Below are 112,643 nucleotides of genomic sequence, written 5' to 3'. Positions count from 1 at the left end.
TTCATTGGTCAGAGCATTGAGAAAAGGAATTGAGATGTTTGTTCCAGCTGTACACATTGTTGGTGAGGCCACATTTGTAGTCTGTGTACAGTTCTGGTCACCCTACTATAAGAAGAATATTACTAAGCTGGACAGGTTTTAGAAAAGACTTAAAAGGATGTTAAAAGGTCCCAGCCTATCCAACCTTCCTTATAATTCAAACCCTCCAGGGTTTGAATTACAAGGAGGGTTGGATAGGCTGGGACTTTTTACACTGGAGCATAGGAGGTTCAGAGATGACCTTATTGAGCATGATAAAATCTCAAAGGGCATAGATAAGGTGAATGTCTTTTCTGTAGAGTAGGGATGTTCAAAACTAAAAGGGCAAAGTTTTAAGGTGAGATGAGAAAGATTTAAAGGGACCTGAGGGGGAACATTTTCACACAGTGGGTAGTTTGTACACAGAATGAACTGCCAGAAAATGTTGTAGATGTAGGTACAGTTACAATATCTAAAAAACATTTGGACATGTACCTGAATAGGAAAGGCTTAGAAGGATATGGGCTAGATGCAAGCAAATGGGACCTGCTGTGTTCATCCTGCTCTACACCTTGTTACCTCTTATAGCAAATGGGACTAGTTTAGTTTGGGAAAGCTGGTCAGCACGGAAGAGTTGGACCAAAGGCTCTGTTTCAGTGCTATATGACACTATGATTCTATTGTGTACGGCTCTGAAATTCACATTATAGGCGTGACGTGATTGCACTGGAGAGGCCGCAGAGGAGATTTACCAGGGTGTTGCCTTGGCTGGAGAGGTTAAGTTTTAAAGGGAGATTGGATAGACTGGGATAAAACAAAGAATTGCGAGCACTGGAGATCCAGCATCAGTTTTGAAACATAAACAGAAATTACCTGATGAAGAGTGACCAGACTTAAAATGTTAACTCTATTTGCTCCCCACAGGTGTTGCCAGATCTGCTGAGTTTCTCCAGCAACTCCTGTCTTGTTTTGGATTGATTGGGCTTGTTTTCCTTGGAGCAGAGGAGATTGAAAGGGGTCATGATTGAGACATGTACAATTATGAGGAGCATAGACAGGGAAGAAGCTTTTCTTTAGGTACAGGGATCAATGGCCAGGGTACATAGATTTAAGATAAGGGGCAGGAAGTATAATGGTGATGTGAGGGAAAATATTTTCACTCAGATGGTGGTGGGGATCTGGAAATCGCTGCCTGTAAGGGTAATAGCAGGAAAAACCCTCATAACATTCAAGGAGTATTTAGATTACCACTTGCGATGCCAAGGTATTCAAGGCAACTGCTGGGAAATGGGATTCGAGTCATTAACTGGTTGTTTTTGACTAGTGTAGACACAATAATCCAAAGGACCTTTTTCTATGAGGTAGATCTCTATGACTCTAACACAGCTAAAATGTTAGTGGGAGCATGAAATGGCCATTCATAGACTAGTCAATTAACTTAAGTGGTAACCCACTTCTGGTGAGCAGGCAGCTAAGTTATTGAGGCATACAATGAGGAAACAGAGCCTTTGTTCCCTCTAAAACTTTCCTATTCGTGCAACTGTCCAAATGCCTTTTAAAAATTGTAAGTGCACCTACCTCTACCACTTCCTCTGGGAGTTCATTCCACGTACACACCGTGTATGTGAAAAAGTTAGCCCTCAGGTCCCTTTCAAATCTTTCCTCTCTCACCTTGAACCTATGCCCTCTATTTGTGGACTGCCCCTGTTACAATTCATGACTTATAAAATATCCTATTGTGGAAAACTTTGGGTTTCTTTCAGAACAACTTTTTACCAGCCATTCTCCATGCCTGTCTCCAGAGGACTGATAACATCCCCATCCATGAATAAGCTGTAAAAATCACTCATGATTATGAAATGATTAAGTATGTTATAAATTCTGCATTTTCCAGCTAATTTCCCCAAGTGTACATAGATTGTACCTGCATTATATGTTTGAGAGTTCGAAATTTGCAATATATTAGTTAAGCAGTATTTTCAGGCATGTTATTCTAAATGGTATTAAATATACACACTACTGACTGTTATGCATATAGTCATTACATAATTTAGAGTACAATACAAGGCTGCAGAATGCTCATGATATGTTGATGAATCTCTACAGAATAAAAAGTAAATGTTATATCTTTGAACTCCCTGCCTTGAACATACTCACAGCTAATTTTCATTCTCTTGTTTAACCTTTAGCCACTACACTTCCAATTTGCAATTTAGAATTTAAACATTTGGTTACAGATGATAATTTTCCCCATGTCTTAACCACCTTTACTAATACTAATTCCAGCTGATTATCCAGCTCTTGGCTCACTTTCTTACCATGTACAAATTGCTTCATTTGAGAGATGTTCATTTTTTTGTTTAAATGGCATCAATGTTGCTCTGAACAGCAGTAGTCAAAATGTAAAATGCTCCTACTTTTACCTTGAACAAATTCATGCAAAATAAATCTACAAGTGGTGAATACATCATGCTGTTAACAATATTCTTCAATTAATCCTGTCTTGACTTTGCTGTCTGGAATTTTCATCTCAGCTGACATTCATGTGCAGGTACTGACAGAAGTACTTGAATGCTGGAAGTGCTGTCTTTCAGGTGAGACATTTAAACAAGGCTCTGTTTATCTTCTCAGGTAGATGTAAAAGATCCCACAAAATTATTTTTGAAGAAGAGCAAGCGAGGTATCCCTAGTTTCTGGCCAACCTTTATCCTTAATTAACATCACTGAAGCAGATTATCTGATCATTATCATGAAGTTGCTTGTGGGAGTTTACTGCTACATTTGCTACACGGCAGTGACTACACTTCAAATGTACTTAATCAGCTGCAAAGCACTTTCAGAGAGCTGGTGGTGGTGTGAAAAGTTCTGCATACATGCAAATCTTTCTTTCAGCCTCATTATCCACCCTGCTGCCTTCTCTCTTCTTCCCTTTCTATCTCAAACATTTTACTCTGACTATATTTCTTCAATCAAATTTCTATTCTTCTGCTTCTAATATTTTATTTTCTCTCTGTGATATACCTTGGAATTTTATCCTTGATTAAAGGCACAATATAAATGCAACTTATCATTTAACTGGTTTGACGAACAAGAATATGGTTAGCATGTTAATGTGAAAAAAATTTGATATGCAAAATGTCTGGCTAAAATATTAATAGATTTTGATGCAATAACTAGTGTTAATGTGTCCTGCTAGAAGACATTATTGCAAAGCTGAAAACACTGATAAAATAACTCTCAAACGTTTCAAAGAATGACAGGTTTAAGAGGTAATGTTGGATAATGACTCCATCAACAGAATCATCATGATATAATATTTTAAAAACACTACATAAATTTGCTTGAAATAAATTTATTTTAATTACTTTATTATCAGAGGAGAACATATTGCTCTAACTTTGATCACACAACATATGACCAAGTAATGCTTCATGCTCTTATTACAAATAAAGGAATACTACACATTCCACTACTCGGAATACTTTTTAAAAGTATACCTCTACATATTATTGTGTAACCTGTTTAATCACAGATATTATCTTAGCTACATACTTATAATGAACTAATAATAAGCAATTAATGAAACTGTGTTCATTTTACTACAATTTGTCTATAGCTACATATCAGACTTGAAACCATGTCTGTGTTCCATAAGGCAATTCATTTCCTAAAGATATTAACAACTTGTAAAATGTACAGTACAAATACATTTCAATACAAGTATTGCACCATCTTCAGAAACACATAATACAATTTCTGGTAATTCTTTTAACGAGTGGTATTCCTTTAATTGCAAATGAGGGCATGCAGCATTAGGAAACTGCTATAGTTGAACAATCCATAGAAGCAGTAACAGAATATGACAGTGCATACAGAACAGTTTGCATATTACAAGTCACGCATACCAGAAAAGCTCAGACAAAAAGCAGCACATTCATTTACTATTCCAAATAAACAACACAAACTACATCTAATGGACCGACAAACATATACAGTAAGCTTACCTAACAATATAGCCATTTTAACTCTCTTCACAGTACCAGGATCTTAAAAGTCCAAATGTTTTGTGCATATTTTAAATTAGAATATTTTAACAAACGAAGTCTGTTTTGTCTGTCCTATCTATATTATATAAAATATAAATTCTGTATAGTTTATAGTAACTTAAATTTTTATCTTGATAAATATTTTTTCTGCATATACGCTGATATTCATGCTAAAAATACATTACCATAAATAACACAAAGAACAGACAAGTCTCCTCTATACATATATCTAGAACTTCAAAAGCCATTAAAAGGACACATTTAGTAATAATTAATAATTCACATCATGTCATCAGCAACATTTAAATTCCAGTACAAATGCAGATACAAGTCTGAGTGACCGCTATTTCTCATTCAATTCCAACAAAAAGATGTTTAACGAAAACTAAAAATGGATTTATTTACTATCTATTTAAGCCATTGTTTTTATAATAGATTACATATTTTACAAATAATTTTTGTTTTGTTATGTGATTGTAGATTGAAAATAACAGAGCAATGTATGTCGGAAACTTGATCTTTGTGTGTGACACAAATGACTTAGCTTCAATTGGAAGTTGGGTTATAATGCTATCTCAGTGAATTCAAGCCTAAATTCTTGAAATATGTTTTGGATTAATACATGTATGATGTAAATGGTGGGGGGGAGGGGCATATTTCTTTGAATCCAACTTCATTGTTTGTATTTGTAAACTTGGTACAAATTACAAATTTATTCTTACTAAATAAAACCGAAAGGACTGCAGATGCTGTAAATCAGGAACAAAAACAGACGTTGCTGGAAAGCTCAGCAGGTCTGGCAGCATCTGTGAAGAAAAAAATCAAAGTTAACTTTCGGGTCCAGAGTTCTGAGGAAGGGTCACCACATCCAAAACGTTAACTCTGATTATTTTCTTCATAGATGCTGCCAGACCTGCTGAACTTGTCCAGTAACATCTGTTTTTGTATCCTTTTATACTAACTGTTGAGTTAGAGACAGCCAAATTTAAATAGGAGTGGCATCACCCAACAGATGTATTCTTTATTCATTAGTGAACACCTTTAAGTATTGCATATCATGCATTTTTTGTTAATGTACAGCACAGAAGGCCATTTGGCTCATCAAAGAGCAGTCCAACTCAAAACGCTCCTTACTTATTTTCAGGAATCTTGCAATATTTTTCTCTTTAATTATTTATTCAACTCCCTCTGAATCTGTATCCACCACTTTATCAGACTGTGCATTCCAAGTCTTAGCCACTCATGGTATATACGTTTTTTGCTCATGTTTCCTCTAGGTTTTTTGCTAATCATTTGTATCTTTGCCTTTCTTGTCTACAACAGATAAAGGACTATAACTTTATTTAAACTGTTCGTTATACAAAGCTGCACTATTGTGAATAACTTAAAATTTTGATGCTAAAATTTACACACATATTGCAAAAAAAATGTTTTATCTATGTTTTGATAGCTTTTGGTACATCTACTAACTCCCAGAATCAGTGATATATCCTCCTTCAGAAAACTAATTGCCCCTTCCAAGATGTCAGTGTTGGGCCTCTACTTAAGAATCATTGCTAGATGCGAATCAGATTTTGTCATACATTGCTTCTAATTGTAGATATATTTACAAGGCACTTACCTACTTAGTTGCACCTTTTAGCCTTTGATTGTAGGTGTGTTTAGCTTACAGAATGTCCAAAGTAGGTGATTTTAGCTTTTTAAAGTTTTCTTTTTGAGTGATAGGGCAATTTTTACTCCTAACAAAGAGCTTCACCAAATAGAAGGAAAAATGAAGAACTTGGGTTCCTCCCATAATTTTCTCTGCTGATATCTGGATTTATACTCAGGATTGGAGAAATTCCACGGTAGGAGTGCAGGAAACAGTATCAGTATGTCTACTTCCAAAAGCATTAGTATCTCTACGGGGCTTGAATAACATGGACAGTATTTGTGGATTTTTGTGCTATCACAAGTTTAAAACCTCAAGAAAGAACTGAGATCGCTGTATGCTTTGTCATCCAGCAGAAGTAGAAATGTTCTAGTGATTTCCACCACAACTGCTGAAAAAGATAAAACTGAATTCCCAAATGACAGTATCAACATCCAAAAATCCATACTTGTGATTTTTAAATATGATATAACTTCAACTAATGGATAAAATGTTCATCAAACAATTTTTGGAATGTAGAGAAATAGTTTCACATTAGAACATTTAGTTACATTTAGTTGAAGTAAGCATCACAACTTAACAGTGTCCATTTGCTGTATTTTAGGCCTTATAGTTTGTATAAGCAATGTTTCAGAGATCTTATTAAGTGTTGAAAGCATTTCAAAATATACATATATATTTCAATTGCCCTGAGGTGTTATGCTGTGTTTGGACTCATATTCAGAGGAATATTTAATGTCACTCTGCCTAAAGTTTCCTGGCATCTATTCACTGATGTTTCCCCATACAGTCATAGAATCCTTACATTGTGGAAAGAGGCTGTTTGTCTCATCTAGTCTGTACCAACCCTCCAAACAGCATTCCACCTAAACCCAGCCCCTACACTAACCCTGTAAACCCAAATCTACTATGGCTAATCCACCTAGTCTGCACATCCCCGAACACAACAGGCAATTTAGCATGACCGGTCTACCTAGAAGTGTGGTGAAGGCAGATTCAATTACGTCATTTAAGAGGATATTGGATAATTATTTAAACAGAATCAATGATCTGAATTACAGGAAAAAGGTAAGAGATTGACACTAATTTAAAATGCTAAGAGAATCAGTCTAACACCACAGACTAAATGTCGTCCTTAGCACATTATAACTCATGATTGCCAGTAACATCTTCTCTGTGCCAGAGAGTGAAGGAGAGCTGGAGAGGCGTGGGTATGTTGGTTGAAAAAAGGTAGTTTCTTCACAGTATCTTGGTGGAACACCACCACAATTCACATTCACAATGTGGCATGAAGGGAGGGGACACATTGAACCTATTCAAGTGTAATAGCAGTTCAATCTTGTAAACTCAAATTAAATTGTACTGTTAAGAACCAAAAGAACTGCGGATGCTGTAAATCAGGAACAAAAACAAAGTTGCTGGAAAAGCTCAGCAGGTCTGGCAGCATCTGTGGAGGAGAAAACAGAGTTAACGTTTCGCGTCTGGTGACCCTTCTTCAGAACTGAGTTCTGAGGAAGGGTCACCGGACCGGAAACGTTAAAATTGTACTGTTTGTGTTGTAAGTATTATTTTCTTTAAATTTCCAAAACTTCAGATTTTAAAACTTCTTTGAAAGTAAGGAAACATATTCTGTCATGAAAACTGTTATAACTACTTTGAGTTCTTCATATGATAGCACTAAAGTTCTCACTGACCATAATTACAGGGATTGGGTGTTAGAAGTCCTGCTTTCTTCAATCCCACAATTTTAACTTATTTATAGATTTCAACTTTGAGAATAATTGTCTTCTTTTGATATATGCTGTGCTTTGGCAAAGGATTTAATCAAGCGACTTGTGAGTAAGATGTAATACTTCTAAGTTTCCCAGTGACACAAAACTAGGGAGGAACTGGAGTCGCAAGTTTGGCGCAAAGAAGCTTAAGGGGATGTAGACAGGCTAAGTGAGTTGGCAAGAACATGTCAGATAGAATATATGTGGAGAAAAGTCAAGCTGCTAGGAAAAAAATGCAGAATATCTGGTGAGAGATTGAGAAGTGTTAATGTACAAAAGAATATGGGTGTTCTTCATGAAAACTAACATCTAGATTGTGTACAGTTTGGTCTCCTTCCTGAAGCAAGTATACAGTTCTCATAGAGGGAGTACCATAAAGACTCATCAGACTCATCCCTGGGAGAAGAAATTGATGAAAGTAGTCCTATATTCTCTAGAGTCATAGAATCATAGAATTTCTACAGTGTGGAAACAGGCCCTCCAGCCCAACAAGTCCACATTGACCCACAGAGTATCCCACCCAGACCCATCCCCCTATAACCCACCTAATCTACACACCCCTGAACACTACGGGCAATTTAGCATGGCCAATCGACCTAGCCTGCACATCTTTGGACTGTGGGAGGAAACCGGAGCACCCAGAGGAAACCCACGCAGACACGGGGAGAATGTGTAAACTCCACACAGACAGTCATCTGAGGCTGGAATTGAACCCGGGTTCCTGGCACTATGAGGCAGCAGTGCTAACCACTGAGCCACCGCGCCGCCCCTCAAGTGTAAACGAATGTAAAAGAATGAGAGGTAATCTCATTGAAACTCTTAGAGTGGTCAGCAGGGTAGATATGCAAAGATGTTTCCCCTAGATAGAGAGTCTAGAATCAACAAGTTAGTCTCAGAATAAGGACTAGGTCATTTAGTCATGCTGAGGCATGAAATTTCTCACCAAGGGGGTGAATCTTTGGAATTCTCTACCCCAAAAGGTTATGAAGGCTCAGTGATTGAGTATGTTCATGACAGAGATCAATAAGATTTCAAACATTAAAGACATGAATGTATATGGAGGTTGTGTGAGAAAATTGTATTGAGGTAGAAGATCATCCATAACCTAGCTGAATAGTTCAAGGGCTGAATGGACTGCTGATACTTCTCTGTTCCTGTTTGCAGAACTTACTCAGCATCACCTGCTCAAAATCACTGAGGCATAGGCAATGAACTGGCATCCCACGAAAGCCTAACACAAAAAAACAAAAACATTAATCACTGCATGTACAAGAAGAAATGAGTACTGACCTGAGTGAAACCCATGCTTGCTCATTCTTTTTGACACAGAACATTTTGGATGCTCATTGGTTTGTTTAATTGCCCAATTGAGACTGACAATTTGTCACTTGGGGAAGCTTAGATGCAATGTCAATCAATGAAGGATGGAACATTCATATTTTGGCCAATCTATGGCACAGATTATACACCAGTGACACTTGCTTCCTTATGATTTAATATTTGTGTTGTAGTTTAAGAAAGTAAGCAGCATATGATAAGGAAAACAGCACCAGCATTCATGTTCCTTTTATTTATTGTTGAGATGTCAATAAGGTTGGCTTTTATATCGGCCCTTGTTTGCCCTGAGAAAGCGCCGAAATTTCTTCTTAAACCTCTGGCAGCCCAAATGAATTCCATTCTAGGTTACTTTAGAGGCCATTTAAGCGTTAATCATATTGATGTGGAAACAGAATCACCTGTCTAATGGAATTCTTTCTGTATATAATAGCCGTGAACCAGGTGAATTTTTGACAATCAGACAGTCAGTTTTGGATTGCTTTTTTTAAAACATTACTTGATTTTGTTTTAAACTGAATTCTCAAGCTGCCTTAGTGGGATTTGAGATAACATTCATTGAATTATTAGTCCAGGACTTTGGATTACTAGTTTAGTGAAATCAACACCCTACTACACAGGACCATAGAACAAATTACTTTTTCAAAATGCAGTTTTCATTTTTTAACTTTTCAATTTACCCTCACGTTCTTTGACTTTCCTGTTACTAAGCTCCTTTTCGTATTGTAATTTGGAAACTTACTTGCAACTGCTGACCAATAATGTTCCTCAGCCAGACACCAGGAATCTACGTGTTCCCTGTTAAAGGAATCTTTTCATCACTCTACTATGAAAACAATTATTATTGTAAAAGCATTACATTGTGAACTATTTAGTCACTCAGAGTTGACCGATGCAAAATATTAAGATTTTAACAAGTTCTATTTTTCAGTGGTAAATTTGATTATTTAGGGCATTTACAGAAGAAAATAATGAATAGAAGTTCATACATATGACAGTGGCTGACTTGATTTTCTGTCAACTAAAACTATCAGAGCTCTAAATATCTGCTATATTTCTTTAAAATTCTGTGCCTGGTGGGCGAAATTGCAATATTTCCAAACAAAGTGATCTCCAAAACAAGTTGCTTGAATTACAAGGAAGTTAACATGTCACATGGTAGTGAAAGCCATTGCCTTTTCAAAAGCATAACAATGACCACCAACAGGTATACTCCTCAGTAGCTATCAAACATTTTTTTGCTTTAATGGCATTTTTCTTACCAGACACATAATTTTAGTCTTATTTTGTATAATTTTAATCTTACTTGCAAGTAAATCCTGCAGTTATGTCAATATATATTTAAACCAGGAAGTCACAGAAAATATAACATTAACATATCTGTGCATCCAAATATATAAGTTCCTTCTACCTACTACTGGTGAACTTGTTACAAGTATTGTTAAAAAAAAGTTAGTATAATAATGACATTCTGCTGCGACGCATGGCCTCACTGATCAAATATGCAGGACTAATTTCAGGTTCTTCTGTCATAATCACAATGTTTTGCCATTCGCCGGTCTCATTTGATTTTTTAATGGTGTCCACCACACACAGCGCGTACAAACAATCTTCAAATGTTGCTGCCATTGTTAAAGGTCTTCCATCCCAGGTCCTTCGATCTTCTTGGTTCTGGAATGCCTGTCGAATAGCTTGAACCATCATGACAGTACCTCTGAGGAATGGGGATGGGATATCCCTAAAAGCTTTTTCTGGGAGTAGTGCATTACTTACAGGAGTTGAGTCTTCTAAAATCAATTCCTTTTGAGACACACTATTTCTTTGTCCATACAAGTCGCTGCCATTAACCATTAATCGGCCAGTGGACCCCACCACGATGATTTCTTGTTTAAAATCCCCAGGGACATTGAAATTCAAAGTTACAGTGCAGCACACACCACCTTCTAAAACCATTTGGAAGGTGCAAAAGTCATCACTAGTGATTTGACGAATACCTCTGATATGCTCTGTCTGCTTCACAAACGTTTTCAAGAAGCCATGGACTTTGGCAGCTTTTTGGCTGGTCAGAAAAGTCAAAAGGTCAATAATGTAGCTTCCCACTGAATGTAGTCCTCCACCCCCCATCAGATCATCACAGCTCCAGTTGTATTTCTTACCCAGAAGACTTCCACTGTGAACCTGAACTTCACAGATCAATAGATCTCCGACATAGCCCTCTTGAATCATTTGTTTCATCTTAACAAATGCAGGGAGGAAGCGGAGAACGTTACCCATTATACTCATGAGTTTGGGATAATAATGTGCTGCTGACATCATTCTAAATGCATCCAGAGGAGTCGCAGCTCTGTCACAGATGACATTCTTCCCAATTCCTAATTGAAGATAAAAAGAAAATATAGTAACATGCAGTTACAAATACCATTGCCCACTAACAAACACAATGATTAACTAACAGCCACAATCTATTTCCCACATTCAGTTAACAGTAAACAAGCTAAATATTAGAAGGCTGAAAACATACAAAAGCTTGCAATAAAATATGCTCTATATAGGGATCTAGCTTTCTGCTTCTAAGGAACTCCTTAAATATTGTTGAAAATGATTGTCTGTCTTTACTGCCCAAGGTTTGTTATGCAGGTTGCAAAACCAAGTAGATAGAGTCAAAAGTGAAGTCAGGAACCTTACATTGTCATTTCACTGATTTCATTTCTATGCATAAATGGGGCAGTAGCACAATGCAAATCAGCTCTTATCTCTATGGAATGCTTAATTCCTTTGGTACATGGCACAACTATGATCTATTATTACCACTCACCATATGAGCTCATTCCAGATGCACACTCAGTCATTAAATCTAGGTATCCATATTGCCTTATCCTCATTCATCCTCATTGGAAGCTGCCTAACATCGTTAGCTCAGATGCCGATGTTGGTGTATTTGCTGTTGTGCCTGATTTATAGCACAGCAAACTGTTCATGGAATTCCTTCTCCCTGTAGACAAGATGTATTATCTTGGGAGAATACTGAAGATTTTTAATGCAGATACAGTATTATAATCTTTTAGAGTCCAACCTACACAAACAAAAATCAAACCCTGCCTGAGGCATATGGAAGAAAACATACACCCCTATCCCTAGCAAACCCGGGATAAAAATCAGACTTTGAAGGAGCAAAGCGTATGTGCAGCTTCCTAACCCCACAGAATTAAAAGTTGATCTCCCCATATACAGATCGTAAGACAAGTCACTTAATTATTATGATGCAGAAGGACCTGTACCAGATCCATTATCTTGTGCCAGTCTCCTGCCTTCTTCCCACGTCTCTGCACTCCATTATAAGCAATAAACCATCTAATGCTCTTTTGAATGTCTCAATTGAACCTGATGCCACCAACACATTTCCAGGCAGTGCATTTCACATTGTAACATGTATGAAAAAGCTTTTTCACACATCGCCCTTGCTTTGTTTGCACTTCTCTTTAAATCTATGCCCTCTTGTTCTTGTTTTCTTTTACAAGCAGGAACAGCTTCACCCCATTTACTCTGTCTGGCCTGCTCATGAATTTGAAAACGTTACATAGATCATTGATCATAAATCGATAAGATTTTTTTCTTAATCAACTGTCCGCTGTCCAGGTAAAACAATCCCAGCTTCTTCAATCTGGCCTCATAACTGAAGTTTCTCACACCTGGAACCATTCTGGTAAATTGCTTCTACACACTTTCCAATACATTTGCATCTTTTCTACAAATTGGGGACCACAGTGATACACAATACAGTACTTGAAATTGCAAGAGCAAAAATGACATCCAGAAAATAAAGTATGATCATTTCAGTTGTTTAATTAAAACTGAAAAGCTACAGAGGTCTCATCCACAAGGCAAAACAGGAGACAGCAGAAAGAGGGTCAACCTATGTGTCAAATGAGCTACAGTGAGGATGGGACAAGACAGATAACTATCACATACCACAAAACCAGATCTACACACAGCAGCAGCAGCAGCATTTGCAAGACAGAAAAATATAAGCTCAAAACAACTATTGCCAAAATTAAAACAGTGCGCTTTTCCCTACCGATGCGTCCAACAAAAGAAACAAGGGATTAGGGATTATCTTAGAGATAGTAAGAACTGCCGATGCTGGAGAATCTCAGCTAACATGGTGTGAAGTTGGATGGACACAGCAGGCCAAGCAGCATCAGAGGAGCAGGAAAGTTTGACGAATCTGAAGAAGGGTCCCGACCTGAAACGTCAAACTTTTCTGCTCCTCTGATGCTGCTTGGCCTTAAGGGATTATCTTATCCTACTTTGATAAATTTATGACATTTACTCCTCTGTCCCCATGTCCCTCTATCCATTTTCCACTCCTTCCATCTATTTTCATCCCCACTCTCCTTATTTCCATCTGTCTCTCTTGGTGCACACCTATGCCTTTCTATCAGTCTATCTGTCTCCTTCCCTTTCTGTTCGCTACATAGGCATTTTCACTCTCCCAGGCTTCTAACCCTGCTCAGAGTAATCTCTTTACCTGAAAATGATATGCTTTTTTGTCTGACATTACTAGGTTTTGTGCATGGTTTTCAAAGTTAGCCTTATAAATAGGTGTACTGTAAGTATAATTTAAGAACTAATGATATTGCAGCTTTCATACTGTCATGGTGCCTAGCATGTTTTAAGTCAATCAATAGCTTTTGAAGTGAAATCGGTTTTTTAAGTGGATAAATGCAGCAGTCAATTTGTGCACAGTAAGGTTCCAACAAACAGCAAATGAGTTGAATAATAAATTAAATAGTTCTTGGTGTTCATTAAGGGACAATTGTTGACTGGACATGAGCAGAACTTTGCTCCTAGCTCTGCTTCAAATTGTCACAAAATCTTTTACAATCATATAAATTGGCAGACAGTGTTATGACGTAACATCTCATGAGTGGTGGAGAACTTGATTTTCAGATTATTATCCTTTAAAAAGAGTGACGCACAAGTTGAAAAATGTTTGGTAGCTCTATTAAACTTCTTGACTTGTCTGCCCAAGGGTAGGCTCTTCCCACAATGCCATGACCTCCATTACAGGTAGGGCAAGGTGAGAGGTCCCAAATAAACGTTAAGTGGAATAGGGATCAAACCCTGTTTGCATCAATCTGTTCACACTGACCATCCAGTCAACTGATCGAACCTGCCCCACAAGAAGTCAGAATTGCTGTGACAACATTCACATTTACATGCATGTCATTGCATGGAATTACAGATAATGATTGTAGAGCTCCAACTTCTTTCCATCACGTGGTTAACCAGCAAACTCTAACTCTTACTGTCTGCTATTGGCATATATTGGAAGGGTTTACAAGTTAAAATTAAACCTATCTAACCATGTTATGAATGCACCTTCCTTGGCTGTAAAGTCCTGGGTAGGGACTTGAGCAAAGAGTTTCTAGCTTAGAGGCAGGGATTTGACCATTGCTTCTTCGTAAAACTATGGACTGATTTTGATACCAGGGTAATGTTCCTCCTACGTTCAAATATTGGATGATTGCTGACATTAATATAATTCATGTTTGTGGTATTTTACAGAACACTCAACATGCACCTCTGCAAGTCATAGTCTGAAGTTAGGGCAAGTTAGTAGTGGCTCCAATGTTCTTTCCATCAAATGGCAGACCAGGGATCTTTCCCACTCTTACCATTTGCCATTGTCATGTGTTAGAAGAATTTGCAGATTGATACCAACCTGTTTGGCAGTGTTATGAATGCATTATCCTGGGCAATTCAGTCCTGAGGTGAAACTCAAACCTAGATTCAGAGATAGGAATGCTATCTAACAAGCCAGAAGACTTTTGTGTTTATGGTGCAATGGACTATAAAAATTACTTATTGAAATTATTGGGATGTCAACATTGCTGGCTAGCATTTATTGCCTATTGTTAAAAGCCCTCGGGGATGTAGTGCTGAGTCACCTTCTTGAACCACTGAACTCCCTGGGGCTGTCGAGAGATAGGAGGAACTGCACATGCTGGAGAATCTGAGATAAAAAGATGTAGAGCTGGATGAACACAGCAGGCCAAGCAGCATCAGAGGAACAGGAAGGATGATGTTTTGGGCCTAGACCTCTGGAACTCACTTCCTAATAGCACTGTGGGTATTGCTATACTCTAAGAACTGCAATATCTCAAGAAGGTGCCTCACCATCACCATCTCCAGAGCAATTACGATGTCTAATTAATGCTGAACTAGCCAACAACACCCACACCAGCAAACAAATAAGGATAGATACATCCAAAAGGACTGTTAGAAAGGAAGGTCCAGGATTATGATTCCGCAACAGTGAAGGATAAGTGATATAGTTCATGTCAGGATGGTGTGGAAGCTTGATGGGGAATTTGCAGATGCTGTTGTTCCCATGCATCTGATACCCATGTTTTTCAAGGAGGTAGAGGTCATAGGTTTCAAAGGTGCTGTTAAACGAGTCTTGGTGGGTTGCTGCAGTGCAACTTGTAGATGGTGCACTCTGATGTCACTGTACATTGATGGTCAAGGTAGTAAATGTTGAAGGTGGTGGACTAGGTGCCCATCAATTGGGTTGCTTTATATGACTGGATATATTCAGTTTCTGATTAATGGTCTAACAAACTGGTCTGTAGCAATGAAGGGATAATACAAGTAACATCCAGTATCTGTGACCTGTAATCTGGATTTAGTATGTTGTTTTGTGAATTCGAGGAATACAATAATTTAAAAGAAAAATAAATTAGGATAGTGAATGACAAATTAGCTAATCACTTTTATGCTAGTTTTATCATGAAATGAATATAAACTAAAACGGGATTTGGTAATCTGCACCTGGGTATTAAGTTAATGTCATGGCCTGGAAAGATAAACATTGACTTGCAAACTGGCTAGGAAACAACGGTGTTCACATTTTTTGTCTTGTAACAACAGTGGGATTTTATTTCATTGCAATAACTTTATTGATATCTTGTTATCTGAGGCAGTGCAGCTCAAAGGAATGGTGAGTTGGTTGGAATCTAGTAAAATATTTCTGTACGTTTCCTTCAAAATGGCAATATATTGACATTTTCAGCTGATTTTTGGAAAAGTGGAAATCTCATGCAGAGTTTTTGCGGAGCTGCTTCAAATGGTAAGTATTTGAACTAAGTGTAATGATAGGGTGCCAGATGGGTGGAAGAATGGGGGGTTCAAGCCATGGAAGGTGGGTAGTGTGTCAGGTAAGTAGGACATGAACTGGGAGGGAGAAGGGTTCTAGGAATAGCTTACCAGATGAGTAAGGGATAGGGTACCAGATTAGTCAAGTACCAGCTGAATAGTGCCAGATAAGTAGGGCAAAAGCTGGGTAGCATGCCAGCTAGACAGGGGCAGGATGCCAGGGGTTGGGTGTCTGTTGAAGAGTTGGCAGGGTGCCAGGGTGATATCCCAAACAAGTAGGGTGTCGGATAGATAGGGGTCGTAGAGTGCAGGATGGGCAAGGTACAAGGTGTATCACAGCAAGGTACAAATTGCAAAGAACAAAGAACAAACACAGGAACAGGCCCTCAGCCCACCGAGCTTGCACTGACACATTTTGCCATTCCACACTAAGACTGTCTTTATTTACAGGTTCTTCTTGAATGCAGCTATTGTGTTGGCTTTCACCATCTCCCCTGGCAGCGCGTTCCAGGCACCCAACACGGTGTGAAATGGTGCTGCATGCACATCTCTTTTAAACATTCCATCCACACCTTGAACCTGTGTCCACCAGGAATTGACCCCTCAATACTGCAAAAAAGCTTCACACTTTCCACTTTGTCAATGCCACCCACAATCTGATTAACTTCTATAAGATCACCACTCAACCTCCTGCATTCCAGTGAAAATAAACCCAGTGTATCCAACCTTTCTTCATAGCAAAAATCCCCCATACCAGGCAACATCCTGGTAGATCTTTCTTGTACCCTCTCCAAAGCATCCACATCCTTGTGATCTGGTGACCGGAACTGTATGCAATATAACTTGCCTTTCCTTATACTCAAGATAATGGGAACTGCAGATGCTGGAGAATCCAAGTTAATAAAGAGTGAAGCTGGATGAACACAGCAGGCCAAGCAGCATCTCAGGAGCACAAAAGCTGACGTTTCGGGCCTAGATCCTTCATCAGAGAGGGGGATGGGGAGAGGGTTCTGGAATAAATAGGGAGAGAGGGAGAGGCGGAGCGAAGATGGAGAGAAAAGAAGATAGGTAGAGAGGAGAATATAGGTGGGGAGGTAGGGAGGGGATAGGTCAGTGCAGGGAAGACTGACAGGTCAAGGAGGTGGGATGAGTTTAGTAGGTAGGAAATAGAGGTGCGGCTTGAGGTGGGAGGAAGGGATGGGTGAGAGGAAGAACAGGTTAGGGAGGCAGAGACAGGCTGGGCTGGTTTTGGGATGCAGTGGGGGGGAGGGGATGAGCTGGTCCTGCAGTGCCACAATGATGCCACCCGAAGGTTGCAGGAACAGCAGCTCATACTCCGCTTGGGAACCCTGCAGTCCAATGGTATCAATGTGGACTTCACCAGCTTCAAAATCTCCCCTTCCCCCACCGCATCCCAAAACCAGCCCAGTTCGTCCCCTCCCCCCACTGCATCGCACAACCAGCCCAGCTCATCACCTCCCCCCACTGCATCCCAAAACCAGCCTGTCTCTGCCTCCCTAACCTGTTCTTCCTCTCACCCATCCCTTCCTCCCACCTCAAGTCGCACCTCCATTTCCTACCTACTAACCTCATCCCACCTCCTTGACCTGTCCGTCTTCCCTGGACTGACCTATCCCCTCCCTACCTCCCCACCTATACTCTCCTCTCCACCTATCTTCTTTTCTGTCCATCTTCGGATCGCCTCCCCCTCTCTCCCTATTTATTCCAGAACCCTCTCCCCATTCCCCCTCTCTGATGAAGGGTCTAGGCCCGAAACGTCAGCTTTTGTGCTCCTGAGATGCTGCTTGGCCTGCTGTGTTCATCCAGCTTCACACTTTATTTCCTTATACTCAATGCCCCTTTCAATGAAGGCAAGCATGCCATAGGACGTTTTTACTATTTATCTATCTGCGCTGCCAACTTCAGTGATCTGTGGATCTACACAACCAGATCCCTCTGCATATCAATACTCCAAAGGGATCTGCCATTTGGAGTATAATTTCCACCAGTACTTGACCTTCTAATATGAAGGGTATATTAAGAGATTAAGAGAGCTGGCAAAAGAATTAGTAAACCAATGTTGTGTGAGCTTGGAAAATCGTGATGTCCTTGTTTGTAAGTGATTGAAAGCTGGCCTGCAGGTCCAGCGAACAATTCGGAAGAGGAACAAAAGTGTTAACCTTCATTGCAAGAGGATTTGGGCATGGGACAAAGAAGACTTGCTTCAACTGGATCACTGACAACATCACCTTGAAGCACTGTATTCAGTTCTTTTGCTTAAGAAAGGATATACTTGCCATAGAGGCAGTGCAGCGGAGGTTCACTAGACTGATTCCTGGGATGCTGCGGCTGTTCTAGGAGGACAGTATGAGGAGACTGGACCTGTATTCTCTGGGCTTTAGAAGAAGAGATGATCTCAGAAAAAATGACAAAACCTATAAAGGCATAGACAGAGAGGATACAGAAACAATGTTTCTCCTGGCATTAGGGCTTGCAACCAGAGCACACAAACTCAGAATAAAAGCTATTTAGGACTGAGATAAGGAGGAAACTCTTCTTAGGAAACTCAGAAGGGTGGTGAATCTTTGGTGTTGTCTACCCCAGAGAACTGTAGAAGTTCAATCATTAGGCACATTCAAGGGAGATATTATTAGATTTCTAAATATTAATGAAATCAAGGGATTTGGGGACAGCTTGGGAACACATCATTGAGGTAGATGATCAGCCATGATCCAGAATGCAGGAGGAACCTTGAGGTACTAAATGGCCTACCCCTACTCCTATTTATTCCAGAACCCTCTCCCCATTCCCCCTCTCTGATGAAGGGTCTAGGCCCGAAACGTCAGCTTTTGTGCTCCTGAGATGCTGCTTGGCCTGCTGTGTTCATCCAGCTTCACACTTTATTTCCTTATACTCAATGCCCCTTTCAATGAAGGCAAGCATGCCATAGGACGTTTTTACTATTTATCTATCTGCGCTGCCAACTTCAGTGATCTGTGGATCTACACAACCAGATCCCTCTGCATATCAATACTCCAAAGGGATCTGCCATTTGGAGTATAATTTCCACCAGTACTTGACCTTCTAATATGAAGGGTATATTAAGAGATTAAGAGAGCTGGTAAACCAATGTTGTGTGAGCTTGGAAAATCGTGATGTCCTTGTTTGTATGTTCCAAACAGGGACTATGAAATCAAACAAATTACAATATAATAAAATATTTTATGGGAGCATCAATGAATGAGTTCTGATAAATATGTGCAATTATGATGGGAACAGACAGATAATAATAGAAGACAATAACAGAAATATAAAATAATTATTCTGCTTTGGTATTTACCAGGCCCAAATAGATCACCATACATACACAGTAGTAGAATACTGTATCTGTATACAGGGAATGTAATTTGTGTATGTACAGTCTGCAGAAGTAGTACATATTGTATACACACAATACCACTGCTAATTTCACCTTTGTTTTAAACACAGAGCAACCTTTGTTGTATTCCTTAAAAAAAATTATGTGATATGTGTGCTATTTTCAAAGCACTTTCAGAAGTTAAATACTTTCACATTGTCTGCTGATATCTGCTGTCAGTTTAATTATACAATTCAGGAGATTTACAAACCTAAAACCTACCTAACAGAGCAATTGCTATCACAATACAGAAGCTTTGTGCTATCTAATGGCACCTTCCTGTAATTTTAACATTTAGGTGCACGGCAAGTCTAATATTGTTAGATTACAGAGAGAAAAAGGCCAAAATTTTCCACTGGTCAGACAGCCATTTTGCAAGTGTAGGTAGGAATTAGAGTCATACAGTAGTCATAGAGAAATAGAGTATGGAAACAGGCCCTTTGGTTCAAACTGGTCCATGCTGACCATGGTGCCCCCTAAGTTAGTTCCAATTGCCCGCGTTTGGTCTATATCCCTCTGAACCCTTCCCATTCCAGTAACTATCCAAATGTTTTTTTAGATGTTGCTATTGCACCTACCTCAAATACTTTTGCTGACACTCCATTCCATATGCGCACCACTTTCTGAGTGAAGAAATTGCCCCTCAGGTCCTTCTTAAACCTTTCATCTCTCACCTTAAACTCATGCCCTCTAGTTTTCAATTCCTCATCCCTGGGAAAAAAAGTCTACATGCATTCATCCTGTCTATATCCGTCCTTATTTTATACACCTTAATAAGGTCACGCCTCATTCTCCTATATTCCAAGGAATAAAGTCCTATCCTGGCCAACCTCTCCCTACAACTCAGGCCTACTGGGAACATTCTTGTAAATCTTTTTTGCACACTTTCCAGTTTGACTACATCTTTCCTATAACAAGGTGACCTAAACTGTACACAATACTCCAAGTGAGGCCTCACCCATGACTTATACAACTGTAATATAATGTCTTAAGTCCTGTACTCGGTATCCTGATCGATGAAGGTCAGCATGCTAAAAGCCTTCTTCATCACCCTGTCTACCTGTGACACTGATTTCAACAAAGTATGTACTTGTACACCTAGGTCCTTCTGTTCTACAACAGTCTTCAGGACCTCACCAATTACTGTATAAATCCTACCCTGGTTTGACTTTCCAAGGCGTAATACCTCACACTAGTCTGCATTGAATTGCATTTGCCAAACCTCAGCCCACTTCTGCATCTGATGAAGATCCCTCTGTAATTTTTGACAACCTTCCTCGCTATCAAAGATACCTCCTAATTTTGTATCATCTGCACACTTACTAATCATTCCTTGCACTATCACATCCAGATCATTTATGTAAATAACAAATAACGAAGATCCCAGCAACAGCCCAGTGGCACACCACTAGCCACAGACCTCCAGCCCAAGAAACAACCTTCAACCATCACCAATTAGAAGCTCTCCATAGACCCCATGTGAACTAAACTTCATGACTAGCATTCCGTGTGGGACCTTGGCAAAGGCCTTACTAAAGTCCATATAGACATCTATCATATATACACCCATTTCCATCCTCTTGGTTATCTCTTCAAAAAACTGGTAAAGATTTGTCAGATATGACTGCCCATGCACAAATCCATGCTATCCCTAATCAGGCCATGAATATCCAAATGTTGGTTGATCCTGTCCCACATTATCCTCTCCAATAACTTGCCTACCACTGATGTCAGGCTCACTGGCCTGTAGTTTCCTGGCTTGTCTTTGCTACCTTTCTTAAACAATGGAACAACATTAACCACTCTCCAGCCTTCTGGAACTTCACCAGTGGCTAAAGATGAAGTAAAAATCTCGGAAGGGCCTCTGAAATTTCTTCCCTAGCCTCCCACAACGTCAGAGGATGGACTTGATCATGCCCAGGAGATTTAACCACCTTAATGCGCTTTAAGGCCGTAAACACCTCTTAGCTGGTAATATAAATGTGGCCCAAAACATCCTCACTTGTTTCCCTTACTTACTTAGCATCCATGATTCTCTCTTCAGTAAACACTGAGAAGAAATATTCTTTAAAAATCTACACTATCTCCTGTGGCTCCACACATAGATGAACAGCAATGCTGATCTTTAAGGGGTCCTTGCCAGATCCATCTCATACCCTCTTTTTGCTCTTCTGATTTCGCTCTTAAGTATATTTCTACACTTTTTATAATCATCTAGGGATTCACTCAGCCCAATAGCTTAAACCCAATGTATGCCTTCTTCTTTTTCCTGACCAGAGCCTCCATACCTCTTGTCAGCCACAGATCCCTAAATCTGCCAGCTTTTCTCTTTACCCTAACAGGGAACATACTGCCGCTGGGCTCTCAATTTTACACTTTTAAAAGAATTCTGCATGGGGAAACTCAAGAAGGGTCAAACTCTTGGTCCATTTGGATTGCACTCACACAATCTGAAAGACTCTTCCGAAGATATCGCAGAGGCATTATCACTCAATAATTTGTTAGTAAAATGTGTACTTCTAGAAGACTGATAGGTAATCATGTAATGCCATTCTCTAAGGGGGGCCCACATGTTCAAAGACTTACAGACTAGTCGGCTTAATACTGGTGTCAGGAAAAATAATGGAACCAATACTAAAAATTGAATTTGACTTTGCATACTCCATGATGACACCTCTACCAATTAGAACACACTTGTTAATCAAGCAGTACTGTCCCCTCATACAGCACAAATATCCATTTTCTTCTTATCCTGGTACTTTTGTGAATTGGCCTGACAATTGCAAGACAAAATGCTTTAATAAAATGTCTTCTTCAGCAACACTCAAGTTCTGTACTACCAAACAACTACAGGACAGTACAGAAGAATTTCAAAAGGAAAATTCTTGCCTTATGAACATTTTTCAATTTTTGGAGGAGGTAACAGAGAGAGACAATATTGTAATGCAGTAGATATCATTTATCTGGATTTTCAAAATGTTTTTGATGAGGTGGCCTACAATAAACTAATGAAAAAAACTAGGGAATGTTGTGTCAGGAGAAAAGTGGCAAAATGGTTTGCAGATTGTCTTCAAGTCAGAAAACAAAGATAGGGAGTAAAGGGTGGCAGTTCATAGCAACAACAGCTGTGAAATGATGTTCTACTGGATCAGTGCTGGAAACACTGCAGTTCTCACGTTGGCCTCCTGAGGCAATCAAATCTTAATTTTAAAATTTGTAGATTACATCAAAATTGGGAAGAGGAATAGTAAATGCCACACAGATTAATGAGAAATAGTACAATTTGTCAGATAGTCACATTACTTGGAAAGTGCTATTCCTGCTGGTTAATGAAAGATTTTGGAGCACAAATGCAACAATAAGTAAATGTGCACAAAAGCAGAAGTTGCTGGAAGCTCAGCAGGCCTTGCAGTATCTGCAAAGAAAACAATCAGAATTGACGTTTCGAATCTGGTGACTCTTCCTCAGTAATGTTGTGCCTCAGTTAGGAAGGCCAGAACAAAAGTAAACTAAGCATTAGGCTTATTTTAGTGGGATAGATAGAATTCAAAAATAGCTGTAATGAACTTTGAGAGTGTTACGTGATGCAATGGCTGCCTTATTATAAATAGAATTTAGAGGCACTGGAGAGAGTGCAAAGGAGATATACAAGGATGATACCAGAAATGTCTGTATATACACATCAGGAATGTATGGGTAGACTATGTCACTTTTCTCTTCAAAAAAGGATGACAGCTGATCTAATAATGGTCATCAAAATATGAAAGGTTTTAATCAAGTGGATACAGAGAAAAGCATAACTAGAGGCCATCTGGAGGTCTTCTGGAGAAAAGCAAAGCTAGAGGCCATCAATGTAAGATAGTCACCTAGAAGCCAAATGGAATATTCTGAGGCAACCTCTTCCCCCAAAGACTGTTAGTAATGTGGAATTTGTTCCAAATAATGGATGCATTTAAGGAGGGGTCAGCTAGTATTTGTAGAAAAAGGGACTACTGGACTACAATGCGAAATCGATGAGCAACGATTGGTGGGGGCAGGGGTAGTGTGTGGGGTGCTCAGGAGTATTATAATTGCCTGGCATTATCAGATTGGGCTAACTGGCCTGTTTCCGTGCCTTAATCCTATGTATTCCTGGATAGACGAGTCTACTTTACCAGAAATGTTGCTGTTCAAATATTCTGTCTTTAATATGAATTGAGATTAAACATTACAATGCCGTTTTTTAAATGCTAGATTTCATGACAAAACTGATTATATACCCAGACCAAAACTCCACACACAAATAGTATTGAGATTTGCATGAACAATACAGCATACGTTACTTTGCTTCAAGGGATTTTTTGCAAGCTGCTACAACTTACTGTCCTTTATGGCGTCAAACAAAAGGAAGAATTGCAATTAATGAAATAAGCACCAAAGTAAAAACAACTAATCAGATTGCTACAACACAGACTGAAAGAATGAATAAAATGGCCTAAACTGTGAAATGAAGCACAATAGAACTATGACAAAAAAATTCATTTTTACTCTGCAGTTTTTACTTTCCATTTTACTATCATTCTTCTTTTCTGTTCTTTTAAAAGTACCATCTTTAAAAAAAACAGAATATTTGACTCAACTGTTGAAGGCAACTGTTTCATTCTATAATGAAACAAAAGGTAAGGTCTTAATCTAAAAATATCTAGAATTATTTACCCACCAAGTCACCACCAAGCTGTAATGCCACGATCCACAATTTTAAAGTGCTTTTCTGAGCAAGCAATAAGGACATCCTTCCAACCCCAGTGGAATCCCTCTTACCATTCACATATCAACACATCAAGTCCAGTTCAGTGTCCTTAGAAGCTGAATGCAATGCTAATTCAGGTTTGGCTGGGAACAATGCTGTAACCTTTCTGCCAGACCAACCCGGGATGACCTCCTCAAAACGTTGAAAAATTTTAAGGTGGAGAAATTTGTTGCATACTACTTCTACCAGTACCAACTTGCAGCCTGTCTTAGGGAATGAACGTAACTCTTCACAGTACCTCTAGAAATACATGCAAACACAGTTCTTTTTCTTTTTCTTTCCTTTGTCACACGAATGCTTCTCCAGGTGTCATAAGTTTACAGTTTCTCTCTGCCAGATCTCTATTTCAAATTTTTGTACATAAACCTTTCTCGCACCATCCTCTCAGCTACACAATTTTTTGGTGCTCCTCTCAGCCCCTGCCTATCACATATGACGACACTAAAAGGGGATTGCGTGAAGTCTGCTCATTTAAAGCTGATCAAGCTTCATTTTGTAGTGAGTGAATTCATTAGCACAATTTCCCACAGAAAGCCACTGACAACTGATTACTTCAGGTGTTACATTTGTCAGCGCCTTCATGTTTCCTGCTAAATTACATGAATGTAGCATGCACCCTGTGCAAACTTTCTTTAAATTAATTGATGGGATGCGAGTGCTGCTGGCTAGGCCAGCATTTGTTGTTCATCCATAATTCTGTGGAGGGCAGTTAAAAGCCAGCCACAATGCTATGAGTCTGGAGTTGCTTTTAGACCAGACCAGATGATGATGGCAGATTTCTTTGAACTGCATTACCCCAGTAGGAGGGGCTAGCACAGGATAAAGCTGATTTTTTTTCTCTATTCATTTGTGAGATGTGGGCATCGCTGGCTGCCCAGCATTCCTTGCCCATTTCGAGTTGTCCTTGAAAAGGTGGTGGTGAGCTGCCTTCTTAAACCCCTGTACTCCTCCTGCAGTGAGTTCACCCACAATGCTATTAGGGAGGGAATTCCAGGATTTTGACCCAGTGACAGTGAAGGAATGGTGATATATTTCCAAGTCAGGATGGTGAGTGACTTGGAGGAGATCTTGGAGGTGATGGTGTTCCCATATATCTGCTGCCCTTGTCCTTCTAAATGGAAGTGGTCATGGGTTTGGTAGGTGCTGTCAGAGGATCTTTGGTAAATTTCCTCAGGCAGCACCTTTCAAACCCACGACCACTTCCATCTAGAAGCTTTAAAGCTTTCTTGTGCTTCCTAAAAGAGCTCAGTGTAGCTGAGATCTCACTGTAGCTGCAATAGGTGCTGGACATTCTGAAATGACTGCTTCCTAGGAAACAGGAGGCTTTGATTGGGGAGGTATAAAGGAAGAAAGAGATTCTCTATCTGTGAGACTCCTTGCGCATAAACTCACAGAAGGTTTTAGGAGCAGACATGCCCATGATGATCACTGACTGCAGTCAAGACTCAATGACCTGGAATCAGTGCTGCAAAATGTTTAATACCCCAAATGAATGGTTATGATCAATGAATGCATTTTATCAAATGCCATATCTGTTTATTTCATTACTAGCTTCACACAATTCTCAATCCACTGTACAGCCATCATTCACATACCAACAATCACTGTTAATCAAGTCTCACAACTAAAATTCTGAGCTATTCCTCATCCTTGTACAACCAAGTCTCATCCACAAAGATATCAGATTGCACTTTTCTGGCTATTCAACTATGGCAGACATATCAGCAATAATACTGCATCAACTCACTGTTACATATTTTTCTTTTTGCAGCACAAGGTGCCACTCAACCAGAGGCAGAAGGAACTGATTGGTAGGGCAGGCATTGTCTGGGAAGGGGCAGTGCTTACAATCATTCAACCAGCCATTGCTGAGGCATGGTGGTGTTGAAATGAAATAACTTGATAGGAGATCCTAATGCATAATGATAGTTCTCACACTTATCCCTCAACCTATACTCTCATCTCATTCACAAACTGCAAATGATGTAAGCCTACACGTCTCATATATATCTCCCACTCTCTATAGCCTAAAGCTGCTTGGAATTTGTAGAGATGCAGTTTTTAGGAACACTGGAGCCAAGTGTTGATTTTTGAGATGGATGATGATTAAAGAACAAAGGAATGGCACCTGAAAAGCTATAGAAAGATATTAATTCAGGACTAGGGAAAGGGGAAAGTGAAAGGACATTTGGCCAAGTGGGTTGGTGAAAGTATACCGCAGAATGAACAGCAAGAGGCAGCTTATCAGATGATCTGATTCTTAAAGATGCAAAATCAAAGTATTTATTGCTGGAGGCAAGGGTGGAGGAGAAGACGAAAGGCGTGGGGCTTGAAATGGCAGGATTCAGCCAAGAAAATAAACCAGTGATTATTTTTACATTCCATTTACTGGTATTGTGCACACTTGTAGCAGACAACAGCAGCACTCAGAAGTACATTACATAGTTCAGCTCTATCTGATGGTGAATGGCTGAACCAATCAGATCTCCACCAATTCCAGGCATAAAGCTTTTTCAGGACAGAAATGTTGATGCAGTTATCAAAAATCATCTGTTCTAAACCCATTTTTGAGCACTTGACCCATAGCTTTGTATGCAATGGTGTTTCAAGTGTTTATCTAAATAATTCTGAAATGTTTTGAAGATTCCAACCTCATCCACTCTTCTAAGCAGTGAGTTCCAGATACGCAATACCCTCTGGGTAAAAGACATCTTGCTCAAATTCCCTCTCAACCTCCCACTCCCTACTTTGAAACTGTTGTCCATCCCCCCATCTCACCTGGTTAATGACCACTTCACGAAAGGTGTGAAGGGGTTGATTAGTTCAATTAGTTGGACAGCTAGTTTGTTATGAAAAGTCAGGTCAACAACATTTGTCCAATTCCCACAGTGGCTGAGGTTACCATGAAGGACTGTCATTCTCAACCTCTCTCCTCGTGTGAGGCATAGTGAACAACAGGTTAAGCCACTACCAATTATGTCTCTCTCTCTCTCTCTCTCTCTCTCAAATAGAAGAGCAGCTCTGTGGTCTGGTAAGACTATGGCAAATTTACCTTTCACGAATGGGAGAAGTTTCACCCTATCTAGGACATAGTAAGAACTGCTGATGCTGGAGTCTGAGATAACACAGTGTGGAGCAGGAGGAACACAGCAGGCCAGGCAGCATCAGAGGAGCAGGAAAGATGGCATTTGGGTCAGGACCCTTCTTCAGAAATTTGGGGGGGGGGGGGGTTGCAGCTCAAAAATAAATAGATGGGGGGAGTCAGGCAGATGGGATGGCGATAGGTGAGTGTAGGTAGGTAGTGGTGGGGATTGGTCAGTGAGTTGGGAGGAGCAGATAGTGGGAGGGAAGACGGATACGTCAAGGAGGCGGGGATGAGAGGGAGAGCTGGTCTTGGGATGAGGCTGGAGGTGGGGATATTTTGAAGCAAGCAAAGTCCACATTGAGACCATTGAGTTGTAGGCTCCCTCATCCTCCCCTCCCTATCAATTCTGTTCTGGTTCAGGTATAACATTTTTGATTTGTACAGAGCCTACCTTCCCCAGAAATACGCCTAGTGATCCAGGAACTCTGCAGAATCTAAAGTCCTCCTTTCTGCTCCAATTCTTCAGCTACACACTCATCTGTTCTATCTGCCTATTCTGATACTCGCTACCACTAGGCCTTGGGAGTAATCCAGAGATTACAACTTTTGAGATTCTGCTTTGTGGTCAGCTACCCAGCTCTCTAAATTCTTGTTGCAAGAACTCATCCTTTTCTCTACATATGTCATTGGTCCAAATGTGAACCACAATCTCTGACTGTTTGCGCATTCTGTCAGAATACCCTGCAGCCAGTGACATCCTCAACGCTGACCCCAGGGAAGCAATACACCATTCTGAGGAGTGACGTCTGCAACTGCAGAAATGTCTGTCTGTACCCTTCACTACTGAATATCCTACCACTAATAGTCTTCCTTTCTTTCTGCTACCCCACAACACCACCCTGTTGAGCTGGAGTCTGGCTGCAGTCCCCAGAGGAACTGTTATTCTCACTGCTTTCCAACTTCAAAAATATGTACTTGAGTAAGATGCACATTATTCAAACATGAGTCTCGTAGACTGGGAAAAACTTCTAAATTGCAAAAAAAATTCTAAAATTTCTCAAAGAATCTGTGTGATATTTAGATATGTAATGGAATTTTCCTTTGCAAATTTAGATTTTTAAACTACTTCCAAGTTGTTGCATTGCTAAAAAATTACTACTTTTCCCCTCCCTTTCAGTTCACCATATCTCAGGTCATGCAACCAATCTAAGCCTTCACTCTCTTCCCTTTCCTTTTCAATTCATGATGGTACTCTTTGCAATGCCTGTTCCAGCTGCTTTGGAATAAAATTCTATTGCACATTGGGTTTTAAATTTCTCCTTACAGGAGTATTTCAAAAATTTATGCCCAAAGGGTGCAATTGAACTACATTCTTCAGAAGGGTGGTAGCACCGAAGAAAAGCAGGGTTTGAAATGCCTGCAAACCATACGGATTTTCATTGACAAAAACAAACATTTCTGATTATGTCAAAAGGACAGATTCTCCAAATATTGCTTTCTTATTTCCAATAAATACTAATATCATGACCAATAAAGAAGTGTATAGATGTGTACAGTGTAATACAGAACGCCTGAATGAAATCAACTTAAGATCAACATAGATTAAAAATAAAGCTAGTACATTTTGTACTCTGAACAAATTACAAGCCTTGTGGCTAAACTTGACTGAATTGTTTTGACCTCTGAATTTGAGCAAAACCCCTCTAATTTGGAAGATTATTGAATCGGGACCCATTGTAGGTCATAAGCAAATTTTTAACGTTGACACTCTTAGTAAAATTGAAGGTGTGTCACTTTGTTGAATGCACTTTCCTTTTGTGAGATGTTAATCTAAATGTTCCACCTGGAGTAAATAAACATTAACGATTACATGGCACTATTGAAAGCAAGCAATGGCTCCCTCACTTTCAGCAATGACTATTCCTCCACGAATAGAACTCAAAAAATGAACAGAACTTGTTGCTAACTTCTTTGTTCTTCCTAAGACCATGTGTGAAATTACTAGAGTTTGTCTACATAGCATTAAATTATTGTCTGTGAAATACATTTTAGACACAGTTTTGCAAAACACAGAAATACTGGTTAGGTGGATTGGCAATGCTAAATTGCTTGTAGTGGCCAGAAAGGTGCAAGCAAGGTGAATTACCCATGGGAAATGCAGGGTTACAGGGATAGGGTAGGGAAGTGGGTCTGGGCGGGATGATCTTCAGAGGATCAGTTTGGACCCAATGGATTGAATGGCCTGCTTCCACACTGTCATGATTCTACGATTCTACATGATATCTGTGAAAGTTTTTTATTTTACATCATTTATTCTTACAAGGAAGATTTATGTAGTGCAGTAGTCTGAATCAGTCAATCTTAAGATTCATAAGCTTACATGATATTCTTTCTTATCTGGTATGGCTGCTATGGACAGCTATTTCCAACGTAAGTCCCAAAACTGAAACTGCTGAAGAATGTCACATGGGTTTATGAATCCTTTCTTTAGGTATCTATTTATTTTCTACCATTTATTTCTTCATGATTTCTAATTGCAAATCTTACCAAACTTGCCTCATTAACCATTTAACCTGCCCCATAGCATCCTTGAGTCCAGTTCTGGCTCCATTTTATCACATAACGCTGCTGGAATAACTCGACATTCACTAGTTGTCCCTAGAATGCATGGACATTCCTAATACCAGAGCCGTCTTTAGAAGAGTGCTGTACATCCAGACGCAGTGTCAGTCTGGAGCAGCCCCACACTTTTCCAGGCATTTGGCTTGTACGTGGCAGAGAAGGGAAATTTGACACCCTGCTTTGCAGACAGAGACTTGCTAGACAGGACATGCACATGCAGGACCTCTTCCTCTTTCCGTAAGATAACGCAGCACAGACCATGATACCAGGCTAGCCTGAGATTGCCACCTGGGTCAGTGCAGTCTCAGCTATCTTGTGAAATGCACAGCAAAGTAGGAAGTGTAAGTGCCACCATCTTCCCTCCACTATCTCACACTCACTCTATCTTTTCTACTGTACCCACCTCCCATCAAGACCACTCTCATTATTGCCTGCAATATTTTCTTTACCTGATGTCACCTACCCCCAACCCCTGACACACCAACCCAGCATGCCATCTAGGCTGCCTACACACTTGCTTAGCACACAGCCCCACCTGCACCATAAATAAAATCTGATTCAAGATGGTGGAGGAGTACGACTCCTGAGCCAGAGCTCATCCACTGTATCTATTTTTCATTTCTTTTCTCTTTTCATGTTTCCTTTCTTCTTATTTCCCATCTTTGGGCAGCATCAGCGATGTCCGGGGTGAATCAGTGCAGACTCCCAGCCTTATGAGCCTCGAGGTGAAGCCTGGCATGGACTGGAGGCCAGCGCAGACTCATGTGCTCATCTTGCCTGCTTGGAAGAACTGTAATTTTAAACTTTTTATTTCTTTATTCTTCTAATTTATTCATAAGATTTTGTACCTAGGTATCTTTTGTACCTAAGATGGCACTGTAAGTGCCAACTTTGTAAAATGTTCACTGTATTCATGTATGTGACAATTAATCTAATTCTATGCCATTCACATCCATCTCCCTTAGTATCTGAGATAATGGGAACTGCAGATGCTGGAGAATCCAAGATAACAAAGTGTGGAGCTGGATGAACCAGCAGGCCAAGCAGCATCTTAGGAGCACAAAAGCTGACGTTTCGGGCCGAGACCCTTCATAAGATAGAGGCCCTCTCTGATGAAGGGTCTAGGCCCGAAACGTCAGCTTTTGTGCTCCTGAGATGCTGCTTGGCCTGCTGTGTTCATCCAGCTACACACTTTGTTCCCTTAGTATCTGCCTCTTTTTCAATCCACAAGGAAAACAGCCCATATTAAGATAGAAAGAGTCAGGATGGTGGAAGGCTGTCTTACATTTGGCTCTTCATCCCTTATGAGGACAGCATCCTGACTCTGTCCATTCTGAGCAGGAAACTAATGTGTCTAAGCCCATGGGCTGGAATCAAAGACTGCCCTTGACTTGAATGAGGACTACAGCTAAACATGACAAGCTTCCCTGTTTGGTGTCTGTGCTAAACAGCATGGCACTTTCACAGTACTGTGAGGCAGGTACTTCTGCCTGAGAGAGCAAAGTACAAAAAGGTAAAACAAGGCAATGCAAAGTGGGGATGCTGTGAGTGTCCAGGTTGGATCAGAGTGAGTGAGTACTGTGACCCTGTCTGACGCTCATATCCCCTTCCCAAGATTGCCTGCTCCTGACTTTAATCCAAAATCCAGCTCTCATGAGCTCAACATGGGAGTTACGTAAGAACATCCAGGCATAAAGCAACATAAATGTGAAACAGCAGCAATGTAATACAAATTTCCCGCAACACATCCCTCACACCCCGCCCCTGCCACAACCGCCCCAAGAAGATCCCCCTCGTTCTCACATACCACCCCGCCAACCTCCGGATACAACGCATCATCCTCCGACACTTCCACTATCTACAATCCGACCCCACTATCCAAGCCATTTTTCTATCCCCACCCTTATCTACCTTCCGGAGAGACCACTCTTTCCGTGACTCCCTTGTCCACTCCACACTCCCCTCCAACCCCACCACACCCGGCACTTTCCCCTGCAACAGCAGGAAGTGCTACACTTGCCCCCACACCGCCTCCTTCACCCTCATCCCAGGCCCAAGATGACTTTCCACATTAAGCAGATGTTCACCTGCACATCTGCCAATATGGTACACCGTATCCATTGTACCCGATGTGGCTTCCTCTACATTGGGGAAACCAAGCGGAGGCTTGGGGACCGCTATGCAGAACACCTCTGCTCGGTTCGCAATAAACAACTGCACCTCCCAGTCGCAAACCATTTTAACTCCCCCTCCCATTCCTCAGACGACATGTCCATCATGGCCCTCCTGCAGTGCCACAATGCTGCCACCCAAAGGTTGCAGGAACAGCAACTCATACTCCATTTGGGAACCCTGCTGCCCAATGGTATCAATGTGGACTTCACAAGCTTCAAAATCTCCCCTACCCCACTGCATCCCAAAACCAGCCCAGTTCTTCCCCTCCCCCCACTGCATCACAAAACCAGCCCAGCCTGTCTCCGCTTCCCTAACCTGTTCTTCCTCTCACCCATCCCTTCCTCCCACCTCAAGCCGCATCTCCATTTCCTACCTACTACCTCATCCCGCCTCCTTGACCTGTCCGTCTTCCCTGGACTGACCTATCCCCTCCCTACTTCCCCACCTATACTCTCCTCTCCACCTATCTTCTTTTCTCTCCATCTTTGGTCCGCCTCCCCCTCTCTCCCTATTTATTCCAGAACCCTCTCCCTATCCCCATCTCTGATGAAGGGTCTAGACCCAAAACGTCAGGTTTTGTGCTCCTGAGATGCTGCTTGGCCTGCTGTGTTCATCCAGCTTCACACTTTATTATCTTGGATTCTCCAACATCTGCAGTTCCCATTATCACTGATGTAACACAAATGTTGGGCTGCAGTTACAGAGCACCATTAATGTGAGAAGGTGTTGTGTGGAAGGATGTCAAATGAAGATTTCCTGTTTATGGCATAAATAAGTATTTTTATATAATTATTTTATAGAATCCCTACAGTGTGGAAACAGGCCCTATGGCCCAACAAATGCACAGTGACCTTCAGAGAATCCCACCCCGACTCATCCCCCTATAACCCACCTAATCTACACATGCCTGAACACTATGGGAAATTTAACATGGCCAATCTACCTAGCCTGCAAATCTTTGGATTGTGGGAGGAAACCTGGGCACCCAGAGAAAACCCACACAGAATTTTATATTTTACAGAATTTTAATTTTAATTTTACAGAATTATTTACAGAACTTTTTATTCCACATTTGAAACAGCCACCTTTGTAGGTTGGTCCCTTCAGCATCCTCTGAATGATCTTGCATGATATATAATTTATCTACAGAGGAGTACAGTAGTCAAATATAAGGCTGATCATGTTAATGGTTCGGACTGTCACAGCATTTCACTCTAACTGTTACTTGCAAAATCCATTCCTCATCCCCTTGAACTATCTGAACAACATCATCACTGACAATGTCCCAGGATCATGTGTGGGGTATAAAGTTTGATGAAAGGCAAATTCAGGAGAAATATAAAGAAGAAACAGAGAAACGGTTGATGGTCATGATTGTCAGAACATAAAACCCTCAGCTAAAAAATAGAATTTGAATTATCAAACATAATTCATTTATGATTATTTTATCCTTGATTTGTCCCAATACCTACAAGGAAAACTATACTCCCTTCTTATTGTCGCTAAAATAAATCAAACAGGTTACATATCCCCTTCTCAGTAAGTTCATATACTTTGCTTAATTTAAAACTGCTTAAATTATTTGTTATTTTGGATTATAATAATACAAAAATACTCATTTGGTTTATTAAAATTTTGTAAATCAATCTACTGGATGATACAACTTTGTTTCAAACAAAAAATTCTCTTTAGCAAAGTGTAGTGACATTGATATAACCCCTTTAAAAGATGTCCACTGACTGAATTAATTAACCTCTCTTGGGAATTTTATGTGCCATTAATCTAAGAAAGTCTTCAAACACTATAAGTAGTCGTCACTTATGGCTGTGGTCGGCTGTCACTAAAATTTATTGATGTCATTCAACAGTTACATGTTGGAAAGGCTGATTACTAATTGGGCGATTTCTGATGCTTTCTTTATCCTTCACAAAGTCAGACGGGTAAATTCTGTTCTCATCCTGTTTAGTCTAATCTCATGTACCATATTGAAGGAAGGCATATTGGCCCTCAGGCAAGGAGTATACTTGCAGTTTAGGACAGAAGGAAAGCTGTTCACCTTTCACAGAATACACTAAAAAAGTGATTGCACACCAGATGGCTGAACTCTGTTGACCCACTGATGATTTTCAACCATTTGGCATCTATAGCCAAGAACCACTAGCTATCCAAATAAAAACTGAAAGAACTGTGGATGCTGTAAATCAGGAACAAAAACAGAAGTTGCTGGAAAAGCTGATCAGGTCCGGCAGCATCTGTGAAGACAAAATCAGAGTTAATGTTTTGGGTCTGGTGACCCTTCCTCAGACCGTTCCTCAAACCCTTCCTCACAGCTATCCATCTATGTGAAGGAGACTGACACTTTAATCAGGGCAATAAAATCTAAACAGATCCATACATTTTCTATTCCTTGGGATAGTTTGAGTACTGCAGAACTGTGGATTGCTCTTCCCTATGTTAGTTTTCAATGTAAAATCCTGGAAACAGCTTTCTGCATTGTATTTTTAATAAATTTATTTTAGTCTATTTACGTCTGTGATTTGTTCACTTTGAACTCAGCAGAGAGGTCCCATTTTCTCCTTTCAATTCTTAATTTACACCCATTTACATCAATTTATTTTTCACCATAATTAGCAACTCCTTTAAAAACTGAAAGAATTGCAGATGCCGTAAATCAGGGACAGAAACAGAAGTTGCTGGAAAAGCTCAGCCTGGGGTGTAGCTGAGCTTTTCCAGCAACTTCTGTTTTTGTTAGCAACCCCTTTGTTTTTTGCATAGGACCCCTACATCATCTGTTCTTCTCACTCTCACTTCTCACTGAGTGGGCAAATCAATGGCGGATGCTGTATAGTTTGAATAAATGTGGCGGTATTCACTTTGGAAGCAAAAACAAGAAGGCACATTACTACCTGAATGGCTGTAAATTAGGAGAGGGGAATGCAATGGGACCTGGGTATCCTTGTGCACCAGTTGTTGAAGGTAAGCATGCAAGTGCAACAGGCGGTCACGAAGGCAAATGGTATGTTGGCCTTCATAGCGAGAGGTTTCAAGTACAGGAGCAAGGATGTTTTGTTGCAGTCGTACGGGTCCTTGGTGAAACAACACCTGAAATACTGTGTGCAGTTTTGCTCACCTTTTCTGAGGAAGGAAGCTCTTGCTCTCGAGTTAGTGCAGCGAAGGTTTAGACAACAGACAATAGGTGCAGGAGTCGGCCATTCGAACCAGCACCACCATTCATTATGATAATGGCTGATCATCTACAATCAGTATCCTGTTCCTGTCTTATCCCCATAACCCTTGATTCCACTATCTTTAAGAGATCTATCCAACTCTTTCTTGAAAGTATCCAGAGACTCCACTGCTTTCTGGGGCACAGCATTCCATATATCCACCACTCTCTGGGTGAAGAAGTTTTTCCTCAACTCTGTTCTAAATGGCCTACCCCTTATTTTTAAACTGTGTCCTCTGGTTCTGGACTCACCCATCAGCGGAAACACGCTTCCTGCCTCCACAGTGTCCAATCCCTTAAGAATCTTATACGTCTCAATCAGACCCCCTCTCATCCTCCTAAACTCAAGTGTATACAAGCCCAGTCGCTCCAATCTTTCAACATATGATAGTCCTGCCATTCCAGGAATTAACCTCGTGAACCTACGCTGCACTCTCTCAATAGCAAGAATGTCCTTCCTCATATTTGGAGACCAAAACTGCACATAATACTCTATGTGTGGTCTCACCAGGGCCCTGTACAGCTGCAGAATGGCCTCTTTGCTCCTATACTGAATTCCTCTTGTTATGAAGGCCAGCATGCCATTAGCTTTCTTCACGGCCTGCTGTACCTGCATGCTTGCTTTCATTGACTGATGTACAAGAACACCTAGATCTCATTGTACTTCCCCTTTGCCTAACTTGACTCCATTCAGATAGTAATCTGTCTTCCAGGCTGATTCCAGGATGGCGGGTGTGACGTATGAGGAGAGATTGACTAGGTTGGGATGTTTTCGCTAGAATTCAGACGATTGGGGGTGGGGAGGTTCATTGAAATTTGAAAAATTCTAACAGGACTGGAGAGGGTCGATGTAGGGAGGAAATACCTGATGGTGGGTGTGTCCAGAACCGGGGGCACAGTCTGAGGATTCAGGGTAGACAATTTAGGACAGAGATGAGGAGACATTTCTTCACCCAAAGAGTGGTGAATCTGTGGAATTCATTATCACAGGAAGTAGTTGATGGCAAATCATTCAATGTATTCAAGAGATAGCTAGATATAACACTTGGGGCAAACGGAATCAAAGGTTACGGGGAGAAAGCAGGATTAGGCTATTGAGTTGGATGATCAGCCATGATCATGAAGAATTGCGGAGTAGACTCGAAGGGCCAAATAGCCTCCTCCTACTTCTATCTTCTATGTTTTTACGTTTAGACTGACGCCACTGTGTAGTTTAGCATTCATAAATATCCTAGAACCTCAGAATGGACTTATCTTACTGCTGAATTAACCTAGGTAAAAAGAATTGGATTAATGACAAATTTTAAAATTAAATGATACAGTCCTGGATGTTGCCTACTGTTATCTAACGTGAGACAGTATCACTGGCAGCACTGGCAATTATTATTGTAACACTGCTATAAGATACCATATAGACAGGGACAGGTCATGGACTGGACCAAGCTGCATCTGTGGGTTCTTTGCTCACTGTCAAAGTGCTTACTCACTTTGACCTTACCTGCACACTCACAGCATCCCTGCCATGTCTGCCTTTGTGCCCTTTCTGCGAGAGCTGTCTTGCTCATTTAAATCAAGTTATTTCTTAGGTTGCTTACTTCCTTCAAATCTACACCCAGGCTCAAAACATTTATTTCTATGTAGGATACTCAATACTCCTAGAGTTCCTTTAGGCTCGAGCACATGGTGAACTTCTACACTGTTCACCTCTTCCCCAGATAAAAGCTCTTTTTAGCTGACTGTACCTGCTTTGATGTAACAATGGCATCTTTTGATTTATTTTCTACTTTTTAATCAAAGCACCTTCAAGATCTTAAATAGGTCAACAATTCTTTTCTTTTCTGACAAACGTGGTAGAATTTACCCAATGGATCTCAAAACAGTTTTTACCCTCATCGGCAGTTTTCTTCTAGTGTCACATTTCAAGAAGAACTTAGGACTGAAGGACAGCGACCTGTCTACCACATTGCTAGGCATCCTTCATATGGCTGAAAATACTTTAACCTGGGGGGGCAATCTCAGACGAGGCTAGTAAGGTCTGGTTACTTGCCCCTCACCGATACATCCGCACTGACAGTGATATGAGAGATAGTTCAGGGGAGAGGGAGAATACAGAGAGTTGGGTCCATGCTTTAGATTATGAGCATACCCTACCTCCATCCCTGCCATCCCTGTCAGAAAACAACCAATCTGGTTCACAAATATAACAAAGTGAAAAGCTGGATGAACACAGCAGGCTAGGCAGCACCTGAGGAGCAGGAAGGCTGATGTTTCGGGCTTAGACCCTTCTTCAGAAATGGGGGATGGGAAGGGGGATCTGAAATAAATAGGGAGAGAGGGGGAGGTGGATAGAAGAGGGATAAAGGAGAAGATGGGTAGAGAGGAGACAGACAGGTCAAAGAGGCAGGGATGGAGCCAGTAAAGGTCAGTGTAGGTGGGGAGTTAGGGAGGAGATCGGTCAGTTCAGGAAGGACGGACAGGTCAAGGGGGCGGGTTGAGGTTATTCGGTAGGAAATAGACATGGGGCTTGGGGTGGGAGGACGGGATAGGTAGGAGGAAGGACAGATTAGGGACGCGGGCTGAGCTGGGCTGGTTTTGGAATGCAGTTGGGGGAGGGGAGATTTTGAAGCCTGTGAAGACCACATTGATACCATTGGGCTGCAGGGTTCCCAAGCAGAATATGAGTTGATGTTCCTACAACCTTTGGGTGGCATCGTTGTGGAACTGCAGGAGGCCTAGGGTGGACATGTTGTCTAAGGAATGGGAGAGGGAGTTGAAATGGCTCGCGACTGGGAGGTATTGTCGTTTGCCATGAACCGAGCATAGGTACTCCACAAAGCGGTCCCCAAGCCTCCGCTTGGTTTCCCCGATGTAGAGGAGGCCACACGGGAACAGGATGCAGTATACCACATTAGCAGATGTGCAGGGCAGAGGTGTAGGGGCAGGTGTAGCACTTCCTGCGGTTGCAGGGAGTGCCAGGTGTGGTGGGGCTGGAGGGGAGTAGGGCAGACAAGGGAGTCACAGAGAGAGTGGTCCCTCTGGAAAGCAGATAAGGGAGGGAAGGGAAAACCTCTTCAAACATGGGCCTGACCCTCCCTGTATTGACACCTCCTTCTGCCTCCAACACACCCCCTCCTCCTGGACACCACCCAAGGCCTCCTACCCCCCCTCAACCTCTTCATCTCCAACATGCCTTCGAGACATCAATCGCCTCAACCTCTTCACCCCTCTCCCTACCAACCTCTCCCCTGCAGAACGTGCAGCCCTCCGCTCCAATCCCAATCTCACCATCAAACCCATGGACAAAGGAGGTGCAGTTGCAGTATGGCGCACTGACCTCTACATCGCTGAGGCCATTCGCCAACTCTCTGACACCTCCTCCTACCACTCCCTTGACCATGATCCCACCCCCAACCACCAAACCATCATCATCTCCCAAACCATCCACAACCTCATCACCTCAGGTGACCTCCCACCCATAGCCTCCAACCTCATCTTTCCCCAAACCTGCACCGCCCGTTTCTGTCTCCTTCGAAACTTCATAAACCTGACTGCGTGGTCGACCTATTGTCTCTGCCTGCTCCTGCCCCACCGAACTTATCTCCACATATCTCAACTCCATTTTCTCCCCCTTGGTCCAAGAACTCCCCACCTACGTCCGTGACACCAACCACGCCCTACACCTCCAGAACTTCCAATTCCCCGGTCCCTAACATATCATCTTTACCATGGACGTCCAGTCCCTATACACCTGCATTCCCCATACAGATGGCCTAAAGGCCCTCTGCTTCTTCCTGTCCCACAGGCCTGACCAGTCCCTCTCCACTGACACCCTCATCCGCTTAGCCGAACTCATCCTCACCCTCAACAACTTTTCTTTCAATTCCTCCCACTTCCTACAGACAAAGGGGATGGCCATGGGTACCCACTTGGGCCCGTGCTATGCCTGCCTCTTTGAAGGTTACATGGAACAATCCCTCTTCTGTAGGTACACTGGCCCTAAACCCCACCTCTTCTTCCGTTACATTGATGGCTGTATCGGCGGCGCCTCGTGCTCCCAAGAGGAGCTCGAACAGTTCATCCACTTCACCAACACCTTCCACCCCAACCTTAAGTTCACCTGGACCATCTCGAATACCTCTCTCACCTTTCTGGACCTTTCTGTTTCCATCTCTGGCAACCACCTAGAAACTGATATCCATTTCAAGCCCACTGACTCCCGCAGCTACCTAGAATACACCTCCTCCCACCCACTTTCCTGCAAAAATGCCATCCCCTATTCCCAATTCCTTCGCCTCCGCCGCATCTGGTCCCAGGATGAGGCATTCCATTCCTGTACATCTCAGATGTCCTCGTTTTTCAAGGACCGCAACTTACTCCCCTCAGTGGTCGGGAACTTCCTCGACCGTGTCTCCTGCATTTCTCGCAACTCATCCCTCACATCCCCTCCCCGCAACAACAACCAAAACAGAATCCGCCTCGTCCTCACGTACCACCCCACCAACCTCCGGATCCAACACATCATCCTCCGACACTTCCGCCACCTGCAATCTGACCCCACCACCAAAGACATTTTTCCTTCCCCAACCTTGTCCGCTTTCTGGAGGGACCACTCTCTCCGTGATTCCCTTGTCCGCTCCACACTCCCCTCCAGCCCAACCACACACGGCACCTTTCCCTACAACCGCAGGAAGTGCTATACCTGCCCCTAAACCTCCCTGCTCACCCCCATCTCAGGCCCCAGGAAGACTTTCCACATCAAGCAGATGTTCACCTGCACGTCTGCTAATGTGGTATGCTGCATCCGCTGTTCTTTTGTTGTGGCCTCCTCTACATCGGGGAAAGCAAGCGGAGGCTTGGGGACCGCTTTGCAGAACACCTATGCTCGGTTTGCACTGAACAACTACACTTCCCAGTCGTGAACCATTTCGACTCCCTCTCCCATGACATGTCCATCCTGGGGCTCCTGCAGTGCCACAACGATGCCACCAAAGGTTGCAGGAACAGCAGCTCATATTCCGCTTGGGAACCCTGCAGCCCTATGGTATCAATGCGGATTTCACAAGCTTCAAAATCTCCCCTACCCCTATGGTATCCCAAAGCCAGCCCAGCTCATCCCCTTGTCCCTAACCTGTCCTTCCTCCCAACTATCCCCTCCTTCCACCTCAAGCCCGATCTCCGTCTCTGACTAACCTCATCCCACCCCCTTGACCTATCCGTCCTCCCTGGACTGACTTATCTCCTCCCTAACTCCCCACCTACACTGACCTTTACTGGCTCCATCCCCGCCTCTTTGACCTGTCTGTCTCCTCTCTACCTATCTTCTCCTTTATCCATCTTCTTTCCACCTCCCCATCTCTCCCTACTTATTTCAGAACCCCCTTCCCATCTCCCATTTCTGAAGATGGGTCTAGGCCTGAAACCTCAGCCTTCCAGCTCCTCTGATGTTGCTTCGCCTGCTGTGTTCATTCAGCTCTCACCTTGTTACCTCAGATTCTCCAGCATCTGCAGTTCCTACTGTCTAGTTCACTAACTTGGTCAGGAAAAGAAACTGCAATTGCTATCTGCTCTGGTCTATATGTAACTCCAGACTCACATCAAGTGGTTGACACTTAACTGCTCTCTAGGCAATTAGGATCAGCAATAGGTGTTGGCATGACCAGCACTGCCCACATCTTGAAAGAATAAAACCCAACACAAGATTTGTAATGCACCCTTCAGGTTCTTGCCCCGTCACAATCTCTTTGACTTTTATATCAACCCACAAATGTTCTATTTCTCCAACTCAGGAGAACTGTGCATCTCCCTGCTCTTCCATTTGTATTGATGGCAACCATTCTGGAGGTTAGATAGTCAGTTGTCTGGATGACTGGTTTGCAATGTAAATGGATGCCAACAGCATGGGTTTAATTCCTGCACTGACTGAGGTTACTGTGAAGGACTCTCCTTCTCAAACTCTCCCCTTGCCTGAGATATTGTGACCCTCAGGTTAAACCATCACTGGTCATGTCTCCCTAATGAGAGCATGGCCTAACGTCTGGTGGGATTATGGTGACTTAACCTTTTATTTTAAATGATATCCCTTCGAATCCCCAACCTAGATCACTCTGTTGCTGCACTCTTAAAAGTCCTACCTCTGGAACATTTAGGACCATCCTCTTAACTTCTCTCTTTCAGTTCAGCATCTGTTTACTTTTCTCCTGTTTGTGAATTAACTTGAGCATGGATTCTTACATTAATGTCACTCTATAAATGCCACAGTATACCCATGTCTGCAAATTACACCTCGTACAACAGTGCATAGCTGTACAAACTTCATTGGTTACAACTGAGAACCAAAGTGCAGAATGTCCCAAATGGGATACATTTTCTCTGCAATGCCTTGTCTTGTGTCTCTAGCTTTAAAGCAATTGGTAGATGTTCCAATCCAGTGAGGCTATACTTGAGATATTAGAGCAAGGTTATTAGGTAACATTTGAACCATCCTATGGCAATTTACAATGAGGAACAAAAGCAAATGTGGTCAAACTATTAAGACTTTCATAATAACTAAATAATGACTCAATCTACAGACATCAAGTAAAATCGGAAGACATAGTCCGGCTATTTACAAGGCACCATTCTACAATACCAGTACTGTGTTGATGCAGTTAGTTCAGTACTTTAAGATAATTTAGAGCACTTTCATGTCCATACATGTGAGAGTACTGTCAAAATTCCTTTGTGTTACAATATTTTGTTAACAGAAAGGAGTAGGAATTCTGATTGGCAACACTCAACGACAAGCAATTGACATGCTTGGCTATAGTACAGGCTATTTTTAATGCAGACTCGATTTCAGGGCAATGCTACTGAAACGATTTTTTTTAAACAGATTTTCACCACCAGATTTTGCACATACAAAAGAAAGCAAAAAGCATATCACCAAATGAAAATGTATTCAGCTAGGATGCATCAAAAGAGGGTGCGAAATGGTCGATAATGGCAGATGGTGGGCAGATGAGTTGTAAAAGCCAACTGATGTCATAATCTGTTCACTTTTTATGCTTCCAGCGTATGCACAGGACAATGCACCAACTTTGTTAATGAGAGAGCTGTGCCCAAAATGGCTGGAGAAACTGCACTAACAGTTTTCCAGTTTTGGGTATCTGTACAGCAGGAGCAATGGCGTTATGGAGCCCAAATGTATGACCAAGTCATACAATTGAACTTAGTGCAGCGTGCTCTTGCCACACTTAACTTCCTAGGTATTTATGTGATAAGCATCACTGTTTCAGCTAGCTCTATTTATTGCATTATCCATGAAGTCTGTTGTTAGAGCATCAATAACTGAGACATGAGATAATGAGAACTGCAGATGTTGGAGAATCCGAGATAACAAAGTGTGAAGCTGGATGAACACAGCAGGCCAAGCAGCATCTTAGGAGCACAAAAGCTGACGTTTCGGGCCTAGACCCTTCATCAGCTCTGTGTGTTCATCCAGCTTCACACTTTAATAACTGAGACATGTTTTGCAGGATCTGACAATGTAAACCATCTCACATTACAACAAATGTACAGCACAAGGGATTGAACTTGATGTTGTGTAATGCTGCTTATGGAACATTTCAGTTTCATTTTGAAAGATAAAATTGATTTATAGGCTTGCAAACAGCATAATTAAGTTCTAAAACCATACCATTCAAAAAGTCTGAGCTGTTGTGTGTTGTCCAGCACCACATTTCAATAGTATTAGCCTGTTACAGGCTACTGAACAAGTTCTGAAAGCCTTTTACTTCGACTGTGGAAACTTGTCAGAATCGATTCAACATGCAACAAGTAAAATAATTGCTGAAGCACCATCTTACACTGACAACAACAGTAAGACCCATCATGTGAAATAAAAATGTTAATATACAACCACAAGTTGACAAATAACACATCCTGTTCAAACTTGACTTAACTATCTTAGATCATGCACAATTCTATTCATGTTTGTGTTGAAAGCCTCCTCTAGTTCATACTCTATATTGTTCATTCCTTGAAGTTCTACACTTGTAAATATTTGAAATGGGAAATTTACTTATAATTTGGATTAAACTATCATGCTTGGTTCTTATATCTGCACAGCCAGAGCAAAGTTTCAGTCAGTGGAACAGCAGGTGGGAAAGCTAGGTACAAAGGTGACGCACCCAGTTTGCATCTGCTTGTAAGACGAATGCTCATCTCAGCCAACTTGGTGTGAGATCCATCTGGTAGATATACTGCCACCATCTTCTTTCCTGGTGGTATGCAACCTAGTTGGTCTGGAGATGTAGAGGAAAACCACCTGGCTAACAAGAGATAGCAAGAACTGCTGATGCTGGATTCAGAAATAACAGTGTGGAGCTGGAGGAACTCAGCAGGCCAGGCAACATCAGAGGAGCAGGAAAATTGACATTTCGAGTCGCAACCCTTCTTCAGAAGAAGGGTCCTGACCCAAAACATCAACTTTCCTGGCATGTTGTGTCCTCCAGCTCCACAATGTATTATCCCTGGCTAAATAAGATGTAGTTTATTGCATGAAGGCAACAAGATACCAATTCTGTGTGAGAGGCTTTGTTACTGACGCTACGAGGGAGGCCTTATTGTTAGGTCTACAACCTTTGAGATCCAAAGACACTACTCCACCTGGGTCCATGTGATAACATCATATTGGCAGGTGCTGAATGTACTCCTTAAGTTGCGTATCCCCTTACAGAAAACATCTCTTTCAGATTTTTTGTTTTAAATTTTAATGATTGGAACAGTGGGGGTCTTATAGTGGGCATGCGAGCATTCCATTGAACACAGCTCCATGTAAGGACAGCACGGAAGAAAAATTAATCCCAAGGATCAGTTGTGCTTAAGCGTCTGGTCTCCCTTCTGAGAGATTTTCACACTTGAAATAGGAGGTACAACCTCTACCCACCACTCAAACCCTGCCAAGAATACAACCCATTTCCCTCAGTCTAATTGCAGAGGGAAAGTAGCTCACACTGCAACACAAAAGGAAAAACACCATCACTATTGAATGCCATAATTCAATCACACTCAATCAAAATCACAGGGAAAAAGATGCAAATAGAGACAGTAGAAACACTTCAAAAGCTTTAGGAAAGGCTCTGATGGCCTTTTTTGATGCCATGGGAACTGTACAATGAGAAGTAGCCACCAGCGAACTTTATATCTCCACTAGGCCTTAAGCTTCTTCCCATCATCGCCATTGCTTCCTGAGCATATTATTTTCCTAATGAGTCCACTGTGACATCAATTAATTGAAACTAATCTGGCTTCGATAGCCAGAGACTTTTCCCCAGGGCAGGATTGACTGCCACGAGGGGTCATAGTTTTAAGGTGTCAGGAGGAAGGTATAGAGGAGACGTCAGAGGGAGGTTCTTCACCCAAAGAGTTGTGAGTGCATGGAATACTTTGCCAGTGGTAGTCGTGGAAGCAGAGTCGTTAGTGACATTTAAGCGACTGCTGGACATGCACATGGACAGCAGTGAATTGAGGGGAATGTAGGTGAGGTTATTTTATTTTTGGATTAGGATAATTCCACGGCACAACGTCGTGGGCCGAAGGGCCTGTACTGTGCTGTACTTTTCTATGTTCTAAATTAATGAAAAGTCATATTGGGTTAATTTAATCAAGAAAGCATTATATTTGCTATTGATAGTGAAACACATATTAAAAATAATGCAAGCTGGAAGGCTCCATATTCTAATAGTATATTTAGTTTGTACTCAAATATAATACTCATAGATATCTATCATTACCAATAATAAATACTGCTTCAAGTACAGCATGCCACTTTACCCTAAATTTAAACTATGATGTCACTTCAGACCAATCACACATCACAGAAGTAAGGCATTGTAACTGAACAACTTCACGTCATTGAACTTCCAATTACGCAATCACAGCAGAGTTGTGTAAAGTAACCAGAGTTCATAAGTAAATCTCAATTTAAAAACAAAGAAGCAGCAGACAAAAATGTAATGATAACCAATTTTTTAAAAGTTTTAAATAAGAAACGGGACTTGTGCATTTAGAAAACCAGAAAGCCTTTTAACAGCCATTTTTTCCTACCTCTCTGTAATGGGAGGTGGTGGTGTAATAGTATTGTCACTGGACTGGTAATTTAATGCTGTGGAGTCATGCTATCTATTTGATAGTTGAATTCAGTCAGAAATATAGAATTAAAAGCTTGTCCAATGGTGAGCACGAAACCATTATCGATTATTGTATAACTCCATCTGGTCCATTAAGGAAGGAAATCTGACATATTTTCTCAGTCTAGATCCACCATATGGTTGACTCTTAAATACCATATAAAATGACCTAGCAACTCATTCAGGTGTAAACAACTGTTGCAATGTCAATGTGAAAAATTGCCCAACTATGTTCTGTACTCAAAAAGGAGGACAAATTCAACCCATCTGACCACCACCCCATCAGCATGCTTTATATCATCAGTAAAGTGGAAGGTGTCATCAACAGAGCTACGAAGCAACACATGTGAAGCAATATCCTGCTCATAGGCACTTTTTCTGGGTTCTGCCAGTGCCCTCTTCTCATGACTTCATTATTGCCTTGGTTCAAACATTGGCAAAAGAGCTGAATTCTAGAAATGAGGTGATAGTGGGCACCTTTGACAATAAAGCTGCATTTGGCCTGGGTTACTACTATTGTCAGCAGACCTTCTAGTCGAGGTTCCCAGCACAGTAAGTCACGGACAGTATCCAAAATCAATCCAGGCCCTGCCTGGTACTGTCAGTGTTTGTATCGTCTCCTCTAGGGGATAAGGACCAGAAAGATGGGCAGCACACAACTCATCTTGAGTATTCTGCCACATTGTGGTCAAAAGGGAATGAGAAACATGCAGGTAATATGAAAACAAAAGTGGGTGGCACAGGTATTACTGCTGGTGCAGTGGCATGGTGTCTCAATTGAGTGTGTTAGCATTGCACAGAGCATGTTGGATGACTGCTGTTAAGGGTTGGGTTGGTGAGGGCAAGCGGGCAAGTTGTTGTAGGCACAAAATCAGAAATTTCTGGAAAAATATCATAAAGTCAGGCAGCATCTGTAGAGAGAAAGTTGAGTTAATGTTTCAGGTCCAGTGATCCTTCTTCAGAACTGAATTTTGGCAGGAGGCAGATTTGGTAGCGGAGGTAGAGTGACTGTGAGGTATCAGAGAAAATGAGGCTTTAAGGCAAGTGGAATGGAGAAGGGCATTGACCTTTCTCTTGCAGTGCTGGACATTTTCTATACAGTTGAGATTGTTCTTGTGACCTCCACTACTGGTCCTGGGGAAGTGGAGTCCTGCTCCTGCTCATGAACCAAAGTGTCCAGCAGGACCTCCTGGACCATGCCCGCAAAGTAGGGTACTGATATCCCACACTTTTCCACATCCAAGGCAAATGTCAGGTTCCATGCAGGGCAACTCTGGAATGACAGCGTCCAGATGTGCAATAGGATTTGAAAGATGGTAAGGTACAAGGGATTATGACAAATTTCAGGATATCTGCTGAATAGCAAGTTGTTCTGTGAATGGCAGATTGGAAGATGGGGTGGAAATCAGCTCTGATACACACTAAAGAGGCAGTTGTTGTGGCAAGTTTGGTAATATGGGGAAAGGAAAACTCATCAGGTTTCACAGTGAGAAACCCTCCAAAAATGTTAAGATTCCAATCTAATGTCAAGTAACATATCTACACATGTGTGATGACACCTCAGTTATGGTTATTCCAATGCTGGTAAGCAAGGAATATTCCATGACAGTGAGGATCTGTAGCCGCACCAATCACTTGCCAGCTAAGTGCTGTTGTGTTCAGTTATGTGGCATTTTTCCCTTCAAGAAAAATGGAACCATGTTGCTGAATGTAGTGCAATGCATTTGGGTGATGTAGTTGTCATGAGACATATGAATAGCTGGCAGTGTTTGTAAACTGTGAGATGTGTGAATAAGTCATACTGCTGTGCCAATGTTGCAAGGATAAGCGAAACTGCTGAAGCTAAGGTATGAGTCAATATTGATGGAGATTGCGGATGAGTGATGGGTGCGGTACTTTGAGCACTATTTGTAATTTAAAGTGCAGATGATGAAATGGAATATTTGAAAATTTATTCACTCATTTTGACAACTTACGTCAGCTCATTGAAGTTCTTACAATATTATGTTTAGACTCTCAGAACTACATTCCTGACATTAATTACTCTGGAGTGTCTCTGTCCTTTCCACCTTTGTACCTAGGGCTCCAGTGAAGCCATATTGTTCCACTCTTTTGTATTTCCCAGGTTAAAGTCACCTTTGTACTAAATTTTAGCACCTGCTGTATCAAAATGCACCCCCACATTTTGATAAGTGCAGATTTGCTTTAAATAGCATCAGCCAGTTTGAACTTGTGCAGCCTTTCATGATTTTGCATTCTCTACTCAGCAGTTCAACAGAATGAATTAGAATTAGAACAGTGGATTCAGTGCTAACTGTATCATTACATTGTACGTGGGAATTGTGTACTGCAAGTTCCAATTTTATGCCCAACTTTGGATCTTACCCAATTACTCCTTCACAAAATCCCAACTGGTCAATACAAATATAAGTTAGGTTCAAATCATTTACAGAAAGTGAAATGAAGATTGGGGTAGGAAGATGGGATTAAAAGAATGAGTCATAAAGGAGGCAGACAAAAAAGTTAAACCAATTTATCTAAACTTCTCAATAAAAATATCCTTTCTATTTTTTAAAACAATTTTCCAACACTGCTTAAATTCTGAAGAAATGGGACTCCATGCTTGAAAGGGTTAAAGGGATTGCTTGACAATAAATATGACTGATCACTCCATTAAAAACTCAATTATACCTGAATGCATCAGCCCTATCATTTTCCTGGCACATTTAGTGTGTTAATACACAGCATCATACTCTTACATTGACTTAAATTTCAAAGAGTTACTACTACAGCAGAGTCAGTTAGGGGCCCATAAGCTCAGATCACAACGTCCAGATTTCTGCATTTGTTGCATATGGGCTTGCCTGAGAATTTGCTGTCCATGTTACTCCATAACAACAGTAATTGCTGATGGCCTCACTATTATTCTCAATGGCAAACATGAATCAATTTATTTTTAAAAATTGTTAGTGTGATGAAGGCAGAATAATATAAAACCTTCAGTACAATCCGCTCTCCTTGCTCCACTGTCCGTGGCAGACCTTCAGCTGTTCCCAGCGATGTGTCAATCAATACTTCGTGTAAAGTACGCTTCTGCTATTGCTGCTGGTGCTGCTGGTGGCCCACAGCATCTCAGAGAAATCAAGTTTAGATCTGATCTGAATCTAGCCCATTCAGCATGGTGAAAGTGATTAGTGCGATGCAATAGAAGTTATCCTCATTGTTAATACAGGGATTTGCTTTCACAAGGACAATAACTCACCAAAATTCTTCCAACAGCAGCTTTTGAGGACCACAACTCTATAACCTAGAAAGACAAGGGCACCAGATATATGGGACACCTGCAAGTTCCCTTGAAGCCACGTCCAATTCTGACTTGGACACTCCTTTACAGTCACTGTGTCAATATCCTGGAGATCCCTTCGTACCGGCAGGGACTTATAAATGAATTTATAAAAGCTTATAAAATCATGAGGGGCATGGATAGGGTGAATAGTCAAGGTCTTTTTTCCCAAGGTGGGGAATCCAAAACTAGAAGACATATGTTTAAGGTGAGAGGGGCAAGATTTAAAAGAGACCTGAAGGGCAACAATGGTGATGCATGGATGGAATGAACTGCCAGAGGAAGTGGCAGATAAGGTATAGTTACAACATTTAAAAGACATCTGGATGGGTACATGAATAGGAAGGATTTAGAAGAATACGGCCTAAATGCTGGCAAATGGGACTAGATTGGTTTAGGATATCTGGTCAGCATGGACATGTTAGATTGAATGGTCTGTTTCCCTGCTGTATAACTCTATGACTCTATGACTACAGGAGTTTAATAAGGCAGTTCGCCACCATCTTTTGAGACCAACATATGCTGGCTTAACCAGAGATGTATGCTTCCTACGAACAAATAAAAATATCTCTGCCGAGGCCACTCCTACCAATCATGGGATGGACAAATGTATGTATAATAGGTAGATGGGTGAGCAGAAGGTCAAGAAGGTTTTTTCCTTATGTTGTTACTTCCTTCTGGACTTATCCACCTTGTTCTGTACTACTGTTGCTAATAGACATTCAAGTCTGCACCAAGTGCTGAATCTTACATGTTTTTGGCTAAGTTTAAGCTGTGATGAGCTATTAGGAGGGCTTGTCATCATGGGCCTAGAAAGTTTTCTCACTATATCTACACAAACCTGCCACTGAATTACCCACTATATCCCTATGATGTCCCTCACATTCAATTCATGCTCAGCTCCAGGAACAACATGCTATTCAGCGGGCATCTTAAGAGTTCTCTGGCATTTCTTGGGCCTGCACCACCTCTAAAAATTCCCTGTTTACCTGGACAAGCATTGAGAGTCTGGAGATGCCCTATGTAGTTTCTGGCATTTACCCTGAACATGGCATACAGAGTATAAGTCAGCACCTCACTCATTTGGGACACCTCCCCACCTGTACCAATGGTAATAGTTGTGCCATCCACTTGCATTTCCTGAAATACCTACCTCTCTCATTTCATAACATTTCAGGTTTTTTCATCAAAACTCAATTCTAACATTCTTTCTTTAGAAAGCTGCTCGCCCTGCTGACATTTTCTAGCATCCTTCGTTCTTATTTCCAGCATCTGCACTACTTTACTTTTGTGTTGGAGGAAAGGTTTTCTTTGATTAACATCTTATTATTCTACACTAAAATGTTATATGCTTGAAAAGCTTTTTTCTACTGCCAGTTTGTTTATTCACAGAAGATTAAGAAGTCTGAACTGAATCTTCTGACGTTGATCCTATGAATGTCTGTGGTTAACTGACTCTTAAAAGAGGCTGTAAGCTGAGCTATTATGAACAGGGGATCTTCTCCAAATGTCTGTTTCTTGTGTTATTTTCAGATTAATTTCAAAGACTTCATAGACTCACCAGTGGTCCATTGGCAGTGTACATAGTGAACACAGGGAGAGTGGATATGAAGGATGTAAGCATTGCATGAGTGGTGCATGAAGGATGTGAGTATGTATAAAGTATGCCTCGGAGAAATGTGGGGGCATGGAGGAGTATGGAGGTCCAGCAGAGAGAAACTCAAAAGGGAAAGGCATCACTTGGGTGCATGTATTAGAGCCTGGAAGCAGTCACCTGCACTAAAGAGTGTATCAACCTGCAACAGGCTCTGTGAGCAGGAGGAAGAAGAGTATCCAGCAGAGTGCAACTGAGCCCATTATCTCTGAGATGGAGAGGTACCACTTCAGCACACACATCAGAGCCTGGAAGCAGTCAACCACTCTGTTTAGTGGATTGTCTGGCAACAGCCCCTGTGATCAGCAGGAGGAAAAGTGTCTAGCAGAGGGTGAGGCATCCTGGTAAGGTACAGCACCCCTCTAAATGTACCCAGACATGAAAATTCCAGTGAGAGTTAATCATCCCTAAGGCATTGTCTCTAGTCTCACATAAACTATGAAGTGAGATCCATCCAAAAAATGAAAATCTCCTGTTCAAAACATGAATGATATTTTTTTTCCAAAATCAAATACAAATATCTCTCAAGACTGAGAAAGGAGTAATACTCTGACTGTAAATTAATGAATAAAGAGTTCTTGTTGTTAATTATTAAATTTGCCTGTTATTTTCTAGGATATGGCTCTTAAAAGTACACCAAAATTAAATTGCTTGTTTGCTTAAAGTAGTAATGCATTTTTAAAAGTTTTAATAACAGGAAATCAGCTTCATAAACAATGAACAGATCCTTTTGAAATATGAAATTTCACACGAGGCAGAGAAAGCAACTGATTGTAAAGCAAGAAATACAGATCCAAAAGAAAGAGAAGCAATTGGGTCAATGGGCTGAGAAGTGGTAGAGGAAGTTTAATTTGAACAAATGTGATGTATTGCATTTTGGTAAAACAAACAAGAACAGAACTTATACAATTAATGGTAGGGCCATACGTATTATTGTAAAACTGACAGATTTAGGTGTTCAGGTACATAATTTTTCAGATTTGCATCACAGTCCGACAGGGTGGTTAAGAAGGGATTCAGCACGCTTACCTTCATTGCTCAGCCCTTTGAGTATAGGAGTTGGGACGTCATGTTGAGATTGCACATGACATTGCTGAGGCCTCTTCTGGAGGATGCAGTTGTGATTGCCTTATAGAAAGGATATTATTAAACTGGAGAGGGTTCAGAAAAGATATACCAGCATGTTATCTGGAATTGAGGGTTTGAGATATAAAAATAGACTGGAAAGCTGGGACTTTTTTCACTGGAGCAGAGGAGATTGAGGGTTGACCTTATCGAGGTTTATAAAATCATAAGGGGCTGGATAGGGTGGGGAGTTCAAAACTAGGGGACATATTTTAAGGTGAGAGGAGAAAGATTTTAAAAGGACATGAGAACATGAATGGTTCATGTGTGGATTGAACTGCCAGAGAACGTGGTGGATGCAGGTACAGTAACAACATTTAAAAGACATTTGGATAAGTTCATGAATGGCAAAGGTTTGGAGAGATATGGGCCAAGTATAGGCAGGTGGGACAAGTTTAGTTTAGAATATAGTTGGTTTTCTTCAGTGCTGTATGACTCTATGACTATGACCCTATAAACAATATTATACAAAACTTTTTACAAGAAGTTGAGCTGTTTTGTTTTCATTTTTCCATAATCGAGCTTTTCTGCCAACATAAATAAGAAATTAGATGGAATAGTCAGGTCACAAATGATCAAGGAAATCAATGTGAAGCAGCCTGACTGAATTGTACTAAAGAGGAGGAAATCTAGCCAATATTCTGATCTCTACTCCAGATGCAGTGAGTCTAATTATAGCCCTATTACTGCTACGTTTGTAGTGATCAGCTAATTCGGCATTGAACATGTGAACAATTAGAAAAGCAGATGACACTGTTGACCTTTATTGTAAGGGAATCAGAGTAAAGAAATCAAACACTCTTGCTACAATTGCATAGGTCTTTGGTGAGATTACATCTGGGATACTGTGTGCTGTTCTGATCTCCACAAAAAATTATAGACATTGTTAATCAACCTGTTTAGACCCTAACACGACACTACAACAGCTTTCAAAAACTCAATCTCATTAAATTGTTATAACAGGTGGAAGCAATACATCTTGCTCTCACATGAGGATGCTGAACATTTAGTGATGAATAAACTGATCTCCAAGATGATGAAAAGCTAAATAAATTGGGTACTTATTCTCTGGAGTTTAGAAGAATGAGAGGCAATATCATTGAAAGAGACACAACTCTATAGGAGTTTGATCAGCTACATATTTTCCCTTACTCAGAGATGTTATTATATATCCCTAGAGTAAATGGGATTTGAACCCAGGTTTCTTGGCTCAGAGGTAGGAGGCCTTACCACAGCATCATAATGCCTTTTCTGCTGTCAGCTGCAAGGCTACAGATGAATTGTTCTAGATATTTCCAAGTTATGACACACCTCTGGACCAAGAGAACTGAGTTCAAGTCTCAACCGCTCCAGAGATAAGGACACACCACTGTCCCACAAGAGAACCCGACTTTTGAAAAGCAAGACGCTGAAAGATTGTTTCCACTGAGTGGGTATGCAAAACACTCAGCACAGGGCGCACTCTCAGAATAAAGGGGCAATTTAGGACTGAGATGAGAAGAACTTAAGTCACTCAAAAGGGTCGTGAACGTTTGGAATTTTCTACTCCGTTGGATTGTGGATGCTGTAGTGTTGAATATATTTAAGGCTCTGATGCACACATGTTACATCTCTCAGAGAATCAAGGGACATGAGGATTAGGCAGGAAAGTGAAACAGAAGACCAAGATCAGTCATGATCAGATTGAATGGAAGACCAAGCTCAATAGGCTGTATGGTTTATTCATTTTTCTTGCGTTCCTCAATTAGTATGATTCAGTTCCTCATGGGTTAAGCCATCTGGGAAGCACACAATTACTTCTGTGTATTACAAATCTTGATTTCATCATACTGAATCGATAAATTGCAGGAGTGACTGACACGATTTCAGAATAACTTTGAACAACATTTACATTTGAAAAAATAGGAACGAACAGCACTGGCATATCTGGATGTTGATACCTCATTTATAATGCTGAACATAGGTTTCCCCCTTTCACCTAACTCGAATTGCAAATACAGCCTATAGATCTGTAAAATTTGACAAGATGCCTGTTCTGTATTTTGCACACCTTGTAGTTTGGCTAAGACCTTCAGAAACTAATTCTTATCCTCAGCTGATAACTGGCTTTACAGACTTGGATGCTGGCCCAGAAACATTTAAATTTCCCTGAGAGACTATGTGAACTCAACCAATTAATGACATATCTCAAACTGTGTAGTTTCCTAGAAATGGAATTTCAGAACTGAGAACAAAAGCAAATATCTGATGAAGGGTCTAGGCCCGAAACGTCAGCTTTTGTGCTCCTGAGATGCTGCTTGGCCTGCTGTGTTCATCCAGCCTCACATTTTATTATCACAAAAGCAAATATATAACCTAAAAAAACGAATCCCCTGTAAGTGTGACCAATGTATTTTTTTAAACTGTTTTCTCTCAACTGATGGAGGTGAAGTCATTTTTTATAAGAATTTGTGTTAATTTCCACCATCTTGGCTGATTTTAACTGCAGGGTTTCAATATAATGCTAACAGTCAGCTCCTTGGCCGTTTTCTGCACAGGCCAGTAGAACAGGTCAAAGATCCATCGACATAAGGAGAAGGTTGCCAGCAGCAAGCCAAGTCTTATAAAGTGTGGGGGGGTGGGGGGGGCGGGGGCGGGTTGCCTGAAAGTGTCACTGTTGAGGAGGGAATCCCAAGCAGCAGTCAGTCACTTGCTCTTCCAAACTCAACTGGGGTAGATTTTTTTTAAAACTTATCTTCTTTAACCTCTAAATAGCTCAGCTGGAGGGGTATCAACAGTAGGATCTCTATTCATGAGCTGGACTCCAGCGCATGGCACGCTTTGTGCCAAAGCCAATGACACTAAAAACACAGAACAGCAGAATCTGAGCAGGAAAAAGAGCCACTGCTCCCCTATTGTAAAAGCGAAACTGGCAGATGCTTGAAATCTGAAATAAAAACAGAAAATCTCTTTGAAGATGAGTCATACTGGACTTGAAATGTTAATTCTTGTTAACATCACCGGTGCTGCCAGACCTGTTGAGTTTCTCCAATGCTCCCTGATTCTTTTCCTGCTAACTGGACAGAGTTCAAATTTCTTCTTCAGTGTGCACTGCAAGCAGGGAAGTGTGCTTTCTGGAAGCATATAGCAGAATTTTGTAGAGATATTTTCTTTTAAGTTTTTTTTGAAAGATTGTTCATTGGTTCAAGATTTATAGTTGTTTTAAATCACAAGTCATAAACTGTTGTATTTAATATCAGGAAAGAAAGCGTGAAGCTGCTTGGTACTTATAAAAATAATCCATTTCCTAACTGCAATTCCTTTTTGTTGATTGCATTATCATCTCTTGTGGAACTTGAAAAAAATGGCATTTAGAGGGAAAGAAATTCAATGTATTATTATTCTGGATGCCACACCCTAAGTCATGAATTCTTCAACATCTACACAAGCTCTAATAACTATTCATTCAACCCTAATTCATTTGGGATTTACAGGTCTCCTGCAATCAATCCTGAATTTCCGTGATTAAACAGAAACTTCTTGCTTCTGCAAGAATTACTGATGGAAGCATAGAACTATATATGTATTATATATTATATATACATAAAACTATGTCTATCACCGGATGTAGAGCTGGATGAACACAGTCTCGACCCTAAACATCAGCTTTCCTGCTCCTCCGTTGCTGTTTGGCCTGTTGTGTTCATCCAGCTCTATACCGTGTTATTTGAGATTCTCCAGCATGGGCAGTTCCTACTATCTCTATAAGTATATCACAGTTTTTTTTTCACTTTTTCATGGGATTGCATGTCTTTGTGAAGGCCAAATTTGTTGCTATCATGAATGCCCTTGCGAAGGTGGTAATTTATTGCCATGGACAAGATTTTTCTTAACTTTACTGAATTCTGATCCAGCTCCTCAAATGCTCTCCTTTAAGGTCAGTAAATGTGGAGCTAGAAAAGCACAGCAGGTCAGACAGCATCGAGGAGCAGGGAAGTCGATGTTTCTGGTCAAAACCCTTCGTGAAGACTTGCTGCCTGAAATGTTGACTTTCCTACTCCTCGGATGCTGTCTGATCTGCTGTGTTTTTCCAGCTTGACATTTATTGACTTTAGCTTCCAGCAGCTGTAGTCCTTACTGTCTCCAACTCTCCTATAAGATACTTGACTAGGCTGACACTTTCAAAAGGTGAATGTTGAGTTGATGGAATCCTTTCTTGTTTAATGAACACTTTTTCAATTTCCCCTTTTTTTATACTTCTATGATTTATTTCAGAAGCATGGGTTTCTCACCACAGACATCCTCCCATGCTGATCCCATGTCCTCGGCAATAACATCCTTGATCTAGCACATACCGTTACACTTCAAAATTTTAGGTGTCCAGACATTTGCCCTCCATTCATTATGGGCACACTGTCACTTCCACCTTTGATGCCATGTCCCAAGCAAATCCTTTCTCTCTCTTAATCCAGTCAATTTCCCTGGTTCATCCCAATCTTCACTCTCTCAGGTTCATGTGTAAGTATACCTGACACACCCCAATTAAGTTGCTGTTCTTCTCTATTGTCCTCTTCCCCTCCAACTTTTTTGCTGAACTCTTTTGTCACAGGGCATCAACCTCCCATCCCTTAAGCCTACCCCTATGAAAGTTCTGATCTTTCAACTTCCCTCCCTGTTCTATATCCTAGATGTATTGTACATTATACTCTCTTCAGATAACAGTCTCCGTCACTTTCAAAGGATCTGTTATAGTATCCTGCAAGTTACATCAAATCTCTAATTTCTCTCTTCCTTCTAAGTTCTGAACGTACTGTTGTGTCAGAGAGTTTTGGCTATCTTTCTTAAAACTCCATGCTTAAATTACTCTGATCAGATTACTATATTTCTCACAACAGCAAAATGGTCTTAGGCAAAGTCTTTCATGATATTCTCTTTGACGAACAGTAATCCCCAGTGTTCTCCTTTCTCTGTACTAACCGTTCTTATGAAGCAACTGACCACATGATTATCCTCCAAGCGGCTTCCTCTACAATCTAACTCAATTGGATAGCCGCACTTTTAAGGTATGTACTCAAATGCATCTCCAACAATGGCATTTGTTCTAGCCCTTACAGTATTACTTTAGGGGTGCCCCCAAGTATCAATCCTTTGTCCTCTTCTCTTCCACACTGCCACTTGGTATCATCATCCACAGATATAGAGACTTTCACAGGTATGCTGATTACATCTACCTCTCCTTTCCGTCACCCCTCTCAAACGTCACTGCTGATGTATTGTCCGATATTCAGTGATAAATAAACCACAATTACCTCTAGTCAGGCAATAAATTGAGGCCATTTTCTGTAGCCCTCACCATAAACTGCACAACATTGCAACTGTGTTCATTCCACTTCACAGTATTTCTCATCTCAACTGATCTGTCTGTAATCTTGGCATTCTTTTAACCCTGAGCAAACAATTCAATTATATATCCTCTCTCCAAAGATTGTTTCATTTAAAGAAGGCCATGTAGAGAAAAACTGACCTGGAGTCAAACTTTTCACCTTCCATCAACATTTTGTTTTCTAAGATACACGTTGGAACGTACGTTTCTTAATGCAACATTTTCAACCATAATTCAACATGGTTTCTGTCTGTTCCAGAGAAAATAGGAGCAGGAGTAGGCCATTCAACCCTTTAAGCATGCTCTGCTATCAATATAATCATGGCTGATATAACAGCTCAGTACCCCATTCCCACTCTCTTCCCATATCCTTTGATCCTTTTAGCTCTAAAAAATACATCTAATTCCTTCTTGAAACCATTCAATGCTTTGGTGTCAACTGCTTTCTGTGGCAGAGGATTCCACAGGGTCACGACTCTCAGGGTGAAGAAATCGCTTACCCTGTATTCTTAGACTGTGACCCTGGTTCTAGACTCGCAGGTCATCAGGAACATCCTTACTGCATTTACCCTGTCTAGTCCTATTAGAATTTAAAGGTTTCTATGCGATCCCCTCCACAACCTCAAATGCCAGTGAATATAGTCCTAACCAATCCAGTATCACTAGTTTCATGTTCTTTACATAACCTAAAGGTAGGAACCTAAGTAACGTTTCACCAAATTTAATTTTATTAATATTTTATTAGCTCATAAAACATTCTCTACTTTTGGGAGTTTCATCTCAGCCTTTAACTCCAAAACATCTCAACTAACATTGGGTCTAGTCTGAATGTATGGCCAGTTCAGGTGACTAATCAAGCTGCAGAATTGCTCTGTATCTTCTTTACATATAAAATCATCTTTCTGCAATGTCCTAGTACATTAACCAGAATCGAAGTAACAGTCTAAAAAGGATTGTTGATTTAAATTATTCCAAAGTGACATTGCTTAATATAATAAATCAATACATTTAAAGAACGTCTTTAGGCTTGGACTTCAACATAACTATTTATTATTCATTAATATGAAATATTTTGATGCGTGTTGATTGCAAAATTATTGTGACAGTAAGTAAAGATTAATCTCTTTTCTTCATGCGTTCATGTTCGTGTGCTCTCCCTGTCTTCCAGAGAGTCATACATTCCAATGTATCTTCCGTAGATCTTCTTACAGAGAGTACTGAATGTTGGTTAGGTGTTTTTGCAGAGTGTTTTAACTCTGTCCATCCTGTTGTATTTATACCCTGTGATGTGTAGTCCTATGACATCACAACAAGGCTGAATCTGGGTCTTTTTGTCCTTATACAATAATACCAATTAAAAATATGAGATCTGCCACTCCTCGACCCATTGGCCCATCTGATCAAGATCCTGTTGTACTCTGAGGTAACCTTCTTTGCTGTCCACTACACCTCTAATTTTGGCGTCATCTGCAAATTTAATAACCATACCTCCTATGTTCACATCCAAATCATTTATATAAACAACGACCCAGCACTGATCCTTGTGGCACATTGCTGATCACAGGCCTCCAGTCTGAAAAGGAACCGTCCACCATTACCCTCTGTCTTCTACCTTTGAGCTAGTTCTGTATCCAAATAGTTAGTCCTCCCTGTATTCTATATGAGCCAACCTTGCTAACCAATCTACCATGAGGAACCTTGTTGAACACCTTACTGAAGTTCATATAGATCACGTCCACTGCTGTGCCCTCATCAGTCCTCTTTGTTATTTCTTCAGAAAACCCAGTCAAGGTCATAAGACAGGATTTCCCATGCAGAAAGCCTATGTTGACTATCCCTTATCAGTCCTTGCCTTTTCAAATACAAGTAAATCCTGTCCCTCAGGACTGCCTCCAACAACTTGCCCACCATCGATGACAGGCTTACCAGTCTAGAGTTCCCTGGTTTTACCTACCCACCTTTCTTAAATAGTGGCACCACTTTAGCCAAACTCCAGTCTTCAGGCACCTTGCTTGTAGCTATTAATGACACAAATATCTCAAAAAGGGAGCCAGCAATCACTTCCCTAACTTCCCATAGAGTTCTAGGGGACATCTGATCAGATCCTGAGGATTTATCCACCTTCATGCATTTTAAGACATCTAGCACCTCCTCTTCTGTAATATGGACATTTCTCAAGAGGTCACCTTTTACTTCCTCACATTGTCTATCTTCCATGCCCTTCTCCACAGTAAAAACTGATGCCAAATATTTGGTTAATATCTCTTTCATCTCCTGTAGTCCCACACATAGATGGCCTTGCTGATCTTTAAGGGTCCCTATTCTCTCCCTAGTTACCCTTTTGTCCTTAATGTATTTGAATCCCTTTGAATTTTCCTTAACCCTATCTGCCAAAGCTATCTCATGGCCCCTTTTTGCCTTCCTGATTTCCTACTGCCTTCATACCATTCTAGGAATTCACTTGATCTCTGTTGTCTATACCTGACATATGCTTCCTTCCAATTCTTAAGCAAAATCTCAATTTCTGTAGTCATCCAGCATTCCCTACACCTACCAGCCTTGTCCTACACCCTAACAGGAACATACTGTCTCTGGACTCACATTATCTCATTTTTGAAGGCTTCCCTTTTTGCAACTATCCCTTTACCCGTGAACATCTGTGCCCAATCAACTTTTGGAAGTTCTTGCCCAATGCTGTCAAAGTTGGCCTTACTCCAATTTAGAACTTTAACCTTTAGCTCTGGTCTATTTTTTTCCATCACTATTTTAAAATTAATAGAATAATGGTCACTGGCCCCAAAGTGCTCCCCACTGACACCTCAGTCACCTGCCCTGCCATATTTCCCAAGAGTAGGTCAAGTTTTTCACCTTCTGTAGTAGGTACATCCACATACTGAATCAGAGAATTTTCTTGCACACATTTAACAATATCCTGTCCATTCAAGCACTTAATGCTATGGCAGTCCCAGTCTATGTTTGGAAAGTTAAAATCCCCTACTGTAATCACCCTATTATTCTTACAGATAACTGAGATCTTACAAATTTGTTTCTCAATTTCCTGCTGACCACTGGGGGATTTATAGTACAATCCCATTAAGTGTTCATCCCTTTCTTATTTCTCAGTTCCACCCAAGTAACGTCTCTGGAAGTATTCCCAGGAATATCCTCCCGAAATACAGCTGTAATGTTATCCCTAACCAAAAACACCACTCCCCCTTTTCTCTTGCCCCTTCTTTCAATCCTTCCGCTAATATCTATACCTGGGAACATTAAGCTGCCAGTCCTGTCCATCCTGAGCCACATAGCTGTAATTGCTGTGATATCCCAGTTCCATGTTCCTAACCATGCCCTAAGTTCATCTGCCTTACCTGTTAGGCCTGTTGTATTGTATCCTATGAACTGCACATGATGCAGAGAATCCTGAGAACAGCACATACTGGGTGGGTGGCTATAGAGGAAACATGGGCATAGAGGTGGCATGAGATGGCACAGGCAATATGAGATGGTAAAGAACCTTCAAGACATTCAGATGAACACTTGAAATGCCATAGTATACAAGGCTATGGGCAAAGTTCTGGAAGATAGGAGTAGAACAGATAGATGTTTGATGTCATTGACATGATGCGCCAAAGAGCTCCTTCTGTGCTGAAAAAATTCTATGACACTATTACATGTGGACAGAGATGGCATGGGGTAATAGGAAGTGGCATGGGTATCCTGGAAAAATGTGACAAGGCTTGAGGTTTGCATTGAGGCATAAAGGATTGCACAGAGGGTGGAAGAAAGGCGATGGTGTGTGAGATAAGGCTTAGAAGCTGCAATATTGTGTTGGAAAATGAAGCCAGGCCTTTAACTGGAACACCTACCAAGCAACACTCCTCACGCACTTCATCAGAACTCACAAAATACACCGCAAACAAACACAGCCCTGTGCAGCAAGACACAAGAGTGCACAGGTTGAGTTTTCCCAAGTCCAGGCAAAAGTTTGCTCCAGTGCTTCAATGCCATTACAGTGCTTCTGATTGTCTGGGGCAAGTTCCCTTCAACTAAAATTAGGAACTTATAAATAGTACATTAGCATGTCCCAGGCATCAAATTCCAAATATGAGACATTTTTTGAGATGGAAACACTTGTAACAATGGAAATGTAATTTATTAAGTGCTGTGTATTCTTTGCCCAAAGCCAGAATTGTTATGGACTTCACAATTTTTAAAGATTCCAGTGAAAAACAACATAATGCTCTCTGAATAAATAAACAACTTGACATAATTGCCTCCAAGGCACAGAGCTCCACTTCAGCAGAATAATCTGCAGAATAGTGCAAAATAATGCATTATTTGATACATAGTAGAAAAGGACAAGTACTCTTCCAAAAGAATTAGGGATTTATGAGGCCCAGAAAACAGAATGATCATTGGGAACAATGAAGGAATTTTTTTTTCAGTAATTTATTATTTATAATCCTTCACTCACTCAGTATCTGTTCAGTAAGTTCCACTCTCAAGACTAACCTGCCCATGTTCAGTCACTTTTCCATTAAGTCCTTGTCAGCATCTGAATTCTGTTTAAGAAGGTACTTCGAGAAATGTTCTATCTCAAGCATCATTCACAGCAAAGGCACCCCACATGGACTAAATAATGAAACTGAGCTCAATAGAGGGAGAAATGAGGTTCTTTCTCAACTATGCTGAGCAGGACAGAGATGGGCTTCAAAGTCTCATATAAAAATGCAAACCACTTATCTAACAAAGCAGTTAAGCAAGTTACTGGGATTCCTGCCCACAAGCATCAGCATCATGTTGCAGAGTATTGAGTCATTTTCTAGCGAGCATGGTGTAATTTTGCATGACTTTGCATTCTGTCCTGAAGAACTTGACCAACTCTAGGGATGACGCTGCTGGCCTTTCACAAAAGAAGTCAATTTTACTAACTTTTTCAGCTTTGGAAAAAGCTGAAGTGGTGGAAATGTAAGTTTTGGGCTTCATTTTGATGACAAATCGCATCATTGGATAAATTGGTTGACAAAATTAATAGGGGCTTTTAAGGAATAACAAAACTTCTGCAGTGGCACAATGAGAATGACACAGGTTGCCACTTGCAAGAAAGTCAAAACATTTCTGCCTTTCTCACGTCCCAGCAATATCCTTCTTTGTAACAATATCACAAAGATGCCTGACTGTTTTGATAGCAGCAGAAGCATAGCAGTATGCAGCTGGCCTTTCGTAGACTTGACCACCTAGAAGTCACTGATGATGAGCATGAGGAACAGTATTTTTCCACAAGTTTTGTTGAAACAGGTGAGTACCTCACAAAACAAGTGGACTTGGGAAATAATTTTTAAGAATGGATAATATTTGGGTAAGAAATGAATTAAAGACAATGTTGGCAAATAAATTAATTCCATTTGGTAAATTAATCACATTTGGTATTTTGGGATAGAGTTGTCTTAAACTATTTTTGTGTCTGCACTGCCAATATGTAATTCATGTGAAGTTGAAACAATAACTGGACTAATCTATTACATTATTAAAGACAGATATCGATCCACTTTGTAGTCAACAAAATTACATTAAATTGGAAATAGATTTTAATATTCTTACTTGCATATTTGATCCCACATGTTACATTGGGACAGATGTTTTGGTCATTAAATCTGGAAGTGCAACAGCAGAATGACCATTAGGGTACTAAAAAATAAGACTGATTTGTTTCACATTCATGCAGCCTTATGTTATAGAAGAACAACTTTACAATGGTTTTACTTTTGGACATGTTAAAACCTAATCAGTCCTTCTTACTCTATTGGAAATGGATCTCAATAAAAACAAACCTGTTCTTCATTTAAACATTAAAGTAACATTGCCCATGATTTTCTATGGGTGCAGTTTCCCCTTTTAAGTGTGTGGATGAATGTGTAGATGGTAACTGGGTGGCAAGGGTTTGAGACCTTTTAGTTATGCAATGAAAAGTTGCTTAATTTAATTTGTTAGCATTTGCAAAAAAAAAGTGAAATTATGTGAATATACCCTACTTTCTATTAATACTGCATTGGCACTTCGTGTAAAAAAAAGTGCTTCAGCAACTCTACAACTTCCCTTTAAACCCACCTATCATGCACTTTATAGCTGAAGTTATACAAGATGAAAATCAGCATGCCCAGGTGATCAGAGGGAATCAATGCTGTAGTATCTATGGTTCTTATTAACAATCTTGGCAAACTGGCAAATGAGTCTGGAATGAAGTTAGAAAACCCAATAAGAACTAAACTAAACAACAAAGAGTTGACACCATTATTTGACTCTATTTTCCAGCCACAGCCAGCCAGTTTTGAGAGGTTGGTTGGCTAGACCTTTCACAACAAACTGCGGCTAGACAGCAGCAAAGAGGGCAGGAGGAAGAAGAGTCCAAAGATAGTGATGTTTAGTGAGGCTCAAAGCTGGGAGGAGCTTTTGATAAAATTGGAGACTGGAACTGGCAAAGGCTGGTGCAGGAATAAGTGAGTGGTTGTAGTGCAGCAACATTGAGGAGGCAAGAGCTAGTGAAACCAGAGTTGGAGGAGATTGGAAGCCAGAAGCAGAGTGTAGGCCTAGTGAAGGAGATAAGAGGCCTCATAGAGGAGATCATAAGAGTCAAAAGAAAGAGATTGAAAGGTTTGGTGGCAAGTTGTCCAATGAGGGTTCAGGTGAAACATGTCCACTGGATCCAGTAGATAAGCGGAAGGTAGTGGATCCAGCAATCCTCACCTCATTCTAGTTGGTTTCCCAATGCCTGGAAACTTCAGGAAGCTGTAATTAAAACAGGGGTCAAATATGAGGTGTGCGGCTTCATGTAATATTTAATCTGTCAACATGCCTCTTAAAATGAGAAGTGGACAGATGGGGGGATTGAGTAGAACGGGAAGTTGGGGGGAAACAGAGGTATCATTCAGATTTAACATCCTAACATTTAAACATGCTCATTTCTGGGATTAAAGCCACCCCTTAACGATTCTGTATTATTTTTTAACAGTCTTAATAACTTCTCCCCTTTCCTTGAAATGTTTGCATACATAAATCGCAGGCCTCTCTCTACCTGCATTCTCTCTAAAATTATACTATTTAAACTATAAAATAGCAAGGTCACCTTCTTCCCTCAGCTTTCATGCCACTACATCCTCTCAAATATATTTCACTGCTGTTCTCTATGGTTGGCACCCTGAACTACCTAAAAGAGGCACAAAGTTGAATTAAGGGATAACACGATGTAGAGCTGAATGAACATAGCAGGCCAAGCAGCATCAGAGGAGCAGGGAAAGCTGACATTTCGGGCCTAGACCCTTATTCAACAGCTGTTCCACTAAACCAGCTTTCAGTCAGGAATTCTGGCCTCAAAGTTATTTTTTCATTTGCAAATTTGATAATATCTAAATTTTGCTGCTACTTCCTGTGCAAGACAATGGACTCTTCACAAAACAGGAATCTTCTGCTCATACATGGTGAATTGCATATTTAGAATCCATTTTTTTCATGCATTAAATTTATAGCATCAAAAGGAGGGGAGGCAATGGCCTAACGGTATTATCGCTGGACTGTTAATCCAGAGACCCAGATAAGGTCATGGGAATCTGGGTTCGAATCCCACCACAGCTGATGGTGGATAATAAAGTGTGAAGCTGAGCGTGGAATTTGAATTCAATAAACTAAGAATCTAATGATTACCATGAATCCATTGTCAATTGTCAGGAAAAACCCATTTGCTTCACTAATGTCCTTAAGGGAAGGAAACTGCCATCCTTACCTAGTCTGGCCTACATGCGGCTCTAGACCCACAGCAATGTGGTTGACTCTGAACTGCCATCTGGGCAGTAGATGCTGTCTTGCCAGCAACAATCTCATTCCGTTAATGAATAATTTAATAAAGAGGCATAGAATCATACAGTATGGAAACCTTTCAGCTCAACTCGTCCGCAATGACCATCGTGCAAGATTAAAATGCATGGGATTGGGGGAATTGTATTGAAATGGATAGAAAACTGGTTGGCAGAGAGGAAAAAAAGAGGAGGAATTAATGGGTCCTTTTCAAATTGGCAGGCAGTAACTAGTGGGGTTCCACAGGGATCAGTGCTGGGACCTCAGCTATTCACAATACATATTAGTGATTTGGATAAGGGAACAAAATGTAACATCTCAAATTAAAAATCGAAAGAACTGTGGATGCTGTAAATCAGGAACAAAAACAAAGTAGGGCAGCATTTGTGAAGAAAAAAACAGTTAACGTTTCGGGTCCGATGACCCTCCCTCAGTACTCAGTTCTGAGGAAAGGTCACCGGATCTAAAACGTTAACTCTGTTTTTTCCTTCACAGATGCTGCCTACCTGTTGAGCTTTTCAGCAACTTTGTTTTTGTAACATCTCAAAGTTTACAGATGATAGTAAGCTGGGTGGTAGGGTGAACTGTGACGAGGATGCAAAGATCCTTCAGCATGATCTGAACAGGTTGGGTAAGCGGGCAAATCAATGGCAGATGCAGCATAATTTGCACAAATGTGAAGTTATTCACTTTGGAAGCAAAAACAAGAAGGCAGATTACTACCTGAATGGCTGTAAATTGGGAGAGGGGAGTGCAATGGGTGTTCTTATGCACCAGTCGCTGAAGGTAAACATGCAGGTGCAGCAGGTGGTAAAGAAGGCAAATGATATGTTGGCCTTCAATACCAGAGGTTTCAAGCACAGGAGCACAGATGTGTTGCTGCAGTTATACAGGGCACTGGTGAGGCTACACCAAGAATATTGTGTGCAGTTTTGGTCTCCTTTTCTGAGGAAGGATGCTCTTGCCCTTGAGGGAGTGCAGCAAAGGTTTCCTAGGCTCATTCCAAGGATGGCAGGACTTACATATGAGGCGAAATTGAGTCGGCTAGGATTGTGTTTGCTGGAGTTCAGGCGATGAGCTCCATTCATTAGTTGGTCCTGTCGCTCCCTCAGCCATATTTCGGTAATAGCTATTACACCCCAGGTCCATGTTCCTATCCATGCCTTGAGTTATTCTGTACTGCCTGTCAGGCCTCATGCATTGAAATAAGTGCATTTTAATTGATCAGTCTTCCCTCATTCTCTGCCATGCTCTTGCTGCCTTGTCTATTTAACTTACTTTCTTTAATTTTGGTATCAAACTCGACCTCTCTTGTCTCACTGCTGTTTATGGTTCCACCCCATACCCGACTAATTTAAAACCTCCTGAGTTGCTCCAGCAAATCTCCCCACTGGGATATTTGTTCCCCTCCAGTTCAGGTGCAACCCATCCCTTTTGAATAGGTCACTTCTACCTCAGAAGACATCCCAATGACCCAAAAATCTGAATCCCTGCTCCCTGCACCAGCTCCTCACCCATTCTACCATCTATCCTATCCTTCTATTCCCCCTCACTACCATGTGGCACTAGCAGTAACCCAGAGATTACCAACCTTAAGCTCTTGCTATTTAAATGGTGCCTAACGCCCTATATTCAATAAACAGAAAATCATAGGCTGAGCATACGCAATATTTTTGTGTCCAGAAAAATACCTGTTTAATATGTAATAACCTGTTGGGATGTGAATACAGCATTCACCAAAATATGACTTTGTACCAATTTCTGAATAATATCCAGAAAAAGAAAACTTAAGGACTTTTAAGAACTGAGAAATAAAACAACAACTTAGTTCATATATACAATACAGTATGCAATTAATTGTTCAGAGGTATGCAGTGTTGTCCATGTTAACTGAGATCAGGTTTCCTCTTCATGCTCTCAATAGGGAACTTCTTATACCAAGTGAGCGTTTTAAAAACTCAAATACTCATGATTTCCCAACCGTTAAAGATAACTTCTTATCTGTGCTCCCAGATGAGATTCCCTGCCAGGAGTGCAAAGTGATAAAAATTTACCCTGTGCTTGTTGTTTCTACATAATTAAGCAAGAGGATCTAAACATTCACTAGAATCCAAACAGCTAGTGGACAATAATTCTGCTTGTCTCCTGCACCAATGCCATCAGACCCTGGGGACCTGTCTTCCTTTAATCCCAATAGTTTGCTCAGAAATGAGCAAATAATCCCAATTATATATGTTCAAACATTTTCCAATCAAATAGTATCATTTCATTTTTAATGTGTTGGCCATTATTTTAATTTTATGTTTTGCAAACAAAAAACAAATCAGATGTTTGTGTCGCATATTGACAGAGTGGTCAAAAAGGCATTTGGCATGTTTGCCTTCATTGCTCAGTCTTTTAAGTGCAGGAGTTGGGAAGTCATGTTGTGGTTGTACAGAACATTGATGAGGCCTCTTCTGGAATACTGTATCCAGTCTGGTCACGCAGTTATAAGAAGGATATCATTAAGCTGGACAGGGTTCAGAAGAGATTTACCAGCATGTTGCCGGGTGTGGAAGGTTTGATTTATAAAGAAAGACTGGATAGGTTGGGACTTTGTTTTTCTCTGGAGCGTAGGAAGTTAAGAAGCGACATTATAGAAGTTTATAAAATAATTAGTGGAATAGATAGAGTTAATAGTAGTTGTCTTTTTCCTGGGATATGGGACTTCAAGACTTGGTTGTACATTTTTAAGGTGAGAGGTGAAAGTTTCAAAAAAGGCAATTTTTTTACACAGAGATTGGTTCGCGTGTGGAATGAAATTCCTGAAGAAGTAGTGGATGTGGCTACAGTTACAACATTTAAAAGACATTTGAATAAGTATATGAATAGGAAAGGTTTGGAGGAATATGGGCCAGGCACAGGTAGGTGGGACTAGTTTAGTTTGGGATTATGTTCAGCAAGTACTGCTTGGACCGAAGAGTCTGTTTCTGTTCTGTATGATTCTATTACTCTATGACTCTGTCCTAAAGCTAAAATAGTAAATAAGACAATTTTCAGCATGCTCCGGTGGAAACCTAGCAGGCCCCTAAGCAATAAATATTTGGGAAATTGGTTACTTTCATTGTTACTGGCAATGCAGCACGATAGGTTGTAGATGATGTAGTACATCTTAGTCAAAAAATTCCTGCATTGGTAATTTTTTACTCTGTTGCAGTACATGTGCTTGCTGATGTAACCTCCACTGTGAGTTGTGTGCTCTCTTATGCTTCCAGGCCAAGTTCCTAGACTTCTAGTTGCACTGGGAGATGAAACGCACTGGTAGATGCTGTGAAATAAAAATATTGCTCATATAAAGAGAAATTTTGTGAGGGGTCTGCATGTGATTCTAGAATATTGCTCTTTGACTTCACATTGAGAACAGAACCTTGCAAAATTACTTAGTAAATTTTGTTACGGCTGTGCTCTTTTGAAGCTGTAATTGTCCCTCTTTAAGGCTTCATTCTTGGAACTTTTTCTCCCTCAACCCCAGCTCCTGAACACGAACTGACAAGATGATCTCTTGAATGCACTTAAGTGAGGATTTAGTGACATCGGTGAGGGTATTTATTGTATCCTAACTTCTGAAAGTATTTCAGAGAGGAAACAATCATGAATGCTGGTAACAATGGACAACCTCCTACAACCTCACATTCAAGCATTTTTGATTTTGCTCACATTCTTTATTCATGTCTACATTTTTTGTTAAACGTTTCTTCAGTGGAAAACATAATCTCAGGAGCTTTGATTTCAGTCAATGTGGGTTTCACTACCAAACAGGAAGTAGACATCGTCCTAGGATAATAACATGGATCAACATTTTGGTGACTCAGCTTATCAAACAATGACATTTGCCACCCAATTTCCATTTATTGAAAAGAAAATAATTGACATAAGTGATTAAGGGGTTACAGCCTTTTTTAGTCAATACAATGCTGGGCCAGATAATGTCTGTAACTCTTGCAGTTCAAATCGTTCAGCTAAAAATGTACACCAGTTACATTGATGTATGATCTGTTTCAGGGCCTCCAATGGATTACTTGTGAATACAATTATATATGTTAATGAAGCACAGACTTTGCACACATTAAAGATTCCACAGTAAATGGCTGAGTGAGAATCTGTTTTTGACAATGTTGGTTAGGGAAGAAATATTAACTACAACACCAGCAGAACTCCCTTATCTCTTTCAGATAGATCCACATATCATTCATAAGGACCTGACAAGTGTACAGCGCTTCCATTTAATATCTCTTCTGGAAAATAGCGCCATATAACAGTACAAGACTCAATCGGATTCTGACCAGAATCAAAGCTTGAAACGAAACTTTTCTGACACAAAAGTGAAAGTGCTATCAGTTGAGCCAAGCTGACGCGTGAGCTGCTTTTATGTTAATCTTTGCCCACTAAAGTGTGTACAAGTTTTCTTATAGTCTATTCCCTAAAAAAACTGAAACTGTTGCGTCCATTATTCCCCTCGACCTTAGGCCTGTGAAGACAGGAAGGGGAATATTAAAATAATGTGTGGCTGCTTCAGGCAGACTCCACCATGTCTTCTCGTCATTGACCATTATTCCTGAAAAGGCAGGACAAATCACCAGATGACTGATCAAAAGCAGGTAACATACATAATGGACCCAAAAGACCAGGATTTTCCAGGTAATTCTAATCTTACCAGTGACAGATGAGGAATCGGAAGGCCGACTGAAACAAGGTGAGGTAGTCAGCGCCAGCAGAGTTGTGAAGAGGTCTGCATCATGTGGCCTTTAACCAAGCCAAATGGACACATTTTAAGGCTCTGCAGAAGATGACATTAATTGATTTGATGCTGGAAAGGTTTCTCCTGTAGTATAATGGATTAAATCAGACTGTATAATATGCTAACCATATGAAATTATGTAATGACACATGACGTTGATCTTTCTTGCAGCCATGTAACAAGTTGAAGCCAGAGTAAGATGTTTCTTAGATATAGTTAACACTTTCCTTATCTGAGCAATCTCTATAACTATTCTTTAACCTCACAACCAGACAAAAATTACTATTTGGTGGTAGCAGGCATAAAGCTTCAAGGGAATCCTGGGTCCCAATCAAAAAGGAAGTGTGGCTGAACTGATATCAAGGCATATGTTATTGTATCCACCCTTGCTGTGAAGATAAGCAGTGAGCAGGCCAGTGCATTATTGTATGCAATGCAAGTATCCTAATCCATCAAATCATCAATATATGAGCAAGTAATAAAAGCATTAGTGCCACATTCAAGCTGTAAAACAACTTAATTATTGAGCAGGCTAAATTTAAAAAGAATATCCTGTGACAAAAAGGCAGTTATACAAAAACCCAGGAGGCAAGAATGGCATGAATCAGATGTCCCAGTTGGCTGTTAATTGAGTGACAGTAAAGCATTGATACTTAAATCGATGATCTGCACAAGAGTTGCAGAGAAGTGTGAGTATGGCAGCTTAAAAGATGAAATAATCAGGGAAAGAATTGTTGCCAGAGTCTTAGATTGTTGAACCCCTTGCAGGCAGTTGATGATGCAAAATTCATAAAGGCAGTCCACCTGAGCAGACAAGCCGAGGTCAGAAAGTAAAATCATTGTGTGATTTAGAGTGACAGAGAGAACCATATCAAAGAAGTGACTGATCCGATACAATAGGTAATTCTTAAAAAAATCGGGGAAACAGCAACTCATATTCCGCTTGGGAACCCTGCAGTCCAATGGTATCAATGTGGACTTCACTGCATCCCAAAACTAGCCCAGCTCATCCCCTCCCCCCACTGCATCCCAAAACCAGCCCAGCCTGACTCCGCTTCCCTAACCTGTTCTTCCTCTCACCCATCCCTTCCTCCCACCTCAAGCCGCACCTCCATTTCCTACCTACTAACCTCATCCCGCCTCCTTGACCTGTCCGTCTTCCCTGGACTGATCTATCCCCTCCCTACCTCCTCACCTATACTGTCCTCTCTACCTATCTTCTTTTCTCTCCATCTTCGGTCCGCCTCCCCCTCTCTCCCTATTTATTCCAGTTCCCTCTCCCCATCTCCCTCTCTGATGAAGGGTCTAGGCCTGAACAGTCAGCTTTTGTGCTCCTGAGATGCTGCTTGGCCTGCTGTGTTCCTCCAAATTCACACTTTGTTATCTTATATCGGGGAAGCAGAAACAGCATGTATCAACTACACTAGCTAACTGTTATCAGTGTAATAGAGAAACACCTGTGTTAAATTGTCCTGACAAAGAGGTTAAATTTTATTTTTTCCAGAAGATTTGACATCCAATCTGACTGTTTAATTGGGAAGCCCAGAAAAGATGGCTAGTTTCATAAAATGGAAGATATAAGTAGTGCAGAGATGTCTTTTCTTAGTGAGATCAATGAACCAAGCAGAAGCTACTGGACTGTTGCTGTGGTAGTACGGAGAAGCAAAATATGCTTTAAGTTAGACATGGGTACAGCAGTTTTGGATCTTTTCAATGCTAAATTCTGATTGGAGAAAAGTTCTTTTCTGCTGACAGAACACATGATATAGCCTGACCTTTATGTTCAGTTGTTTCATTCAGCTGGGTAGGGTCTATGCAGATTCCAATCGATCCATTGAGTTTGAGATCATACCTAAGCACCAGTTGTTAATTTTGCAACCCCTTTATTTAACATATAGTCAGTTTTTTATCCCTTTTGACGTGAGTGGACAGCAAATTTTTCTGGGTATAAACAGATAGATTAGATTTTTTTTCAGGGTTTAGAATGATATGGTAAGCTGTCTTTGGCTTTCTTGTCCTGACAGTAGCAGTGAAAATTCAACATTGTAATTCATAGCTGTCAGAAAAATCACTGACACCAAATGTGATACTGAACATAGGGTTCTTCTCTCTTGACCAGGAAAGCTAGTATCAGATGTCCCTGCTGGCTATTAATTGAGTGACAGTAAAGCATTGATACTTTTATCAATGATTTGCAGAGTTGCAGGGAAGTGTGAGTATGGCAGCTTAAAAGAGTAAAATGGCAACAGCTGAATAACAAGTGAAGGGATGACCTATAATCTGATTAAATAAGGCAGAGAAATAATTCCAAAGAATTAAAAATCAGGTGGTGTCAGAGACAAACCAAATGACTGCAATGACAAGTATTAGAGCGCATGCCAAAGGTCTAACCAAATTAATAAGTAATCCAAATCTGTACAAACTATATAAGGGAGAGAGATCATAACAATATATTCAGGTGATGGTAACAAAACAGGACAGTAAAGAAGATTTTACAAATACAATATTTGGTCTGTGTTCTGTGTGTGTTCCTCTCTCACTTCACCTGATGAATGGACTACAGATTTGCAGAGCACAGGAACTGGAGAACTAGGGAGATCAGCTATGAAAAAACTGAAAGAAAAACCGAAAGAACTGCAAATGCTGGAACGCTGGAAAACACCCCCAGAAACAAAAACAGAAATTGCTGGAAAAGCTCAGCAGATTCAGCAGCATCTGTGGAGGAGAATTAGCGTTAACATTTCAGGTCCAGTGACCCTTCCTCAGAACAGCTATGAACTTCAATGTTGAATTTTCACTGCTACTGTCAGGACAAGAAATCCAAAGACAGATTACCATATCATTCCAAAGCCTGAAAAAAAACTAGACTATCTGTTTATACCCAGAAAAATTTGCTGTCCACTCAGGTCAAAAGGAAAAAAAACTGACTATATGTTAAATAAAGGGGTTGCAAAATTAACAACTGGTGTTTGGGTATAATTTCAAACTCAATGGATCAATTGGAATCTGCATAGACCCTACCCAGCTGAATGAAACAACTGAACATAAAGGTCAGGCTACATCATGTGTGGCTGAGAACTTAGCAAAGAGTTCAATCTTCATGAAACTCGATACAACTTTTGTTTTTTGGGCAACTCTCCTTCAACCTAAATTGCCCACAACCTTCATTACACCATTTGGAAGGTTTTGCTTCAACAGATTATCCTTCAGCATCAGCCATGATATAGTTTTAGTTGAAGGTGTAGAAAGCTTTAAATTGACGACAACTACAGCCTTATCTGTGTCAACTCAGCAAGTGAATGAAAACAAAGATGCACAGAAATCTGTTGAAAAATGTGTTCAGGTTAGAGAATACTTCATCAAAGAAAGGCCAGCATACATGCCACACAATCCCATTCTGAGACAGTACTCTGAACAGACAAAACACCTAAGTGTGGTCAATAATATACTCATTAATGATGAATGGTTGGTCATTCAACAGTCTTGAAAATCAATACGCTGTACCAATTGCAAGATATTCTTTTCAGCCGTAAGGACTCTCAAAACAGTTGGAAAAGTTGGCATCATGTTGTCTGACTCAGGAGACAACAGAACCATTGATAATAACTTCCTTTCTATAAAGGCCATAGAAATGACTCAGGAAGCCTCCTGAAAATAAAAGTAAAATGTTCTTGATAGTAGTAAACTGCTTTTCCAGATGGGTAGAAGTCAAGCAACTCTAGGATCAGACTTCAAAAGCAGAGGTTATATTGTTACAGGATACCTGTACGGCACACAGAAAGCCAGACCTTATAATCTCAGAAAATGAACTGCAGTGTGACAGTGACAAAAGATTTTGTAACTTTGGTATTTTCTCAGATGACCACTTGTGCAGTTTGTCATCTCAACCAGTATGTGATGGTGTGGAGGTGCTGGTGTTGGACTAGGGCGGACAAAGTCAGAGGTCACACAACACCAGGTTATAGTCCAGCAGGTTTATTTTAAGTCACAAGCTTTTGGAGCGCATCCCTTCATCAGGCGAAGTCAGAGGGAAGCACATAGAACACAGAATTTATGGGCAGACAGATCAAGAGATTATATCAATGGTGTCAGTGGAGTGCTGAATAAGTCCCTGCATGTGCTCCAAGGTATTAGGCGGTGTGAGTAAAGTGACAACAGCTAAATAACAAGTGGAAGTATGACCTATAATCCAATTAAATGAAGCAGAGAGATAATTACAAAAAAACAAAAATAAGGGAGTGCTGGAGACAAACCAAGTGACTGGAATAACAATGAATAGTATAAGAGTCAAATGCCAAGGGTCGAACCAAAATAATAAGCAATCCAAATAGATAGGTGGGCAGTGAGAGCCTCTTTCCTTGGATGGAGATGGCTAGCACGAGGGGACATAGCTTTAAATTGAGGGGTGATAGATATAGGACAGATGTCAAAGGTACGTTCTTTACTCATAGAGTAGTAAGAGCATGGAATGCCCTACCTGCAACAGTAGTAGACTCGCCAAGTTTAAGGGCATTTAAATGGTAATTGGATAAACGTGTGGATAATAATGGAATACTGTAGGTTAGATGGGCTTCAGTTTGGTTTCACAGCTCGGTGCAGCATCGAGGGCCGAAGGGCCTGTACTGTGCTGTAGTGTTCTATGTTCTATAAAACTGTACAAACTAATTAAAGCAGAGAGATCATAATAATTTATCCAGGTGATAGTGACAAAACAGGACAGTAAGGAAAATTTTACAAATACATTATTTGATCTGTCTCCAGTACCACCTTATCTTTAATTTTTTTTGTAATTATCTCTCTGCCTCATTTAATCGGATTATAGGTCATCCCTTCACTTGTTATTCAGCTGTTGAACTTTACTCACACCATCTCATAAATTGGATCAGCTGCAGGGACCACTCACACCATTTGTATGATCTTTTGATCTTTCTGCCCTTGATGTCTCTCTGCCTATAAATTCTGTGTCTGTGTGCTTCTATCTCATTTCACCTGACAAAGGGGTTATGCTCTGGAAGCTTGTGATTTCAAATAAACCTGTTGGACTATAACCTGGTGTTGTGTGACTTCTGCCTTTGTCCACCCCTGTCCAATACTAGCAACTCCACATCATGGCTACCAGCACCACCACAAATTGTCAGCTCAAAGTTGAGAAGATCTCCAAGAAGATTCCAAATTTCAACACAGACAACAAGTTTCTGCAGCGATGCAAGAAAGCAGAGAAAATCCGAAAGGATTACAGATCACAAACCAATTCAAGTCAACCTACGACAGAGACTACTCTTGAGAGACTCTCGCACCTCTCATAGACTCCTCAATCATCTCGTACACCAACTCTACAGCAGACGCTGCAAACTTTAAATTGAGATAGAGTCCATGTTCTCCGCTCACGCTCAGAACAGAGCAGACCAGCTATGAGACACTGCCAAGCAGGTGAGGCAATGGAACTATATAACCGACACGCACATCAAGAACAAGAAACTGGAGAAACTTGGCCTCACACCAGCAGTAACCAAGCCTGTCCTGGTACCATGGTTGAAACTGGTACCACCACAGGAAAATCAGTTGTCAACATATCTAACCATACCCTTCAACTGGACAAAATTAAAGTTCTCAGCCCCACTACCAAAATGGACACCAATGGTCCGGCAGAAGACACAAAGGAATTCATCAAGGGAATGAGGCTCCACGAATTCTTCTACAAACCCCAAGATGTCAGCAGCGAGCGTATGAGACAACCAATGAATCAGAACAGTCAACAAAAAGATCCATGGTACAGTGACCAAAGATGAAAGAGTTGAAATTGATCCCTCTAGAAGGCTGCTGCCCTAGACCTGTATGCTCAAACCATCAGGAGATGCGTCAACATTAGTTTCATCAGCTACTCTCACAAGATAACACAAAACATCATCCAAACACAACACAAATGCCACTCATGCTCTCAAGACCAATCGCATCATTGTCATCAAACCAGCAGACAAAGGTGGAGTCATTGTCATACAGAATAGAATGGATTACTGCAAAGAAACATACTGACAACTGAACAACCAGGAACATTACAGACGACCCGCTGATCTGACCAAAGAATACTTCCGTCAACTGAACAAACTGATCAAGAACTTAGATCCAGACCTTCACAGTATCCCATGCACTCACATCCTGCATTCTTCTCACACAGGAAACTTCAACTGCTTTCAAAAGATACACAAAGCCAACACACCTGGATGTCCCATTGTATCAGGCAATGGGACCCTGTGTAAGAACCTCACTGGCTATGTCGAAGGCATCTTGAGACCCATTGTATAGGGAACCCCTAACTTCTGTTGCAACACTACAGATGTCTTACAGAAACTCAGCACCCACGGACCAGTTGAACCAGGGACATTCCTCGTCACAATGGATGGTTCAGCACTCTACACCAGCATCCCCCATGATGGCAGCATCACTGCAACAGCTTCAGTACCCAATGTAACAACTGCCAATTTCCAGATGCCATCCTACAACTCATCCATTTCATCCTCACCACAATGTCTTCACCTTTGACTACAAGTTCTTTATCCAAACACACTGAATAGCTATAGGAACCAAATCTGCACCCCAATATGGCAACATTTTGATACACAAGTTTGACCAAGACTTCTTCCCTGTGCAGGACCTCCAACCAATACTATACACCAGATACACTGATGATATTTTCTTCTTCTGGACTCATGACGAAGAATCACTAAAACAACTACAAAACGATATCAACAACTTTAACCCCACCATTAGACTTATCATAGATTACTCTTCAGATTACTCATCAGTCTCATTCTTGGACACACATTTCTCCATAAAGACAGACACCTCAGTACCTGACTGTACCGCAAGCCCATGAATAACCTTATGATCCTGCACTTATCTAGCTTCCACCTTAAACATGTTAAAGAAGCCATCCCCTATGGAAAAGCCCTGTGCATACGCAGGATCTGCTCAGATGAGGGAGAACTTGATGGAAACCTAAAGATTTTGAAGGACACCTCATAAGAATGGGATACGATGCTCAACTCATCAATCTCTAATTCTAATGTGCCACAGCGAAAAACTGCAATGACCTCCTCAGAAGACAGACACGGTGTATGACCAATAGAGTACCCTTCATAGTCCAGTACTTCCCCGGAGCAGAGAGACTACGCCATGTTCTTCGCAGCTTTCAACATGTCACCAATGACAATGAGCACCTTGTCAAGATCATCCCTTCACATCTACTTCTTGCCTTCAAAGAACTGCCATACCTTAAACAGACCATCGTTTGCAGCAAACTAGCCCAGCCTTCAGGAGAACATCAACCACAACACCACACAACCCTGGCGTGGCGTCCTCTGCAAGACATGTCAGATCATCAACATCAATACCACCAACACATGTGGGAACACCACCCACCATGTACACAGCAGACACTCATGTGACTCGGCCAATGTTGTCTATTTCATACGCTGCAGGCAAGGATGCCCCTAGGCAAGGTATATTAGCATGGTCATATAGATGCTACAACGATGGAAAAATGGACACCATGCAACAATCGCCAGACAGGAATGCTTCCTTCCAGTTGCGGAATACTTCAGCAGTCAAGGACATTCAGCCTGTGATCTTCAGGTAGGCGTCCTCCAAGGCAGTCTTCGAGATACACAACAACTCAGAATCGCCAAGCAAAAACTGAAAGCCAAGTTCCATACCATGAAGACAGCCTCAGCCGTGGTCTTGGGTTCATGTCATGCTACATGTGACCCCCACCACATGCTTCTTTACCTGTAAAATCTTCCTTACTGTCCTGTTCTGTTACCATCACCCGGAAATATTATTATGATCTCTCTACCTTAATTAGTTTGTACAGTTTTGGTTTACTTATTACTTTAGTTAGCCCCTTGACATGCGACTCTTTTACCAATTATATTATTCCAGTCGTTTGGTTTGTCTCCAGTACCACCTGATCTTTAAGCTTTTGTAATTATCTGTTAGCCTCATTTAATTGGATTATGGATCACGCCTTCACTCGTTATTCAGCTGTTGACACTTTACTAACACTTTGGATCACCTGCAGAGACTTATTATTCGGCACTCCAGTCACACCACTTGTATGTTCTTTTGATGTCTCTGCCTTTGAGTTCTCTGCCTATAAATTCTGTGTTCCGTGTGCTTCCCACTCGCCTCACCTGATGAAAGGGCTACACTCTGAAAGTTTGTGATTACAAATAAGCCTGTTGAACTATAATGTGGTGTCATGTGACTTCTACCAGTATGTGGTACTGCATAAGGATTGTTTGAGGTAGGCTGCTGCCACCAATGCACCATTGTCTTTGCTTTTGGATCTGTCTAGTGATTAATGACAATGAATTTACCATCACAGAGTATCAACAGCAAAGGCACTGTTCTTTGGTAACAAAATGGCAATATTGTACGGTAGCAATAACAGTAACTACATTTGGTCAAGTATAATTACTAGGATTTTACAGAGCTGGTAAAGATGTAACTGTTCCCTCGAAAAGCTACAGTGGAACTCATTGACTTCACTCACAAACATTGTGATGTATGACATCAGTATGTTGGGCTGAGGCAATGAAACACCCTTTCAGAACTATTGCCTTATGCAACAACATTATATGTTTCCAAACGTGCCTCAAAGTATCTCTGAAGCATGGGGTGACCTTTCCTCTTTATGATGTCATCTCTATTCTGTCTCCTCAGCTGTCCATCCCTCACCTCTTAGCTCTGGGCTAACTGCTACATAGATTCATACAAAAATCTAGATACATGCAAGTTCCAGGTACTGGGACTGGTGATAACAAAATGCAGGGTGAAATCCTGTCATCTGCCCATGTACACCAGCTTCACACATTTTTGCACAACATTAGGCCTCACTGTGACTTCAAAATCCTGTCCCGTATGTGTGCTGGATAATGTGATGTAGGTGAATTCCACCAAGACTTTATCATCATATAATTACATGTACAAGTTTGTCCACGACTCTTACATGAATCAGGACATCACTCCTTCACCTAGCAATCAATATCAATGCAACTCATTGGTCTTTTAGTGTTTTTTTAAATTTCTGAGAATGTGAAAGGTACACATAAATCTGATAAACAAAACAGCTAAACTTAGCATACTGCTACCAATATTAATTTAATGTAAATCAGCCAAAGCTGCTGGCATCAAATATTGCATATTACTAAAAGACATGGTTTCCATGGATACTTCCAGCAACAGTATTGTCCAAACAACAACATAAAAAGAATGAGTTTTCTTTTAATGTTTCTTGTGAACATTTAAGTAAGGGTTATTAGGACAGGCAGTGACAAAATTTCCATTTCAAGCCACAATGCCAGAATCAAAAATTCCCAAATGAGGTATAACGTACAGTTGAGCCTAGTGCCAAGAAGAGGTCTATCTACTGTAAAAATGTGTCCCAGCCCTGTACAGAAGAGGATGCTGTGCTGCAGGGGAATATTTTTTCCATTTGCCACACCTTTATCCTGTGGACTTGCCTAATGTTATTCACAATTACAGGCAAATTAGCAGCAGTTTCCTGATAGCTCAATGCCACTAGAAGCTAAGTTGAGACTTCTGAAGCTTTCACAGGGTAGTTTCACAACCATCAGAAAAAAGCTTCTCATCCACTTAAACAAGCTGAATTTGAATTTATATTTCAGAAGTGAAAGGTCAGTACCTCACTGGGGTTTTCTAAAGCTGTTTTCTACTGTAAATACATCATGAAGAGTCCTCTTTCTTATCAATTACAAGAACAGTCAGAGATGAGTCACTTGCTGCGAGCAATTTATGACTACATGGCTAGGAATTGTAGACATTCATGAAACCTTTTCTGAAATTTAAAGCTTAGTTCGGAGCATGGTGCAGGGGGGTGTCTTCAAATTCTGGCATAGGAAGCATCAATTCAGAAGAAACAAGTCCACCTCAAGTATGCTGGAACCAATTTTTTTTCTTTCTTTCTCTCTGGTGTGATGACATCCTTCCTATAATGTAATGACTACAACCACTGATATACTGCAATCTGTTTTATGCAAATATGAAAGGTTGTACTTCTGATAATTCAGTATTCACTTAATATTATACAACAGTGTAGATATGGTTATATATTAAAATTCCAGAATGGGGCTCAGACCTTACATCCTTCTGACTCACAAACGAGAGAAATATCAACTGAGCCATGGGAAAATTTTTAGTTCCTGTTGGAAACTTCAGTTATGTAGTCTGCTCCATGGCAGGAAGTATAACCTTGTGACATGAGTGCTCAAACTGTGACCTCTGTGATAAATTCAATTCATGAATCACTGTATAGCCTTCAGAGCTAATGAGATGTTAGCAGACCTCTGCAATAGCTTCAACCATTTAAATCTTCATCTGTCCTGTGAACTAATCTCCAAATATACTTTGGTTTACCTGTCGATTACAAATCTTGAGATATTTGCTGTTTCATTTGGACAACATATTTCTGGGATTCTAGATAACTACATCTCTGGCAGTCCTTAATCAGCATAAAAATGCTGGGAGAAGTCCATACAGTACTAACATCTTGGAACAAGTACACTTCTAATTTGTAAGAATGTAACTTTCTTCAGATAGAGCACAGACGTAACAAGTCAAATATAACTGAAATGTTTAAAATGTCACACTCTCTCTATTCTGCCCCAACAAAATGTACAGGCCTCAACGACAATACAAATTGTCCATTTCTACGCTAACCAATCTCTTCATCGCACCAAGTTAGGTTCGCATTTTAATTTTAAACGCTTTGTAGCCTTGTGGTGTGGCACTCGTTTGATCTAGAAGCTATTTGGACCAATCTTATCATAAAATGTGTTTTTACGTCTGGTAAATGTTTTCAACCTTTCAACTACACCACCATTAAGTGACTCTGTGCAACCTAGGACCTGGCTTTACAATGCAGTACAAAGAGAGTTGTTCCAATAGTGGAGATATGAAGCCAGTGCCCCATGTACAATCTTCTATTATCAATTATACACTCATAGGGTCAGATTTTCAGGCAACAATGACAGTATCAGTTCCTCAGGCATGTGTGTGTAATGTGTGTTTGTATTAAGGAATGTATGTAATTAGGGGAAGTTAGACAATTAACTGTGGGACAAGTCTTTATGGAATGTAGCCAGAATGTCTACACTACAGTATAGGTGGGATAAAACAAGGAATATAAACCACAGTGTCCACATCATGTATTATATTCAGGGAAATCTACATAATAGAGTGTAATCTACATTGTATGGTCTCAGAGAGATATTTATACTTAAAGCGTAGTATGGATGTTTGCATTATGCAACGTAGGCAACAGTATTTACGTGAGGTAAGGTAGCAGGGGTGTTTCTATTTAAAGCATAACCAGAAATTTAAACATTGGGAAGTATGGTAAAAAGTATTTCGAACTCGTGTAGCCACTGTTTATACTATGAAATGCAATAGAGAATTCTATATTCAGTACAGTGAAGACATTGATATTTGGAGCATTGCAGGCAGTGTTTACATCATGTCCTTTAGTCAGGGAGCTCATATTTGGAATGCTATTGTGAGGCTTCTGTATGGGCTGCAGTTGTGGAGTCTGTGTTTGGCATACAATTGTGGAGTCTATGTTTGGGCTACAGTCATAGAGTCTGTCTTTGGATATATCAAGGCTTAGATAAGCAAAGTGAATGGACTATGGCAAGTTTGCAGACGACAGAAAATTAGGTGGAAAGGAGCAACAGCAGCAGTGAAGTGGATTGAGCTTAGTTCGAGCAGCAGCAAGAAAGGAACAGATCGAGCTCAATCGGAGCAGCAACAGGAGAGAGGAACGAACCTCCACTGAATCCAGAAGCAGATGACCTATTTTGACATTAGGATTCAAAACGTGATTCAGGGCAAGAGGATTGACTACTTAGAAATTTTAGGGACTAAGAGAGTAGTATCAAGAGGGAGACAGATTGCAAAGTCCTTATTATTGTGATTTGTAGTTTGTTAGGAATGGCGAGGGCGGGGTGGGGGGGAACGGTGGTTGAGTGGGCGGAAAGAGAAACAGAGAGAGAAACCTGATTTGGTAAGTAGTAGGTAAGGCTGAATAATTTGTCCCTAGTTTATTGTTTGTTGTTTGTAATTGGTCAGGTCCGCAAAGGCAGAAGAACTTGGTCCCATGGAATGCTCCTCCTGCAATATGTGGGAAATTGGGGACACTTTCAGTGTTCAGGGTAGCCACGTATCCAGGAATTGTGTTCAGCAACAGCTCTTGATTGACTGCATGGAGCACCTGGAGCTGTAGGCGGGCTCTCTATAGAGCATGTTTAATGCTGAAGACATCAATGGATAGCAAGTTTAGTGAGCTGGTCACACCACAAGGAGGAGCTACATAGGTAGAAAAGCATCTGGTGACCACCAGGAAGACAAGTGTGGGCGCACAGTGCAGTACATTCTCTGACCAACCCCCTCTCAAATAGGTATTGCCATGTGGATACTGTTGTCAGAGGAAAGTAAAAACAACCAAGTTTGTGGCACCATGGTTAGCTCTGCTGCACAGCAGGCAAGGAAAAGTACTGGGAGTGGTCTAGTGATAGTGGATTCAATTGTAAGGGAAACTTCTGTGTCTCTCAAATGGTATGGTGCCTCCTTGTGCCAGGGTGAGGGATGTCTCAGTTGCAGGACATTCTGAAGGAGGAGGGTGAACAGCCAATGGTTATGGTACATATTGGTACCAATGACATGGATTGAAAAAATTGAAGTCCTGCAACAGGAATTTAGAGTCTTAGGCAGTAGATTAAAGAGGAATTCTGCTAAGATTGTAATGTCCAGATTGCTTCAAGTGCTACATGCTACTGAATTATAGGTCTAATGAATGTGTGGCTAAAGGGGTGGAGAAGGAGAGAGGACTTTAGATTTTTGGATCATCGTGACACCTGCTGAGGTAGGTAAGACCTGTACAATCTGAACAGGTTGCATCTAAACTGGAATGGGTCCAATATCCTGACTGGGAGATTTGCTTATGCTTTTGGGAAGGTTTAACCTAATTTGTCAGAGGGATGGGGCACAGAATAGATGTAAAGTCAGAAGCAAGGCCCAATCAAATATCGAAGAAAGAGTGGGGCCTATTAGAGATCAAAGTTGCAATCTGTGCATGGAGCCAGAAGATGTGGATACAAGCTTAAATGAATACCTCTCATGTGTGTTCACAAAGGAGAAAGACATTATATTTGGAGATTTCGCTTGGGATGGTGAGATTCTAGAACATGTTAAGATTATTAAGGAGGTATTAGATATTTTAGTGAGCATAAAGATACATAAATCCCAAGATCTAATGAGATCTATCCCAAGATGCTATGGTGGCAAGGAAGGAGACCGCTAGGGCCCTGATAGGGATACTTTATACTTCACTGGCCACAGGTGAAGTGTCAGTTGACTGAAGGATAGCTAATATCGTAGAATCCCTTGAGTACTCACCGAACAGCATCCCGCCCAGACCAGCCCCCATATCCCCGCATTTATCATAACTAATCCACCTAGCCTACACATCCCTGGTCACTATGGGCAATTTAGCATGACCAATCCACCTAACCTGCAGATTTTTGAACTGTGGGAAGAAACCAGAGCACCTGGCGGAAGCCTATGCAGACACAGGGGAAACAGTCCCTGGTGCTCTGAGGCATCAGTGCCAAGCACTGTGCCACCATGCCAGTCGTTCCTTTGTTCAGTTGGGCAGCAGAGATCGGCCAGGCAATTACAGCCTAGTTAGTCTGATGTCAGTGGTAGGGAAATTATTGCAGACGGTCAGGATTAAACAACACTTGGAAAGGCAGGGATTGATCAGGGATAGTTAGCACAAATTTGAGGGAGATTCTGTCTGACTAATTTAATAGAGTTTTTTGGAAAGGTGATTAAATATATTGATATGAAGGGTTTACATGGACATAAGGCCTTTGCCAATCCCACATGGAGGGCTAGTCCAAAAGCTAAGCACCCATAGGATCCAAGACAAGTTCGCAAACTAGATCCAAAATTGGCTTACAAATAGGAGGCAATAGTGGTAGGTTGTTTTTGTGAAGCTAATGATCAGCGATGTACCAAAGGAATAGGTACTGGGATCCTTGCTACTTGTTAGGTATTTTAACAATTTGAATGTGAAGGTAGAAGATACAATTAATAAGTTTGCAGATGAAATGAAAATTGATGGCATAGTTGATACTGAGGAGGATGATCTTGGACTGCATTCTGATATTGATCAGTTGGTAAACTGAGCAGAGCTTTGGCAGATGGGATTTAATCCTGATAAATGGAGGTGATGTATTTTGGGAGGTCTAATACGGGAAGGACAGACACAATGATTGGTAGGTCCCTAGAGTACTGAGAAACAAAGGGACCTTGGTGTACAAGTCCATAGATCCCTGAAGATGTCAGCTCAGGTATAGAGAAGAAGGCATACAGAATGTTTGCCTTCATTAACCGGGTATAGACAATAGGAGCAAGGAAGTCTTGTTACAACTTTATAAAATGTTAGTATTCCATGTGTGGACTAACCGTGTGCAGTCCAGGTTGCCACACTTACAGGAGGACATGATTGCAATGGAGATGGTGCAGGGGAGAATCACCAGGATGCTGCCTGGGATGAAAAGTCTCAGTTAGGAGGCAAGGTTGAATGTGGTGAGTTTGTTTTTTCTGGAAGACAGAAGGCTGAAGGGTATGTGATTGAGATATACAAAATTATGAGACACACAGACAGGGTAGATTATAAGAATCTTTTCCCCATGACATAGGTGTTGAAGGCCAGAGGGTACAAGGTTAAGGTGAGGAGTAAGTGGATTAGTGGAGGTCTGAGAATTTTTTTCAGAAGCAGAAATATGGAATGCACTGGCTGAGGGTGGTAGTTCTGAGGAAGGGTCACCAGACCCGAAATATTAACTCTATTTTCTCCTTCAGAGATGCTGCCAGACCTGCTGAGCTTTTCCAGCAACTTTGTTTTTGTTCCTGATTGTGGTGGAGGCAGGTACTCTCAAACATTTGAGAAGCATCTGGATGAGCACGTAAAATGCCAGGACATAGTAGGCTATGGACCAAGTACTGGTAAATGGGATTAGTGTAGTTTGGTGTCTGTTGTTCAGCATAGATAAAGTGAGCCAAAAGGCTTGTTTCTAAGATGTAGGTCTCTGTGACTGTAATGGAAGTTGTAAGGACGACACAAAGAATCTAATCATAGACAGGTTAAGCAAGTGAGCAAAAATTTACCAGATGGAATATAATACAGAAAAATGTGAAATTATGCACTTTGGCTGGAAGAATAGAGAAACTGAATATTATTTGTGTGGAGAAAGACCGGAGAAAGCTAAAGTGCAGGGGATTTGGGAGTTCTCATGCACAAATCACAAAAAAGTGACCAAAGGACATCCAAGTTCAGTGGGGTAGAGGGAAGACAACTGGAATGTCAGCCTTTATTTCAACTGAATTTAGGATAGAAGTAGGGAAGTTTTGGTAAAACTGTACAAGACACTAGTCAGACCATAGCTGGAATACTCTGAACACTTGGATCTATAATCTAAGGAAAGATATGCTAGCATTGGAGGCTGACCAGAGAAGGTTCACTAGGCTGATACTAGAGGACGGGTTGAATAGATTGGACTTGTGATCATTGAAATTTAGAAGAATTGAGTTGAATTGAATCATTTATTGTCATGTGCATTCAGTTTTAAAATACAGTGAAAAGTGTGTACCATTGCTCCATTCACATTATCTTAAAATAAAACAAAAAGCAAAGAAAGATAACTTAAAGACAGTCCAACATTTCCTTTTCCACTGCTACAATCCCATTCCAGGCTTCCCAGCTCATACCATGCAGCCGCTACAGTCCCGCTCAGAGCTTCACCAGCCCATGTCATGCTGCTTCCAGAGGCCCACTCCACATGGAAGTGGAAGTCCCATTCCAGGCTTCACAAGTCGGCCAAGTCTGTAGCCACGCTGCCTCTGTCATTACTACTCCAGAGCCCATCAATGCCGCCTTCCTGCAGAAGAGTTCCCTTTATCAGAGAAGTTTGAGCAAAAATTAAATAAAATTGAGAAAAGATGATGGGGAAAAATGGAATAATAATAAGAAATAAAAGCAGACAAAGAGGACAAGCTCGGGCACAGAAGCCTGGTTGTTGCCTACTCTGCTGTTGCCATCTAGGAGAAATTAGAGGTGACCTTACTGAAGCATATATGATTTTTAGGGGACTTGACAGGGTAGATGCAGAAAGATTGCTTGCCCTTGTGGAAGAGTCCAGGAACAGGGGGTATAATCTCACACATTTAAGACAGATGATGAGGAATTTCTTCTCTCAGAGTCTAGTGAATCTGGGGATTTTTTTTCCCATAGAGGGCTGTCAGGTCTAGGTCATTAAACATATTCAAGGCTGAGAGACTTTTTTTTATATCAATGAGGGAAGGATGGGTTAATTCACCATGACACTGATCCCATCTGGTTAAGTGGAGTCCATCCCAATGACAATACACCATCTTTCCTGGTACTGGTGCCGATGCCCCACCATCTGAAACCCACTAATTCCTACAACACTTATTTAATTCTCTAATAAGCTTGACTTTATGCCAATTGACATGTGGCTCAATTATAATCCAGTGACTATTACCTTTGGAGGTTCTGTATTCAAATTCAGCCTGAATTCCTCAAAAACTCTCAACTCTGATGTGGCCTCCTCTACATGGGGTAATCCAAGCTGAGGCTTGGGAACTGCTTTGTGGAGCACCAATGCTCGGTTCATGACAAATGACAACACCTCCCAGTCGCAAACCACTTCAACTCGCCCTCCCACTCCTTGGACAACATGTCCATCCCAGGCCTCCTCCGGTGCCGCAATGACCTTACCCGAAAACGGAAGGAACAGCACCTCATATTCCACCTGGTAAACCTACAACCCAATGGTCTCAATGTGAACTTTACAAGCTTCAAAATCTCCCCATCCCCAACCTCATCCCAAGACCACCACCCCCATCGTGTCCCCGCCTCCTTGACCTGTCCATCTTTTCTCCCACCCACCTGCCCCTCCACCCCTCACAGACCAACCCACATCCCAACTCCCTAACTACATGTACTTTTACTGACTTCATTCCCACCTCCTTGACCTGTCCGTCTTCTCTCCACCTATCTGCTCTCCTATCCACCTTCTATCATCGCCTCCCCTCTGTCTATTTATTTCAAAGCACCCTTCCCCTACCTCATTTCTAAAGAATCATCCAGGCCCAAAACGTCAGCTTTCCTGCTCCTCTGATGCTGCCTGGCCTGCTGTGTTCATCCAGCTCCATGCCTTGTTATCTCAGACTCCAGCATTGGCAGTTCCTATTATCTCTACCTATGTTGGTTGTTCCTCCATGGTAAATAGATAAAAATGGTTTCAACCAATATGTTTCTGACCCAATGAGGAAGCAGGTATTACTAGCACAAAACAGAAATAGCTGGAGAAACTCAGCAGGTCTGGCAGCATCTGTGGAGAATTAAAGAAAGGTCACTGGACTTGAAACGTTAACTCTGCTATCTCTGTACAAATGCTGCCAGACCATCCGAGTTTCTCCTGCTATTTCTGTTTTGTTTCAAATTTCTAGCATTCACAGTTTTTTGTTTAATATCAGGTAATGTTGAATCCGATTCTAGGGAATGAGACAGGTTACGTAGATCAAATATCAGAAGGGAAATATTTGAGGGTTGTGAACATGGTACTTTAATATTTAAGTCAACTATGGAAAAGGACCAGTGGCAATCTAGAGTGCCCTAACACTGCTCACACATTGCACTGTTAACTCCTCTTTCCTGTCACATGAGTCTGTACCTTCAGGAGAGTAGATAAAATACAAACAGAGCAGAAAGGATGCACACAGTTTGAAAGTCTAGCCTCAGAACACCAAAATTCTTTTAAAATCCATTAATCGTGCCAAACAGTGAATCAAAACACACACAATCTGTTTGTCCATTTATTATTCATTAACCCAGACATTCTCAATTAACTTTTGGTTTCCAGGCTGGAAACAGGACTCAGCCAATGATAATGGTAGGCATTCATTGGTCATGTTTTATAAACCATAATGTAAATTGCATCAAAAACCTGCAGCGGATAACATTAGATGCTCAGTAAGATTAAATTAATTTATGAATTTCATCCCAGACTCTCTATATTTGTCTGGCACCCAATGGCTTTATGCGTCTTCAATGCCTTGAACTTCTCTCAGACTTTAGCTGCTGGTGCAGTTCTGGACAATTGAAAGCTGCTGATCAATAGGTACTCCCCAGTTTTGCTTTCACCAGGTGCTCTAAGTACCCATCACTTTCATTTGGCATATCATTTCCCTTCTCCTCACTGATTAAACATCAATCAGGGAATTTTTCTGAGTCTCTCTGCCGGTTCAACCCCAAAGACTTTCACATTGTGTAGAATCCCCAGAGAGGTGAAACTAAGGCCTTGTCACGTGTACTCACGTCTTATCTTGGGTGCATACTTGGGTTCTCCCTCACTTGTTTGAACTTGCATGGGATGAAATAATTATCTGATGTGCAAGAAATACTCATTAGAAATATAAATATTGGCTGAAAATTCAGAAATGATGGCCAATAAACAATGTCTATGAACTGATAAAATGAGGTAAAAAAGTGAAAAGTAAGAAAGCAGAATGTAAACACTGATTGTGAGTTCAGAAGTGGTTCTTGCATTGGAAAATACTTATGCATGAGAGAAAGAATCTCTGATCATGCAACATGGATAAATATGGAGTAGAAATCACGAACAACATAATAGGGGAAGTAGATGTTGTAGTTTGAATAGATGATAATATAAAAAAAATCTTGTAACGCAGAGGTAACTAATTCATCTCAGTGTCTGCAAATCCTGTCCATCACCTACAAGGCAGGAGTGTGATGGAACATTCCCTACTTGCCCGGACACATTCAACTCCAACAATACTTAAGAAACTTGACACCATCCAGGACATTGCAGCTCACTCCATAGGTGCCTCATTCCTTTCAGTCACGGTCATCTACAAGATGTACTGAAGTAACTCACAAAAACTCCTTAAACAGAACTTTCTAAACACTTGACCTCTATCATCTAGAAGGCTGGAAAAGAACAGGAACATCAGCACAAGTTTCCCTCCACGCCACATGCTTTCCCAACAGCACTGTGGCTATACTTACTCACCAAAGTTTGCAGTGGTTCAATGCAGATTACAACTGCTTAAAGGCAATTAGGTACTGGAAATAACTGCTGGCCTAGCCAAAGACGGCCATTTCCCATGAACAAATATTGAAAACAACTAGAGCGGAAGACATCATGAGTGTTAAGATTTAGTGGCTATCAATCAATAAACTTAGGGATAAACTGACAAAAGAGGCAAATCAAAGGGAATAGAATGGTTAAAGGGAATAGGAAGTTTATTTTGAGGCACCAGACAAGGTTGAGCTTTGCCACGCAAGTAGATTTGTAGTGGGCAAGTCCATGCAAAATGGTACTCATAACGCACAAGAGACACTGTTTGCTAAATATTTTGAAAAATGATTGTTTGATACAGACTTAATGGAATAGATTCTTCCACAGCTGGAAAAATAATCTTAAACACTTTTGACTCAACACAGCTCTTTTGGTCACATATTCACGGTACTATGCAACAATCAATATAAAAGCTGCATTTTTAGTACGTGACACTTGTCAAATAGAAGTGTTTCTGAAATTAAAACCCCAAATAGGCAGCAGATGCAGAAGAAAAACCATGAAAAACTTTATGAATTTAACATGAATTATGTTAACTTGGTCTCTCTCTTTGGATGCTACCTGATCCGCTGTGATCTCCAGCATTTGTTGTTTTTAGCACTGATTACAGCATCTGCAGTTATTTGCTCCTACTTGCTCCTGCTACCCTGAAATACAGTTCACTTGTTATGCCACATCTGGTGTCACAGTTGTTCAAGCTGGATAATTCGCAAGCAATAGAAGCTTATAGAATGGTGCAAATGAAAATTAGAAAAAATGTTTCTTTAATGCAAATGGTTTCAGTGTCTTTGGATAAAATGTTAACTTATGGTCAGATGGTCTCTGTTTGTTTCACATTGAGCAAAGCTCATAAAACCCCAATCTGGTCAGATGACCACTGTGGCCATCTTTAGTTTGTGTTTTCTTCTTTTTATAAAACCATATTAGTCCTTGACATTCACAGGTATTTAAAATTACATGATGCAAGTTGAAAATTAGTAGTCCTTATTTTGTCAGTATTGTGACATGGGTCAGGGCTATGTACTTCAATGAAACACCCCAAAGTAGGCAATATTTTAAGGGCAAATAAAACATCATGAAAATTAAATTTATTGAAATACATACTTAGATTCCCATCTTCAGGGGATGCAAAGAAATAAAACCATCATTTTTACTGATACCCCACCGGCTAATCTTTCTGATTCAGTATTTAGTGCATCTTTAGTACAACATTTCTGATGAATGGGAAATGTTGTACTAAATGTTGAGAAGCTAAGAAAATAAAAACAGTTGTTAAATATGCTGTGGCTGCTGAGATACCAGCTCTTGCAGAGGCAGTGGATATGGGATTCTAATTAAATATTTTAAACCTTATTATATACAATGGATATGCAGAGGACAGCATATCCATTGAATGTTATGTTGATAATTGTTCCATGGGAATAAAGTGCATTCCATGAAATGTGTACGTGAAAAGTTTTAAACTGGCTTTATGCAAATGCTGAAGAGAAAGGAAGCCTTTAAAATTATATGGGTGAATTCAAGTCCTCAACTGTCAGATTGTTTGCATAAAGAAAAACAAAGAAATTGGGAGCCTACAACCCAATGGTCTCAATATGGACTTTACTCCCTGGACGACATGTCCATCCTGGGCCTCCTATGTCGCAATGTTGCCACCCGGAAACTGGAGGAGCAGCACTTCATATTCTGTTTTAGGAGCCTACAACCCAATGGTCTCAATGTGGATTTTAGCTCCAAAAACCTCAAAGAAATTGCGTGACATTCTACAGGAAGAAACTCTTGCAACGTAATGGCTGTATGGAACACAGAAGTTTATTATGTAATTTGTTTTGAAATTTTAGTTGTAAATGTAATGTACATGTTCTTTTATAGGAAATCTGTAAATTGCATTTAAATTTTCTTTACTTGCTATACAGTGTGTGGACATTAACTGGGGATTCATTTGTGCTCCAGCAAATAGTAACAAACTGAAATGCTGATGGTTTGGGATGGGAGCTGCAGGTTTGTAACGTGTATTTCCACAAGTGAAGCTATCTAAATGTTGTTCTGATCTTTGTCACTAGACTTCTTGAAATAAAACATGATTATCTATAAAACATTGGTTCAGCAACAACTGGACAATAGTGTTAAATTGTGGACACCACATATTATGAAGGAAGTGAGGACCATAGAACAAGATATTTACTCAGACTCTTGCAGGATTGAGGAATTTCAGTTGTATGAATTCTTTAAACATTGGATGTTCTCCTCAGTGCAAAGAAAATTGAGAAAATATTGGATAGACATACTCAATACGTCCTCCGTTCCACCTTCTCACAATACTACCTCAAAATTTTCCTCCTGAATTTCTCAATGGATAGCATAGTGATTATCTTGTATTTATTTTGGATATCCTTACAAATGGAAGCATTTTCTCTGCACCTGCATCATCAAGCCCCTTCATAACCTTAAAGATCCTTATCATGTCATTTCTCAGCTCTTTTCTGGAGTAAATATGCCCACTCTGTTCCTTTTTTACTGATAGTTGTATTCTAAGGAGAGAAACCAGATTAGGCCTGTTTTCAGGCAAAGGGATCAGGATACATAATTAACAAGCATGTGGTTCCATGGAGACAGGTAGCACAGAAACTTAGTTGAGGCAATGAATTGATAAGGAGGAAGTGTTAGTAAGGCTGTTTGATGAGTCACCAAGACTGAATCAAATACATCCGAAAATTCTGAGTGAAATAAGGGTGGAAATTGTGGAGGCACTGCCATAATCTCCCAAACCTCCTTAGGTACATGGGTGATGCAGAGTATTGAAGAACTTCAAATATTATACCATTACATATCATCATTTTAGAAGGGATAAAAGGATAAGCCCAGCAGATCACTCAGTTTAATCTTGATGGGAAAACTTTTGAACAGTAATACAGGTCAAAATGAACAATTACTTGGACAAATTAATAAAGAAAATCTCATACAGATTTGTTAAAGGCAAATCATGATGAATTAATTTCACTGAATTTTTTGATGAGGTCGATTAGATTAATGCTGTTGATGTGGTAATAAGAAAATGGCAGCACAGATATAAAGCTGGCTGATTTACAGGAAACAGAGTAACGTGAATGGATGCTTTCTGGACTGAAGGAACTTATATAGTGTATTCCCTTGAGGTTGTTATCAAGATCATTGATTTTCTTGCTCTGTATTAATGACATTGACTTGGCTGTGTAGGGTACAAGTTTGCACAGAATGCAAAATCAGAAATACTTTGGACTGTGAGGAGGATAACGATGGACTTCAAGATGACCTGGACTGGTGAGATGGGTGGACACATAGCAGAGAAATGTGAAGTGTTACATTTTGATTGGAAGAATGAGAAGAGGCAATATGGATAGCATACAATTCAAAAATCGTAAATTATTTATTTATTACTTAGATTATTTACACATCATTCATTGAATGTGGAAGGGCTGGTTGAAAAAGCTATTGTAAAACATATAAGATCCTAGGCTTTATAAAGAGAGGCAAGTGCACAAAAGCATGAGATTGTTGTGAATATTTATAAACTTGACTGGACTATTCTGCCCAATTCCAGCACTAATTCAATTTTAGGAAGACTGTGAAGGCATTATAAAGGTTGCAGAAAAGAGTTATGAGAATGGTTCCATGGATGAGAGCAAGTAGATAGATTAGAGAAGGTACTGAAGGTTAGGAGGATAATTTATAGAGGTTTTCAAAATAGATAGAGGTGATAGTGAAAAAAGTATATCCAATGGTGAAAAGGTCAGGATTCATCATTCTCAGTCTGGACATCGACTTCAGATGATTGACAACAGAAGCAAAAATTACATGAGGAAAGGCATTTTTGCTCAACAAGTGGTTAAAAGAAAGCATTGTGTAGGCAGATTTAATCATGTCTTTCAAAAAATGATTGAATAATTATGTGAACAGTAAAGAATTTCTAAGATATGGATAAAAGTTAGGAGAATGGGACAAGCTGAACTGGTCTTGCAGAGAGCTAGCACAGACGCAATGGGTGGAATAACATTCTTTGTGCAATAACCATTCTACAACTCTGATTCTAGTAATCCGCCAAGTAGAAAAAATGAACAACTATCTTGGTTTGTTGCTGATTTTCCATTACAAAAGTGACAAAACCAAATCAGAAACATAAATACGAAGAAAAAAGATTCAAAAAAAGAAATCTAAAATTAGAGCAGCAATCACTGAATCTTCCACAGTAAACATGAGCCAATTGTCTCTAAAAGCTTTCAGTTCTCCAACTCCAGAACATGTCCACCTGGCCATGCCTGCTTGACATTTACACTAGATATCTTGTGCAATCAAAGTTAGAAACCTAAGACTGCAGTAGGTGATTCACGTCCATTCTTAGGTTTGATGAAGGACCTCTGTTGCAATGTGTATCAGAACTTATTATTTATTTATAGTAGTAAATTACAGAACGAAGAATCAGGAACAATGCAAATTAAAATTGGACTCAGCCAATTTATGAATCCACATTCAAAAAGTTCTGGCCTGCACTAGCAGCAAGGATTTTTTGAAGATCTACCATTCTAGTTTAAAGAACGCCTTCATGACATGGTACATTAGAAAGACGTTAAGTGACCATGGAAGCAAAGCTGGACTAATCCAAAATCTAAAACAAAAAGGTTCTCAGTCCAAAATTATATTCTCCCAACTACAGAATTGAGCAGCTTCATGAATGAATTTCAGTGCTGGCAGAGTGGGTCCAATGCCCCAACAACAGGCTGATCAAATTAAATAGCATGTTCCTTCAGTTGTTCTTACTCGGCTGAAAACAAATCATCTCAACCAGCTGGCAGTTGCAATGCCCAGAACTAAACTTCTACGGTTAGAAGTGATTCAGTAAATTGGACTGTACCTGCTAACAACCTTAAGAGTGCTAACTGTTACATTGCAACTGATTTAAGATTATCAATAAAGCTGGCAAGGTAAAAACAGAAAGTACTGAAGAAACCCAGCAATCTTGGTAGCGTCTTTGAAGAGACAAACAGATTTAACACTTGGAGTCTGATATACTCTTCTTCAAAATAGTTCAGTTGAACATGTATGTTTGCCAGAATTGATATATATTCATACAGGGAGACCTGTCCTCTGCAAAAGGAATACTTTCAAGCCTTTTGTCAATTTTTAAACACATGGGATCCTCGAAAACCTACAATTTGTTGTAGTTTTCACCATGGCAACAACTCAGCTAATTAGTTCATTTGCTGACCAACGCTGTCCTGTGGCATAAATTGTTGTGATTGTTTGACATTTGGCATTATTATCTTTGTATCAATATGGGCGTAAAGAAAATCTTCAGCAATATGCCTCTCTTTTCAGCAATAATGGATTAAAGTCGGAGCACTTTCATTCCTTCTTCTGCTGAAGTTGAGCAACATTCAACACTAGAGATAACATGTTGTTCCCTCTGCAGAACACCCACACTCAGTTCGCAACAAACAACTCCACCTCCCAATCATGAACCATTTCAATTCCCCCCCCAACTCCTCGGACAACATATCCATCCTAGGCCTCCTGCATTGCCACGATGACGCCACCCGAAAGATGCAGGAATAGCATCTCATATTTTGCTTGGGAACCCTGCAGCCCAAGGGTATCAATGTGGACTTCACAAGCTTCAAAATCTCCCTTCCCCCAACCACAACCCAAAACCAGCCCAGCTAGTCCCTGCCTCCCTAACCATTCCTCCCACCGCAAGCCCCACCCCCATCTCCTACCCACTAACCTCATCCACTTCCTTGACCTGTCCGTCCTCCTTGGACCGACCTATCCCCTTCGTAACTCCCCACCTACATTCACCTTCACAGGGTCTAACCCAGCCTCTTTGACCTGTCTACCTATCTTCTCCTTTATCCATTTTCTATCCGTCTCCCTATTTATTTCAGAATCCCCTTCCCCTCCCCCATTTCTGAATAAGGGTCTCGACCCGAAACATCAAACTTTCCTGCTCCTCTGATGCTGCTTGGCCTGCTGTGTTCATCCAACTTCACACCGTGTTATCTCAGATTCTCCAGCATCGGCAGTTCCTACTATCTCTGTAACAATATTCAGCACTGTTTATAATGAGAGTTGTAATTTACTGGTTTAATTGTTAAAAATAGGATGTGTGTGCCTTATATCAGCATGTCTTGAATTAATCATTGAATTAAAGTAAAATATTAACAATGACATGAAGGATTAAATTTCAATTCATGTTCTCAATCTCCATGTGCACAGGTGCAATCCTCCTTGATGAACATAAACTGCATCATGCTGAAGTCAAGGTGGCCCCAGGATGACGTGCAAGTTAACCTGCTATTGTACATACAGGAATCCAATACCTGAACAAGTCGGCAGTTCTCCAATTTGTTATTGGTGATTGGCCAGCCTGCATGACTAATTAACTGGACCGGAAGAGACGCTTAAGGATTCTTTCCAGGCAGCTCTGACTAAAGCTACATGTCAAAAGATTCAAATCCTGACTGGTAGAGTTGCAGTAAGTTTGACATTACATTGCTTAGCTGTGTGGTTTTAATTATGCTTCAGAAGTACCTCTGTGCACACTTGGAGTTGCACAGCTTTTATTCTTGCCCACCCATGACTACAATTTATGGATTTAGATAGATAGGGAAAATTAGCAAACTGAAAATCTACTTATATCTCAGCAGATTGATCAGGGATTTGTTATGTATGGTGATAGGTTTCCATACATGCCAAACAAGTTGACTAACTAAAACAAAATCACATGTATGTTTGCAAGGCTCTTGTAATGTCCAGCCAAACAATCCCTTATTATTTCACAGATTATTCAAACATTTTTTAAGTAAAGAGATATATTTTGAAATGGTCACACAAACCATACTGAACATAAGGTGAAGGAAGTGACACATCACTTCCTAGACATGTACGCTTCTGGGAACTGAGAAGCTATTCTCTTTATAATAAAATGTGAGGCTGGATGAACACAGCAGGCCAAGCAGCATCTTAGGAGCACAAAAGCTGACGTTTTGGGCCTAGACCCTTCTCTTTTGCGGTATTACCAAAACAAAAATGAATTAAAATTTTATTTTGCAGAAACAAAATAAGTCATAATTGCAGTACGGTTTAAGATTATATATCCTCTCAACCAGTGTAGCAAACCCATTTATACATGGCTTTGTCATCGTGACTTATCTAGTAAAGTACCAGTTTAGCTAATATTTATTATATCCTGTTACTGACTGTGACACATCCTCTATTTACTTTCATCCTGAAAGAAGCTGGTTAACATGTTGAGGGTCGTCCCTTATGACTTATGGTTTTTCTCAGCCATCAAGTAAAAAATCAATAATCTTAATTCCCATTATCCATTACGTGATGCTTGAAGTGCTCCTGCAGTGAAAGATCGCTGGGAAACCAGGGAAACAGCAGCACAGTGTAATACCTTATATTACATATTCATCAAGGAATTGCTGTTGGGTTTCTCGATGTACTAAGTGACCAATAGGCGTAAACAAATATATTTACTTGTCTTTATACCCATTATTTGCTAGCAGAACATCCTAGCAGACAGACATCCCTCATCGCCCCAACCAACCCACCCACTAAACATCGAAACAACAACTTAAGGTACACAAATGAACAGTCGTAAAGGGAATGCATGGTAGCCACCATGAATCTGTCTCTCCCACCCCCCCCCCCCCCCCACACAACCCCACCGTCCAGCTCGTTCGATGAAACTAAAATCAGGTCGAAAACAAAACTATCTGTTCCAACTTACCCAACGTCTTGACAGCGATCTGGCGAGTCAGCGGAGGCGGCAGGTTAATGCAGACCAGATCCACATCCTGGTGCAGCAAGACATCGTCGATCCTGTTGGTGTAGAAAGGAACGTCCATCTCCTTCGCCAGTTCCTCTGCTTCTTCTGGCGTCCTCCCCCACAGAGCTTTCACCGGGAAGCCTTGGCTCTGGAGCAGAGGGATGATGACCCTGGTTGTCAAACTGGTGCCAAACACACCGACGCCGGGCAGCATGGTGACTGAAGGAGGACGGCTCCTCACTCTCCACCTAGCGAAACATTATTGGGACAGTCAACATGAGGAGTTACCTCTCGACCATTTCTCCCATGTCCTTGCCTCAGATAACGCTCCTTCTTTCCCAAAAGTAGGTGAAAGCCAACAAGTTGTAGTTGTGTTCCGGCACACACTTCCTGCCAGCCCTGTGTCTGCGTGCGTGTATGGGGAGAGCTCGAAGTGCTAAGAATAACGCTGCCACCTTCTGCTGTTCTGCACCGCCCTCTAGATCGAATCGCCGGGCCTGCGAGCTGCTGATTGCTGCAGCGGTTTTTTCTTCGGGGTTGGTGGGGTGGGGGGGGAACAACAACAAAAAAAAACAGAAAACGTCTAGGAAAGCCAGAGGCTGCGGCTCAATGTTGGCCGGCAGCAGGTTGCAGAGCCCAGGCTAAGCCTGGGTACGCAGGAGCCCGCTGTTGCCGAGATGACCCATGGGCAGGTTACAATACGGCGGATGCGTCATGTTCCTCACTTTCTCCAACCGTAATTCGCAGCCTGAGCCCAACCAATGGAGGAGGGAGACCAGCAACTGTTGTGAGTGGCACAGGATGATAACACACAGGCACTGGCACAGAGACGCTGAAAAAAACTAACTCTCACCTTTCTGCACGTACCTGCACGTTACAGATACTACAGAAGGATACTGGCACGGACACTAACACTGATATTGCTATGGAGACACTGACAGAAACAAAGATAGACCCAGAAACAATAACGTAGGGACAGTAAGATACGCAGACATCCTCACAGCGACACTGACATAGAGATAGCGTAAGATATAAATACAGAATCGCGTATCTCATCACTCTTTATTTACACGTGCATAATACTTAGGGTCATAGAGTTATCCAGGACGGAAACAGACCCGTTGGTCCAACTAACGACGCTAGTCCCATTTGCCAGCATTTAGTCCATATCCGTCTAAACACAACCTACGTACCTATCCGGATGCTTTTTAATATTGTAATTATACCCGCCTCTACCACCTCTTCTGGCAGCTCATTCCATACACGCACTACCCTCTGCATGAAAAAGTTACCCCTCAGTCCCTTTTAAATCTCTCCCCTCTCACCTTAAACCTTTGCATTCTAGTTTTAGACTCCTCTACCCTGGGGAAAAGACCTTGACCATTCACCTTATTCATGCCTCTCATGATTTTATAAATGTCTTTAAGGTCACCCCTTGGCCTCCAACATACCAGGGAAGAAAAGCACCAACCTATTCAGCCTCTCCTTATATCTCTAATGCTCCAAACCTGGCAACACCCTTGTAATTCTTTTCTGAATCCTTTCAAGCTTAAGAACATCCTTCCTATAGCAAGGAGGCCAGAACTGAACACAGTATTCTAAAAGTGGCCTCACCAATGCTCTACATAGCGGTAACATGACCTCCCAACTACTATATTCAATTCACTGAACAAGAAAGGCAAGCATGCCAAACATCTTTTGCGCCACCCTGTCTACCTGCGACTCCAATTTCAAGGAACAATGCGTCTGCACCCCTGGGTCTAGGGTAAGTTTATTCTGATGTTCCGGTGAAAATTTTATCTTATCACTAACAGATCTGTTTCAATTGGCTGACCACCTCAGCAGGGTTTTTGGTATCTAGTTATATTTGCAAAGTGGTTGCTGCATTTACCTATCTATCAAAAGTTACTACTTTTCAAAAGCAAGATAATAAAATGTGAGGCTGGATGAACACAGCAGGCCAAGCAGCATCTCAGGAGCACAAAAGCTGAGGGTCTAGGCCCGAAACGTCAGCTTTTGTGCTCCTGAGATGCTGCTTGGCCTGCTGTGTTCATCCAGCCTCACATTTTATTATCTTGGAATTCTCCAGCATCTGCAGTTCCCATTATCTCTGAAACTACTTTTCAAAAGCAATTCATTTTGAGGATTTGGAAGGTTCTATATAATCAAGTGTTTCCCATCATAACAAAAGTGCTCAGAACAAAGGATATAGGGAGTGATGATCAGCCACAGGTGTACTAAATGGCACAGAAGATAGGAGAATATATGGTCTCTTCTTCCTATTTCTTGCATTCTTGTTAACTAGACCTTAAAAAGGAAAACTGACAGCCTACCTCCTGGCTGCATATTTCTTGGTAGCAGTAAACCATATATATTGATGTAAGAGGGGAATGAATGAGAAGAGTATTCACTTACAATTCCTTGATGTATGATACAAACCAACATTAAAAAAAAATCTCAATCTCTATATTTTATATTGACAGAATTGACACTGGTCCAGCTTCCTCAGAGCCAGTCAGTAGGTTTACAAGAGTGAACAGAACCTTTGACACTCCTGTTTATATTTGTCAGCCAGAACTCCCTGATTGGGGCTGTTAGAATGAGTTCCCTGATTGGACCAGGCTATGAGGTCTACCTGGCAGACCTCATTGCAATGACTACAACCCAGACAGAAGTATTTAATCATGAAGGCTAATGGAATGTTTGCCTTTATACCTAGAGGAAAAGAATAGGAGAGCACAGAAGTTATGTTGTAGCTGGACAAAACTCTGGTTAGCTCTCTCAAACTACTGAGACGGTGCCAGAGGAGGTGGGCTTGTCTGCTCCCATTGGCTTTCTTTCTCTTTTTTTTTGCTGTGATATTTCTTTGGCTCTTTTTCTTTTGCTTTTGTTTTCTTTTCTTTAAGACTAGAGAGTGGTGAATGAAGAGGAGCCCCCCTGCAGCATTGGCAGGAACAGCAGGACACGCCTCATACAGTTCCAACCCAGCCAAGGCTCCCCTGGCAAGCGAGGAGCAGGTCCCAGTATGGAGATCTCATCCCCATGTGGATCTCCTCTTCAGCTGTCAGGTATTACAGCCATTTTGGCAGCAGTCTCATCCAGATTGAGAATTGTTCAGCATGGTGGTCTTCTTCAGCAGAGGCTTCCGGCATAGCGTTCCAGCAGCCCAGCATGGTGATCTTGTCCCAGAATGGCAGTTTCATCCTGGCTGCTGCAACGTTAGTGTTCCAGTGTTCCTTAATCAATTTTCCTTGAGCTGATGAGCCATTAGCTGAAGAGTGATGAACTTTGTCTTGATTTTACTTTTTTTATTATTATGCATGACTTCTGTTATTGATGTAGAAACCATGGTGGGTGACTTATAAAACTTTTCATTTATTTTTCATGTAAAAGTACACATGACAATAATTTTTTATTCTATGCTATTCTGTGAGTAGATCTGAGCACCTTAAGAAGAATATATTGGCTTGGAGGGAGTACAGTGTAGATCTACAAAGTGAATACCTGGAGTTCAGGGGTTGTTATGATGACAGATTATACAAATTTAACCTGTATTCTCCAGAATTTAGATTGTTAAGGAGTGATCTGATCCAAGTCTTCAAAATAGTAACAGGAAAAGACAGGGTAGATAACAGTTAACTATTTGCATTGGTTGGAGATTCTAGAACTAGGGGCATAGTCTAAAAATTTAGGGCAAGACTGCTGGGAGTGATGTTAGGAAGCACTTCTACACACAAAGGGTAGCAGAGGCTTGGTACTCTCTTCTGCAAATAGCAGTTGATGCTAAGAATTGTTGATTTTAAAGCTGAGATAGGTAAAGTTTTGTTAAGCAAAGGTATTAAAGGGGTATGGCCCAGGTACATGGAATTAGGCGAGAGGTCAGCCATGTCTCACTGAATGGTGGAACAGGCTCAGGAGACTGAATTGCCTGATCCTGTTCCTCTGACATAGATATAGTGTAAAATACAAATATACAGAGATCCACGCAGAGACACTGAAAGAGATTGACACGGAACACTGACAGTGACATAAACAGATAGGCAGAGACCTACACATGCTGACAGACACAGACAAGGAGCACTCAGTGTCAGATATAGATACATAGATGTTGGCAAACACTAACATACACAGGTACTAATAAAGAAATGAGAATTGGTGACAGCCACAGAGATATGAGTTGGTCCAATGATACTAATCGATATACTGATAATATTACTTCACTCCCCAACATTAAATGTGAAAGGCAGAATTTTTAAAATGTATTCAGGAGACCTTTTGAAAGTGGCATAGAAAGTCCTATGAGAGATTCATATAATAATTTCCATTAACAAAGACAGGCAAGTAGTAGAAGTGTCAGTACAGGAGCATTTCAGGGATAGTGACCATAATTCAGTAAATTTAAGGTAAAGAATAGAATAGAATAGAATAGAGTAAAAAACAACAGCACAGAATAAAGATGGACTAGGCATAATGCTTCCGAACTGGGGGTAGACCAATTTAACATGAAAAGATAGGATCTGGCCAAAATGAACTAGGAGCAGCTACTTGCACGAAAATCTACATCAGAGCAATATGAATCTTTCCAAGGGGAAATGGTGGGATTGCCGAACCAATATGTTCCCATTAAAGGTGATGAGTATGACTGACAAGTCCAGAGACCCTTGGATGCTGAGGAATGTACGGCACTGGGCAAGGAAAAAGAATACATTTAGTAGATACCAAGGGCTCAAAACATCCAATGACCTACAGGCGTATAGAATATGCAGGAGGTTTCTTAAAAATAAATTAGGAAAGCTAAGAGGGAATATGAAAAAAAAACACAGGCAGACAAAATAAAAGGGAAATTCAAAGTCATTACATAAGGGGCACAAAGATAACCAGGAAAAGAATCAAGACCCGTCAGGGATGGTAGGGTTGCATTGCATAGGTATTCCCTTTCCATAAAAATAACCCCAAGCTCCCAGTTGCCTTCATTGCACCACTGTGTTTCCATGTCAACATTTCTATCTCAGGTCTGCTGCAGTGCTCCAGAAGAGCTCAGCATAAACTGGAGGAACAACATCTTATCATTCATGTAGGTAGCTGACAGTCTTCAGGATTCAACATTGAATTCAACAATTTCAGAGCATGAGCACCTTCTTAATTTGTCTATTATTTAGCCCCACAACCTCAGGTCCTGTCACAGAATGGGTTGCTTTCAGCGGAGACAATGCATTTTCATAGTCCCCGTTATCACATATCTAGCTTCTATTCTTCCCTGACTTACTATCAACAATCCCTTTATTTGTCTGACTTTTCTATCTCTCTTTGGCCTCCCTCTCCATCTATCCAATCACTCCTTTTCCCCTCACACTCTCTTCAGCAGCATAAAAATCACCTTTTCCTACTTGGTTCTAATTCTGAAGAAAGGTTACAAGACTCAAAATGTTAGCTTTTTTTTTCCACACATGCTTATAGACCTGCTGAGTTTCTCCTGCAATTTCTGTTTTTGCTTGTTTAACATCTCCAGCATCTTCAGTTCCTGATTTTATTTCAGAGGTTATGAAGGGGCTGTATAGGACTTTAGTTCAGCTTCAGCAGGAGTACTGCTTATGATTCCAGTTACAGCGCTGTAGCAAGGATGTCATGCTTTAGAGAAGACTCACCAGGATGTTGCCTGGGCTGGATTCAGCCATAAAGAGAGAGAGTGTATGGGCCAGAGTTATTTTCATTACAGCGCAGAAGACTGAGTGTGGACCTGATTGAGGTGTTGTAAGGTGGGGCAAAAATTCCCATCAATTGTTGGGCATACCCTGGACTTAAAATCCCTCTGAAGGCCGAAGTTGTAGGACTAATACTGTATCAGATTAAAGTCACTGGGACTCCAGAAACCATGTGCAGCAACTGAGGAAGAGGCTAGTTGGGACAGACTGGGAAATATACAAACCTGGGGCAGATATCTGGGACAGGGGTTAGCTAACTGAAACCAACAGAAAATGCCCCATTCATGCCTCAGCTAAAACAATTCAAGCCAGTCTACAGGAAATAAACAACCTCAACAATTTCAGAGACAGTAAGAACAGCCGATGCTGGAGTCAGAGATAACACAATGTAGAGCTAGAGGAGCACAGCAGGCCAGGCAGCATCATCTGAAGAAGCGTCCGGCCTGGAACGTCAGCTTTCCTGTTCCTCTGTTGCTGGCTGTCCTGCTGTGCTCCTCCAGCTCCATACTGTTATCTAAACAATTTCAGACTCTTTGGAGCCTACACAGGTATCAAACCATTCAATTCCAAATCAGTGCTCAGGCACAAAGTTACTGAACATTCCACACCATTGTGTTACATGCAAACCTGTTTCAGCTTGGAACCTTCACACCACTATGCAAACTGAACAGATACCCGACCCAAGGAAATGCCGGACGTTCCAAACCCATGAAAACCATTCATTTCAATCGAAAAATGATTCTCACCCACTCCAGTGCTCAGGAAAACATTTCAGTCCTGAGAGGAGGAACAACAGATCACAGATTTGGCGGGAGATTAGGGGGGCCTGCAGTGGAGCCCAGCAGAGCAGTGAAGTGAAAGGTGAAGCAAAAAGCAAAAGAAAAGGGAAGAGAAGCAAGGAAAGTGAGCAAGAATCCTGCAGTGTGAGTGGGGCACCCCGAAACTAGTACAGCATGTCCAACTACTGAACACCAGAAAACTAACTGTGAACCTCCACTCGACGTCCAGAGGTGACCAAAGGCATCCCGAGATATGACACACCAACCGGGGCAACACCAGCAACATTCTCCACCAGCAGAAACAACAACCCGCTTGCAAGACCTACCAGGAGGAGGAGGAGAAGAAAAACCAAGGTACTCACCAGGCCGGTCCCACACATCCAATCACATTGACAGACACTGCCAGACTGACTATTATCACTACCCGCGGCCCTCCACAGAGTCCCAGTTACAGCAAGCATCTATGGACAGAGCCAATCGAAATTGCGGTTTCACACCAGGAGTAAGCCTGCTGTTGTCAGGACCTCTAACCCAGCTGGGCTAGTCGTATACAAGGAAGGGGGTTTTGGGGTTTAACAGTGTAGGGCACCTCTAAGGAAGGGAAGTGGATTAGAGCAGGTAAATCTCTCTCTCTCTCCTCCCTATTATATCGTAACAGTCACCCATTGTATTAATTAACTGAGGGTTAAGGTAACTGGGAGACACAGTCTCAGTCAGGGACAGGCAGGCTTCAATTTGATATTCGCTTTCTTGTTTTGTAAATATATTAATTTTGCTTGAGATAATGGGAACTGCAGATGCTGGAGATTCCAAGATAATAAAATGTGAGGCTGGATGAACACAGCAGGCCAAGCAGCATCTCAGGAGCACAAAAGCTGACGTTTCGGGCCTAGACCCTTCATCAGAGAGGGGGATGGGGGGAGGGAACTGGAATAAATAGGGAGAGAGGGGGAGGCGGACCGAAGATGGAGAGTAAAGAAGATAGGTGGAGAGGGTGTAGGTGGGGAGGTAGGGAGGGGATAGGTCAGTCCAGGGAAGACGGACAGGTCAAGGAGGTGGGATGAGGTTAGTAGGTAGCTGGGGGTGCGGCTTGGGGTGGGAGGAAGGGATGGGTGAGAGGAAGAACCAGTTAGGGAGGCAGAGACAGGTTGGACTGGTTTTGGGATGCAGTGGGTAGAGGGGAAGAGCTGGGCTGGTTGTGTGGTGCAGTGGGGGGAGGGGATGAACTGGGCTGGTTGAGGGATGCAGTGGGGGAAGGGGAGATTTTGAAACTGGTGAAGTCCACATTGATACCATATGGCTGCAGGGTTCCCAGGCGGAATATGAGTTGCTGTTCCTGCAACCTTCGGGTGGCATCATTGTGGCAGTGCAGGAGGCCCATGATGGACATGTCATCAAGAGAATGGGAGGGGGAGTGGAAATGGTTTGCGACTGGGAGGTGCAGTTGTTTGTTGCGAACTGAGCGGAGGTGTTCTGCAAAGCGGTCCCCAAGCCTCCGCTTGGTTTCCCCAATGTAGAGAAAGCCGCACCGGGTACAGTGGATGCAGTATACCACATTGGCAGATGTGCAGGTGAACCTCTGCTTAATGTGGAATGTCATCTTGGGGCCTGGGATGGGGGTGAGGGAGGAGGTGTGGGGACAAGTGTAGCATTTCCTGCGGTTGCAGGGGAAGGTGCCGGGTGTGGTGGGGTTGGAGGGCAGTGTGGAACGAACAAGGGAGTCACGGAGAGAGTGGTCTCTCCGGAAAGCAGACAGGGGTGGGGATGGAAAAATGTCTTGGGTGGTGGGGTCGGATTGTAAATGGCGGAAGTGTCGGAGGATAATGCGTTGTATCCGGAGGTTGGTAGGGTGGTGTGTGAGAACGAGGGGGATCCTCTTGGGGCGGTTGTGGCGGGGGCGGGGTGTGAGGGATGTGTCGCGGGAAATGCGGGAGACACGGTCAAGGGCGTTCTCAATCACCGTGGGGGGGAAGTTGCGGTCCTTAAAGAACTTGGACATCTGGGATGTGCGGGAGTGGAATGTCTTATCGTGGGAGCAGATGCGGCGGAGGCGGAGGAATTGGGAATAGGGGATGGAATTTTTGCAGGAGGGTGGGTGGGAGGAGGTGTATTCTAGGTAGCTGTGGGAGTCGGTGGGCTTGTAATGGACATCAGTTACAAGCTGATTGCCTGAGATGGAGACTGAGAGGTCCAGGAAGGTGAGGGATGTGCTGGAGATGGCCCAGGTGAACTGAAGGTTGGGGTGGAAGGTGTTGGTGAAGTGGATGAACTGTTCGAGCTCCTCTGGGGAGCAAGAGGCGGCGCCGATACAGTCATCAATGTACCGGAGGAAGAGGTGGGGTTTGGGGCCTGTGTAGGTGCGGAAGATGGACTGTTCCACGTAACCTACAAAGAGGCAGGCATAGCTGGGGCCCATGCGGGTGCCCATGGCCACCCCCTTAGTCTGTAGGAAGTGGGAGGAGTCAAAAGAGAAGTTGTTGAGTGTGAGGACGAGTTCCGCTAGGCGGATGAGAGTGTCGGTGGAGGGGGCCTGGTCGGGCCTGCGGGACAGGAAGAAGCGGAGGGCCTTGAGGCCATCTCCATGCGGAATGCAGGTGTACAGGGACTGGACGTCCATGGTGAATATGAGGTGTTGGGGGCCAGGGAATTGGAAGTCCTGGAGGAGGTGGAGGGCGTGGGTGGTGTCACGGACATAGGTGGGGAGTTCCTGGACCAAAGGGGAGAAAATGGAGTCCAGATAGGTGGAGATGAGTTCGGTGGGGCAGGAGCAGGCTGAGACGATGGGTCGACCAGGGCAGGCAGGTTTGTGGATTTTGGGAAGGAGATAGAAACGGGCCGTGCGGGGTTGGGGAACAATGAGGTTGGAGGCTGTGGGTGGGAGGTCCCCTGAGGTGATGAGGTCATGAATGGTGTTGGAGATGATGGTTTGGTGCTCGGGTGTGGGGTCATGATCGAGGAGGCGGTAGGAGGTGGTGTCGGAGAGTTGGCGTCTGGCCTCGGCGATGTAGAGGTCAGTACGCCATACTACCACTGCGCCACCCTTGTCTGCGGGTTTGATGGTGAGGTTGGGGTTGGAGCGGAGGGAGCGGAGGGCTGCCCGTTCTGCGGGGGAGAGGTTGGAGTGGGTGAGAGGGGTGGAGAGGTTGAGGCGGTTAATGTCTCGACGGCAGTTGGAGATGAAGAGGTCGAGGGAGGGTAGGAGGCCTGGGGGTGGTGTCCAGGAGGAGGACTTGTGTTGGAAGCGGGTGAAGGGGTCAGTGGAAGGAGGGTTGGGTTCCCGGTTGAAGAAGTAGGCATGCAGGCGAAGACGGCGGAAAAACTGCTCTATGTCCGACCGTGACTGGTATTCGTTGATGTGTGGTTGTAGGGGGACAAAGGTGAGCCCCTTGCTCAGGACTGACCGTTCGTCCTCAGTCAGTGGGAGGTCTGGGGGGATGGTGAAGATTCGGCAGGGCTCAGGGTGGCTGTCTCCTCTGGGGTTACAGGCTGTGGAGGTTGTGGGCGGAGCGATGATGTCGTCGGCCGTGGGCGGGGTTCCGTCGGCTTCGTTGATGTGTGGTTGTAGGGGGACAAAGGTGAGCCCCTTGCTCAGGACTGACCGTTCGTCCTCAGTCAGTGGGAGGTCTGGGGGGATGGTGAAGAAGATGACATTCCACATTAAGCAGAGGTTCACCTGCACATCTGCCAATGTGGTATACTGCATCCACTGTACCCGGTGCGGCTTTCTCTACATTGGGGAAACCAAGCGGAGGCTTGGGGACCGCTTTGCAGAACACCTCCGCTCAGTTCGCAACAAACAACTGCACCTCCCAGTCGCAAACCATTTCCACTCCCCCTCCCATTCTCTTGATGACATGTCCATCATGGGCCTCCTGCACTGCCACAATGATGCCACCCGAAGGTTGCAGGAACAGCAACTCATATTCCGCCTGGGAACCCTGCAGCCATATGGTATCAATGTGGACTTCACCAGTTTCAAAATCTCCCCTTCCCCCACTGCATCCCTCAACCAGCCCAGTTCATCCCCTCCCCCCACTGCACCACACAACCAGCCCAGCTCTTCCCCTCTACCCACTGCATCCCAAAACCAGTCCAACCTGTCTCTGCCTCCCTAACCGGTTCTTCCTCTCACCCATCCCTTCCTCCCACCCCAAGCCGCACCCCCAGCTACCTACTAACCTCATCCCACCTCCTTGACCTGTCCGTCTTCCCTGGACTGACCTATCCCCTCCCTACCTCCCCACCTACACCCTCTCCACCTATCTTCTTTACTCTCCATCTTCGGTCCGCCTCCCCCTCTCTCCCTATTTATTCCAGTTCCCTCCCCCCATCCCCCTCTCTGATGAAGGGTCTAGGCCCGAAACGTCAGCTTTTGTGCTCCTGAGATGCTGCTTGGCCTGCTGTGTTCATCCAGCCTCACATTTTATTATCTATTAATTTTGCTTGTTTGTTTAATAAAACCAGAGGTGGTTTTCTTGGCCTCTGAAGCATCTGCCTCCAGTGTTTTACTACCACACCATATTGTACACATAAGCCCAGAACCAGGGAGCTGGTAAACAGTGAGCCAGGCAGCACTCATTACAGTATACAAAATTTTGAGGGGCAAGAATAGAGTAGAAAGGAACAAGCTTTTCCCCTTAGTAAATGTGTCAATAGCCGGGGAGTTTAGATTTAAGGAAAGGGGCAGGGCATAGGGGAGATATGCTGCTTGGCCTGCTGTGTTCATCCACCTACACACTTTGTTATATAGGGTAGATAAAGATGATTTCATTTTCTCAGATACAGCCACATAGATTAAACAGCAGAACATAAAATAAGCAACAAAATTGTTAGGACTACACTGCAGACCCCCATTTAGTCACAAAGAGCAAACATACAAGAAATTAATTGAGAAGTACAGGAACAATAGGAAAGTAAAAGGTAAGGCATTTCAATTACCCTAATAATAATGAGGATTAATTCAGTGTAAAAAGTAGTGTGGGTGCAAAATTCTTAAGATGCGTTCAATGAAACATTTTTTTAGGCAGTACAGAGCAAGCCTAACTAAAGAAGGAACAATTCTGGACTTAGTTTTAGGAAATAAAGCCAGACAAACGGAAGGGATATCAATGGCAGAGCAATTTGGTGGTTCAGAATATTTATATTTCCACAAAGATGAATAAATACAAAAAGAACAAGGACCTATTAAAGACAAAAGGGAGAGGAGTGGATAGAAACATGCTAACAATAATGGACTCTATAATTAGGTAGGCATATAGTGTCATCTTTTTGTAAGGCAACTCACCACCAGCTTTTCAAGGATGGCATCAAGGATGGACAATAAATGCTGGACAAGCCTTTAATGCCCATATTCTGTGATAATATTTTAGAAAGACAAATAGAATGATTGTTTAAAAAGATTAAACAAATAGGAAATAGTAATTAAGCAGCAGGGCAATTGAGTCCATATGAATAGAGACAAAATATAATAAAGAATCAATCTAATTTGTGCAGTCTACAGACCAACTAACTATGGAGGGAAGGTGGAGGAAATTCAGGAATTGAGTGAAAAACAAAACAACAGTCAAGATGATATCAACTACATTAATTGAATACTAATATAAATTGAACAGAAGAGGTAATTAAAGACTATAATGGGAACAAGTTCCTATAATTTGTACAGAGATAATGGGAACTGCAGATGCTGGAGAATTCCAAGATAATAAAATGTGAGGCTGGATGAACACAGCAGGCCAAGCAGCATCTCAGGAGCACAAAAGCTGACGTTGTCTTTTTTAAAAAATATATCAAGTTAGAAGGAAGACCACCAATGTGCTTCAAAACAATTTTGGAGAAGGGTGATGAAAATAAAATTAATTGATTGGAGAAAAATGGATTTTGTGGGGTTGAGAATATAACAGCGATACAGAGCAATGGAAGACATTTCAAATGGGTTCAACCGAGTGAAGGAAAAAGTAGTCCACAGAACTCCATGAATGGAATAAACCATAATAAAACAGTTGCATATTTGGAAAGATTAATGATTTATATACATAGAGAATAGAGGAGTACATGATAAGAGAAAATTTGAAGAAGAGATTAGGAGTGAAGTCAAAAAACAAAAAGGCAGAAAGGAATTACAGAATTATCAACCAACATAAAAATATAAAATACCTTACAGGCTTATCAATAAACAAGTCTAGGCTATGATGGGAATAGCAAGTATTAAAGAGTAGAAAGTATAGGACAACCGGTGCTAACAGTGAGATGTCAAATATATTAAATAATTATTTTACTTTTATAGTACCAGGAAGATAGAACAGATTGACATGATATTAAATTGTGAGATGGGTAACGAGATAAAGGCATTTCAAATAAAATAGAGAACACACCTAATAAATAAAACAAATCTCAAGGAGGTAGCAGAGGCATTACTACTCATATTTAACAACTTACTAGAAAAAGGTGTGACAGCGAATTGCCACACAATCAACATAATTTCTATATTTAAGAAGAGGGTGAGAACATGTCTATAATGGTATGGATCAGTCAGCTAAACGTTATTTTTCCTACTAGGGAATCGCTACTGAAAATGTGAAAATGGAACAACTTATGGAAATGCAAAATAAAGCAACAACCGCACTCTAGCCAAGCTCTTATTGGCAGTCATGCTCACTGACATTATAAATGATTCCTACTTCTCAGGCAAAACTATCTCTACTTTCAAAACTGTCAAATTAACAATCTCCATGATTAAAAAGAACTTTAACATACCTGTCCTTGAAAACCGTTGGAAATGAAAAAGAAAATTAGTCACGGACCAAAGCCTTTGCACATGCTGTTATTTCTCAGGCCTATTCTCACCTTTACTGCAGCTCTTTGTTCCAGCTCTGTCACAGCACCAAAATCAAAAAGTTACAAACAACAATCCTCTGTTACTGATTGGTTGATTTATTGTCACGTACCGAAATACAGCGAAGAGCTTTGTTTACGAGCAGTACAGGCAGATCACAGCAAGCAAAGGATGTACAGATCAAAAAGACTTAGAGGTTACATTGCAGGTTATATTATTTGAGACTTGAGTCTATTCAACTGTCTGATAACAGCTGAAAAGAAGGTGTTTTTGAATCTGCTTATGCATGTTCAGGCTTCTGTACCTTCTGCCTGACATAAGAGGTTGTAGGAGGTCATTAGTGGCGTGTAATGGGTCTCTGATGATGTTAGCCACCCTTCCACAGCAGCGAGCCATGTAAATACTGTCGATGATGGAAGGCTGGCTTTCACGATGGTCTGGGCTGTGTATACCACCTTCTGCAGTTTCTCATGGTCCTGGGCAGAGTAGTTGCCGTACCAGGCCATTATGCATTCAGTCAATTTGCATTCAATGGTGCATCTGTAGAAGTTGGCGAGAGACCTTATGAACATGCCCAATTTCCTGAGCGCCTGAGGAAGAAGAGGCATTGTTGTGCTTTTTCAACTGTCACATTTATGTGGGAAGTTCAGGACAGTCATTCAGTTATCGTTACTCTGAGGAACTTAATGTTCTTCACTCTCTCAATCTCAGTTCTGTTGACGTAGATGGGGCATGTTCTCCTCCTTTCTTTCTGAAGTCGATGATCAGTTCTTTAGTTTTGTCGTTGTTGGGAGACAGATTGTTTTCATAGCACCATGTCACGAAGCCCTCTATCTCCCTTATATATTTTGACTCATCAGTGTTAGATATCCATCTCAGTACAGTGAAGTCAACAGTGAACTTGTAAGTGTACAGGGAGTACAGTATGGGGCTGAGAACGCATCCTTTGGGGTGGCTCCAGTGTTGAGGGTTATTGTGGTGGAGATGCAGTTATCTATCCTCAGTGATTGCAGCCTATGGGTCAGAATACTGAGGATCCAGCTGCAGAAGGCAAAGTCATGACCAAGGTCTCGCAGTGGTACATTATCCTTCCTTCTCCTCAACATGTCTGCAACATTTGATGTTGTCAACCAAAGCATCTCCTTAGTTATTCATGAAAATGGGACACAATCAAATCAGAAAAGACTTTCTTCTTCAGAAAGCAGAAATATGAGGGATGACCAAATCAAGACTTTTGAAATTATGAAATGGCTGGATTAGGTAGATAATGAGAAGTTATTTCTATGTGTAATGTAATCCATAAACAGTATTAAAAGTAAAATATTATTACTAATAAATCATACGAGAATTCAGGAGAATCTTCTTAACCTGGAGAGTAGTCTAAATAGGAGGAAAAGCAGTTTTTGGTTAGACTAAATAGCATGGGAGAAGCTTTGTGTCATACAGACTACGATTTGGACCAAGTGATCTTTTTTCTTCATTATAAAAAAAAAGCAAACATACAGCATTCTGCCCCTCAAGCCTGCTTATTCATTTAATAAGATCATGGCTGATATGATTTTAACCTCAAATCCACATTCCAGCCCACCCAGCTAACCTTACACCCCTTGCTCAACAAAAATGAACCCACCTCAAATTTAAAAATACCAAGGGCACTTCATCCACTGCCTTTTCAGGTAGACACTTCCAAAAACTCTCAATTCTATGTCAGAGAAAAACAGCCTCTTCTCTGCTTTAAATGAACAGACCTTTATTTTTAAATAGTGTTCTCTAGTTCTAGATGGTCCCATTAGAGAAAACACTGTCCCCCTCCGAATCTACACTGTCAAGACTCCTCAAGATCTTGCTCTGCAACTTCTAGCGAATTTTATGAATGACATATTCTTTGTTTCAGTCTTACCCTTATGCTTTAAATTATAGCCAAGTTAGCCCCAACAATGACTTCTCTCTGAGATAATGGGAACTGCAGATGCTGGAGAATCTGAGATAACAAAGTGTGGGGCTGGATGAATACAGCAGGCCAAGCAGCATCCCAGGAGCACAAAAGCCGACGTTCGGGCCTAGACCCTTCATCTGAAAAGGGGGAGGGGGAGAGGGTTCTGAAATAAATAGGGAGAGAGGGGGAGACGGATTGAAGATGGCTAGAGGAGATGATAGGTGGAGATAAGACAGACAGGTCAAAGAGGCGGGCGTGGAACCAGTGGAAGTGAGTGTAGCTGGGGAGGTAGGAAGGGGATAGGTCAGTCTGGGAGGACAGACAGGTCAAGGGGGCGGGATGAGGTTAGTAGGTAGGAAATGGGGGTGCGACTTGAGGTGGGTGGAGGGGATAGGTGAGAGGAAGAACAGGTTAGGGAGGCGGGGACGAGCTGGGCTGGTTTTGGGATGCAGTAGGGGGAGGGGAGATTTTGAAGCTTGTGAAATCTGCATTGATACCATTGGGCTGCAGGGTTCTCAAGCGGAATATGAGTTGCTGTTCCTGCAACCTAGATATGAGATCTACTTAGAACTGTGTGCAGGGGCATTGAAAGCAGGGAAAATTGGAATCCAAAATGTATCACAGACAGAAACAAGCTGATATTAGTGGAAATAAGCAGAGATATGCGCTCACACAGAGTCAAACTGTGCAACCTGACACATGACATGCAAATCAATACATATAGGTGTGACAAAAGTCCATCTGCA

At 41.4% G+C, this 112,643-nt stretch overlaps 1 protein-coding gene across 2 annotated transcripts; it reads right to left on the bottom strand.

Moving 5' to 3' along the window:
* Positions 1-3,364: 3,364 nt before the first annotated feature.
* On the bottom strand, positions 3,365-97,808 carry LOC125461625 (glucose-fructose oxidoreductase domain-containing protein 1). 2 transcript variants are annotated; one of them, XM_048550561.2, is made up of 2 exons: positions 96,610-97,808; positions 3,365-11,194 (listed from the first exon to the last, which is right to left on the bottom strand). In XM_048550561.2, the coding sequence occupies exons 1-2, from the start codon at positions 96,860-96,862 to the stop codon at positions 10,275-10,277; spliced, it is 1,173 nt and encodes a 390-aa protein (XP_048406518.1). In that variant the 5' UTR covers positions 96,863-97,808; the 3' UTR covers positions 3,365-10,274. The 2 variants fall into 2 exon arrangements, with proteins under 2 accessions (XP_048406518.1, XP_059509591.1); XM_059653608.1 differs by lacking the exon at positions 96,610-97,808 and adding an exon at positions 69,490-69,506.
* Between the last annotated feature and the right edge of the window lie 14,835 nt (positions 97,809-112,643).

The sequence above is a fragment of the Stegostoma tigrinum genome, chromosome 2, assembly GCF_030684315.1.
Source record: "Stegostoma tigrinum isolate sSteTig4 chromosome 2, sSteTig4.hap1, whole genome shotgun sequence".
NCBI lineage: Eukaryota > Metazoa > Chordata > Chondrichthyes > Orectolobiformes > Stegostomatidae > Stegostoma > Stegostoma tigrinum.
This window is presented reverse-complemented; position numbering and strand designations above follow the sequence as displayed.

Bases quoted from the DNA above. Each gene is read 5' to 3' on its own strand.
- LOC125461625 (XM_048550561.2), bottom strand. From the start codon at position 96,862: ATGCTGCCCGGCGTCGGTGTGTTTGGCACCAGTTTGACAACCAGGGTC. The intron at 11,195-96,609 runs GTAAGTTGGAAC...ATCTTCAATTAG, and splicing joins GATCGCTGTCAAGACGTTGG to GAATTGGGAAGAATGTCATC.